This window comes from Phocoena sinus, chromosome 15 (genome assembly GCF_008692025.1).
Source record: "Phocoena sinus isolate mPhoSin1 chromosome 15, mPhoSin1.pri, whole genome shotgun sequence".
NCBI classification, from domain to species: Eukaryota; Metazoa; Chordata; class Mammalia; order Artiodactyla; family Phocoenidae; genus Phocoena; species Phocoena sinus.
In genome coordinates this window covers 1436147-1567467 of record NC_045777.1, presented here as the reverse complement: position 1 = coordinate 1567467, position 131321 = coordinate 1436147, and the positions used below count along the sequence as shown (strand labels likewise).

At 60.1% G+C, this 131321-nt stretch overlaps 5 protein-coding genes across 14 annotated transcripts; 2 read left to right on the top strand and 3 right to left on the bottom strand.

Moving 5' to 3' along the window:
* Window positions 1-3418: 3418 nt before the first annotated feature.
* LOC116740223 lies at window positions 3419-4465 on the bottom strand. The gene is made up of 2 exons (XM_032605621.1): window positions 4374-4465; window positions 3419-4261 (listed from the first exon to the last, which is right to left on the bottom strand). The coding sequence occupies exon 2, from the start codon at window positions 4188-4190 to the stop codon at window positions 3441-3443; it is 750 nt and encodes a 249-aa protein (XP_032461512.1). The 5' UTR covers window positions 4191-4261; window positions 4374-4465; the 3' UTR covers window positions 3419-3440.
* HRH3 (histamine receptor H3) lies at window positions 4181-7945 on the bottom strand. Its single transcript, XM_032605619.1, has 3 exons — window positions 7631-7945; window positions 6430-6596; window positions 4181-5149 (listed from the first exon to the last, which is right to left on the bottom strand). Exons 1-3 carry the CDS (start codon window positions 7875-7877, stop codon window positions 4214-4216), a joined length of 1350 nt encoding a protein of 449 aa, XP_032461510.1. The 5' UTR covers window positions 7878-7945; the 3' UTR covers window positions 4181-4213.
* Window positions 7946-23662: 15717 nt separating this feature from the next.
* OSBPL2 (oxysterol binding protein like 2) lies at window positions 23663-63922 on the top strand. 8 transcript variants are annotated; one of them, XM_032604349.1, is made up of 15 exons: window positions 23675-23773; window positions 39212-39383; window positions 43386-43592; window positions 43687-43795; window positions 45893-45968; window positions 50343-50477; window positions 51091-51188; window positions 53948-54130; window positions 55761-55868; window positions 56564-56653; window positions 58382-58505; window positions 60289-60417; window positions 61604-61727; window positions 62308-62398; window positions 62620-63922. In XM_032604349.1, the coding sequence occupies exons 2-15, from the start codon at window positions 39347-39349 to the stop codon at window positions 62720-62722; spliced, it is 1614 nt and encodes a 537-aa protein (XP_032460240.1). In that variant the 5' UTR covers window positions 23675-23773; window positions 39212-39346; the 3' UTR covers window positions 62723-63922. The 8 variants fall into 8 exon arrangements, with proteins under 8 accessions (XP_032460247.1, XP_032460240.1, XP_032460242.1 ...); XM_032604348.1 differs by lacking the exon at window positions 23675-23773 and adding an exon at window positions 24056-24233 and having other exon boundaries at window positions 62620-63916; XM_032604351.1 differs by lacking the exon at window positions 43386-43592 and having other exon boundaries at window positions 43651-43795.
* Window positions 63923-71083: 7161 nt separating this feature from the next.
* On the top strand, window positions 71084-77048 carry ADRM1 (adhesion regulating molecule 1). 2 transcript variants are annotated; one of them, XM_032604347.1, is made up of 10 exons: window positions 71084-71181; window positions 71937-72150; window positions 72858-72974; window positions 74263-74386; window positions 74919-75005; window positions 75586-75667; window positions 75875-76107; window positions 76201-76358; window positions 76507-76609; window positions 76820-77048. In XM_032604347.1, exons 2-10 carry the CDS (start codon window positions 71938-71940, stop codon window positions 76924-76926), a joined length of 1224 nt encoding a protein of 407 aa, XP_032460238.1. In that variant the 5' UTR covers window positions 71084-71181; window position 71937; the 3' UTR covers window positions 76927-77048. The 2 variants fall into 2 exon arrangements, with proteins under 2 accessions (XP_032460238.1, XP_032460237.1); XM_032604346.1 differs by lacking the exon at window positions 71084-71181 and adding an exon at window positions 71336-71691.
* Window positions 77049-77263: 215 nt separating this feature from the next.
* Window positions 77264-129957, bottom strand: LAMA5 (laminin subunit alpha 5). Of its 2 annotated transcripts, none has more exons than XM_032604344.1 (80): window positions 129636-129957; window positions 125103-125255; window positions 115551-115668; window positions 114636-114754; window positions 114381-114551; window positions 114141-114238; window positions 109873-109988; window positions 109420-109538; window positions 109244-109334; window positions 108888-109022; window positions 108636-108698; window positions 102279-102419; window positions 102060-102197; window positions 101835-101969; window positions 101617-101751; window positions 101396-101533; window positions 100844-100896; window positions 100512-100617; window positions 100314-100366; window positions 100118-100223; window positions 99586-99685; window positions 99269-99425; window positions 98997-99135; window positions 98731-98873; window positions 98548-98654; window positions 98302-98455; window positions 97583-97743; window positions 97374-97482; window positions 95444-95541; window positions 95155-95356; window positions 94917-95043; window positions 94189-94328; window positions 93530-93645; window positions 93240-93451; window positions 92728-92932; window positions 92381-92525; window positions 92045-92185; window positions 91780-91935; window positions 91493-91594; window positions 91305-91388; window positions 90483-90713; window positions 89876-89989; window positions 89545-89672; window positions 89223-89303; window positions 88906-89120; window positions 88365-88465; window positions 87972-88152; window positions 87734-87883; window positions 87200-87351; window positions 87014-87124; window positions 86723-86834; window positions 86133-86303; window positions 85761-85957; window positions 85487-85603; window positions 85221-85375; window positions 84816-84957; window positions 84615-84717; window positions 83889-83999; window positions 82916-83095; window positions 82668-82816; window positions 82418-82588; window positions 82182-82318; window positions 81944-82097; window positions 81646-81779; window positions 81410-81572; window positions 81215-81337; window positions 80854-81002; window positions 80631-80763; window positions 80411-80557; window positions 80176-80306; window positions 79920-80084; window positions 79705-79834; window positions 79480-79625; window positions 79207-79399; window positions 78956-79120; window positions 78686-78848; window positions 78429-78562; window positions 78262-78355; window positions 77971-78090; window positions 77264-77811 (listed from the first exon to the last, which is right to left on the bottom strand). In XM_032604344.1, exons 1-80 carry the CDS (start codon window positions 129915-129917, stop codon window positions 77681-77683), a joined length of 11052 nt encoding a protein of 3683 aa, XP_032460235.1. In that variant the 5' UTR covers window positions 129918-129957; the 3' UTR covers window positions 77264-77680. The 2 variants fall into 2 exon arrangements, with proteins under 2 accessions (XP_032460235.1, XP_032460236.1); XM_032604345.1 differs by having other exon boundaries at window positions 99021-99135.
* Window positions 129958-131321: the final 1364 nt, after the last annotated feature.

Genomic DNA, 131321 nt, shown 5'->3' with positions numbered 1-131321 from the left:
GTCATTTAACCTTTCTGTGCCTTTGTTTCCTCATCTGTAAAGTGGGAATAATAGTACCTACTCTGTTTGGGAACTAGATGAGTTTACATAAGAAGAGGGCTCAGAATGGTGCCCGGAACATAGTAGGTCTGTTCATTATAATTGTAGCCTAAGCACATTCCCTGTGCCAGGCACCATGGCCATCCTTCCTGGGCAGCACCAGGGACCCCCAGCCTCAGGCCCTGCATGCTCCAGGACCCCCAGCCCTGACCTGCTGGAGCCAGCATCCCTCCCCAGATGCGCCATCAGGCAGGTCTCCCCGGTGTGCTCGCCATCCCAGGGATGCAGTTGGGCCCCCAGGAAGGTGCAGCATGGCAGGGACCCGCTCACACACCACCATCCCCTGCGGTGCCTGGGGAGAACCCAGGGAAGAGTGAGGATGGGGTCCTGGCCCCCACCAACTGCTGAGTGCAGGATATGGGGCGAGTCGCCCAGCCTCCAGGGTCCTGGCTCTGGGGAGTCTGCAGAATGGAGAGTTGAGCAACCCCCCGTGGGGTGGCCACGAGGATGCAGGGCTGCAGTAAATGTTGGTGGAAATGTTCTTTGCAGCCCCGAGTCCAGCCACGAGTGTCAGGATCGGGGGTGGGGAGGCAGAGGCCAGACAGCGTGTGGCTCCCCACATCTCAGGCTTCCAGCAGCCCTGCCGGCTGACCCCAGGCCTCCGTTTTCATGGCCCTAATGCCCCAAAAAGAGCGTTGAATAATTTGTCCTTTTGTAGAAGCATGGGGACTGCCTGCTGGGCTCCTGAGAATGTAGGGTCTTCACCCCAGGCTGGCAAGGACCCTCACCCAGCATGTGCACAGAAGCTGTTCTCAGGGGGTGCCCCAGAGCAAGCACCGGGGCGGGAGCGGTAGCCGGACGTACGTAGCCAGTGCCAGACCAAGGAGCCCTGTAGATGTGCTGGCCCCTGAGGGCTGACAGCTGGCCCCGATGGGAGGAGCCAGGTCATCCACGGGCACCCAGGGCAGAACCCTGCGTCGGGCCATTGCCCAGTTCCTCAGTGCCACTGCCTCCCAGTCTCTGCACCCACTGCTAGGACTGTGCTGACACTTACAGGCGGGCCACCCAGACTGTGCTCCATCTTAGGGCCTAAGGCTCACTCTCTGGATGCCTTATTGTCCTCAGAAGCAAGGCCACGCTCCTTACCTTAGCCTCCAGGCCCTGAAACATCACTGCCCCTCTGCCCCCCTCACCTGCGGGCCCTTCCTTCAGCCTCAGGCTCGGCCTCTGCCACCTCTCGGGGCTCCCACCACTGGGCTCAGTGGAAGTTTGTGGAATGAATGAGTGAAGCGTCACCTCCACAGATAGGCTCCCTGTCCCCCCAGCTGACGAGCCAGGCCAGCCACCTCCTGGTACCCCCACAGTCCTCAGCCCCCGTGGGAATGGCCCTGCTGATGCGCCAGCCCGTTGTCCAGCAGAGAGCCCAGCACACAGTAGGTGCTCAATAAACAGCAGCTGCCGACGCGGGCGGCGCCTGCAGAGGTGGCTGCTCCTGCCTTGGGGCTCAGCTGGTCTCTGCTCCCAGCGGTTGGATCCGAGGAGAAAGACCCCCTTGGTGTGTTTGTTTGCTGCCGGACACGGGCCCAATAGACTCCGTGCCTTTCTTCTCTCCTCCTCCATCCCTGCGCAGTAGCTCGGGAAGCGGCAGTTTGCAGAGATTGAAGGCAAAATTTTTTGAAAGGCTGCACTTTTATCTTCCAATTTGTAGCCATTTAGCAGGGCCGGGCCGAGGGGCAGCGAGGGCTCTGGCTGTGCAGACCGCACGGAGGTGCCCACCGCTGCAGAGAACGGGTTCTTTGTCCTTCCCCAGACAGCTCTGGGCTGCGGGACGGACGCCCACCCTCTGGGGGCCAGGCAAGTCTGCAGGGCCGGAGGGAAGGCCAATGGCTAGCCCGCCAGCCTCACCACGGGCCCCAGAGCTGCGAGGGCTTCCCCAAGCTCTGGGCCCACAAACAGTGGGCGACCTCCCTGTCACCGCCTTCCCCGGCTGCTCCCAGCGCCCTGAGGGGACCTAAGGCTCGCCCCTCCCTTGGGCCACTAAAGAGGGGGTCCAAGAAGAACGTCCTGCCTTGACCAGAGGGGGCCCTTCCGGTGGAGGGGAAGTGCAGAGGGGAAGGAGTCCCAGCTGGGATTCTGGAGGAGGACTTCCGGGTGCTTGGGAAAGCAAAGTGCAGGTACAGCTGAGGGGTGAGAAAATGTCTGGGAGAGGAAGGTTTGTGGGTTTCAAATGTTGCTGTGAAGAGCTTCGCCCCCTGCAGTGGTGAGACTCAGAGCTGGCGGGCACCTCACTGCTGGAGATGGGACCCATGGCACCCAGCTGTAAGGGAGGGACGTGAGGCAGCCAAAGGTCTCTCTGCCTTGGGAAGAAAGGACTGTGGACGCTGGGCCAGCACGGTGGGGAGGGGACGAGAGGCTGTGTCTGTGAGGTCAGGGGAGGGAGGGGCCTCATGGCTGGAAAGAAGGGGAGGCTTCCTGGAGGAGGTGACATCCGACCCACCCAAGTGTCTATTGCCCCCAAGTTGGGCTGGTCTTGCCCCCTTTCTGAGTGGACTCTGGCACCTGGGGTGAGGGCCAGTGTCTGCCCCCTCCGGGGAGCCCACTGGGCCCAGGATCACCCAGCATCATCCTGTCAGGTCCTTCTCCCCGTACCCATCCATCACCCTCAGTCCCGCCTCCAGGCCTTTGCCCAGGAAGCCCCTCCCCTCCCTTGGCCCAGCCCCTCAAGCTCAGCTCCAGTCCCCACACCCCTGGAAGCTCCCCAGAGATCATGGCTGAGAGCGGTGAGAACTCCTGTCCTGGGGTCAGGCAGGCTGCAGCAGGTGAGGGCTGTGCCGCGTGTTTTCAAGACTGGAGTGGGGAGCGGGCGGGGCACTGCCGGGGCACACGTCGCTTGTTAGGATCAAAGCCTGGTATGACCGCCGGGCTCGTCCGCTTGAAAAGGACACTGAGGCCAGGGGGAGGGGCAGGCCTGTGCCTCATGCCCCCCTGGGTACCCGACTGGAGTACAGGGGCTCAGCCACCCCCCACAAAGTCCTCAGGAATCAGCACCAATGAAAAAAATACACTTTACTGTGGACTTTGGGGTCTGCAGGGGCAGGGCAGCAGGTGCGCGGGGAACGAAGCATGCAGAGTGCCAACCAGGTGCATGGGATATGGCGAAGCGGCCGCTCTGCCGGGCACCCAGCCCCTGGTCTCCTCCGACTGCCCCTGGGAGCCCCAGGACGCTCAGGGCGCTGCTGGGTCCCCGTCAATCCCAGAAAACTCTGGTTGAGTAGATGGAGAAGGAAGGGCAGCCCGCTGGACGAGCAGGCGTCCGGGGCTCTGGCCGCTCGCAGAGCCGCCAGTCGGGGGCCCAACACCGCGAGCTGGGGGGCGGGATGGGCAGAAGCCGCTGGCGCGGCTCAGCCGGAAGCGGCAGCACGAGCCAGGAGGGCGTGGGAGCCCACACCTGCCAATCCAGCCCCGAGCTCCTCGGCAGTTTTGTCTCGCTTCATTAAACATCCAAGGAACAGCGAGTTCACGGATGTGTTTTCTTCTTCTCCACCTTCCTGAAACACCCAGAATGGAGAAGCGGAGACCTGCCGCGAGGTTTCTGGGGAGTACCCGGCACTTGGGGAGCAGAGAAAGTTGGAGGGAAGAGGGATGAAGGAGCCAGGTCCCAGGCTAGAGCAGGGGACAGACAGCAGCAAAGCCAGTGGCCGGGGCTTGTCTGGGACGGGGCGGGTGTGCAGGGGTGTGCAGACGCGTGCACGTGCAGGGGCAGCGCGCTGGCTCTGGAGGCCTGGAGCGCACGCCAGGCACTTGCTTTGGGAAGACACCAAGCAGTAATTGTGTGAAGCGTGGACACGACCGGCCATCCCACTGTCCTTGGGGGTGGCAGACTGGCTGGGACCCCTGGGTTGTCCCTCCCGGGCTAGAGCAAGATTTGGGTGGCCACATTCCGGTTCGGGCAGCAGGGGCCTGTCCAGCCGCCCACCAGGCTGCATCAACTGCCAGCGGACGCTCTGAGAGGCTGCCGTGGCGTTTAGGGTGGGCCGAAGACAAGCCAGGGCTCGTGCCTGTGGGGCGGCCGGGTGGAGGGTGGCGAGGCCTGGCTGTCCGCGAACCCAGGGCCTCGAGGTTGGTGGCAGTGGAGGGCTCTGCCCCTGCATCCCAGGTGCCTGTGGAGGCCGGCTCACTTCCAGCAGTGCTCCAGGGAGCTGGGGGGCTGCACCTTGAGCTTCTGTGGGCAGAGCAGCTTGATAAAGGCCCGGCGGAAGCTGTAGTGGCACAGCGGGTAGAGGACAGGGTTGACGGCCGAGTTGGCCCACAGCAGCCAGAAGGACATCTCGTACCAGTAGTCGGGGACGCAGGGGCCGTGGCAGGCGGCCCGGGTGATCATGAGGAGTGTGTACGGGGCCCAGCAGAGCCCAAAGGTGCTCACGATGACGGCCAGCGACTTGGCCACCTTCTTGTCCCGTGAGAGCCGGAAGCGCTGGGCGATGCTCTGGGACACCATCTTCGTGCGTTTCTCCAAGGATGCCGAGGACACGGATGGCTTGGAGCCCCGCTTGAGTGAGCGTGGCCGCTCGGCGCCCCTCGAGGAGCTGCCAGAACTGGAGGTGGGCGAGGCCGCGGCACCTCCCCCGCTGCCGCCCCCGAGGGCCGCATCCCCAGCCTCGGCCCCGGTGCCTGGGGCTGCCTCGCCGCCCCCCACCCCGCGCCTGTGCAGCCGCACGGCCTCCCCACACCCCTTTTGCCAGCAATCCCAGCAGCTGGGCGCGGCCGGCGACGGGGAGGGCTGGGCCTCGGGGGGAAGCTCCGAGGCTGCCGCCTCGCGTGCCCCGTCCAGCCGGACACGGGTGCGTCTCTGAATGTTCAGGTAGATGCTGAGGTTGAAGAAGGTGACGCTGAGGAAGGGCGTGAAGAACTCGAGGGTGGAGGCCGTGATGAGGAAGTACCAGTTGTAGAAGAACTCGGCGTAGCAGTGGCCCTCGGGGATGGAGCTGCCCCCCGACAGGTACTCCCAGCTGAGGATGGCGGGTCCGTAGAGCAGGAAGGCCAGCACCCACACCAGCACCATCTTCCTCACTGCCCGCCGCGTGTCGCCCTGCTGGGCCCGGTAGGAGACCTGTGGTGGGACACGCTGGGTCAGGAGGCAAGGGGACTGAGCCCAGGTCGGCCGCTGCCGCTCGCAGCTCCCAGCAGCCTCTGGGCCTCTGTGCACGCCTTCCCCGGCAGTGATGCTTTTCCCTTTTCCTCCCCTCACCCCATGAATCCCGGGCAGGCTGAGGCCTTGTCACACTCTCCTATGGCCTCGGAACCTCCCCCAGAATCCTAACTTTGTGCCGGGCTGCCTGTCTGCCGTCGCCCCATCAGCTGTGCACTCCCCCGGGGGGCCACGTCACTGTCCGATCTACTGAGTACCTGCCGTGTGCCAGGCTCTCTGCTCGGCACCTTTCGATACCACCTTATTTAATCTTCACAACTGCTCCAGCATGATCCCCACTTTCTTTTTTTTTTTTTTTTTTTTTTTTTTTGCGGTACGCGGGCCTCTCACCGTTGTGGCCTCTCCCGTTGCGGAGCAACAGGCTCCGGACGCGCAGGCTCAGCGGCCATGGCTCACGGGCACAGCCGCTCCGCGGCATGTGGGATCCTCCCGGACCGGGGCACGAACCCGTGTCCCCTGCATCGGCAGGCGGACTCTCAACCACTGCGCCACCAGGGAAGCCCTGATCCCCACTTTCTTGATGGCTCAGGCAGGGCAGGAAATAACACAGGTGCGTCGGCTCAAGGGGCAGAGCTGGCTCAAAACCCATGCTCTCTGCACTCTGTCCCACTGCCTCCCTGGACTAGGACACACGTGGTCCCCAGCGGAGGGCCCCGGGGTGCCTGATGGAGCCATCAGGGAGAAAATGAGATTGCACTGGAGTGACCTCTGCTTCCGTGCCGCCAGCCCGGTGCCCACAGGACACCGACGTGGGAAGTCCAGGTAGCCCAGGGCCCCTAACTCATGGTGGCCACCACGCCCGGGGAAGCTCGTGGAGCCTGTCTTCCCGAGGCACGCACACCTGTGGGGAGGTACCACCAAGGGCCCCTGGCCCAGATCCTCCCTTAGTTCCAGGGACTTTGGACCTGCTCCAGGGCGGAGGCTGAAGTGACCCCCTTCCTTCGGGTCCACACTGTGCCTTCTGCCTGAACCAGGACCAGTCCTACTGGCAGCACATGGCTACCGAGTGGGCGGCTGGCCATAGAGTGCCCGATGTGTCAGGTGTGAGGCCAGTGGGGATCAAGCCCATCCAGCACTGCCCACTCCGAAGTGGCCGTACCCCCTGCCGGGTGCGTCTCCTGGCCGCTCCTGACCACCCCTCCCCCTAGGAGTGAACATGGGCACCCACGTCCCAGACTCACGGCTCGGGTGACCGACAGGAAGCGGTCATAGCTGATGAGCACGATATTGAAGACAGAAGAGGTGCAGAGCAGGTAGTCCACCACCAGCCACAGCTTGCAGAGGCCCCGGCCAAAGGGCCAGCGGCCAGTCAGCACGTAGGGCACGTACAGTGGGATGCAGAATGCCCCTGTGGGAGAGGAGGGCCGTGGTGGGCCGTGGCTGCGCGGGGGTCAGACCCCCCCCGCCAGCCGAGAGACAGGCAGGACCTAGGGTCACTCGGTGGCCCTTCTGGGACCAGCAATCCTCCCTCTGCCTCATTTGTAGGCACACTCTTCGCACTGCACCTGGCCTTCAACCCTTGCCCGGCCCCCAGTCCCACTGGGTCCCCTGGACTTGGGGGCGGGAGGAAGATCCAGGTGTGGGGACCAATGGGAGCGACGAGCCCCAGAGCCTTGGTCTGGTCATCCCTGGGCTTCTGCCCAGCCCTCCCAGTGCCCAGAGGAAGAAAGAACATTTCCTCCCTCTCTGGCCCCGCTGGATCCCAAGCTCCCATTCTGGCTCTTCCTCATCAGCTCAGAAACCGAGAAAGCCTTTCTGCGGACTCAAAGGGCACTTGACTGCTGCCACGCGGGCGCGGGCGGCTCCCACCGCCAACCCCGCTCTGAGCGTCTGGCAGACGCCTGTCTCAGCCCCAACAGGTGTCTGGTGCTCCGGCCCCCTCCTTGCGCCCCGCCCCACAGCCTGCAGCAGCGCACAGACACGTGAGAGCAGCACTCCTCAGAGCCTCTCCCCCCAACCCCGCCCGCCTTCCCCATGGCCTCCTCCCCCAACGTGGCTCTAAAACTCTCCCCTCCATGTCCCCTTCCCCAAACCTCCCCTCCAGCGCCCTCCCCGTGTCCTGAGTCCTCTGCAGCCTTTGTTTAGCTACGGCGCAAGAGCCCCCGCTGCACCGCGACCGCAGCGCCTTGCGCCTGGCCGAGCGCCCGCTGGCTAGGACCCCTTCCCCGGGGACATCCTTCCCCAGCCCGAGTCCCGCGGCCGGGGAAGCAAGGAACTTCGCCTGCGCCCACCTCCCCACGAGTCCCGGATGCCCCCTCCCCAGGCCGGACCCCTTAGCGGGGCGTGTCCCCGAGGCAAAGACACCCTAGGTCCGCGTTCCAATCCCCGCTGGCCCGACCCGGCAGGGCGCCCCTGGGCTCGGGCGGGGGCTGGGGGCTTTACCCACGAGGAAGTCGGAGATGGCGAGGTTGAGCAGAAAGAAGTTGTTCTGCGTGCGGAGGCTCGAATCGGCCACGAAGGCGAGCATGACCAGCGCGTTGCCCAGCACCGTGGCCACGATGAGCAGCGCCATGAGCGCCGCCAGCACCGCGGTCCAGGCGGCAGAGAAGCCGCGCGCTCCGCCCGCCGCCGCCTCGCCTGCCAGCGCCCCCGACGCGTTCAGCGGTCCGTCGGGCGGGGAGCGCTCCATGGCCCCGCCGGCTCACGCGGCGCCGGGGCGCAGGGCAGGGCGCGGATCGTCGGCCGGGCAGCCGGGAGGGATCCCGGCCCGGGAGCCTGGTCTTCGCGGGCTTTCGGCCCGGCCGGGCTCCCCGGGGGGTACCCGGCGCATGGTCCGCCGGCGCCGAGACCGCGGCCGGGGCGGGCGGCGCCGAGGGGGCCCGGCCCGGAATCTGAGTCGAATCGGGCCAGCGGCACGACCGCTGCAGCACGAGCGGACCCGGAGCGGAGCTGGAGCCCGAGCCGCTGGCGGAGCGTCCGTGCGCCCCGAGTGCCGAGAGCAGCAGAGTGAGCCCCGGGCCCAGCCCGCTGCCCCACGCGCCCCGCTCAGCGCCCCCGCCATTGGCTGCCGCCCTCGCCCCGCCCCCGCCCCGCCCGGCGCCGGCAGCACCACGGACAGCGCCGCGTGCCCGCCGGGCAGCTGAAGCCCCGGCCCGAGTGTGCACGGCGGCTGGCGGGGAGCCCGGCACGGCGGGCGCCGGAGCTGGGGGCTCGCCTGCGTTCAACCTGCGCTCGCACACAGGAGCCAGCCTCTGGACCGCGCGGCCTGCCCCGTGCCCTCGGCCCCGGTGACCCCTGGCCGGCCCTCGTCGGGAGCCGGGGCGTCTGCGGGGATCTGGAGTGCGGGTGAGGGGAAACACCTGCGCCCGCGCTCGGGGGAACTTGCCCCACGGGACCCCTCCTCGTTTCACGCTTCGGGCAAGCAGTTCTCGGAGAAAGGAACCTCCCGAGGAGAAAGGATAGGAGATGTCTCCGATAGCCGTGCCCGAGCCAGGGGTTCGCTCCGCACCCCCGTATGCGTGGGACTCGACTCTGAATCTGAGTCTCCCCGTGGGCAGGACCCAACGCAGCGTCCAGGGTGACCTGCAAGGCGCAGACGGATGTGGAGTTACATAAGGGAAAATGGGGAACCAGCGGACCCAGCTGGGAGGGGAGCGTGCCCACCCTGGGCTCAGGCGGCCCTAGTTTGAAGGGAGAGCGACCATCTGCTCCGAACCCAGCCACGGGTCCCCCCCGGTGGACAACGCAGTGGGGCGGTCAGTGCTTCAGGGACCGACGAGCTCACTGCGCTCGGGGCGCAGCCGGGGCGGCGCGCTGCGTTAGCGCCTGCGGGAGGGTTTGGGGGGAGGAGAGGCGGCGGGAGGGAGCGCCTCCTCCGCCCAGGCACAAGCGCTCAGATAGACTGGGTCAAGGACGAGACACACGCAGCGAGACAGACAGACACGCCCACATGCAGACACACAGACTCCCACAGACCAGGGAAACAGCCGCCCAGCGTCAGGCTGGGGACCCACGAACGGCAGTTTGACGCGCACACATCAGACCCAGACAGCGAAGGAACAGCGCCCGAGGGAGAGGGAAGCAGCGGCGCTGCTCTGTCGCCAGCAGCGCACATCTGCCGAAGCCTCAAAGAGGAGAGAAAAGTGCGCGTCTGCGTGCGGGGGTGGGGGCTGCAGGGGGACCCCAGGCGCTGGCACACCGGCACCCGTACTTCCAGCAGCTTCCTGGTCACGCTGGGACCCACCGCTCCCCCTAGCCCCGACGTGCTTTAGAAACTTCGGGGAGTGAGGGAGGGGTGCTGGGTTCCCCTACCCCCTCCTCAGGGCTGACTGCAGGGAGGAGACCCCAGCCCCTCACCCCAGCCCCAGGGGATCCACGGTTCTATGGCTTCTCGCGGCTTGCGCAGGGGGAGAGGTGTGGGGCTCCAGCTCCCCCTCCCAGAAGCCCTCTCTGAGTAGCTGGCTGTACCCCTTCCACCAGCAAGCCCTGCTCCTCGTGCAGGCTCCCCCAGCTCCCCAACTTGCATGGTGGGCAGGGCTGTGCCAGGACTAGGCACCAGTTGGTGGTTAGACGAGCCAAGGTGGAGAGCTGCTGGAGTCCAGCATGGTGCCGCTGGACCCCATCGCGCTCGCCAGCAGCTCCCTGCCGCCTGGACCCCGCCAGAGCCTGCTCCTCCACAGGCACCCCAAGGCCGGCTCTGGCCAGTCAGTGCTTCAAGGGCGCACCCGCGCCCCATCCCAGGCCTCCGGAGATGGAGTTGGATGGGGCGTGGGAGGGGGCCTGGCTCTCTCCTCACTGGCTGGGAGCCCCCTCCCATCCTCAGTTCCGGTCCAGGGTGGGGGGAAGTCTGAGCAGAGGGCAGCCCCTTTATAGTCTCAGTCAAGCTGGGGCCCGGTTGTCCTGTGGCCTTTAGTGTTCGCGAGCTTTCCTTGGCAGTCTCTCAGCCCGCAGCAGCTAGAGTGGGGGATTCAGGGGATGGACTCAGTTCAGACCCTGGCACTTGGGTGACTTGGGAGAGTTACCAAATTTCTCTGAGTGTGGAGACCTTCCTCTTGAAATGGAGGCCATCAGGAGGAGAACCACAGCTGGCCCAGAGGTCTGAGGATGGCCATGGCCACGGGTGGCGAGCGCCCCCTGTTGGCACTTAACACGCATGACCTCATCAGCCGCCACCCCCACCCCGAATTCAGCATACAATGTGGGTAGGACCAGCGGCCTGCACAGAGCCCAGAAAGCTACCTGCCCAAGGTCACACAAGGCCAGAGGCCCCTCTCCTGATGGTTACACCCCTGGCGCAGCCCTGAGATCAAGGCCCCTGACCTTGCAAATAGTATACTAACTCTTGGGGCTTTGACCTTGTCGGGACAGGAGCCTAGAGTCCTCTGGGCTGGGCCCAACTTGGCTAAGGCAGTTTGGGGTGAATGAGGCAGGTCCCCACGTGACTGTCCACAGGGCATCTTGCCCTGAGGTCTCTGTCTCAAGGAGTGGGTATTCAGGCCCCAGGATGGCAGGGAACGCTCCAAGACCCTAGGAAAGGCTGGCTGAGCGTTGGGGTACATGGGCCCCTATTCTCAGCTCACCTGGACACCCCCAAAGAGCGTGGCCTGGGGGCCGAGTTTCTCCATTTGTCAAAACAGCCAGCATTTGGGGTTCAAAATGTCCAGTCCCAGATGACGTAAGCCCTAGATTAGTGAAATCAGATCCCCTGCACACCCCTCACACAGGAAATAGCTCATCCACTGATTGATCAGTTGATTCGTTCATTCAGCCCCCAAGATCTGCAGGGGTGACAGCTGAGGAGGGCTGTAGGCTGGAGAGTGGAGGGGCCCCGAGACCCGCTGCAGCGGCGGCGCCTCACCCACCTCCCTCCTGCCGCGTGGAGCAGAGAACCTGCAGCAGACGTGTGCTGCTCAGAGGCCCCTCCACAGGGAACTTGCTGGCGGGAGGGCCGGTGACCGCCCCAGCTGACAGCAGCCTCTTCCCGGGCATCTGGTCGGCAGCTGTCGTGTGGGACTCCTCTGTGTGCAGTGTCTGCTCTGGGGCCCCCGTGGGGGGCTGAGACTTTCCCGGGGGGCTCCCCCTTCCTACCTACCTTCTCCCTGCGCACATGCCAGGCCCACACTGCGGGCTGAACGCTCGTCACCTGCTCCCTTTGTCTTTCACAGATGTCCCCACCAACCTCTCGACCTTGGACCCTGTCTCCGTGTCTGCTTCCTGGGGGACCCAAGTTGACACAGGCTGCGTTCCGGTTCTGGAAGGATGGCCAGGGAGTCGAGCCAAGACCTCCAGGAGGCAGCCAGGTGGAGATCTGGAGGGAGCAGCGTTCCAGGCAGAGGGGACCGCGGGAGCAAAGGACAAGGTGGGTGGGGGCGCGCGTGCGTCTGTGGCGGCCGTGGGGGCGGGGCGCGGGGAGGGCAGATGTGATGCCTCACGCCCTGTGCAGACGCTGAGGGAGGCCCGGGAGGGTTTTGAGACGCAGTGAGACAGGCCTCCCTGCTTCAGGGCAGAACAGTCTCCAGCAGGGCGAGGGGAGAGCCGAGAGGCCAGTGGGGAGGCTGCTGCTAGGCTCCAGGCGAGGACGACGGTGGCCGTGGGGGAGGGGAGACCCGGGCAGATTCTGGGTCGAAGCCGACAGGAGCTGTGTGAGAGAAAGACGACGGGGTCAGGGCTGACTCCAGGGTTTTGGCTCAAATGCCTCGAGGGTGGCGTTGACACGAATGAGCTGGGGGTCTGTGGGAGGAGCGGGTTGGGGGACAAGGGGGTGCTCAGATTTGAGCGTGTTGAGATAGATGATATGGCCCATTGGACCTCCTGGGGGAGAGGTCATCAGGCCCCCAGGCCCAGCCCCGGCCCTGGAGTCCGAGGCCTGGCCCAGGAGCAGCCCGCTCACCTCTTCTGGGTCTGGGGCCAGAGGAGCCCTGGGCTGGGGAGACACAGCTGTTCGTGCCGGAGTCTGAGCAGCAGGAAGCTGTCCTGGTCGCCCGTGGTCACGGTCACGGTCATGGGGCAGCGGGCTCCGCCTCCAGCTGCCCCACTGAGCTGGGAAACCTCTCCTTCCTCGGAGCGCCTGCCCTGCGCCGGCGCCCACGGAGCCCTACCCTGCTGCACGGGACGCGGCCCCCTAACGAGAAATAACGAGGGGAGTGGAGTGGAGCCGCGGTGGCCCTCTGCCCGGCGACTCTCCTGCTCTTATGGCCAAGGCACATTTGCTGGAGCGCTTGCCAGCGTTCTGGCTCTGGTGCCATGACACCTCTTTAGAGGAACCTCTGTTTGCCTTCTCCCTTTCTGCAAGAGCTCACTGGAATATGGGGATATGCAGGTTTTTCTTTTTTTGTTCCTTGTCCTCTTTTTTTTCTTTTCCTGGTGACATTCTGAGCCAGCTCCGGGTGCGCCCTGATGAGCTCAGGGCCCGGTGTGATCAGCATGTCTCCCAAGGTCACCGCTTTGGAATAAAAGCTGAGTCTGACTTCCCTGCCTTTAGAGACAAGGCTGAATTGGGCCCATGGCCCAGGTGGCAGGAAGGAGAGAGAGGACAGGAGAACCAGGGATGCAGTTGCTGTGGTCTGGCCTCAAATGACGAAAACCAACTCAAAAAAGCCTAAGGAAAGGAATGTTTATTGTTGCCCATGGCTGAAAAGTCCAGGAGGTGGGCTTCAGACACAGCTGCATCCAGGAACTCAAAGAACAACTTCTCTTTCCACCTGTCTTTTCCCTGCGTCCACCTCATTCCCAGAAGGGAGTGTCCCCCTAAGATCTCTTTCTTGAAGCTCCAGGCTGCTCTCCTATGCTCTTGTCCATTCCCCAGAAGGAAGACAGGGCTACCAACAGCACCCAAAATTAGCCCCCTTGGCTTGGCTTGGACAGTCATGGTGGCCGGCTGGGGCAGCTTTGTTTGAGCTTACAGCAATATGGTCAATGTCACTTGAACCCCAACCTGGGCAATCGTCCCCTGTGGGTCCCGTGTGCCTGTGCCGCTTCCCCTGGCAGTGCCTTTCTTTGTTGGCAGTGTCCAGGGAGCCCCTGCCTGGTCCTGGGGGGACAGCGGGCCTGGGCACTGAGAGCTCGGTTGGAGGTCCCCGAGATGAAGCTCACGGGTTGGGGGCAGGCGGGGCAGTGGGACTGGGGACTGCGGAGACGGCCTTCTTCCTGGGCATCTGTGTCTTCTGCTTCCTGGCTGCTGTGAGCACAGGGCCCAGCGTGAGAATGAGGGCGAGAGGGTGAGGGACGAGGGGCAGCTCTCCGCACACCAGACACATCCGACCACAGAGCCTGGGCCGGAAGGTTCTGGAGTCCTCCCCAGTGGCGACCCGCAAGAAGGAAGCTGGCAGCCCTCCCTCCCGGCCTGCGCCCCCCTCTCCTGCAGCCAGTGCTGCCAGCTTAGAGGCAAGGTCACCCCCATCCCACGGCCTGCGTCAGTGGCCCCCAGAAAAAAGAGCTCTGGGGCCTTGGTGTCCAGGCGGGGGGAGCGGAGAGACTCAGGTGCAGGGACTCAGAGGCTGGAGAGAGCACAGTTTGGAGAGCTGATGGGAGGGGGACTTGACCCTGGGTCTGAATTTCCTCACCTATCGCCCTTTCCTCCTAAGGACGGCGCCAGTGGAGATATTAACCACGAGAAAAGGGGCTCTCGGGAGGGGCTCTCTGCAGGAGGTCTGATCTAAGGGCGCGCGAACAGCTGCGGGGGAGGTGCAGGGGCAACTGGGGTGGGGGCCAGAGGTAATAAATGCTCTTCTCTAAGGAAAGAGGCCCCCTCACCCCCAGAAGCTCCCTCTGCATGACTCAGGTGTGGTTCTGGATGTGCCCACTTCCCAGGTTGGCAGTTAAGTATCGATATTTGCCGAATGAATGAATGAAACTGCTTGCATCTCTGCAGGTTCTCTCCATGCACTAAGAATGCATAAGCCAGGCTTCCCTGGCGGTCCAGTGGTTAGGACTCCACGCTTCCACTACAGGGGGCACGGATTCGACCCCTGGTCAGGGAACTAAGATCCGTCATGCTGCGTGGTGTGGCTCCCCACCCAGAAAAAAAGCATAAGCCATGGAGAAGCAGGAAAGAAGGGTGAAGGTGGACCTTCATCCAGGGTGCCTTCTCCAGAGCCCCGGGTGGGGCTAGGTGTCAGCTGGCATGGGGCCTCAGAAGGGCCCTCAAATCCAGCTATGGGGGGCTGGCCCCAGCCTGGGAACCTCCCTTGCATCCCCAAGAGTGTTTGGTGGGGCTTCCCGTGGCTGTGACCCAGCTGTGCCATGTGTCAGCAGGGCTGGGGACCTGAGCCAAGCTCAGACCATGAGTCCCGGCCAGGACTCTCCAGGGCCTGTGGACTAGACCCTGATCAGACCCTGGGTAGTAAGCATCAAACCCCTCGGGGTGGTCGAGCCTGGCCATGGGTGGAGACAGGCTGCTCTGATGAGGGCCCAGCCTTGGGGCTCGTGGAAATGGGTGAGGGGGGGAGCGTGGGCCCGCGTGTGTAAGCGGGGGAAGGGATGGTGCCCAGCTCTGCCCAGCCCGGGCCCAGGGTCCTCGTCTATGCTGCAGCTGCCCCCGCCCCCGGAGCTTCCTGCCGTGGACTCGGCCCCTCAGCCTTTGCTGCAGGGTGACGGGTGGGGACTGAGCCACGCCTTTGTCTGCACTCCTGCTGGCCGTGGCTGGCTGCCATCCGCCAGCCCTTGGAGGCCCTGCCCCCCAGAGCCTGTCCGTGCTCTGCGCCCTGTGCCCCGCAGCGCCACTGTCACAGCAGGTCAGAGCCCGTGTACATTGGCCCTGTCTCGCCCTCCCTCAGGCCTCCTGTCCCCTGCTGGGCCCCTCTCGCGGTGGACAGGTCAGGTGGCCCTGGTGACAGTGCTGACGAGGCAGACGGGGCCTGGTGACCCCAGTCCATTGTTCAGACCCCAGGCCTGGGGTTGAGGCTGGGCGGGCGGGGATGGGGGCAGCATGCTCCCTACACGGGCCAGAGATGCCCTCCCCCTGGTTGGAGCAGCTGAGGTCACAGTGCGGGTAGGGTCGTCCGTCTGGGACAGGGGACGGGGGCGCCGCTGGGCCGGGCATGCTGGGGGCCCCCCTGGGGCTCTGATTCCTGTGCACGAGCTTCCTGTCTGGCTGCTGCCCTGCTCTGCTCGGGGGGTGAGGCTGAGAGGCCGACAGCCCCCTCCCCAGACCCCGTCGGGTCCCCAAGGCCCAGTGCCGGCCCTGGAACCACAGCCCACCTCCCTCTCTTCCCAGCAAACACACCCCTGCCCCACGCCGCCCTCCCCTGCCAGCCCTCAGGGGTACTCCAGCTCTCCCGACCTGGCCTGTGCTGTTCTGTGCTGGGGTCCAGAGAGCGCGTGTAGCACGTGTGTGCACACACGTGCAGGTGTGTGTGCCATGCACGCACGGTGCCAGCCCCGGGCAAACACGCGGGGCCCTCACCCTGCACGGGGGGTCGGAAGGAGGGGTCCACTCTGGGAGCTCCTCCTGTGGGAGAGGCCAGGCCCCAGGGTTGCACCTCTGTTTACTCCCCGAGTCCCCCGGGACTCAGGCGGCTCCTTGCGGGGGCCTGTGTCTGTCAGGAAAATAGTGAAAGAGCTGACCGTCTCCGTGCTGGGGCACAGGGTCCAGTTGATGAAGACGTCCCCCGAGTTCTCGAGGAGGAAGGAGGGGAACTGGGGCAACTCCCAAGGCGTGTCTGTGTGCACGCGTGTCTGCGTGTGCCGTTAAGTACCTACGTGTGTCTGTGTGCACGTAGGTGTCTCTGTACATGTGTGTCTCTTGTGTTTTTTAGTGTGTCTACGTATGTGTGCATGTGGGCCTGGCTGCGAGTCGTCGTGTGGGTGTGGGTGTGACCGAGTGCACACGTGCATACATGTGTGTCCGTGGGTGTGCTTCTGACCTGAGCCGGGGTAGGGCTCCTGAAGGAAGCTAGGAAGCTGGCACTCATCCTCCTTCCCGCCATGTAGGGACAGGTCAGGTCACAGAAATGTGCCCTCCCTCCGCGGGTGGCCCTGACTGCAGGACCAGGTCCTGGGCCGGGGCTGGGGTCAAGGGATTGCTCTAGAGTGGCCCCCCTGCCCCCGGCCTGGGCACAAATGTCAGTCACTCGGCTGCACAGGCACACACAACTGGAAATCACAACACGGAAACAAGTGCGCAGCCCCCCGGCCCGCGGGCGGGGGCGCGGCTGCGGGGCAGCAGGCTGGGGTCCCGGAGGAGCACCTCCCGGGTCTTGCCCTGGGGGCTGGGGGAGCTTTGCTTGGGAAGCTGTTTGCTTTTCTTAGGACACGCTGGCCCGGTGGTTGTGCTGGAAGACTGGCCTAGGGCCACGAGCAGAAAGTGGCAGTGCTGGGCTGTGACTAGGAACATGAAGTCCCTGCCCCCGGTCCCTGACCGGAGCCCTGCCTTCTGCAGGGGCACAGCGGGGCCGCCTGGGTTCTCCCACGGCCCTGGGTGTTGGTCACCCCAGTGAGACCCCTGCCCACTTCCCCATGTCCCTGCCAGACCTCAGTTTGGGTCCACCTTTTCCTGGCATTGCGTAATCCTCCCACATTTTCTAAATTTGCTCAGCTGATTCATGCAGAGCCGGAAAGGTCACGTAACAAGTACCGAAGTTCACAGGAAGGTTCTTCAGTAGGAAGCCCTGATGGACAGAGGAAGGGCCCAGAGGCCTGTGCTGATAGGTAGCCGTCCTCCCCACGCGCGGAGAAGGGGGCATGGAAATCTTGGCTCAGCAGGGCACGCGTCTGACGGTTCACTGGTGGTGGACCTCCTTCAGGCATGGCTGGATCCAGGAGCCTGACTGCTCCTGTCAGAGCCTGTGTCTCCCAGCCCTGCTCTCCTCTCAGGCAGCCACTCCCCTTGGTGTGGCCCCTCCAGGCTGATAGCTCACAGCTCACAGCCCTGACAGCAGATGCAGGGGCCCTTGCCCAAGCCCATGGCCTGACTGCTTATCTCAAAGTTGAGGCAGTGATGTCCCAGGTTCCAGTCACGTGCGTGCCAGAGGTGGGGTCAGCCTGTGAGTGGGGGTCCCCACAGGAGGATTTGGGGCTGTTCCTAGAAGACAGGGGTGGATGCTGTGCAGAGCAACTGGATGCTTGCCACGGGGGGCCACACTCGTGCCCTCCAAGGGCCCTACCACTGGGGAACCTGAGGCTCAGAGAGATGCTCTGTTAGCAAGTGGCAGAGCCTGGACTTGAGTGGGGCTGCAGGTTCCTCCCCCACCCCAGACCACCCCCACCCAGCTCCTGCTGGCCTCCAGGGGCGTTCACTGAGCACCTACTACGTGCTGATCGGCTAGGAGCCCAGAAGGCATGTCGTTCCCGAGGCCAGTGAGTGGGTGGAGGTGCCGGGCCAGCTCTGTCTCCAGGGGTGCCTCAGAGAGGACCAGCCCTGAGGGCCCGAGCCCCGGGCCGTGGGACTCCTGGGCAGACTGCCTTCCCTCGGTGGGGGCAGGGCTGGCCAAGTGCCCAGTACAAGGCCTCTTATCAGCCCCTTTGCCCCTTGCCCAGAAAAAACCTGGCCCATTGGCCCAGTCTGCCCCCTACCTGGAGGGGACGGAGCCATCCGGCCGGCTGTATGCATAGTCTGCGGCCCCGGAAGCGGAGAGGCAGCACCCCGTGGACCCCGATTCCTGTGCTGACCCTTCCTCGGATGGCTACAGAATTGTGGGTCCCAGTGCAAGACAAAAATGTGGGCCCCTCCTCAGAAATTAAAAATTGCAAGATGGCAACAGCTGAGCAGTAAACCGAGCATGGAGCCCCACACGACTGCAGGCTGCACTCCTGTCCCTGCCACTGTGGTCACCTCTCACTCCCCACGTGGGACCCTCCAGGGCAGACCCCCCAACCCCGCTGTGACCGCCCGGCACAGATTGCTAGCTGCCCCCTCCTCTCCCCTTCCCTGCCTTCCTCTCCGGGGATGGGATGGGGGGAGCACGCCTACCCTCCAAAAGACCCCAAATGCCAGGCTCTCTCTTATGCAAGGCCCCCCACCCCCCTCCGCGGGAGCCAGCTCGCTTCTGCCCAGAATGGAGGTGAGACCGCTGCCGCCAGCCCCTCCCCGCTGGCCCAGACCGCTCCCAGGAGGAGGAATGAATCACACTGCTTTGGGCCACCCCCATCCCTGCTCCCTGGGCATGTCTCAGCTTTGCCCCTTCCCACCCCCACGCCTGGCAGCTCCCCTGGCCAGGCCGGCAGCTCCGACAAGTTAAATTTAACGCGCCCCGAGCTGTCTTCCTCCCGTTCCCACCTGCCCCACTGGTCCCCTGCGCACAGATGCGCCCACACCCCTCCGCTGCACGTGACCCCTGGGAAGGGTGGGGAGAGAAGGACCTGCCTGCCTGGGGGTCCCCTGTGGCCCCCTGAACCCATATGCCTGCTCATGACGGCACCTGGAACCCAGCGCAGGGCCAGCAGTGCAGCAGGTGCTCAGCAGTCAGGGCACAGCCAGGGGGAGAGAAACCAAGCCTTCTGTCCAGGGACAGCGCTGAGGCTCCCTGCCTGGTACCACACTGGGCACACAGTAGGCACACAGGCTGTGAGCTGAGAGTGCTGCTCTGCGTCTGGCACTGCCCACGCCTCACCGGGTGTCTGCATCTCTGGGCCTGCCAGAGGACGCTGGGGGAGGCCTGGGGCCCACAGTCAGGCCTAGCCACACATAATCTTCTTCCCTGGGCCCTCTGTTTTATTCAGCCTGGAGATACACTCAGCTAAAATGCTACTGTTCCACTGAGAGTGGCATGGGATAAAGTTTTGGCTAGTGAGATGTGAGCAGAAGTGTCTGGTATATCTTCAGGGACAGATTCTCAAAGGGAGATGATTCACCTGGTGGGGCAGCACCTCTCAGCACCTCTGCTCTTGTTCTTTCCCTTACTCCTTCTTCCTGGTCAAATATGCATGTGATGGCTGGAGCACCAGCAGCCATCTTGGGTTGTGAGGTGACACTGAGGATGGACGCTAGTATTAGAAGAGTGATACAATAAGGTAGGAGCTGGGTACCCTGCCAACCCTGGACAGCCGGGGCTTGTGCCATGTGAGAAAGAAGGACATTTCTGTTTTGCTGACGCCTTTGTTATTCTGGGTTTTTTCATGTATGCAGCTCTAACTAATCCTAAAAAGCAGGAAGCTAAGTGGCCCCAAATGTCCCCCAGGCAAGGTAGGAGGCCAATTCAGAGTCATACAAGACATTCCATAGGGAAAAGAAAAAGTTGTCCAGTTCCAATAAATCCTGGGTCTGCAGCAGGCCCTTCTGTGTCTTGGAGGATCCCACATATACCAGAGTGGGAAGGGCCCTGAGAAGGGGGACACTTGTTGGCTTTGTTTAAACAGCATTCCCAAACCTGTTTGACTGTGGAACCCTTTCCTCTAGAAACACCTAAGAGCAGCCAGAAAGGCCTTGGGATTCCATGGTACCTCATTTGGGAAACTCTTCAGAGGGTGATTAGGGCATTTAGCTGAGACGATACACCTAAAGGTACTCAGCCCAGGGCTGGGCACACAGTAAGTGCTCAATAAATGCTAGGGCTGCTACTGAAGCTAGAAGTGGGGCCCATGTCAGTCAACTCTGAGCATGGAAGCCACCACCCCCCCCCCACAGCCCCTCATTCCTGCCTGTTCCAGGGCTGCAGCCCCCACCCTGCTCTTTCTCTCCGCTTCCGTGGGTCAGCTTGCTCCTGCGGTCCCTTCGCGGGGCAGAGTGGCCTCCTGCAGAGGCTATAGGGGGCTGGGGGCAGAGCGCTGCTGAGTTGGGTGGGATCCACCCAGGAAGAGCTGGTTTGCAAAGCTGCAGCAGTGAGGAAGTCGCGGGGTAAAAAGTTTATAAGAGGAATACATTTTTTCTCTTTTGGCAGAATTTAATGGGTGCAGATTGCTCAGGTCCCAAAGCCATGGGGAAAAAAAAAGAAAAAGCCCTTTGCCGCTGCTATTGATAACTTGTCTCTCTCACGTGGTGGGTTCAAAACTAAAAATACTCTTCTCCGACGGCAGGGAAGCCGAGCGCTGTCACGTTGCAGAGGAGACTTGAAAGCTGTGTGGGGAAGGCTCAGCTTGGGCCACGTGAGGGCCGGGGCCCCACCTCAGTGGCCAGCCACCCTCTGCCCACCCAGGTTGCATCCAGGTAGAAGATTCCCCAGCATTCCACAGAAGGGAGCAGGGAAATGTCCTCTCCATGGACCCGGGAGGCATCAGGGAGAGGAGTGAGCCTCGGGCCGGGCCTCCCCAGGGGCAGAGGCCAGGTCAGCAACACCGGGTACCCGGCATCCTTGGATGCCCAGCTCTGCTGCAACTCTGGCCTCACACTGAGATACAGAGACCCATCCAGCCTCAGAAACCTGCTGGGGAAGGAGGTGTGAAGCCGGGGAAAGACCAGTAGGCCGAGGGCAGGGCTGGCACCACACCGCTGGCCCGCTCCGCAGGGTGACCCTGGGCCAGCCCCTCTGTTCTCTGAGCCTCAGTTTCACCACTGAAGGGGGAGCAATAGTCTCTGCTGTGCCTTCTGATGTGATGGAAGGAAGGAGGGAGGTGCACGTGGATGTGTCTCCTGAGGGCAAAGTGAGGGTACGTGCTCCCACGCGGCTGGGGCCTCCAGAGCCCAGGACTCCCGGCCCCGCGCCACAGGCTCAGCCGCTGCCCAGGGGGCTTGTGGGCCATGATGTCACCTGATTCTGATTCAGAAGGAGTTGGGACAGGGAGGCTCCAGTCATCCTCGCCTGGGGTGGAGGGAAGGTCACAGGCAGACGTGACTGATCTGGGAGCAGTTCTGGTGAGACCAGTCACCCCAAAAGTCATCTACTAGCCCAGCACTTCTCAAACTCTGAGAGTGCACACACGGATGGACCCCTGGGGTCCTGAGCAGACTCTGGGGCCAAGCCAGGCCCGAGTTCTCAGGATGGAGGGGGACAATACGATGACCCGCCCCCTCCCCACCACAGGGCAGGGATCAGCTGATATCGTGGCCGTGAGCCGCGCATCCCCCTACACCGGTCCCAGGAACACCTGAGCACCTATTTCAGATGCAGATCCTGGTCCGGGAGATATGGGCAGGGCTCTGCCTTTCTGACAAGCTCCTGGGCTGTGCCAGGCTGCTGGGTGGCAGGAACGCACTGGGTCTGGGCCACTTCCTCATTGCAGGTCCTGGGTGAGTTACTTCCCCTGCTGAGGCTCAGTTTGCTCATCTGTACAGTGGGAATGATGACACAGCGTGTTTATTTGATTGGCGGTTGTAAACATGAAACTGGATGAGGCATGTAAATCATGGGGCACTGGCTAATGTCAGCTGTCATCACCATTGTCATCATTATTGCCTGGTCCCAAACCCTCTTTGTCTGCTTTTCTGCTCCCATCTTTCATCCCATTCCTGGAGAATTTTGCTGGACTTGGCCGCCTGACCCAGTGAAGGTCATGAAAAATGCTCCTGATTGGTCCCAAGGCACCCTCCTTCCAGCCTCTAACTGAAGGACGATTCCTGCCCAATTCACAGGGACCAGGAAAGAGGACGCAACAGCTGACCCTTGGAGCCCAGTTTATCGCATCTGGTTAAAGGGGATAAGCCGACATCCCAGCCACGGGACCCATCTGGGATCAGAGCCCACTCCTACCCCTCAGGCCAGGGCAGAGATGGCCGCGCTCAGCCCTCAGTGATCCGTGGGCGGGTGGGAGGCTCATCCACCCCCGCCTCTCCTCTGGCCTGAGCTCTCTGATGCTGCACTCACCCCTGGAGTTCGTGGCCGAGAGCTGGGCTGGTGCTTGGGGCTCAGAGTCTTAAGAGGCTTGTCAGAGTGAGGGACCTGCGCTGGACTCAGGCCAGGCGCACGAGGGAAGCCGTGGAGCATCGCCGTGGCAACCGGCCTTGTCCTTGTCCTGGCTTGGGAGACTGCACGCTGCACCCTTCCCTCTCCAGCCGGTGTCAGTTTTTTCACAGGTAACCATGGCAATGCCTTTGTTTCCGAGGCCTGGCCCCGCCTCCCTCCCGGCTTTTCTCTCCAACAGTGGCTGGGAGAGCTCCTTCTCAGTCCCTGCACGTTTCCGGGCTCCCGCTGACAGTGGGCCCACCAGTGAGCTGGGGCCAGACCCTGGCATGGGGATGACTGGCTTTCTGGGCCCAGAAATGCAGCCTGGGCCGCCGCCCTGCCGCACGTGCTTCTGCCCCGCTGTTTACAGGAGGCAGCTTCATCTGCACGGGGGCTGCAGAGGCAGCTGCAGTCCAGCACCCCCCCCCCCCCGCGCCCCCGCTGGCAATGAGGAAATGTTCTGAGGAGGGAGTGCAGAGGCCAACTGGGGCTAGCTGTGTGGAAGACGCGGTGAAGGGCAGGAACCTCAGAAAGCGCTACGTGATCAGGGGTGGTCTATCAGCACTCTTGTGGCTCCAGGGTCCCAGCGATGCTTTGGTACCACCTCCAACTGGCTTAAGCAGAAAGGAAGACGTGGCCACTCACATACTGAAAAGTCTAGGATAGAGCTTGCTGAGGGTGCGGCTGCTTCCAGGAGACCCAGGGGTATTTGCTCTTGCTTTCCTCTGGGTTGGTTTCATTCCCAGGTGCCCCCTCCCCTAGTGGAGACATGGTGCCCATCAGTAGCCCCAGACTTATCGATGCATCTTTCTGTCACCTAGCCCAGCTCTGTGGAGGTCTGTGACCTCAGTTTTCCCTCTGGCCTGAGCTCTCTGACCCCCAGCAAAAGTCCCAGGACTGACCTTCACTGGCCAGGACAGGGTCACCTGCTCACCCCTGATCCAATCGCTGTGACTCTCAGCAGCCAGCCTGATCCATGTTACTCCACCCACCCCAAACCAGACCCAAGATTTAGATGGGATTGGGTGGGAGAAACCTGGTTTGCAAAGGAAAACCTTGGTACTCATAGGCTCAAAGAGGTTAGTTTACTTGCCCACGTCCATACAGCTAGCTGGTAAGGATGCAAGCTCGGGTCTGACTCCAGAGCTTCTGGGCTTAACCATGGCGTCACTACGGGTCAGTAAGAGCCCCCAAAGGTTTTAAACAAGGGAGTGAACGGTCAGGGATGCAGCCTGAGGGTACACTGGCGCCGGGTTTCGGTGAGTGGTGAAAGGCATGGTACGGAGGGTGGACGGTGGGAAGCCCTGAAAGATGCTTGAGCTGAGGAAGGCAGCTTTAGGAAGGTGACTCCCGCCTCCGCCCGTCCCCGGGGGTTGGGAGCGGCAGGCGCAGAGGACTCAGCGCGCCACGCACCCACGCCCCGGCCGCCCGACTCGCTGTTTGTAAACTCAGCTCATCCAGCCACGCCCCTTCCTCCCACCCGCCCGCCCCTTTCGGGTCAATATCTGCATATCCCCGCCTCCCCCTGTCTTGATTGGTTACCCGAGCCGTCACTCCTCCGCGTGGGCCGGACTCCCATGGGGCGGGGGGCGGGGCCGATCAGGCGGTGCTATTAGCATACTCCCGCCTCCCGGCTCGGCCCTCGGGCCGGGCGCTGATTGGGCGGGCGGCGGCCGACGCGGCGGCGCCGAGCGCAGTGAGTGGCGGGCGCCGGCTGTCAGTCGATTGGGCAGCCGGCCGCACTTCCGCCTTGGTGTCAGTGGGTCGCGGGCCTGCGGGGCGGGGGCGGGGCGGGCAGCGGAGCTCGGTCGGCGCTGGAGGGATCGCGGTCCAGGTGAGTGACCCGGCCGGGACCCCGACCCCGAGTTGCCTGGGAACGGCGCCCGGCATCGGGCGGGCGGGCCTGGGCTGCGGGCGGCGGGGAGGCCGGGCCGGGACGAGTGGAGCCGGAGGCCCCGTGACCCCCGCGCGCCGGCCGGGCCCCGACCCCGGCCCCGGCCCGGCCGGCCCCCCGCCGCCCGCCCGCCCGCCCGCCCGCCCGCCGGCCGCGTCCCGGCCCGGAGGAAACTTGGGAGGAAAGTTGGCTGCCGGCGGCGGGGGCGGCGGGCCTGGATACCGGGCGGCCGCCCAGACCCCGCGTCGCCGGGCAACTGCGGCCCCGGGCCGCACTGCCGGACACCGCACCCGGAAGTCGGCTGGAGAGCTGGCCCGGGCGCCCCTCTCAGCGGCAGGGATGAGTCGGGGGCCGCGATGGGCAGGGGCGCTGGGACGCCCGACTTTCCCTTGTGTCTAAGGTAGGCGGCGCCCGCGGTCAACCAGTCAGGAAGGGTCCAGGGTGAAGAGTCAGTGTCCCCGCTCGCGGGGCAGCCCTCCCTCCGCTCCCCTGCCCGGGCGACCACCTGTGGGTTTGTCTCGACCCTGCAAGGTGTTGTGCTCGTGTCCACCCCTTCCACTGCTCTTCGTTTTGTTTTTGTCAACCTTAGCAGACTGTACCTGCTGTGGAGAGCTCTTTACCTAACACATATGTTAGATCAATTAGATTTGTAATCTGATTTTAAAAGCTTCCTTCTGTTTCCAGTTACATTCCAGAAATCAGCAGAATAAATCTTGAGACTTTATAAGCCCAGAACAGGACTGTTGGGTGATCACCAATCAGTGTTCCCGGGTTTTTCTGGGAGAAGCAACCAGGTGGTGTTACAATGTCCCTGGCCCTCTTGAGTGTGAGGGTCACCTCCCCGGAAGCTGTGTTCCTGTCCCTGGGGTTTTTATACTGACGGGTCAGTCTAGGACAAGCTCTGGACCGGCAGCCAGCAGCTTTTGCACTAGTCCCTTTTCTGGGGCTGCCCGTGCACATCTGGAGACGTGGTCTCACTCGGTTCAGTTCAACAGACATTTCTGGGATGCCCGCTACATGCTTGGCTGCAAGCTGCGGGACCTCTCCATCCTGGAGAGCAGAGGTGTCATGGGACCCCCGTCCTTGTGGCTCCTTGCCCTGGTGGCAGAGCGAAGGCCCTTGCTGACTTTGTGCGCTTGGCAGTGTTTTCCCATCTCTCCTGGCCTCAGTTCCTTCCTCTGCCATGTGTGCCGTTTACCTGGCAGGGCCGATAAGAGCAGCAGATGAAATGCTTGTCTCCAGCAGTCCCTGGCCTGTGGTAGGTGCTCCAAATTGTTCGTTCCCGTCCCCCTTGATGAAGACGGGAACCTTATCGGCTGCACTTCCTCCTTGTCCAGCGCAACGCCTGGCAGGGTGCTGTCATTTAGTACACAGATGACTGAATCTCCTTAGAATGTACCTTTCTCGTTTGCCTTACCTGTCCTTCTGTTAATAACAGCTCTTATCTAAGACGACAGTAATACGTGACAAGTGTTGTTCCAGGACTGCTATAAGCACATTATATTCACTTTATTCATGTGGTTTTCACAACAAACTACAAGACTTGTTCTTAGTTCCATTATCCTTTGTCTATTCATGAGGAAGCTGAGGAACAGAGAGGTTAAGTAACTTACTCTAAATCACACAGTAGTTAGTTATGGATCAGGGATTTGAACCCAGGCAGTCTGGCTCCAGAGTCTACACCCTTAAATACCTCTCTCTACTGCCTTTCAAAAACCAACGTTTTCATTTACAAGGTCCCCTCAGCATTTTTCTGTGGAACATTTAGTTGTGCTACATTACCGTGTGTCAGAACTTTGTTTCTTGCAGCACACGTAACTGATAGGTTTCCATTTTGGGTGAGCATGAATGTTTAGAAAACCGTTTTATTTCTTCTCAAATAAAGTAGTAATTCTCTATCTGGCTATCCAAGATTTTGCTGAAATACCCCACCTGCTGCCCCGTTCCCTGGTTAGTAAGGAAGTGGTTGATGTTCACGGTGTGAAAAGGGCGAGTTGGCGGAGGAGGGGTGATGATGGATAGACACACTATAAAGCGTGAGGTTGTGATTTTGAATTCATTTCTGAGCGAACTTAATGTGGTGAACTTAAAGCCGTAAACCATGTACTTAGGGCTTTCCTTTCTCCTCCCATGTGCATTCAGAGGGGTCAGCTCTGGTTTAACATTTTGATGAGCAGTGTTATTTCAGTGTTTAAAAAGGGCCACTCGACCTTCGTCCTCGTGCCTCTTATCCATGCCTTCCAGGAAATGCTAGCAAATGAGTCTTGGATATGCACTTAAAACTAGGTCGACTTTTAAAATCTTGTTATATTCAGCTAATTACGAAAGTGACAATTCTTTTTCTGGTGGCGAAATTTTGGAAACGTTTTATGTGTTCTTATACTGTCTTCAAATGATTTCCTTAGTATTCCTGTGAAAAGCCAAGGCCGTATCTTTTCCTAGGAGTTTGGCTCTGGTGGGTATAAGGTGTGCAGGGCTTGCATCTTTGAGCAAAAGCTGTGATGACCGTCCTCAGGTGGCTAACATGTTCCACTTGAGAGTCTAAGAATCTTTCCGGAGGTGGCCTGGGGCTCTCAGGTTTTGGCCCCATTGCTCTCTAACTTTGATGGGAGGAAAGTTACTTATCTGCTCTTGCCTCAAGGGCGTTGGCCTGTAAAGTGGGTTATTGCCAGGAATATAGGTGAAAATGTAACCTGAGAGGCTCTGGTATTGTAGTAGGTGCTGAGTAGACCTTCTGTCCCAGACCTGAGAGCACTGAAATTGACCCCACCCGACAATGACACAAACAAATGCGGTGCAGAAGTGCAGCTAAGGAAATCTTTGGTAGGTAGGTTTGCAGTTCTACTCAAATGAGCTACAGTAACATTTCTATGTTATGACTATTCAAGTGGGGTTGTCTTATAAAAAGACCCCTGGACCCATGCAGTACCTCTCCTGAGGACTCAGGATGGAACGCAGACAGCGGGGTGAGGTTTAATTTCTGAAACTTGGTGCACTTTAAGGTTGAATGATAGCTTATTGAGACTGGAAGGAAGTTAGTATTTGAACACTATTGATTGTTTACAAATACTTAAATCCTAAGAATTTTTAATATTTTAGGCTCTAGTTGGCACTTTAAATGCACTTTCCATGTACAGTGATTAATTCGTGTCTCTGCTGCAGTCAGATCCCAGTCAAATCTGCTGATAAATCCCAGGCGTTGGCGTTGCAGCCGTGTCACGCTCTGGCTGGGAGCGTGTGTGGAGCATCGGCCCAGCCCTGCAGCTCCCCTTAACAAACGCATAATGAAATGGTCACTTCGACGTGTCCGTGAACTTTGTGGCGCTTATTTCCTTTTCCTTCCAAATTCAGAAAAGAACTCAGGGTCATTGGGCAGAATTTCAAAGCATCACCATCTTTCAGCTGGATCTCCCGGTGGTGCAAATACTGTAATCTCTGCAGTGAGCTCAACAGTGGAGGCCCGCCTTCAGAAGGGACTGTGTGTGAGAAACACAGAGGTCCGGCGACTTCTGCCGGGTGCTTGTGTGTCTCTTTCTTCACTTTTTCATTTCATCAGTGGAATTCTTGCAGGATTTCTTTTGAGACACAAACTCCCACGTCAGTGCTGGCTGGCTCGGCCCTGGCCCTGTAGCCTGGGAGCCTGGTGGGAGCGTGCACACTGTTGAAGGCTTACAGGGCCTGGCACTCTCTCCTGGGCACACACACACACAGCCTCCCTGTCTGTTCAGGACGCCTCCGCACCCCTGGGCGCCGGGGTCACGTAAGCAGAGGGAATGGTCTGTGTGGCTTTGGGTTGGGCAGACCTGTCTGACCTCTGAGCTCATACCTTTACCAGAGGGGTGGGACCACCGGCCTTAACAAGTGCCCAGGGAAGCACCTGTTCCAGGCAGGACGCGGGTTCTTGGGGGAGAGCCTGGCATGAGGAATGGTCTTGTAGGGAAGTCGTCCTGAATCCAGGTTCTAGAAAAGACGATGGTCGCCATGGGGGCAGGGGAGGCTGTGTGTTTTACTGAACAAGCGGAAGGCTGATTGTGAGAGAAGATCAGCTGTGACCTGGCGCCTGTACCACCGTGCTTGGCTGGAAAGTGACTTCCGCTGTCGCTTTAAACCAGGTAAGCATGTGATTTGATGGCCAAACTGTGAAACTTTGAGGGTGGAAAGGAGCACCACGAAGAATTCTAGCGGTGACAGAATTCTCCGCGGGGCGCCCTGTTCGACATGCGACAGGGGAGAACCAGAGCCATCCTGTCCCTGACTTGGTACCAGTGAGGCACCAGTGCCTGTGTTCTAAAGATTAACTGTGGGGCGTGTTCTAACACACGAGGGAGAGGGTAGGGGGGTCCCGGGGCGGGGGCGGCTCCAGAGCGCTGCCCTGGGCTCTGTCTCAGAGGCAGGGCACTGTGGGTTCGGTCCTGAGGCTTCTCACCAGAAAAACCTGCGGAACTCTGTAAAAAGTGTAGGCTCACGGCCCAACCCCGCCATGGGGTGCTAACCTGTTTTGCATCAGGGACCCCCTCCTTTGAGAACTGAATGAAGAGTCTGAGTCGTGTTCCTGGGGGAAAATGAACACAAACAGAATTTTACAATTTTTCTCTTTTTATTTGTTTCTCTTTTTTTTGCGGGGGGGGGGGGGTGGTTAGAAATTTGTGGACTTCCCTGACCTTGGTTTAAACACCCACCCCGTTAGTGCTCAGGAAGCATGGTTAGGGGTGACTGGGGCAGGCGGGACACCAGGTGATACATTTTTCAGCAGGGTGAAACCAGTCAGGGGCCCTCAGCAGGGTGAAACCGGTCAGGGGCTGAGCAGGTCCTACTTGGGCGAGAGCTGACGGGAAGGACCTGGAATAGGAGAGGGAAGTGGGCGAAAGGGCGAGGATGTGAAACCGGACCCTGCCCTGTGATGGAGGTGCCATCTGAAGCATCCTGCCCCACTGCGTCCGGGCCCTTGGTCCTCATCAGAGATGGACAAGCCGTGGGGAGGGGCACTTCAGTGGTCTGCCTTCTCCACGGCTGTCCGCGCGCTGCCTCTGGTGTGGCTGCCGCTCTTGTGGTTTTCTCTGAACACGGGCCCCGAGGCTATGGACGGGCTCCCTGTTCAGAGCTCTCTCACCCACTCCCCAGGCTGCATTCAAACCACTCTGCTTTACTCTGGGTTCCGGAATGATGAGGTTGATTCGGACAAACGCGTCTGCACTAAAGAACATCCATTCATCTCATGCGGTACTTGTTTGCAGTGCTCTGTGCTGGGTTGTAAAAGCGTGTTCCTCGACATGCGTGGTACGTCTTCGGTGCTCACTGTTGCATAGGAAGCAGTTGGTTCGGGGTGGGGGTGTGGCACGGGGCTGGAGGGAATCTGTCGTGAGCGAGGATGTGGGTGGGGCTCTAGGCTCCTGCCGAGTCCCGGCAGGAAGTGTGGCTGCCGTTGCCTCTCCCGGGGGCCGGGCTGGTTGCCCTGTGCCTGCCCTTCAAGGCCTCCCCATTGGGGTGGAGTATGGCAAACAGTGGGCGATTAATGCAGTTGTTTACACAGCAGGAGGTTCCTTTACCTTCCTCAGGTCTGGAAACTTTCAGTTTCTTGCCTGAACCCCTAAGCACGTTGGCCAGTCCGTGTGCCGACTGTAACCTGCTCACTGGCGTGGATGAGACGGGAGGCCTCCTGGGGCTAGGCTGCCCCGGCCCCCGACGCTGACACGCACCCTCAGGGGAGAAGCTTTAAGTTCCCTGAAGCGTTAGGCAGCTGATTTTGTCATGAAGATCGTGCAGCCCTGCAGAAGGCCGGTGCTGTTAAAGCTACACAGACAGAAAACACACGTTTACTTGTTTTGCCCTCAAAATGGCGCTCTGATGGAGCCTCATGCACAAATGGGCTGAACCGGATTCCGCTCGAGTATAAGGAACCAGTGTTCAAAAGGCCACTCGATTCCTCCCCGTGGTCGCCGAGACACGCGTGCGCGGGCGCTCTGCAGATGATGGCCACCCTTTCAAGAGGCTTTGCTGGGAATAGAGTCGGGGCATTTATTTGATTCCACCACTAAGCTTTTACAGACACAGGAATATGAAGGCCTGCTCTTTCTTCAGCAGCTAGCAAAATGCACGTTCAGTGAGTACAAGGTGAGAAAGCCAGGGTGGCTTTGGGAATAAGAATAAAGGGCAGGCTTGGCCTGATGCCCTTCTCTGCGCTCCATCCGTGGCTGGCTGTGGAAGGCTGCGGAGACCGGGCCAGCCCTGCTGCCGCCGCCTGGACTTGTGCGTGGAGGCCCAGCACTGCCGGCTCCGCCTGCCGCCTCCTTCCCACGTTCCTCCCTCTGCTTGGTGGGGCCACTGGAGCTTCCTAGGGCCCCCGTGGTGTCCCAGCCCAGTGAGGCCCTAGAGCGCTCTGTCCAGGCTGGACGCCACCTGCCACCTGTGGGCGGTTGAAGTGGAAGAAATTCAACTGGGTCGCATCACAGAGAAAGAAGCATTGGCTTCCTCTCCACTTGATTCAAATGCTTAAGGTCACCCGCGGCCAGTGGCCACTGCCCTGGGCAGAGCACGTCCGAGCATTTCCAGCATGGCCGGAGGTTCTGCAATGCGGCTCTGGAATCTGTACAGGTTGAGTGTTTGTTTCCAGTTAAGTTTTGTTCTTTTTTTTTTTTTGTGGTACGCGGGCCTCTCACCGCTGCGGCCTCTCCCGCTGCGGAGCACAGGCTCCGGGCGCGCAGGCTCAGCGGCCATGGCCCACGGACCCAGCCGTTCTGCGGCACGTGGGATCCTCCTGGACCAGGGCACGAACCCGCGTCCCCTGCATCGGCAGGTGGACCCCCAACCACTGCGCTACCAGGGAAGCCCCAGTTTTGTCCTTTTACAAAAGAAAGAAAGTGGGCACCGTGGCATGGTGGGCGTGACTAGGACAGGGGTCGTTAGGCATCCAGGTGGGCTTACTTTGCAAAGTGGACATCTCAAAACTGAAAGACTGAAACAGTCAGTGACCATGGAGGTGGTATGGCCAGGAAGCAGTGTCCTCCCTCGGTGGCACTGCCCTGTGGAGAGGGTGAGGCCTCCTGGAGGCCCCAGGGCTAGTGGTGGCCCCGGGCCTCGTGCCTTTCCCGGGAGTGGCCGGGTTGGGAGAGCCTCCCCAGGCCGGCGCTGTCCTCAGGGTGTGTTCCCATCACCTAGCAGCCTCGGTTTCACTTTTCCCAATTTAATTCTCCCATCCCCATCCTTCAGTTCTTAATTCCTCCTGATAATAATTGTGTCCATTGCGTGTTAAACTCTGTGGTTTTCACACTCAGAAGTGACACTGGTTCCACATTTTTGGTGGGCACCCCAGCCTGTGCGCTCTGGTAACATTTAGGCATCACCATAGCATCTTTCTGGGGTGTGACAGGCCAGCCTCAGGCGGCGTGGCCAGGGTGGTCCCTGCCAGGCCGCTCCCTGGGAAGGAGAGGCCCTTGGGGAGGCGCCAGCGCCTTTGGTTTGCTCTGTCACTGGCCTGTGGCACGCTGCTGCTGTCTGCACTGTGCACGGGCCTGTCTGCTTCTGGGACGGGTTTGGCCTTGACCTTAAGAGCTGTGGGGCAGTGAGAGTCTTACGGATGGACCGTGCTCTTGAAGGCTGCTGCTTGCTTGCTTCTGTTTCTGACTCGTTCTTGATGGAAACCCAGTTTTCTGCATCCGGTGGGTTGAGCAAGTGTCCGGTTAGTGAAGCTTGCCGCTCGGCTGAGGCCCTGGCCATGTCTCACCTGCAGTTCTTTGGGGGCACCTGCTCTGTGACCGCCCTCTGAGTGTGACCTCTGTGGGGGAAGGGGGTGGGACCAGGCTTCGTGGAATCTTCTCTGCGGGTCTCCTGGCCAGTTCTTCCACGCCCTGTTCCTCAGTTTCCAAACCCGCCTCCCGCCCTGAGCCACTGCCCTCATAGCTCTTCAGCTCCCTGATCTCACTTGGCCAGTTGCCTTTCCTGGTGGAAACGGGCTGCAAAGTTTATGCTTCATTACACTGAACGTTAGAAGGAGAAACATACCCGGAGGTTTGAGTGTTGGATGGGGTTTGGGCCCTTCTTAGCGAGAGTCTGTCATTTGAGAATATATCAAAGTTCCCAGTGGAACTTTTCCTTTCCAGAGTACTGCTGCATAAGCTTGGCACCCAGAGCGTGGAGCTCTGTGCATAATTGTTCATTTCTTGTTTGTCCTACTTGCTAATGTATTTTTTTGCAATTAAAAAAATTCGGGACTTTCCTGGTGGCGCAGTGGTTAAGAATCCGCCTGCCAATGCAGGGGACATGGGTTCGAGCCCTGGTCCGGGAAGATCCCACATGCCGCAGGGCATCTAAGGCCGTGCACCACAACTACTGAGCCTGCGCTCTAGAGCCCGCGAGCCACAACTACTGAAGCCCGTGAGCCACAACTACTGAAGCCCACACGCCACAACTCCTGAAGCCCACGTGCCTAGAGCCTGTGCTCCACAACAAGAAAAGCCACTGCAAAGAGAAGCCTGTGCACTACAACGAAGAGTAGCCCCCGCTCGCCACAACTAGAGGAAGGCTTCACGCAGCAACGAAGACCCAACACGGCCAAAAATAAATAAAAATAAAATAAAACGAGAAAAAAAATTTTTTAAATTGTGGTTAACATACACATAGCATAAAAATTACCATCTTGACCATGTTTAAGCATGCAGTTCAGTGGTTGTGTCTACAGCCATCACCACCGTCCATCCCCATCGCTCTCTTCATCTTGTAAAATGGAAACTCTTTACCCATTAAACACCAAGTCCCCACCCCCTCCCCCAGCCCCTGACAACCACCTTCTACTTTCTGCCTCTATGAATTTGACTCCTCCAGGGACCTCAGATAAGTGGAATCACACAGTATTTGTCTTTCTGTGTCTGGCTTATCTCACTGGTCAAAATGCCCTCAAGGTTCATCTGTGCTGTAGCATAGTGCAGGAAGGACTTCCTTCCTTTTTAAGGCTGAATAATATTCTACTGTATGTCTAGACCGCATTTTGCTTATCCTTCTGTTTGTGGATGGACACTTGGGTTGCTTCCATGTTTTAGCTATTGTGAATAATGCTGCTGTGAACTTGGGTGCACAAATATCCCTTCGAGACCTTGCTTTCAATTCTTTTGGGTATATACCCAGAAGTGGAATTGCTGGATCACATGGTAATTCTATTTTTAATTTTTTGAGGAACTGCCCTACCGTTTCCCACAGCAGCTGTACCATTTTACATTCTTACCAGCAGTGTACAAGGGTTCCTGTTTCTACATATCCTCACCAAGACTTGTTATTTTCTGTGTTTTTTTTTTTTTTTTGATAGTAGCCATCCTAATGGGTGTGAGATTGTATCTCATTATAGCTTTGATTTTCATTTCCATGATGTTTAGTGAGTTGAGCATCTTTTCATGTGCTTATTGGCCATTTGTATATATGTTCTTTGGTGAAATGTCTATTTAGGTCTTTTGCCCATTTTTGAATCAGCTCGTTTGTTTTTTGTTATTGAGTGTTAGGAGTTCTCTGTATATTCAGGATATTAATCTGTTGTCAGATGTATGATTTGCGAATATTTTCTGCCATTCTGGGGTTGCCTCTGTACTCTGTTGATAGTGTCTGACGCACAGATTTTTAAATTTTTCATAAAGTCCAGTTTGTCTAATTTTTCGTTAATTGCCTCTGCCTTTGGTGTCTTATCCAAGAAATCATTGCCAAATCCAAAGTTGTAAAGGTTTTGCCATATGTTTTCCTCTAAGAGTTTTTTAGTTTTAGATCTTACATTTAGGTCCTTGATCCATTTAGAGTTAATTTTTGTATATGGTGTAAGATAGGGTCCTACTTCATTCTTTTGCATGTGGATATCCAGATTCCCAGCACCATTTGTTGAAGACACAGCCCTTTCCTTCTTGAATGGTCTTGACACACCTGTCACAAATCACTTGATGGTATATGTGAGAGTTTATTTCTGGGCCCCCTCTTCTTTTCCATTGGTCTTTGTGCTAGTACCACATTGTTTTGATTACTGTAGTTTTGTAGTAAGTTTTGAAATCAGGAAGTGTGAGTCTTCTGGCTTTGTTCTCCTTTCTTCAAGATTGTTTTGGCTATTCAGGGTCGAGATTACACACGAATTTTAGAATGGATGTTTCTGTCTCTGCAAAAAACATCATTGGGGTTTGATAGGGATTGTATTGAATCTGTAGATTGCTTTGTGTGGTATTGACATCTTTTTTTCTTTTTTTAAAATTGGAGTACAGTTGCTTTACAATGCTGTGTTAGTTTCTGCTGTGCAACGAAGTGAATGAACCAGCTATATGTATACCTATATCCCCTCCCTCTTGGACCTCCCTCCCACCCCCCAACCCACCCATCCAGGTTGTCACATTATGTCTTTAATTTCTTTTGGCAATGTTTTATAGCTTTCATTGTACAGTCTTTAACCTCCTTGGTTAATTCCTAAGTACTTTATTGTTTTAGATGGTATTGTAAATGGAATTGTTTTTTGTTTTAATTTTTTAGAAAATGTGGTATTTTTAAAAAATTAATTTATTTGACTGTGTTGGGTCTTCGTTGCTGTGCGTGCACTTTCTGTAGTTGTGGCGAGCGGGGGCCACTCTTCGTTGTGGTGCGTGGGCTTCTCTTTGTGGTGGCTTCTCTTGTGGAGCACGGGCTCTAGGTGTGCAGGCTTCAGTAGTTGTGGCTCGCAGGCTCTAGAGCGCAGGCTCAGTAGTTGTAGCTCACGGGCTTAGTTGTTGCGCAGAATGTGGGATCTTCCCGGACCAGGGCTCAAACCCATGTCCCCTGCATTGGCAGGTGGATTCTTAACCACTGTGCCACCAGGGAAGTCCTTATTTTTTTAATGTAAGTGATGGTAGCTGTAAATTTTCCCCTTAGCACTGCTGTCACCGCATCCCGTAAATTTTGGTGTGTAGTGTTTTCATTTGTTTCTAAAGATTTCCTAATTTCACTTGTAACTTTTTTCTTTGATCTGTTGGTTTTTTAAGAGAATTTTTTGTTTTGTTTTGTTTTGGCCGTGCCGTGAGGCTTGCCGGATCTTAGTTCCCTTACTGGGAATTGAACCCGGGCCCCCGGGAGTGAAAGCGCGAGTCCTAACCACTGGACCACCAGGGAATTCCCAAGAGAATGTTACTTAGTTTCCAGAATTTTGTGAATTTTCCATTTTTCCTTCTGTTACTGATTTTTTTTAAATTAATTTTTATTGCAGTATGGTTGCTTTACAATGTTGTCTTAGCCTCCACGCATAACAAAATGACTCAGCTATACACATACAGATATCCCCTCCCTTCTGGACTTCGCTCCTATTTAGGTTACCACAGTGCATTAGGTAGTGTTCCCGGTGCTATACAGTATGTTCCCATCAGGTGTCTGTTTTATACATAGTACCTGTTACTGATTTCTAACTCATTCTCTTAGGGTCCGAGAAGATGCTTTGTATATCTATCATTTAAAATCTCTTGAGAAGTAATCTGTGGCCTAACATATGGTCTGTCCTGGAAAACGTCCCATGTGTACTTGAGAAGAAGGTGTGTTCTGTTGTTGGGTGGAGTTTTGGATACGTCTGTTAGATCTAGTTGGTTGATTGTGTTGTTCAAGTCCTCTGTTTCTTTCTTTATCTTCTTTCTGGTTGATGCTTGCTAATGTATTTTTAAATTACTAAATAAAATTTATATTATTTTGAACAATTTAAATTCAGAATTGATATTTAACCACAAAAGTAGCTTTAGAATCTTCACATTATTTGGTGAGCTTTTCTTTCTTTGTGAAGATCACACCTGCAGGTTGCTGGCCCGTTTTTTATTGCGAAAGAGAAGTAAATGCGCAATTCGAGTCTCTAGTGAGTTGACCGTGGAGATTAACCCCCAGGGCCCTTAGCCAGCCACTTATTCCTCACTGACTGGGTCTGCTTTTCTAAGAAAAGGTAAAGATGGGCTTGTAAGACTTGAATGCAGGTCTTCATGTACGTGGCGGTGGACACTGCGTTTGGAGCCGGGTCCTGGGAGCTCGGGGCAGCGCGGTCGGAGTGGGCACCTTGAAGAGAGCTGGGGGGCCCTGTGGGGGGCCAGGCACCTTGTGCGGACCTGGCAGCAGTGGGGCGCCCTGGCTGGTGTCCCCTGAAGAGGGCGGGAGGGAGCGCTTGGGGCGGGGCTGGAGGAGGGGCCCCGGAGGCCAGCGAAGATGTCCGGCACAAGCTTATTTTTCCGTGTTTTCCTCTAGAGTTAGAAAAGGAAGCAGCTGACCAGAAAGAGCTGATTTTAAAAAAGAAAGCTCTTTTCTGAAGCGCTGTCTTCATGGATCGTTCTCTAAGGGCACAACAGACGCGTCGGAAAAGAGGCTTCTGCTCCCGCCCGCGCCGTCCCCTCCACAGGGGTGTGGCCGGATGGGGGCGGGGCCCACCTCGGGGTCAGAGGCCACTCAGCCGGGGCGAACCGGCGGGTCCTGCAGCCGCGAGCCTTCTGAGGGGGGTCAGGTGGGGGGGAGACTGAGGGGGAGCGAGGATGCCCTGCCCTCTCTGCCCCCAGAGGGCCCCCCACCCGGGAGAGGCCCCCCCATCCAGACCTGGCCTCCTCACCGCCCTCTCGTGTGGATACTCCGTAGCAGTGCCTAGGTTCCACTGGGCAAAACAAAGAAGATACGATGTGTGAATCGCCAGCACTCTGGGTGGGGTTAATTCTCCACCTTGCACACGCGAGCAAGTCTGATGGCTGCTGTGAGGCTTTTGGACGGGGCTCCGGTACTTGGTGAGGGTCGGACCGCGTGGTCCTCGTAGCAGGATCGCAGGGACTGCAGCCATGTCATGGTCCCAGCTGTCGGCCCAGCCTGTGACTTCAGTGTTTGTCCAGCCTGACATCTTACACCCTCATTTTAAAGACTTTCCATAAGTTTGGATTGATTTACTTTTAACATTAGGACTTTTGTTACAGGTGAGGAAGCATATAAAAAAGGAAAATACCATGGCTTTAAACATGCCTTTTATTATGGGAGATTTTAGTTTTTAATAACAAAGGATGTAGTCTTTTATTATTTTTAAAAATTGTTTTTTAAAGATTTAATTTTATTTATTTTTGACCGCGTTGGGTCTTCGTTGCTGCACGCGGGCTTTCTCTGGTTGTGGTGAATGGGGGCCACTCTTCATTGCGGTGCACAGGCTTCTCATCGCGGTGGCTTCTCTTGTTGCGGAGCACGGGCTCTAGGCACAAGGGCTTCAGTAGTTGTGTCTCGCGAGCTCTAGAGGCTCAGTAGTTGTGGCGCACAGGCTTAGTTTCTCTGCGGCATGTGGGATCTTCCTGGACCAGAGATCAAACCCGTGTTGCCTGCATTGGCAGGCGGCTCCCTATCCACTGTGCCACCAGGGAAGTCCCAGGAGATATTAAATGTACAGAGAAGCCACACACCCTGAGTCCTTCATGGATCGGCAGGAACACCTCTAAAAAGTGGGACAGAGAGGGACTTCCCTGGTCCAGTGGTTAAGAATCCTCCTTCCGGGGGCTTCCCTGGTGGCGCAGTGGTTGGGAGTCCGCCTGCCGATGCAGGGGGTGGGGGTTCGTGCCCCCGTCCGGGAGGATCCCACGTGCCGTGGAGCGGCTGGGCCCGTGAGCCATGGCCGCTGAGCCTGCGCGTCCAGAGCCTGTGCTCCGCAACGGGAGAGACCACGACAGTGAGAGGCCCACGTACCGCAAAAAAAATAAAAATAAAAAAATATTTATAAAAAGAATCCTCCTTCCAATGCAGGGGACGCGGGTTCAATCCCTGATCGGGGAACTAAGATCCCACATGCCAAGGGGCAACTAAGCCAGCGTGCCACAACTACTGAGCCGGAGCGCTCTAGAGCCCGCGCCACAACTAGAGAGCCCACTCACCACAATGAAAGATCCCACATGCGCAACTAAGACCCAATGCAGCCAAATAAATAAATAAACAAAGTGGGACAGGGAGTCTGCACAGGAAGGCCGCTGAAAGGCTCGACGCTTTCCTGTCATGTCCTCGTTTTCAAAAGACTGTGTTGGCATCATCCATCCAGTGGTGACCAGTTAATTTCTTTTTCAGCATCTCTGTGAACTCGGGGACTTAAATGTATGGAATGTGTTCCATCCGTCTGGCTGCTCATGGGGCTCACATTGTCCCGTTGTCACAGTGGGAACCTCTGTAGGTTCGACTGAGCCTTTTGACCTGACCCCAGTCCTGCCAGCTTCCTGCTGTCTGTAGAGGGACCCGAGTCCTGGACTGAGCCATTTCTCCTCCAGGAAACACTGGTTCCTTTTAGTGGCTTCTAGAGATCAAATGTATTGCAGGATGTTGTAGATGGGACCTGTCATATCAGAGAGGAATCAGAAGCAAGTAATAACAGCTTCTCTAATTTGCCAAAGAAAACTCAACCATCAACTACTGAGTGAGGCTTTGAATGGGTGTTTCCAGAAGCTGCATAGGTGTCCGGTTCTGCTGGCTGGTTGGGAAGTTGGGAAAGGAAAAGGAAACTCTGGAAGAGCCTTTTGGGGAAGGAAGAGCGGAATGACCTAATGCCAGTTTGTTGCATAATGTAGACGCTCACATGTGCTCAGGATGGAGCCCAGAGATGAGCGCTTTGGAGGTGTCACCAAGCTCTGTGTGGCCACTCCAAGGACGGAGGATGCATCCCCCCTCGGGACCACCCGTTCCTTCACTGCTCTCAGAACCGGAGGAGAGCTCTTGGTCCCGTCGCTACATGGCTCACACAGTTAAATATGGGTCTCTGCTTATTTTCATAAAAAGTCAAACCTTTTGGGATCAGGTTGACCTCTTGCTTCAGTCTCTTGCCATTTATGAAATACTGCACTTCATGATGGGAGAAGTTAATATGCATGAGTTCTACTAAAATATTGAGCTAAAATAATTTTGAGAAAACTTAAGTTGATTACAATTTATACTGATAACAGCCAACTTACACAGCAGTCTTAATTCTCTAGAATTGAAAATTGGTTTCAGGTTGATGTGAAATAAATGTTTTCACATAACTTTGCATTTATTTGTAACCGTTTGTTCCAGCTTCTGGTAAAGATTTGCAGTGGCCGTCAGCGGAAGTGTGTTGGGGCCCCAGCGTGTGGATGCCTCACCTTAGCTAACCTGCCTCTTGAGGTGTCCACGCGCCCCCAGATTAGCCGTTTCACTGCTTCCCTGTATAGCGTAGTGGCTTTTAAAGTAACTTCAGGTAGTGGTTCCTTGTTGACGTGCTGCCCGTTGCCGGATGCGGGTATCATGACTGTTTCCTCTTGTGTGAGATCCGTCCTTTTACTTCTTTGCTCAGATGTAATTGAGATTGACCTCAAGAATGGTGAATGGGTATTTTTAAATGTTTCTAAACCATACAACTTCGGAAAGCTAAGTATACCAAAATGTTTGGGTTTTTTTTCCCTTTAGATCTCCAGTGCCTATTGGATTTTCACCTTAAAAAGTTCAGAGCGTGAAATTTCTTACACTGTCAATGTAGATCCAGTACAATGATTCAGTAGAAGACCCTACAGATCAGGGGGCGCAGGAGCCTGGCACTGAAGGATGAACGGAGAGGAGGAGTTCTTCGATGCCGTCACAGGTGAGCGGAGGGAGAGGCAAGTTCAGAGATCGTGTCGTGAGCACGAAGCCCTCGGACGTAGCCCGGGGACGTGAGGACGGCCCAGGAAAACTGTGTGGAGAGAGAGCTGACATGTTCCAAGGCACCAGCCTTCAGTAAAAGCATGTGTCCTATCCTAGGTTTGGGGGAAAACATCACCTTTGGACCACTAAAGATAACAAGAAAGGGCAACTGTGCTTTAGTCTTTAAGAGTTGCCCTGGGGTGTAAATATTTTTACTGGGATCCTAAGTGAGATGGTCAGCATTCTTATATTATTTATACGTAATGATCAAAAGCGTATTGTCCTGTCTCATAACTGTATCGTGTTTTGCACTGCTTAGAGTCTACCCAAAAATGTAGCTGCTTTAATTTACAACAATTTAAAGTACATTTACCTGCTTTCGCAGCAGCTCTCACCGTGTCAGAGTTCAGCTCACACACCACTGTGAGTGCTGGTACACAGCCTGGTGGGCACAGTGCATGGCGGGGTGGCAGGCGGAGGAGAGGCAGGCTGGGTTGGCTCACATTTGCTTAGAACAACCCCTCCTCGTCCTTTTCCCGCCTAAGGGACAGATGACCACAGGGGGCCCCAGAACTCACGTTCAAGACGCCCCCCTCCCCCCCCATTGTCTGCCTTCCACCCTCCTCGTCGGCAGGAGGGGCATCACTTTGCTTTTTCTAGCGAGGGGTCCCCTTGGTGGAGACGGGCTTCAGGAGACTCTTCCAGCCCACGCCCCCCTCTCAGGTGTGGGAACATAGAAACAGCAGCTCTGAAATATTACTGCCGCCGGGTTTTTCAGCGCTAACCCTCCCAAGGGCAGTCAGAGGGGCACTTCCGTAGTCAGTGCCGAAAGAGCGTGGTGCCCAGCACGGCCAAACGCTCTTTCCTGAGCGCTGTCGCTGTTCCCCGGGACACCTTTGCCGTCCTTGCTGGCGCTCCTGTCTCGTGGAGCCCTGGCCCTGTGCTCCCGGGCGTTCAGCGGCCGTGCTTCTCCCGAGTGAAGGGTTGGAGCAGGTTGAGGGACGGGCAGCCTGAGATTATTGACTTATTCTTGTCCGGAGCCCCAGGGGGAGCAGGCCCTGAGCTCATCGCTGTTTTCAAAGGCTGAACTGCTAAGCCATCTTATCTTCCGTGACGTCATAGCTATTGTGTTCCTCGTAGACGTGTTTTCCTGGGAAGCGTGCTTGTCTGCTTAACCCGCACGCCCATCAGTAGTCTTTCGCAGTTGAATTCCCACCAAGCGGGGTGTTTGTCAGGGAGTCATGCCCTCAGGCCGCCTGGCCCTCGCAGGCTGACCACGTCTGAGACCAAGTGGGCCCGGCCTCGGCGTGGCCTTCTCACCCGGGAGCCTCCTGGGAAGCTCCCTTTCACCTGGGACCAGTGTAGATACTCCGGAAGGTCTTTCCCCAGAGAGGGCTTGAACTGCCAGGAGTGCGGTGTGTAGGTGACCCCATCCCTGCCTCTCCGCACGGCGGGACCTCTCCGCGTGTCCCTGAGATGCAGGCAGAAGAGGCAGATGTCTAGGTGAAAATAATTCCTCGCCTCAGCCCTTTGGTTCCCAAGCAAATAACAGAAAGACAAAAAATATGAAGTCTCCCGATGCAATGAAATACCCAGTCAGTGACTACTTCACTGTTTATAGAATCAGTCTTACTTTGTGACTCTAATTTAAAAAGTGTTTAAACCCAGCAGTTATTAAATGAATGACTTCACGAGGCAATCACTGGGGCTTCCCTGGTGGCACAGTGGTTAAGAATCCGCCCGCCAATGCAGTGGACACAGGTTTGAGCCCTGGTCCGGGAAGATCCCACATGCTGCACAGAGCAGCTAAGCCCGTGAGCCACAACTACTGAGTCCACAAGCCACAACCACTGAAGCCCACGCCCCTAGAGCCCACGCTCCACAATAAGAGAAGCCACTCTAGTGAGAAGCCCGCGCACCACAACGAAGAGGAGCCCCCGCTCGCCACAGCTAGAGAAGGCCCGTGCACAGCAATGAAGACCCAACACAGCCAAAGTAAATAAATAAACAAATAAACTTTTAAAAGATAGGCAATTACTTCCTACAAGAATCAGTACCTTTACTTACTTATTTTCAGTGGTTGTGGCTTTTGGGCTCAGTAGTTGCCACGTGAGGGCTCTAGAGTACAGGCTCAGTAGTTGTGGTGCATGGTCTTAGCGTCTCCGCGGCATGTGGGATCTTCCCGGACCAGGGCTCGAACCCGTGTCTCCTGCATTGGCAGGCGGATTCTTAACCACTGTGCCACCAGGGAAGTCCAAGAATCAGTACCTTTAAATTGAAAGGTTTTAAAGTACACGAAAAATATGTACAGATTAAGGGTTGTAAAAAGTCAGACTAACCCGTCAAAGGTGGGCATCTCTGAGTGATCGGATTACAGATGATTTCAACTTTCTCCTTTGCTTGTCTGTTTTTTCTTTTTCTATAATAAACACGTGTCGTATATTAAAGTGTTTAAGCTGTTAGGTAGCGTTGGCTTCATCAGAGATAAGACTTCAATGCGCTTGTCAGCGAGGAGCTGCCTTGTTTTCTTGGGCACGCACCAGGGTTGTGATTTAAACGAACTTTCTACTTGACGCTGGCCCAGAATCTCAGCCCTGAGGGAGGTCCTCGGAGATAGGGACACCCGTGCAGGGTAACACCAGGTCCATAGGACTGAGCATCCTTAAGCGGGGACTGCTAAGTTTAGACTGGGGATTAGTAGATGTTGCTTTGGGGATAGTTAGCAAAAACTAGAGGTGACAGGCTATTTCAGAAAGCATTGATTATTTAAGAGGTTCATTTTTTTAAAAATTAATTTATTATTAGTTTTGGCTGTGCTGGGTCTTCGTTGCTACATGTGGGCTTTCTCTAGTTGCGGCGAGCGGGGGCTACTCTTTGATGTGGTGCGCGGGCTTCTCATTGCGGTGGCGTCTCTTGTTGCAGAGCACGGGCTCTAGGTACGTGGACTTCGGAAGTTGTGGCTTGCGGGCTCCAGAGCGCAGGCTCAGTAATTGTGGCGCACGGGCTTAGCTGCTCCGCGGCATGTGGGATCTTCCCGGACCAGGGCTTGAGCCCGTGTCCCCTGCATTGGCAGGCGGATTCTTAACCACTGTGCCACCAGGGAAGTCCAAGAGGTTCATTTTTAATATATCCTTTCAAATTCATTGTGTAATAAATCTCAATACTACTGTATTTTGTGCACCTGTCAATATAGAAGAATACGAAGGAAGGTTATTTTTGCGTTTTCTCAAGGAGGCTTATTAGCAGCAGGTTTGTTTATGTTTTGTGTCTGACCATAGTCACCTGGCCTGTCACCCTGGGCCTCGCCTTCCTCTCGGAAATGAGGGGCTGTTATGGGAGCCCTGAGCTCCTCGTGGGCTGTGCCCTCGCTGAAGTAGTCAAGGTCATCGATAGTCAGTGGTCAGGAGCTCCCCACCCCAGCTGGAAGGACTTGCGCTGGCAGCCACAGCTCCCGTCCGGGCCTGCTGTGGAGCAGAACTTGAGTATTTTCAGTGGATTGCACTGGCTGAGTTGAGAGGAAACACTTTCCTTTTCCCTGTAGTCACTGGTCGCTTTGGGAGAAAGCGTTCCCGGTGCAGAAGGGGCACGGAGCACAGCCCAGGGTGGTGTTACTCTTACTCGGCGGATGGGATGGGCCAGGAGCCCGCACGACTGTATCTCACACAAGTCCGAGTAGTTCACTTTCCCCGAGGTTTCCACGTACGTGGCGTGCCCTCTGCGTTCGCAGCCACCGTCTGCTGTTCCGGTTTCTGTTGGCTGGTTCTGGCGGTCCTGGCGGTGTTTGCACGGAGCTCGGACTTAGAAACACGGCGGCAGGTTGTGTGTCAGGACATGACGCGGAGCCTGACTGCGGCTTGTGCGGAGGAGGGAGGGGTTGCAGCCTGAGTTAGGTGACAGCACCACAGAGGTGGCCGCCCCAGAGGGTACGGTCACTGACGACAACAGGGGAAACCTGTCCTAGTGCCCAGGAGCCGCCCCCCACTTAAGGACCTGGAGAGTGTGGCGCTGGTGGCAGGGTGGTGGCCTCATGCGGGGAGCCCCCGGGAGCGGTCCTCGTGCTCCGCCTCGACCTTCGGTTCTTGGGAAGAAGCGTTCATTACTCTGGACGTGTCGGTCAGAAGCACTCTCGAGCTTCAGGTGCCTGCTTGCAGAGTGAGAATTCTTAGAGGTAGGCTTTTCCATCTTCCAAGCCCTGCAGAAGTTACCACTCTGCTTGTCTCGCACAGGCTTTGATTCTGATAACTCTTCTGGGGAATTTTCAGAGGCAAATCAGAGAGTCACTGGCGTGATTCATGTGGACACCAGCAAAAGTAATGGGATTGGAAAAGTTGGGGAGAGGCCTCCTCAAGAGAATGGAATTCAAAAGCACAGGTATGTCATCCCACATGGACGTTTTGGAGTCTCCCAGCGCGCCTGTCCTCGCCCCACATCTGCAGCGGGCCCTGAGCTGGAGGAACATCCGTCCCGTGTCACCTGGGCCCTGCCCCCTGGGCAGACCCAGGGCCCTGTTCAGCCAAAGACCCCGAGACCCACTGGCCCTACGCGTGCTCCCTGGAGATCAGTGATGGCGCCTCCTCAACGTGACCCCCGTCCGTAAGCGGACGGGCGGCCGTCCCTGCCCTGGGGTTGCTGGGGGACTGAGCTCCGTGGGCGCCCTAGCGTTGGCAGGGGGCCTGGCACAGAGCCAGAGGTCACTGGTATCAGACCCAACTGCTAGCTTCACGCAGAGCCGCCTGCGTTTGACGCGTCGACCTCTCACCCCGTGAGTGAGTTTCAGAGGGTTGTTTATTAGCGCAGCGAGGCCGCAGTCCATTCTCTCCCCACCAGCACTGCGTTCTCAGGCAAGCAGATTCTGAAGGGTGACCTAAGCCTTCACCAGCAGAAGTGGGGGACGTAGGCGGGGCAGCCGTGAGTCAGGTGGGTGGAGATGGCGGCCTCTGTCCACCCCGCGCTGTTTGCGCTTCGGCTCCAGGGAGCCCAGCTTCACCCCAGATCTCTGCCCTGCGCTGGCACCCAGTGCCCAGCTGGGGCCCCGGAGCTGTCAGAGCACCTCCTGCCTGCTTGTGCGGCCTGGACCTCTGCTGTCAGCGCCCCGCACCCTGTAGGTGGGAATCTGACTCAAGCTGCCCGAGGGCCCGCTCCTCCCTCCCGTCTCCAGCCCCAGGCCTGACACGCTGGCCTCCAGACGCCCTTGGGTGCCTTCACCCGCCCGCTCCTGTCGCGGCCCCCTGCCACCACTGCTCCTGAACCCCCGGGAGGCGCCTCCTCACGGCTCCGCCCTCCCCCTCCCTTCAGCCACCCCAGGGGGCAGGTCTGATTGTGCGCCTTCCCAGGCACGGCGCACGGGGACAGCGGCCCCTTTTCCTCTTTGAAGAGGCGGTTTGGGTCGTGAACAGTAAGGTTCTCCTCTTAGGCTGAGGACCTGCACCCTCGCCTCTCTCCTGGGGCGGCCCCTCCCGTGTCTGTGGTCCCAGCCTCTTGGGGTCCTCGGTGCACCTGGCCTGTCCCACGTCGGGGCCTGTGCCATGTCGGGGCTCCATGCCCCTGGCTCCGGCCCTCTGCTCCACCTCCATCTCTTCAGCTCCTGCCTCCCCAGGGTCATCCGTGGACCCCTTTCCCACCGTCCACAGAGCCACGCTCCTTCCTCACGGCTCCCTTGCAGCGGGGGCCTGTCCTGCCCTGGCCGCTCGGGGCCCCAGACGAGAGCCGGCAGAGTGGGGCCACGTGCTGGTTGCCGGCAGCCTGGCACGTGGTGCCTCGTGAATGCGTCTCCCGCTGCCTTGCCCTCCTCTCCCACCTGCCCCCCCCGGGCCCGTGGTCCCCCGACCCAGTTCACCGTGAGCAGGGTGTCCTGTGCCCGGGCTTACCCAGCATCGGCGGGAAGACACCTGGGGAGGAAGGTGCCTCAGGAAAGACAAGCACAGGCTTCAAAGGGGTTTAAAGAGCTGGTTTCTGAAAAGGTTTTCTCTTTCTTTTTCTTTTGGCCATGCTGCGTGGCTCGTGGGATCTTAGTTCCCTGACCAGGGATCGAACCCGTACCCCCTGCACTGGGAGCGCAGAGTCCTAACCACTGGACCACCAGGGAAGCCCCCGAGGAGGTTTTCTTCATGCAGTTCCCTCGTGGGGTCCTCTGGGCTCCACCTCCGTCTGCAGCCCTGCTGCTGCTCCAGGCCGCTGGCACACGGCTGCCGGGGGACTGAGCGACCCGTCTCCCCAGCTCCGTGGAGGAAAGTCGCCTGTGTGGCCATGATTGCTTCCTAAGAGGCCCTCCAAAGATCGATGCAGAAAGCTTTCTTTGGGACTTCAGCAGCAGTCAGGTCCTTTTTTCTCTGCAGGCATGCCAGCATAGAGAAATGCTAATGCTTAGAAAGATCAAAGGAAGACATGGTCATTGTGCAAAACCACCAGTCGTAAGCGACTCTCCCGTTGGTTGAATAAATACATGTCACTCTGGTTACCCCTTTACAGGACGTCGTTGCCTGCTCCGATGTTTACCAGAAGCGATTTCAGCGTGTGGAGTATATTGAAAAAGTGCATTGGCTTGGTAAGTTCAGATGAACTCGTTTTGAAGTGTGAATCTTACACGTTTTTAATTCCTGTGAATTTATTGCACTACTGGTAGTTTAAGAAGATGCACTCTGCATAGTTATAAACAGCATGATGTAAAGATAGTAAAACAGGAAAGGAACAAATACGGGAGGGGAAAAGGTGAACAAAAGCTAAAGTATTAATACACAGTAGGACACCCATTCTGCAGGTTAATCTCTTGACATAAGGAGCTTCAGAGGGGTTTACACTTACCTTGGTGTTTCATGATGTGCTCGTAGCCAGCTGGCTTTGGATAATCCTCATGAACCGGGGGGCTTTGGTGGGGTTCCTGGCCACTCACCAAGGGAGCGAGGCTCCGTGTCCCCCAGCCCACCCACCCTGGGCTGCAGGCAGAGTAACAGGAAAGATAGTTGGATACTTAGTGTCCGGAAGTCGTAGGCCTTTCCTTTTATGGTCTTTCCTGGCTGTGAGACCTGGGACTGGTCCTTCTCAGGAGGGGAGAGTGCTGCCTTGAGCGGGCTGCCGCGTGCTCAGCCGCGGCCACGTCTGGTCACTCACGCTCGGGCTGCGTGAGCTACAAAAAATGACTTCGCTGCTTCTCGGGTGGTCTTCAGCCCAGTCTTCTAACGCGTTTATTTTTTGTCATCTTTTGATCTTGCAATAACTTGAGACTGCAGAATAGCGAGTCTTTTACCCTTCACCCAGCCTTCTGTAACGGCAGCATCTCACATGAGAACCACAGCACTCACTCTGGGGCGTTACTGTTAACTGCAGCACGTACCTGACTGGGCTTTCCCCAGCTTTTCCACCAATGACCGTTTTTTTTTTTTTTTCTTAATTTATTTATTTTTACTTATTTTATTTTTGGCTGTGTTGGGTCTTCATTGCTGCACGCAGGCTTTCTCTAGTTGCGGCGAGCGGTGGCTTCTCTTGTTGCGGAGCACGGGCTCTAGGCGCAAGGGCTTCGGTAGTTGTGGCGCAGGGGCTCGGTAGCTGTGGCATGCTGGCTCTAGAGCGCAGGGCTTTGTTGCTCCGTGACATGTGGGGTCTTCCTGGACCAGGGATCGAACCCGTGTCCCCTGCATTGGCAGGCGGATTCTTAACCACTGAGCCACCAGGGAAGTCCCCACCGATGACCTTTTATTAGAGGATGGTGTGTAGAAACCGAGACCTGGGTGCTGGATGTGCTCATGGCTCCTGGGGTGTCACTGCTCCAGGCCTCTCAGCAGACAGAGCTGGAAAACCTAGGAGTGCACACTGAGCCCTGCTTGCTCACACACGTGTATCTGTACACACCTGTGATCTTTTAAAGTGACATGTTCAGGACTGTTTTCTTTTAGCACCATCCCCTCCTACGTTTTCGACTGTGTGCACAATTCAGGTCTTCACAAAAGTGTCTGTCTGGGAATGTGATGAACTCAACAAGCCACTCGGTCTTGACTCTTCAGATGTCTAAAACCAAAAGCCTCTTTTCAGCAGAGTGACATCATTGCATTGCACTCCCCAAGGAACTGACCGTAGGCTGGATTCAGAGTAAGGCTGGATGTAACCCTCGGGGTTGGACGTCTGCATCTTGTTGGGTCGCACTGCCCCACTTCATAGCATCCATCCGCTGTCCCCCGTGAGCTGCTCATCTCTCCGGATGTACCTCCAGGGAGGTGACACACCTCTCTTCACTGCCCATCAGCTCATTGAAACAGCCACGGACTAGTGAACACGACAGTTTCCGACAGAGGTAGCCAGAATCTCACGAAGACCCCTGCCCGTCACCAGCCCTCACCACTGCCAGTCAGGGCTAATCATGCATCCTCCGCCCCTCCATCTCCCCCCTCCTCCCCTGGTATTTTGAAGCAAATTCCAAACACCTTTTCATTTGTGGACATGTCTTATATATCACTAAAGGCTAAGGATTCTTTTTAAACCCAACCACAATACTATTATCCTACTTTTTTTTTTTTTTTTTTTGGGCGGTACGCGGGCCTCTCACTGTTGTGGCCTCTCCCACTGCGGAGCACAGGCTCCAGACGCGCAGGCTCAGCGGCCATGGCTCACGGGCCCAGCCAGTCCACGGCATGTGGGATCTTCCCGGACCGGGGCACGAACCTGCGTCTCCTGCGTCGGCAGGCGGACTCTCAACCACTGCGCCACCAGGGAAGCCCCCTATTATCCTACTTTTGAAAGTAACATAATTCTTTAGCATCATCAAATGCCCACTCTGTGTTCCAATTTCCAGTCGTCTGAGCGTGACTCTCCTGTGTGTGTTCTGCGGTCTGTGTGGGACTCATCTGGGTCCTTCCGCCACAAGACCTTTCTGTTGCTCTTCTTCTGAATTTAAGAACTGCTGGTGCTTGGTGCCCAGACGCATTATCTCATCAGGAGTTGCAGGTCGGAGCCAGGCTGATAACGATTGCCCTTCTTCCATGACCTGGAATATTTCTGTGATGAGAAAGTCCCCTCCTCTACTGTGAACGTGGTTTGCATAAGACAGTCGGGATCAATGAGTGACTCTCTATCAAGGTGTTCAGATGATGTCTTTGGTTCCCTGGCAGCATAACTGGTCTAACCAGCCAGCTCACAGGGTTGGCCCTGTGCTGTGTCCAGTCACACTTGTCCGTCTCCGGCTGTAAGAGCCTCTTCAGGCTGGCCCGCACTCCTTTACAAAAGATGCCTCTGCTCCTTCTGTACCTTTATTGTCCAGGGAGAGAGAGAGCTCAGGACCATAGCTGGGCCCGGGGGAGGCTACTGGATTGGTCTTGTTTCTAGGTCTTTTCAGGGGAGAGAGTTAGGAGCTGTGTTTTGATTTGTTTCAACGATGCTTCAAATTCCACGCGACAGGATTTATCTAACCTCTTCTGTCTTCTGTCTGTGTCTCTATTCCGCCCAGTTTTTCACGGCACAGGAGATGACGGATTTAGCGCAGCATGTAGCTTGTGACCCGCTGCTGCGCCCACACCCGTGGTGGCTCAGGAGAGCACCTCTGTGGCATTTGTCGTTCTTGCCCCGAGGGTGAATCTTCAGTCCCTGTGCCTTAGCGCCTCTGGGCGATTGTGCCGCCAGGGAGGTGGTGTGGGTTCATTTGTTTTGTTTTATTTGCGGTGTTTAGAGATGGCTTTTCTAAATCTAATTTTGGTTTAAAATTGTAAGTCCAGAGTCAAATCTCTCAGACAAGGTATATTCCAGGCGTTTAGCTTCCTGTCCCCGTGCCCTCCCTGCAGTCTGGAGGTGACCATCAAAACACGTTCTGGTCCCCCTTCCCGCGCGTGAGAACGACGACTGCGTGGCCTCGGTCGGCTCCTCTCCACCTGTTTCCGCCCCACAGTGTAGCCTCGAGGGCAGAGCTGCTGCTTGTTCTTCTGGTCACCGCGCTGTGCTGCCCCACAGTTGACTCACCGTGGCCCTGTGGTTGGATGTTTGCGTTGTTTCTGGCCTTTTGCTGTGTATTTGCTGGAGGAACTGTGGGTTAGGCTCCTGCACGTGGGGCCGCCGGACCAAAGGCTTGGGGTGGGGGGGCATGGCTGGGTCCCCTCCTCTCCGGAGGCTGCCGCATTTTGCATTCCCACCGGCAGGTGTGGGAGGCCTGGGTCCCCCCAGCCTTGCCAACAGGCGGGGGTCAGAGGGTTGGGGCTTTGCCACTTGAGTTGGGTGTGCAGTGGAATCTCCGTGTGCTTTCATTTCCTGTCTCCTGACGTGAGCGAGGCCAGCATCTTTCCTGGCAGCGTTTCTTTCCCTCCCCTCCCTCCCATCTCCTCTTCCCTCCCGCTCCTGTCCAGCCCTGGTCCTTCCTTGACAAAGCCAGTCCTGTGCTGCTCAGCCGTGCTCCTGGGAGGGGCCTCTGCCTTCTCGAAGTGCATTGGAGCCTCCTCCCTAGATGCCGGCTCCCTCGGCGCCCACTGCAGTATGGGTCCCCGAGCGTCTTCCCGGCCTCCCCCTGCACCAGGGGCTGCACGCTTGCTCTGCCTGCACGGTACCTGAGAGCCGGCCGCGTTAGGGGGTCTCACTTGCCAGGCCGAGGAGTTTCCAAGTCACCCTGGGGTGACGGGTCGGAATGATGCTTTGGGACCACGGAGCTGAAGGTGGCATGAGGAACACCCAGGAGCAGGGTCGTCACTGGAGCTGGCGGCCTGGGGGTGCCTGCAGGCTCGTGTGCCGTGAGCGGGGGGGCGGGCACCGTGCCCACGGGCGTGTGTGCGGGCGGCTGTCTCGCAGGCCAGGCTCCCCACAGGGCCTCTCCAGTCTCATCCCGCGCGGGCAGCTGCGGCTGCAGGGAATGATGCTCGGAGCAGGGGCGGGTGCGGGGGCACTGGTGTCTGGGCAAAGCCACCGGCAGCGGTAGTGGTAGCGGTAACGGGTCCTCACCGGCTCCCCCTAGGAGCTGTCCAAGATCACGATGCCCATCGCCTTCAACGAGCCTCTGAGTTTCCTGCAACGGATCACGGAGTATATGGAGCATGTGTACCTCATCCACAAAGCCTCCTGCCAGCCCCAGCCCCTGGAGAGGATGCAGGTGGGCGGCGGGCTCCTTTCGGGGGGAGGGCCAGGCTGGGTGCAGCTTGGCTGGGTGCGGACCGTAGCTTTTAATGAACGTGACGCCATCAGGTTGGCCATGTGGTGGCAGGGACCCAGGCACCTCAGCAGTGGGACACCTGGGAGAAGGGCCAGTGCAGCTTGCACGGATGTTGAGGTGCTGTCCTGCCCCAAGGCCAAGGCATTTGTCGTGGGCACGTTCCGCGCGGGCGTGGTCTCGGCCTGCCTGGTGGTCGGAGCTGCAGGGCTGCAGCGGGTCGTGGCGCCGGCACTCGGCTCCTCTTGGGCCCTTTCAGCACCATCACCCCACGTGAGTGTGTGTGTGTGTGCGTGTGTGTGCACATGTGTGTGATGGACAGGGCCTGCGAGGTAGGCCCGGGCTGGGGGTGGAAGGCGGCAGAGTTCCTGCTTTCCATGGCTGTGAGGAAGTGGTGGGTGATAAGCAGTATTTCCCCGGAAGTTCTGCGGTTTCAAACGTGTTACAAGTGGAGACTGAAAAGGCACCCAGGAGCGAGCGAGTGGGGCACCCTCACCGCCCCGGCTCCCACATTCTGATGGACGGCCGCCCCTCACCAGCCTGTGGTTGTTTCCAGTCTGTAGCGGCCTTTGCGGTTTCGGCTGTGGCTTCCCAGTGGGAGAGGACCGGCAAGCCGTTCAATCCGCTCTTGGGGGAAACGTACGAGTTAACCAGGTAAGGGGACAGGCCCTCGTGACCATCTCGTGTGTGAGGTGCTTCTGGCGACGGGCAAGGGTGGTTCCTTGTCCAGCATGGATTTCTCCAGGCTGATTGAATTGAGGGGTTTACTGCAGGTGGGAAGATGGTGCACGTACGAGAGCTGTTGTGTTAATGACATAACAGAAGCCCGGTGAAAAAACCGAGTTGAAAACGGAAGAACGCGTTAGGTTCAGGAACGGAGAGGGGACGCCCGGGAGCGTGCAGCGCGGGGTGTCGGGTTGCTGGGTGCTCGTGTTCGGGCATTTCTGCGAGGTGTAGTTTAGTTTGCAGCATCTTTATAAAACCAGTGGCTGTTCCGTGACCGACGCATCCTGGATTCAGAGAACCACACACTTGTGGTTCTTGGGTCCTTTATTGCATATGTGTTATTAATGGTTGAGTTTTTCCAATGGAGAGTAAATGGTGGTGGGATTTGGGGATGTCGGACAGCTTAGAATGGGCACTCTTCAGGTTTGTAGGGTGTAAGCGGGTGGGTGGGGGTGTGTGTATCTGCACCGGTTCCCGACCGTTTGGGGAGGAATCGTCATCTCAGTGATGCGGGCGGTTTGCACACATCTGCCCACACGTCACTTCCCAGGTTGGGAAAGCTACATTCACGTCAGTTTCAAATTCCACTGTTTCTGGCTTGTCCTGGGTGGCTCAGCAGCGACCCCTTCTCCACACGCCGCTAGAGTGGGAATTCCCCCTGGGTTTTTAGTGTGGCTTAGAGGTCGGCCGGCACTGAGCGGTGGAGAAGCCGTTCTCCACATCGCATTGCCCTTGAGAAAGCTGGACGAGTTGGGAGAAAGCGTGATGTGCGCTGCTGGGGGGCTTTGTAAATGACAGGGGTTCCGCACGTGACCTTGGGCTGTGGCATCTCACACCAAGCGGGGCCATAAGGCACAGCCCTTTCCTTTTAGAAGCGAGGAAGCTGAGACCCAGGCAAGGGAAAGGCTTGCCCCGAGGGTCACTCTTTTTTTTTTTTTTTTTTTTTTTTTTTTTTTTGCGATACGCGGGCCTCTCACTGTTGTGGCCTCCCCCGTTGCGGAGCACAGGCTCCGGACGGGCAGGCTCAGCGGCCATGGCTCGCGGGCCCAGCTGCTCCACGGCATGTGGGATCTTCCCGGACCGGGACACGAACCTGTGTCCCCTGCATCGTCAGGTGGACTCTCAACCACTGCACCACCAGGGAAGCCCGAGGGTCACTCTTAAGGGGACACTTTTGTCTTGAATTCATGTAGGAGTTTCCTCCTTTCTTAGATGTTTCTCTCGAGCAAAAGCTTCCTCCCTCCGGTTAGTTTGCTTTAGTCCAGGGTTCGAGATTGTAGCTGTCAGATTATTATTAGCATTTTTGTTTATTAAAAGCATCATCGAAATATCTGAAAAGAGAAATCAAAGAGTAATATGATAAAAGTTGCAGACAAAGGAAAGTAAACAGATGGATTAAAAGCGTACGAACCCCCCAAGATGCTGGATACAGAGTGACACCCCTCATTGTTCATCTTTTTTTTTGCGGTACGCGGGCCTCCCACCGCTGCGGCCTCTCCCGTTGTGGAGCACAGGCTCCGGACGCGCAGGCTCGCGGCCATGGTTCACGGGCCCAGCCGCTCCGCGGCATGTGGGATCTTCCCGGAGCGGGGCACGAACCCGTGTCCCCTGCATCGGCAGGCGGACTCTCAACCGCTGCGCCACCAGGGAAGCCCTGTTCATCTTTTTCATGAACGTAGTTCAGGGCTTGAACTATAGTTTCACAGGCTGATGGGAAACACTGACATTCTCTCTTAACTGTGTGTCAGGCCTTAACTTCTAGGTCACGCTAACGGTGTCTGCCGCGTGCCACACGTGTGAGACGGAGCCATCTTCCTGTTTGGGGGACAACATAACTAAGCCTGGCCATTCACCAGTGTCTTCTCATCCTTAGAGATTGCTCCTGGATAACTAAAAATAACACTTTCTTTTCTTAGACAAGTATTCATTTTGTAAATTACATACCTTGGTAGGCAACCTTTTTAAAATCTAATTTTTCAACTTTCCTCCCTCTGTAATGATTGGAAGTTCTGATTCCAGTTAAGTTAGTAATTATGTGGTTGTGCTTTTATAATTGTCAATGACTACAGCTGTAGGTGTATTCAGGGTTCTGGAACAATTAAAAACTGACATTTTTATTGAAAAAGAGAGTGTACTAAAAATCCTATTTCCTGGCCAGGAATATCTTGGGGCATAGGACATTTCATCACAGAAATGCCAGGAGCCTTGAAAGGAGGCTGGAAAGTCCTACTCTGGGTTTACTGGGCAGTGGGCCTCCCTCGAGGACTAAGGTGACAGTTTGCTGTCAGTTCTCTGAGTTCACTGGTTCTGAGAGCTCCTTGTGCACCTGCGTGCAGGGCGGGAGGCCTCTCTGCACTGTCGCTTGTTCTGCGTGGTACTGACTTTGGCCCTGGAGGCACAGCGCGTGTGCGTGTGCTCTGCGTGTGGTCAGTGTTAGGCCAAGTGTGACGTCAGGGAGCCGCGTCAGATATTTCTGCCACGTGTGACAGCACGCGTGGTCCCCTTATCCCAGCGCCCCTTCCAGACGTGGAGGCCGGGTGGCCGTGAGGTCCTGCAGTGCCACAAGCGCTGAGCTGCAGGCCCGCTGAGAGCGGGTTGGGCTGACCTTTCTGGGCTTTGTTGTCACTGATGAGGCCCTTTGACTGTCCCTCCTGCCCCCTCCTTTCTTTTCCTTGTTTTGTTCCCAGGGAAGACTTAGGGTTCAGGTTCATATCCGAGCAGGTCAGCCACCACCCCCCCATCAGTGCATTTTACTCGGAGGGCCTCCATCAGGACTTCCTGTTTCACGGCTCCATCTACCCGAAGCTCAAGTTCTGGGGGAAGAGCGTGGAGGCGGAGCCGCGTGGCACCATCACGCTGGAGCTTCTCAAGTGAGTGGGCGGCCGCGCGTCCGAAGGGAAATCCGTTTCCATTTAGGACGAAGACGTCCTTCTGGTGGAGGGATCCTGCGTGTTCTGCGGGCAGGGAGCCTTTCCAGCGGCAGGGACTTGCTCTAGGGAGGCTGGAGACCTCGTCGGGCTGGCTGTTCCTGGGGGTCCTCCTCACGTTTGACCGTGTTGGGTCCCGTCTTCTCTCCCCCGATCTCTGCGGTTCGGTCCCTGTTTGTGGTCATCACCTCCTGCTGCGTGACAGCCCCAGCTCAGCAGTGTGAAACGGCACTGTCCGTCCCCCCCCGCCCCCCCCCCCCCCCCCGTGTCTGGGGGCTGGAGGGCAGGGGCAGCGTGGGCGGCTCTGCCGGGGTTCTGTGCGGGCGCAGCGGGAGGCCTCCTGAAGACAGGTGGGAGGAGCCTCTGCTCCCGTGTTCACTGTGCCGGCAGCTGGCAGGGGCCCTCGTTTCCTTGCCACCCTCTGCTCCGTACGGCTGTGCAGACGAGGCGCTGGCATCCCCCAGAGCTGGGGCCCGGGGTGGTGGGCAGACCACCACCGGGACAGAACCTGCAGTGTCTTCTGTGACCTGACCTCAGAAGTGAACACAGCCCTATGTGCACGTGCTGCCGGCCACGCAGCCCAGCCCTGCTTGAGTGTGCAGGGTGGGATGCCGGGCTTGACCACCAGGAGGTGAGAAGGAAGGGGCCGTCTTCCAGGATGCCCGAGCACTGTTAAATCTAAATCTAAACGCGCCCAATCTGATGGTGATCAAAGACCCTCAAAGCAGAAACTGAGTCTCTAGCAACCGCCTGGCGCTGCAAACCCGAGGGGTGCAGCCGGCTCCCTGGGGTGTGAGCCTCGCTAGCCGTAGCCCCCATGGGAAGCTTCTGATGTCATTGCACTTCCTGTGGCCCCGCCGGGCTGGAGGAGCGTGGTCTTCCCAGTACCCACCCCCCAACCCCTCCACCTCGGGGCAGATGAGGTCACCCAGGCACCGTGAGGGCGGCCCCTTCCTGGGGAGGGTACCTGTCCTGTCTGTCCCGAGCTCTCTTGGCTTTCTCGGGTGAGGCACGGGGAAGTGAAAGGTCACAAACTTTGTCAATTAACACCTTTGGGTTCCTGGGAAATTCAAGGAATTCCAAATATTCATCACGAAATGCCTGTGCTTTGAGCTGCTTTTTGCCCTGAATTGTGGCTCTTTGAGGCAGCCTCCCTTGAGACACACGTCTGGTCACATCTGCTCAGCACCTGTTTGTGGGGTCCACACACAGGTCCCCAAACGGCCAGGGCCACGCGCTGGGGACCTCGCGGTTCCTGCAGGCTGGGGTGGAGGGGCTGTGCTGTTGAGGGCTTCACAGGAAACCTCTTGCCTTTGTCTCAGCCTTTTCTTGCTTATTAACTTGTCCTGACATTTAAGTAGAAAGCTTTTTTGCTGCTACAAAGGAGAGAAGAAGGACATTTCAAACGAATGCTAAAGAAGTAGCCCCTGTTCAGGGAGTTCAAAGCGGTATTCTGCTCTTCTGCAGGTTTTAAGTCAATTACGGTTTGATTCTGTCTGGTGTTTTGCTTTTGAGGTCGCACAGCGTCTTTGCTTCGCTGGCCTCTGACTTGCTGCTCTCTGGCGTCTTTCAGACATAATGAAGCCTACACGTGGACCAACCCCACCTGCTGTGTCCACAACGTGATTATCGGGAAACTCTGGATAGAGCAGTACGGGACGGTGGAGATTGTGAACCACAGGTAACGGCCCCCGACAGTCGTGCAGCGGTCACAGCCAGGGTGGCGGTGCAGCACCCAGAGCACCAGCTGGCACTCAGCCCGTGGTTTCGCGCTGCTGTCGGCTTCTCCGGGCCCCTCCCTGGTCCCCCGTGCCCCTCGGCCTCCAGACGGGCCTCACTGGCTGGGAGGCCCCACACGTGGTGGTGGTTGGATCTGATTCTGGTTGGCACTGATCGAAGTCATCATTACTGCTCTGTGTTGATATTTCTTTGTTTTTAGTCACAAGAGTGAATTTATTTTGAAATTTTAAACTACACTGAAGAATGGTGTGATTCCCTGATGAAAATAGAGTGACCGTTCTCAAATCTTGTCCACTGTCCAGTCTGTCAGGCCTTATTCCTAGAAGTTCATGGCTGGTTGGCTTTGTTATATCTATTAAGATGTAATTTACATGTCATAAAATCCACCAGGTAAAGTGGACGCTTACATGGTTTTTAGTAAATCTGCTGAGTTGTGCAACCATCGGCACAAGGAAGTGCTCGAAGCTTTCCATCCCCCGGAAAGATCCCTGTGCTGTCCACTGGTCCTGATGCTGCCCCGCCCTGGGCAGCCTCCAGTCTGCCCACTCTCTCCCACCCTCCCTCCCTCTTTTCTCTCTCTCTCTTTCCTGGATGTTTCATGTCTACAACAGAAGCCTGTGTTTGTTTTCCCTGCAGAACTGGAGATAAGTGTGTGCTTCACTTTAAACCGTGTGGATTGTTTGGAAAAGAACTTCACAAAGTGGAAGGGTACATTCAAGACAAAAAGTAGGTCCGCGTGTGGGTTGGGCCACAGGGTGCCTGGACGGCGTGTGTGTCTCTGCAAAAGACACAGTTGTGCCGGTGACATCTGCCGGGGAGGACGAGTTATGACTCTTTCTTGTTTAGAAAAAGCATTTCATTACTGAGCACAGAAGGAGATGATGATGAATTTTAAGTGCACCATTCAGGGTGGTGACTGATGGAGCCCAGCTTCCCCTTCTTTGAGGGTAAAAGATCTGGGTCTGTTTTCTTTTGATAAAATTGATGCGAGAATGTTCAACATTTTCACTGAGAGAGAAAACTGCAGTTGTGCAAACAGGACTGAGATTTTAGAATTGGACCCTGTGTTTCCTTCTCTCTCCGGGCGTCCGTGACGGTCGTCGCAAAACCCAAACCCGAGCTCGTGAGCCTCATTCTCACGGGACTCGTTCATTCCAATTTGGAAATCTGGGACTTTTAAAGCTTTTGTGAGCAGAGGAATGGCCACTGGTAATCTTAACAAATTGGGGGGGGGGTCCCCCACGTTATGTGTTGGGTCTCAATTTCTCTCTCTCTCTCTTTTTTTCAATAAGTAACTTGGGCTGTATAACAGCCATAAGATTCCTTCCAGCTCCTGAAATATACACATTTTCGAGTAGAAAGAAGTTTCCAGTGTGAAGCAGTGGGTGCTTTTGTTCCATCCCACTCTACTGGGTACCGGAAATTCACCTGTTCTAATTCCTTAAAATACCTTTAGACGTAAGACTCTGACCACTTCGCCCCTTGAAGTAAGTTAGGACCTGGTGTGTGGACTTCACGGGGCAGCATTCCTGTTAGTGGGAATAGCACTGACCCGCCCTGTGGTCAGCTCACCCACAGAAGCAGGCCGCGGGAGCGGACGCCCACCGGCACTCAGTGAGCCATGCCAGTCCTGTTCTGAGTTTCTGGTTTTCCGCCCTACACTGGATGCTCTTTCCTAATGCTACGTCTCTTGGAGACAGAGAGCGTCTGCCAGGCTGTCTGCCGAGTGAGGTCTGGCCACGTGTCCCTGCCTGCTGGCCCTCCCAGCACATCCCGCGGCGGGCGGGGCAGCCTTTCCAGGGAGCGCGTGGCCAACTGTATGGTCTCCCCCGAGGGAGACGTGGGAAAGAGAAACAAGGGCCCAACACGGCTGACACCGCTCCTTTGGACTCAGGCAGAGAGCTCTGGTGGCTGATCTGGAAAGATCTGTCGAGGTTATTACGAAATGAAAAATGTGGGCAGACAGTGACGGGGTATCTGACTTGAGGTTACGAAGATAAAGCAGAGACCACGTCGGCTGGACATGGGGAGGGTTGTTTATGTGGTTTATAGGAAAAGGGCTGCAGGACACACGGTACATAAAAATGTAATGTATTTCAAAAATAACAATCGGGCGCGTAGGGTGTTAAATGTAATAACGTCGTACGCTTGTTCTCACATCATCTCGTCTCCTGCGGCCCGTCTTTCGCCCTTCAGGTTTTTGTACCTTCATTTTCTCTTTTCTGCTTTTGTGAAGGAATGTGAATAGTTAGTCTCAAAAGCCACGAGTAAGAGATGCTAAAATGAAACTTTTCATCTTTGCATTTACACCCAGCAACATCCCTAAAACTTATAAGAAGACATGCCAGAACGAGAATTTATTCCATGGTCACAGTTAAGGTGCCGCACGTTTAGATGAACGGTTTATAATTGTTAACTGGTAACTTTTTTTAAAAAAATTCCGTTTGACTACAGCAAAAAGAAGCTCTTTATGATCTATGGCAAATGGACGGAGTGTTTGTGGGGCCTGGACCCTGCTGCGTACGAGTCCTTCAAGAAGCAGGAGAGGAGAACCGATTCCCTGCGGAAGACAAAGCTGGTGAGCGGCTCCGTGCGGCATCCCCCGCGGGTGGGGTGGGTGGGTGGAGCCTGGCCGGGCCTGCCGCTTGCGGGGAACACGGCGCCTAGGGTGAATCACGGAACCTGTCTCTCAAGCAAAGCTGCTTGTCTTCTGATTCTGGACGGGGGCGGAGTCCACCTGCGTCCCAGTTGTGCCTCTACCCGCCCGAGCCTGGCGGAAGCAGAGGACACCTCCATTTTCCTCTGGATACTTCTCTCTTTTTGTGGCCACACTGCGAGGCATGCGGGATCTAGTTCCCCGACCAGGGATCGAACCCGGGCCCCTGCAGTGGGAGCACAGGGTCTTAGACAACTGGACCGCCAGGGAAGTCCCTCTTCTGGATACTTCTTCATAAATCTCCTGTTTCCCTGCACCTTGTGAGCTTAGACCCATTAAACGAGCAAGTGGATGTCACTTCTGCGTTTCTAGTTCTGAGTACCAGGTAATATACCCAACAGTTGGAAAGTTTTCACAAGGATACTTTCCCCTTGGAACTTTGGAATACTGATTTTCTTTTTTTATAATTTATTTATTTATTTATTTTTGCTGTGTTGGGTCTTCGTTTCTGTGCGAGGGCTTTCTCTAGTTGCGGCAAGCGGGGACCACTCTTCATTGTGGTGTGCGGGCCTCTCACTATCGCGGCCTCTCTTGTTGCGGAGCACAGGCTCCAGACGCGCAGGCTCAGTAGTTGTGGCGCACGGGCCTAGTTGCTCCGCGGCATGTGGGATCTTCCCGGACCAGGGCTCGAACCCGTGTCCCCTGCATTGGCAGGCAGATTCTCAACCACTGCGCCACCAGGGAAGCCCTGGAATACTGATTTTCTTAAGACTAGTTCTTCTTGAGCTTAAAACTAGAAGTGATAGTTCAAAAGAGGTGTCACATTTTTCTAGATGATAAATTAGACTGTACCAAACCCGAGGTGTCCGTAACAAAATGTTCAGCTACCACTGGGATCGATAGTGCTTTTTGTTTGTTTGCTTGGCCATGCCACGGGGCATGTGGCACGTGGGATCTTAGTTCCCTGACCAGGGATTGAACCTGTGCCCCCTGCAGTGGAAGCGCAGAGTCTTAACCACTGGACTGCCAGGGAAGTCTCCTGTTAGTGTTTTTTATATTGTGATATTTCATGGGTGCTATTAGACATCGTTTCTAATAATGCTCTTTTAAACTGAAAAAAAAAAAAGTAAAGTTCCATTTAAAGACCATCCAGTGGAATGTTAACTCCATTTAGTGGTGTGTTTTAATGCGTCAGCTTGGCTTTGTCGCCCCTTAGGGAACCTGGCAAGGAGGGAGCGTTTTGTGGGTACTTGTCACTGAGCTGTGTCTTTATTTAGCTTCGGGCACCAAAGCACATAACCTGCGGGTGGCGAGGCCTCCAAGGCTGTGCTTCTCACGGTTTAGGTGTCTCGCTTCACAGCTGCCTGAATAACCACCCTGTTCTTCCCCTTCGTCCCGTTGATTTTGAAAAAGAAGTAGCAGTTGCACCTTCTTATCGAGACGTGATCCCCAGTCTAGAAACGCTAAAACACTCTGAAATCACCAAGTGCGAACCCCGTCTCGAGTGAGCAGAAGCGCAGCTCGTGGCGGAATAAGCGCCTGGGAGAGGCATCCTCAGCTTCCGTAGGAGGTGTTGTCCCGTCTGGTCACACCCAGAAGGCTGTGCGGGCCCCCCCCACAAGGAGGGCGGTACCTGGCTGCTGTCTCGGGGGCTCCGGGCGGGGCTGGAGGGGCTCTGGGAGCACCGAGATGCTGTGTCTTTCAGGACGACTGCCCCGAGAAGGCCGACGGTGATGTGGTGGACGCCGTGCCGGAGGCTCAGGAGACGGTGCAGGTCATTCCGGGCAGCAAGCTACTCTGGAGGGTCAACACCCGGCCCCCCAACTCTGCCCAGGTCCGCGCCCCCCGCCCCAGCCAGGCCCCCCAGCCGTCCACCGTCACCCGAGGGACTCCCTGCCCTCCAAGCCCTGACCCCGACACATCAACACTCTGTGCACACATCACAGTACCCGGGTTACACTGCGAGCCCTCAGAGCCTATACCGGCTGCGTCTTACCAAAAGGGTTTCCAAACCAGTTTCGAGAGATTATTTTTCTGACTCGTCAGTTTAGGTGCTTAAATGCATTTTGATGTTTGTTTTTGAAAATTGCACTTATGATTTGCATTACATATAATAAATTTATTAAATGTAATGCAAAACTATAAGTACAATTATATATAATTTAATTATAATAAATATAATAAATGTATTGTATTTATAGTAATGTATACTATGTAAAAATAATTATGTGCTAACTATAACACATGTAATAACTTATATTTTAATATATTATAAGTTACATGTTAGTTATATATAAAATACATACACAACATGCTATAAGATTTTTTATCGTATTGTCACATGCTATAAGCAAAGCACAGCAGGTGCAAAATAAAGGAAACAACAAAACATTCGTCGGTCAGTACTCTACCTCAGCACAGCCACTGTTATAGTTTTAGTGGAGCACAAGCTAGTATAAAGTAATAGCAAAAAGAGCTCATGTTTAAACATGACACTCAGCCCTTTGGTTCAGTGAGCATCTACTGAGTCGGTGCGGGTGGGCCCAGGTCACCGGGAGCAGAGCCCAAGGACAGGGCAGGCGAGGACCCTGCCCACACAGCAGAGCCACCGGCCCGATGGGCTGGGGCGGGCCTCCTGGGCCCTGGCGACCTAGAGCAGGACCTGGGGGAGGCGGGGGTGGGGGGCCGTGGGCGCAGCGGCACCCCCCCCCCCCCCCGGAGGAGCTGAGCCGGAGACTCCCGTCCGGCCCCCAGGATGTGAGAGAGCAGATGTGCGGGTGGGACGTCAGGGTGAGGGCCTGGGTGCCCCGCGTGGGGGCGGAGGGGAGGGGCCCCAGACGAGTGCGTGTCAGGGCAGGGAAGGAGCCCCGGGCCCCGGTGACCTTGACAGCAGTGTCTCCATGGAGCCGGTGACACTTGGCTGCTCTGAAGGGGTTTAGAGTGTCGGTGGCCTCCAACTGTGAAGAGTGCACAGAAAAGAGTGCCATTTATAGTAACGATTTCTGTGCCTGCCCCTCCAGATGTATAATTTCACGAGCTTCACGGTTAGTCTCAATGAACTGGAGACGGGCATGGAGAAGATCCTGGCCCCCACCGACTGCCGGCTGCGCCCTGACATCCGAGGCATGGAGAACGGCAACATGGGTGCGTGGCCCTGGCTGAGTGGGCGGGCGCTGGAAGGGAACGCATCCGCGTTAACCAGCCACACTTCTCGTCTTGTAGATCGTGTTTCTCAAACCGTCTGTGGGGAAAAGACTTAAAAAATTTCTAGTTTGCTGCAGCCCAATTCTTCTCTAAATAAAATAAGATTGAGTGACTAGGAAAATGAAATGAAAAAGAATCCGTGCAGAATGCAGTACCCTGTCTTCTTATTAGGTTCAACAGACAGTAAGATTACATTTCAGAAGCTGCACGCATTGTTATTTAAAAGTCGCTTGGCTGGAGGGCCCCCTCCCCCACATGCCCGCCCAGGCCCGAGGCCCCTCTGCCTGCCGGGCTGGGCCGCGCTGGGGTCTGCGCTGGCGTCCGGACCTGGCCGTGCACTTGTGCACTCGTGCCTGGGTTTGGTTTCCCGCTGACGGCCTTTACTGTCTGTGGTTTGCTAACCCACGTGTGACTTTTCATCTGGGGTCGGGTGTGAGGGGTGCTCCGGCATCTGCTCTCTCGGCCCTCAGCTCTGCCTGTCACCCTGAGCCCTGACCCAGTCCCCTGTGCTTGCACCCAGATCTGGCGAGCCAGGAGAAGGAACGGCTGGAGGAGAAGCAGAGGGAGGCCCGGAGGGAGCGGGCCAGGGAGGAGGCCGAGTGGCAGACGAGGTGAGACGCCTGGTGGCCACGAGGGCGAGGAAGGGGGGAGGGGGCCGCACACCCACCGGGGCTCAGCAGAAGCTCCCCTGTGTCCCATAAGATGGTGGCCGGCAGCTCTGGGCTGCGTGTAAACTGATGCGTGATGTGAGGGGCCGTGATCCCAGGGGGAAGAAAAGACCAACGGCCGTGTCTTGTCCACTGGCCTCCTGACCGCCTGCTCTGTGTCGCAGGTGGTTTCACCGAGGCAGTAACCCGTACACTGGGACCCCCGACTGGCTGTACGTGGGGGGCTACTTTGAGAGGGATTTCTCAGGCTGCCCAGACATCTACTGAGAGAGCGGACCGGCCCCCGGCCCCTGGCCCCGGAGACCCGAGAGGCTAGACTCCACCAAGTGGCTGCTCTGAGCTCCGGTCACAGCAGAAGCCAGCTTTCTAACGGCTGTGCGTGGAGATGGCTCCATCCCTGGCCGAGGATTTAATTCTAATCAACTTTTGATTGCCAAACATTTTACTACTGTTGCAGTCTCTTCATAAAGCTTCACTTGGGGTCATCATGTCTCCAGTAAGGTCTGAAAAGGAAGATTCGTTACAGTTCCCTTTTGTGTGACAGGAGCAGCGCTGGGGCTGGCGTAGCTTACAGCACCCTCGTAATTACAAAAGTTATAAATAAAGGAAGTAACAGGACGGGTCCACATTCCTCCTTATAACGCGGTGGCCAAGTGTTTCTGAAAGTATTTTAAATTTGAACCAGTAACAGGAAAAGATGGATCTTGAAAAAAGGCCCACCAAGAGCTTTGTAACGGCCGGGATTGCTTTCTAGGTTACCGTGACGCAAAAGTGAAGACTGTCAAAGCATCTGATTGAATGAAGTGAAAGGTTGTCAGAGTCTGTATTTTTTATCAGTCTTCTAGAATGTAAAGATTACTTTTGATATTTAAGTTCAAACTACTTGAATAATATCTTGCTGAAGAGCACGATAGGCATTAACGTCACGTGTACACTGTCCAAAATGAAGCATTACCATGACAACCGAGGGTGGCCAGAAACCTTGACAGAAAGCCCCCAGGCGGCTCCCAACCCCGACAGGTTTGGGAGCCCGCCTCTGGCCCCCAGGGCTCCCCTGTCACTGCAGGCCACACCGACGTCACAGAGTGAGTCTCTCACGACAGTTGGCCTGTCCCTGCAGCACCTGTGCTCCTGTCCTGCATGTGTGAAATACGAGGGACCCGCCTCTGGGGGCACCGAGGCGTGGGGGTCCTAGCAGTCTGCTTCCAGTGGTGTCATTACCGTTGTGTGTCCATCTCTGCACACATCTGCACCAGTGACTGTTACCTTCTGTAGAGAAGCCAACCCCACCGGTCGTCGCAGAGCTCTTTGATTGAAGACAATCTGCTGTGTGCACAGACGCACACCTGCACGCACACGCGCACACACACGCACCTGTACGCAGTGGTGGCTTCTCAGTGAGAGGGTGTCGGCATTTTGTGTCCGCTTCAAAATCACGTTTGTAATTAAAACACTTTTAAAAGCAAATCGTTGCTCTGAAGGCTTGGTTCTGTAGCTTCGGAAACCCGAGGCGTGGTATCGGGGTCGAATCCCAGCGCATTTGCTCGATGGGACCCGAGCTGGGCCGCCGGCGCCACACGGAAGCCCCCGAGGATGTGATCTTGACGTTATGCAGAGAGGAGATTTTGACACACCCGGTCGTTAGGATGTGGGGAGTCCTGTGCCTCTGGTCGGGAGGCGGTGGCGGTGGCCTCCTTGCCCAGGGAGCGTGTGGGGGACCCAGGACGCATTTAGAACAACAGTGTTTAGGGCAGTTTGACACCCTCCGTGGACTATCCCGTTTGTCACCACCTCCAATAATTTACCGTAAGGTTTGCGTCGCTAGGTCCTCCCTGAGGTCAGATTCCACGTGGCCCCAGTAGCTGCTTCCTTCGCACCCGATTCAAGAGTCAAAGGACAAAGGGCAGGATAGCTGATGACCTCAAAGCATGGCCGTCGTGATCCTTTAACCACTGTGTCCACAGATGCTAACACTGACCAAAGCTGCCCCCTCAGCTTGGCCGCCGTGACACGCTGGGATGTTGGGTGTTTCTCTCTAATAAAGAGTTTTTCAGTGGAATTTGCTTTTTAAAGGACGACCTCCCACGACCGATGTGTCTGGCCCGTGTGGAAAGTGGTGGCCTTGTCGTTGGCCCCCAGTTTGTGACTGTGGCTTTGAGATAGGGCCCGGGTGCTTTTCAGAGCAGTCTTGTAACTCAGGACGTCCTTGTGGGATGAAAAGTAGAGCACACTTTACCCGAAGAACTTCACGTTTTGATTTTGCTCCCCCTTGAAGGTAGGATCCAGTCACGTGTCCATCGATTCAGTGCACGTTTACTGAGAGCCACTGGAGAGTTAGCCGCACAGACGTCTCGGAGCATGTTTCATGGAAGAGAGAAACGTTACGTGCACGCCGGTGCTGGCTAGATTTAACAGGCCACCTGCTGTTGGTGACCAATGGTCGTGCCTGGGTCACTGTGCCACACAGGTCCGTCCCAGGAGTGGTACTGCTCTCCCTGGCGGGGTCAAGGGTCAGGGCATCCCCAGCACTGGCTGGCCGGCTGCGGGCCCCGGTCGTGAGAAGGCATCGGAGAAGCGGGCCCCGGACCTCACGGGCATCACCGCGTTCGGCCACTCCGGGCTGCCGCGAAAGCCAGGACCCTCCGGGATATAGCATGGTGGCTCTGGAGGGGGTGAAACGAAGGTGCCAGGTGGACCTCTCAGCCTCCACAGGGAAACGGAAGCCGGCAGTGGCCCCAGGCAGGGCCCCTGAGGAGCAGCTCCGATGGTTTTCTTGGCCACAGTCTCCGTTTCATAGTCTGTCCCCAAGGATGATGCTTGGGCTCGTGGAAGGATCTTCCCGAAACACGGGGAGAAGAACCCAGTACAGCGCCGATGGCCTCCGGGCACCTGGGCCGATGCTGCCGGCCACTTGTGCCAATGAGCGTGGAGCTGTCCAGCTGGAGGCGTTGCCATCCGCTTGCTGGCTCCTCGTCAGGACCTGAGGCCAGGAAATCAGAACAGGACGAGAGAAGGGCCGGGCCTCTCCCGCGAGCCAGCCAGCCCTCCGGGTCGCCCCAGCAAGAAGCTTCCTCTCAGGACACCTGCTCCTGGGAAAAGGTGCTGCCCGCGGAGCTGGGGATTTACAGGCTTGGCAAGTCTCACGCATCCACCAAGAACAATGAAATGAAGACATCGTTTAAAATGCTAGTAAGCTTCCAAAAATCGGAAGCGAGAATAGCCCTCCTCCTGTCTACCCTTGCGCGCTAGAAGGGGAGGGGACTGCTCAGTGAAGCCTCGCGTCCTGTGTGGAGCTGTCGGCCCTGCAGGAGAGTTCAGTCAGTAGACAGTTCCTACTGGTCCTGGCTTCATCTTCCAAAGGATCTTCCTATGTCCAAAGTGGGTGCGAAGATTGGGGTCCCCTGACAAAAGGGCCTGTCACCAGACCTGCAGGACATCAAGTGGTGTTTCCCTCAGTACGCGTCATCTTTGGGCCTATCTCGTACGTTCTCAGTGTCGGTTTCTTCGCAAAGTGAAAATGCCATTTTGGTATTTCTCGGTGCGAGTTTCCTGGACCTTCAGCCTTCAACAGGATGCACTGCTCCATTCCGTCTTTGTGAACCAACCACCCTGGGCCAAACGTCTGGTGAAGGGCCGCTTGGTCTCTGCAGAGGGTGACAACGCGCAGACAGGCGCCTTCCTCCATTGTCCCACGAACCTGTTCGTCCTATCCGTGCAGCACGAAAGCGTCAGGCGAGAAAACACGTAGTGAGATGGATTTATTGTTCTAATTTTATAATACATAATAGCTGTCAATATTCTTCTGTATAAACAGAATCAACCATTCTCCGATTTTTGGGGAGGCCTGGACAGATCTGTGGAGATAAATGTTAAACCCTAGCCCTGAATAGAGATTCTTTGCAAATGGGTGGTAGTTGACATTTGTTTTGTACTGAATAATTTTTCGCTGTCTGCTGCTCTGGCTCCTCTGGCGAGGACTGCAAAGCAGCTGTGGATGTGTCCTTGAGACCAGGCGTCAGACCTTTGGCCTGTGTGTTCTGTAGGGTGGCCCAGTTAACGGATTGTGTCAGAAAACTGCTTGTTACAGCGAAGAGGGGGCTCAGGGGCACGTGAGGTGGGTGAAGGGGTCTGGGTTCTCCGGGCAGCGAGGAGCTCTGATGGACTCTCTTCCCTCCTGGGGGTTGGATTCTGTCGCTGGAAGCAATGGAATGCCCAGAACACAGTGTTCGCTTGACTCAGAGGTCCCAGTGCCCGACCTGCTGCCCTAGGTGCCCAGCAGCTGTGCGCTTCCCAGGAGGGTGAGCCGAGAGGAGGTGGTGATCCCAGTAGCCACGGTGGCTCCTGGCAAAGGGACAGACTGTCCACACGACTTTAATGTCCTGGGAATGCCCAGGTGCAGAGATGTGGGGCTCCACCATGGCCATGGTGTCTGACTGTGGGGACCACAGAGCATCAGCCCTGCCAGAGCCCGGGCCTGGTGTCCTGGGTGCTTAATCTCCACAATTACCATCCAGTCTGACCCATCGAGGAGGGAGGGGAGGCGCAGGAAGGTGGGCTTGCCTGAGGTTTCAGAGCAGGTAAGTAGAGGACATGGAATTCAAACCCTGACATACAGTGAAAGTCAACCCTTGTGTACAGTTGACAGATTCACACCATCTTGTAACCATCAACGCAATCAACATGTATAGTTTAACGGCAAGGTTCAAGTGGGAAAGGACTGTTTTTCAACGAATGGTGTTGGGAAAACTGGATATTTACATGCCAAAGAACAGAATTGATCCTGACCTCACCCCATATACAAAAATTAACTCAGAGGGGATCAGAGATCTAAACAACAAAACTCTCAGAAGAAAGCATAGAGCACAGAGTTCACAACTTTGGACTTGGGAATTCTTTCTTGGATATAACACCAAAGGCACAGGCAACAAGAGAAAAAAAAAAACCAGACAAGTTGGACTTTATGAAAATTTAAGCACATTTTGTGCATCAGACACTAGCATCAGAGTAAAAAGGCAATGGGAGAAAATATTTGCAAATCAAACATCTGATAGCAGATTAATATCTAGAATATATAGAGAACTCCTAAAACTCAACAACAACAAAAAAAACCTGATTCAAAAATAGGCAAAGGACTTGAATAAACATTTTTCCAGAGGAGATACACCAATGGCCAATAAGCATGTGAAAACACACTCAGCATCATTAATCATCAGAGAAATGAAAAAGCTACAACGAGGGCTTCCCTGGTGGCGCAGTGGTTGAGAGTCCGCCTGCCGATGCAGGGGACACGGGTTCGTGCCCCGGTCCGGGAAGATCCCACATGCCGCGGAGCGGCTGGACCCGTGAGCCATGGCCGCTGAGCCTGTGCGTCCGAAGCCTGTGCTCCGCAACGGGAGAGGCCACAACAGTGAGAGGCCCGCGTACTGCAAAAAAAAAAAAAAAAGCTACAACGAGATACCACCTCATACCCATTAGGATGGCTAGTATTAAAAAAAAAAACCAAAAAATCCAGAAAACAAGAAGTTTTGGCAAGGATGTAGAGAAACAGGAACCCTTGTGCACTGTTGGTAGGAATAAAACGATACAGCCGCTGTGGCAAACAGTATGGCGGTTCCTCAAAAAATTAATAATAGAATTACCATATGATCCAGCAATTCCATTTCTGAGTATTTGCCCCCCAAAATTGAAAGTAGGGTCTCGAAGCAATATTGGTTCAGTCATGTTCATAGCAGCATTATTCACAATAGCTGAATCGTGGAAACAACCCAGGCATCCACGCACCGATGAATGGATAAGCAAAATGGGGGGTAGACGTACATACAGCGGAAGTTTATTCAGCCTTAAAAGGAAAGGAAATTCTGACATGTGCTACAGCACAGATAAAACTCGAGGATATTATGCTAAGTGAAAAAAGCTAGTCACAAAAAGACAAGTACTGCCCAATTTCATATATAGCAGGTACCGAGGGTAGTCAGATTCATAGGGACAGAGGGTAGAATGGTGCTGGGGTCGGGGACAGAGGGGGTGGGGAGTCAGTGGTAATGCAGACAGTTTCAGTTTTACAAAATGAAAAGTCTGAAGATGGATGGTGGTGATGGCTTCACAGCATTACGAATGCATTTACTACCACTGAACTGTACCTTTAAAGATGATTAGGATGGTAACTTTTCTGTTATGTGTTATTTTACCACAATAAAAACAAATTGGAAAAAAAAAAATCAGTGGTCGCCAGGGGTTACGGAAGAGGGAGGGAAGGACAAGGCAAAGCGCAGGATTTTCAGGGCAGGGAAGATGCTCCTATAATGGACACGTGTCACTAAGCATTTGTCTGACCCGTGGATTCAAGACAAAGCATGAACCCTGATGTAAACTCTGGACCCTTGGGGACATGATGTGTCCACGTAGGAGCATGGATTGTAGCAAACACACCGCTCTGGTGGGGATGCGGATGGCGGGATGTGGATGGTGAGGAAGCCTGTGGGGTTGTGTGGGAACGCTATACTTTCTGCTCAGTTTTGGTGTGAACCTAAAATTGCTCTAAAAAAGAAAACCTATTGTTAAAGAAAAAGAAAACAACAAAAGCACCTGCCAAACTGTTTTCTCAAGTGGCCGTGTGCCATTTTGTATTTCCAACGCCAAAGACTCCACAGCACTTAGTATTGTCAATTTTCTTTTTTTTTTTAGCCATTCTAATAGGTGTGTTTTAATTTGCGTTTTCCTTATGAATAATGCCGTCCACCACCCTTTCCTGCATGTCAGGCCACCTGTACACCCTCCTTATGAAACGTTTGGGCGCGTCCTTGCCAGCTTCCTTGTTGCCACCCCTGTGCCCACAGTCGCTGCACCCCCTGCCTTTCACCTGAGGGAGGCACTGAGGCTCAGGGAGACGGGCTGGGTTCACAGAGCCCACGCTGGGGTGGGTGCTCGGACTGGCCTCCACGATGCCCGTCTACCTGTAGCTTGTTTCCTTACTGTAGATTTTTCATGGAAACTAGTGAAAGTGTATAAAGCTTTGTTTTTTGAGCCCTCCCAGGGCACAGGCTTCCTTGGCTCGGGGAGAGGAAATGTTCATTTGGGGCCCCTCTGAGGTCACTGCCCGGATGGGAAGCACCATCTCCAGGTTCTGGAAGGTTGGCTTCCCTGTGGCCTCTGGGGGAAGCTTTTTAACTTTTCAAGACTTTGGACAAGTAACACCTGCCTGCTGGCCCCTTCTCAGGGAAGCCAGATTGGTTTTCTTACTGTTTTCTTGCCTGGTTTCACAAGGCCCAGGACGGTATTGCTGCGGGGGTGGTCACAGAATTGCTTCACGTTCGCCGTTCCCACCGCTCCGGTCTCTGGAATCCTCTAGTTTCTCAAAAATGATCAAGAACCCCACAGAGCTTTTGTGTTATGTGAGTTTTATCTATGGATATTTACCACGTTATACATTTTAAAATAAATATTAACTAATTTAAAAATAACAAACGCATTTTCTTACTAACACAAATAATATTTTAAAATGAAAAACAGCTCGATTTTCTGTAACAAAAAATAGTGAATCTTTAGATCACAAAAGAATGGATACAGAACTTGTGGTATTCCATCCATCAGAATATTATACAGGAGTTAAAATGGATGGGTTAGAGCTACATGTGTCAACATGAATAAAAAAACAATGTTGCATAAAAGAATACTTTTCACTTTTATACCTTTCATAAAAAGCCTAAAAACAAATTTTACGTACACACACATTGATAGTAAATCAAGCACGCCTGGAGCAGGGAGTCACATGTTACTGTCAGTGTGGGGCTGGGAGGGCACATTGCTCCCGGTGTGTGTGTTCTGCTCTGCAGAAATGTACAGAGGTGTAAATGATGGGGAAAACAAAAGCAGTGGGAAGGCAGTGCCTTACATTTATCTAGTCCAGGTTTGTGGAGGGCAGCAGCCTTCACTCTGTTCTGACTGCACACATCGGACAGGGAATGAGCGGGCAGCCGCGACGCTGCTCTTATAGGTGGGTCTGGGGAGGATGGAGGGCAGTAATGTCATCACTACTGTGGGGGAGGGCTGGGGGACCCCCCAGGGCCCAGGGGACGACAGGGGGGCAGCCATGTCGTCACCGTTATAGGGGGTCTGGGGGATCCCCAGGGCCCGGGGAGGATGGGGGGGCAGTTACTGAGCGGGGTCTGGGGGCGCGGGGCCGGACCACTGCCTAAACTGCCTAAACCCCGCGTTGTGCGCCGCACGCGCCCCCACGAGACCACCGCTCGTCCGGAGGGCGCTGGGCCCACGCGCCAGCGTCGCCCCCCGGGACGCGAACCTGAGAGACCCCGCCCCGCTCCCCGCAGGTGCCCCGCTCGGCCAGCCCCGCGGTCCGGGGGTCCCGGGTCCAATGCCCACCGCTCGGCCCGCGCCCGCCTCGCCGTTCCCGGCGCCGCCGCCAGGGGCCGCCGCCGCGCCCCTATGACACAGCAACAATAGAGGCCGCTCTGGCCCGCACGCTGCCGGCCCGCGCTTCCGCCGGAAGAGAGCCGCCGGCACGGGGGCGGGTCTGGCGGCGCAATGGGCGGCCGCCCTTGCCAATCGCCCGCGGGCCAGCGCCCGTCCCTCACCTGACGGGGCCCAATCGGCGGCGAGAGCGGTAGGCGGGGCGGGGCAGGCGAGGGCTTCCGGCGGGGCCCGGCAGGCGCCGAGGAGGAAGAGCGAGCCTTGACTGCGCCTCTCTGCCGAGTCTCGGCGCGGCCCAGGTGCGGGGTCGTCGGGGGCGGGGACGGTTACGGAGGCGGCCAGGGGCGGGGCCTGCGCCTTCGGCGGCCCCCGGGCGGGCGCCGGGTCGGCCGGGGCTGGAGAGGCTGGGGGCCGGGTCGGGGGCCGAGCGCGGGCCGGGGTTCTCGGGGCCTGCCTCTCGGGCAGCTCGGCCGCCGCCCCGGGCCTGCCGCGGCCGTAGCCGAGGGCGTCGGGCGGTGGGGCCTGCGGGTGGGAGAGGGTCGGCCGGCCGCGGGCCTGCGTTTCCCCAGGTGCTCGTGTTTTGTCTCCGAAGGGAGCGAGCCGGCCGCGCTGCCGTTTACCGGCGGTGTGTCCGATGGAAACTAGGTTTAGGCCCAAGTGTGGTCTCCCATTCGGTGTGGTAGCGGTGTGCCTGCCCAGATCGAGGTTTTAAATCTTTCGGAGCCGCAGGTTAAAGGACAGTTTATTTAAAAAGTACGGAAGGTGGTGTTGGCGAGGGTCTCCCGCTGTGATGGGGTCTAGATGCAGAGGTAAATTTCGTTGTTTGAGAACCACGAGAAGCTGGGGACCTGGCTCCACGGGCTCAGGTACCGTGGGGTCGGTCCACCCCAGGAGGAGTTCGGCAGCAGCTGTGGGGCGGCTGAGGCCCGTCCCCTTGCCCCCAGCAGGGGACAGCCTGGGCTTCAGAGAGAGGCCCTTTCCCTCTGCCCGTTCCCGCGTAGCATCTGGAGGTGCTACGGTAGTGACCGGCTCTGCGTGCTGGTCCCTCTTTCAGGATGACGACTTCAGGCGCTCTGTTTCCAAGCCTGGTGCCAGGCTCCCGTGGGTCCTCCAACAAGTATTTGGTGGAGTTTCGGGCCGGAAAAATGTCATTGAAAGGAACTACTGTCACCCCAGATAAACGGAAAGGGCTTGTGTACATTCAGCAGACGGATGACTCCCTCATTCACTTTTGCTGGAAAGACAGGACATCGGGGAACGTGGAAGACGTAAGTGTCTGGGAGCCTGAACCTCATCCTAAGGACCCCCGTCCAGTCGTCAGGACAGCGTGGTTTTTACAGGAGGGCACCATGCTTTGGGCACCGAGCAGCTGTTTCCCAGTTTGGCGTGTGTTGGTGGGATGCGTGGATCCATTAGTTCAGTGCCCTCGTCAGCTGTTTTCCTCTGCCTGTGGGGCTTCCTAGCCTCAGTGATTATCTAGATTTCTCCCATCTGTGTGTGTATGTTTAAAACTGAAGATTGGAGAAACCATGTAAAAATCCTGACCTTTATCACAGCCCTCCAGAAAGCTTTCTCTAGCAGTCATCTTATTTAGTGTTCTTTGTTCTTCAGACTGAATCGTTTTTCGTAGGTTCGAGAGCAGGTCAGAGTTGACTTTTTAATTCATCTTGGAATGTTGCTCCCAAAACGTCTCTGTTAGAAATCCTTCAGGAGCCGGAAGCCCTCCTTCCCTGTTCAGCACCGAGCCCCTCTCCTGGCCCTCATGACCTTCGTGCGGTGCCTCAGACCCTCATCTGTCTGCCCTGCAGAGACCCCGCTGGTGACGGGCTTGGCGACTTGTTGGCGTCTGTGTCCCGTGTCCTCTCCCCCCACCCGCACTCACTTAGGCACAGGGTCCAGCCTGTTTTCCTGGAGGTTCTGGGGCTCGGCAGTGCTGTTTCCGTGGCGCTGACTCGGCTCGTGTGCTGCTCTCTAGGACTTGATCATCTTCCCCGACGACTGCGAGTTCAAGCGCGTGCCGCAGTGCCCCAGCGGGAGGGTCTACGTGCTCAAGTTCAAGGCGGGGTCCAAACGCCTCTTCTTCTGGATGCAGGTGTGTAGGTGTCGCACTTAGGCTAGAAGCTTCTTCACCGGGTGGTCGAGCTCGCCTTCACAGACCGGCCGGTGCTGACCATGGAACCCGAGGGTGCCAGCGTGTCGCCTTGTTGGGGGCGGCACTGGGGACAGGCTCCGCCAGAGTCCAGACACTTGTAGCTGGGCTTCGGGTGCCCTTTCGAGGATGGAATTTCCTGGCTGACCGGCAGGAGTGATTTCCAGGCTGGGTCCTGTCTCTGCTTGTGGTTTGCTCGTCTCCCAGGGGCCCCCCCACCCAGGGTCATGAGCAGCCTGGACCAAATGCAGGCGTGCGCCTGTGTGGTGTCCCTTGTCCTGCCTCTTCTCCCGTGGTGTGCTCTGTCTCTGGGTGGCAGTGCACCAGGCCGTCCTCGTACCCACTGGAGGTGGACTTGCTCGTGCAGTGGGTGTACACCTGCGTTTGTAGTTTTGACAGAGGTTGTACTGCTGCCCTCCCCCCGGCACCTTCTAGAACAGGGCAGGAAAGGTTTTCCTCTGTGGGCTGGATGGTCTGTGTTGCACCTGCTGAAGTAGTGTGACAGTGGCCGTGGACGGGGAGTAAATGGATGGGCGCAGCCATGTTCCAGTAAAACTTTATTTGCAACCGCAGACGGGGTCGAGGTTTGCCAGTCGCTGGTGTAGAGCTTGTTTCTCCACAGTTTCGCCAAGAAAAGATGTCAGACTCACACCAGCCACTTTTCTGCTCCCCTCTGCTCTGAGGTTAGGGCTGTGTCTTGTGTGCCTCCCCCCGGCCCCCACCCCATGACCTTGCAGGCCCGCTGCGCACACACTCGGTGACTCTTGGATGAATGAGTCATGGGTGCTTTGTCTCACAGTTCTGGGGGTGCCCACAGGGTGGTGCTGCCTGATGCCCCCCTGCCCACACCCACGTGCTCAGAGTCAGTGCCCAGCTAACCCTGGAGGGCCACGGGCTGGTCAGTGGACAGTGGTGCGGTAGCAGGGTTATTTCACGGCAGAACACGTGTTGAAGGATTTGCGGTTTTAGACCGTCGCGGAAACAACCGCGTCTGGAGGGTCGGCGTTGCCCTGTGCTGAGCGCTCCTAGTGCTTTAGCCTCCCCGCCTGTAACATGGGTGTTCGCACAGCCCCAGCGGGCACATCGGGCTGCTGTCCCCGTGCGCCCCGCCGGGGCCTCTCCTTGCTGTGACCACGGACAGGTGGCACCTCTCCAGGCCTCAGGTCCCTTGTCAGAATGGTTGTTGATGGGTGGCTGCTCAGCTGCGCCTGCTGCCGTGTCCTCCCCGCAGGAGCCCAAGACGGACCAGGACGAGGAGCACTGCCGGAAGGTCAACGAGTATCTGAACAACCCGCCGATGCCCGGAGCCCTGGGGGCGAGTGGAAGCGCAGGCCACGAGCTGTCTGCGCTGGGCGGTAATGGTCACCTTCCCGGATGTGCGGTGAGGTCAGAGTAGCTTTCCGCCAACGTGGATCTCTGGTGGTGCGGGCCGGTGGTTTGTTTTTTTTTTTTTTTTGCGGTACGTGGGCCTCTCACCGCTGTGGCCTCTCCCGTTGCGGAGCACGGGCTCCGGACGCGCAGGCTCAGTAGTTGTGGCTCACGGGCCCAGCCGCTCCGCGGCATGTGGGATCTTCCCGGACCGGGGCACGAACCCGCGTCCCCTGCATCGGCAGGCGGACTCTCAACCACTGCGCCACCAGGGAAGCCCCAGGCCGGTGGTTTTTAATGGAAGTAGAGGTGTCCGGGTTAGAAGCTCCTCTCGGCAGTTCCCCCTCGGTGCTCCCATCTCCATGTGGTGAAGCGGTGTACGAGCCCTACTGCGCTGGCTCGTGTCGGGAGACACTCGCCACACACTTCGGGGCAGCCGAGGTGGGGGCCGGCCCTGGACCGTGGCAGCGGGCGTGCGCACAGCTGGAGGCCCGGGCCTGAGCGCCTCCTGTCTTGCAGGTGAGGGCGGCCTGCAGAGCCTGCTGGGGAACATGAGCCACAGCCAGCTCATGCAGCTGATCGGCCCCGCCGGCCTCGGAGGACTGGGTGAGGGGCCGCGGGCCCGCGGGAGCCTTGCTTTGAACGCCTTGCAGCTTCTCATTGCTTCTGAGCGACACCTGGGAATGTTCTGTGCCCTGGCCTCCCTGGGGAGGGGGCTGGTTTGCCTTAGGGTTTGACCTGGGAGCTGGGTGGGCAAGGCCTTCCAGGGCCCCCGGGGAGGACCCAGTTCCATACTTCGGGGGAGCATGGCTGGCTGAGGTGCCGAGCCTGAGAACGCGTGCTCGGGGCCCCTGGTCTCCTGGGTTGGCCTGCCTGCTGCCAGCTCCTGTCAGGCTCGTGTTTCTGGGACACTTTGGAAACGCTGGTTACTTGCACGGGATTTGAACTCCATGTTACCTTGAACCCAGGTGCATTAGTAGGGTCACGGAACGGAAGTGGTCTGATTTAGCAGACTCAGCTGCCGGGACACACCTGAGTAGTCGCTGCTCCTGGGCCCCCGCGGGCCTGCTGTGGCCACCACCTTCCCCTGCTCGGCCACTGGCTTTAGTGCTGGGCCTTTCTGCTCCTGGGGGGGGGGGCCTCCAGCAGGATGTGATGTGTGAGCTGCGTCTCCTTGCTCCTGTAGGTGGCCTGGGGGCGCTGACGGGGCCGGGCCTGGCCAGCCTACTGGGGAGCGGAGGGCCTCCAGCGAGCAGCTCTTCCCCCAGGTGAGCCTCACGCCGCGCATCTGGTGTGGCCGAGTGTCCCCTCCTCCACGGGGGCCGGATGTAGGAGGTGCCGAAGGACACAATAGGTATCTGGGGAGGGTCCGTCCCTTTAAGGGTTCAGGCTCTCCTGGGGCCCGGGCAGGACCGACGCGTTGTGGCGCCTTGGTGGGCGCGTAGCCGCTGCAGCACTGGCCTCGCTTTTCCCAGCTCCCGGAGCCCGTCGGCAGCGGTCACCCCGTCCTCCACCGCCCCTTCCACGCGCACCACCCCAGCCCCCTCCGCTCCAGCAGCTGCCTCGGTGAGCAGCCCGAGCCCCGCGCCCAGTCCAGGCAATGGAGCCAGCACGGCAGCCAGCCCGACCCAGCCCATCCAGCTGAGCGACCTTCAGAGCATTCTAGCCACTATGAACGTGCCGGCCGGGCCGGGAGGCGGCCAGCAAGGTAACACGTGCTCCTCGGCCCCAGGCTGGGGGGTGAAGGTGCCCGCTGCCCCCTGCCCGCCCGCCCACTAATGGCCACCTGCTTGTGCCCCAGTGGACCTGGCCAGCGTGCTGACGCCCGAGATCATGGCCCCCATCCTTGCCAACGCGGATGTCCAGGAGCGCCTGCTGCCCTACCTGCCGTCTGGGGAGTCGCTGCCGCAGACCGCGGAGGAGATCCAGAACACGCTGACCTCGCCCCAGTTCCAGCAGGTAGGCGCGTGGCCCGGGTGCCCCGCTGTGTGCTCGCAGTGGGGGGGCACTGCCCACTGCAGCACAGCCCCCCCGGTGCTGAGCGCCCCTGCCCCTGTGGCTCCCCCAGTTCTCTGCACGGACTCAGGCGCCTGGCTCTTCCCTGCAGGCCCTGGGCATGTTCAGCGCGGCCTTGGCCTCGGGGCAGCTGGGGCCCCTCATGTGCCAGTTTGGGCTGCCTGCAGAGGCCGTGGAGGCCGCCAACAAGGGCGGTAAGTACTTGTCCCTCCGCCTCAGTCGAGGCAGAGGTGGTTTTCTCCTTGCATTTGAGAGAAGAGGCCTCCCCTGTTTGTTTGTGGAGCACTGGGCTGGCTTGTCCCCATGGCCCTGGCCTCCATCTGATTTTCACCTCCCTGCCCCCTGGTCAGCAGGGCCAAGCCAGGGCCTAGAAAGGTCACCTCGTGCTTTTAAATTGGTTTTAGATGTGGAAGCATTTGCCAAAGCCATGCAGAGCAGTGCCAGCCCCGAGCAGCAGGAGGGCGGCGGGCAGGACAGGAAGGACGAGGAGGAGGACATGAGCTTGGACTGAGTCGCCTGCTGTCAGAGGGTTGGCCGCCCGGCCGTGCGGCCTCAGCGGGGGCGTGTGAGCGCGCCCCTCCCACCTCTGTCCCAACTTGCTCATCAATAAAAGTCTTCTCTTTTATCTGCCAACTCTGGTTTGCGTGCCCGGGGTGGGTCGTGACGGCCCCGTCCGTCCCCCTGTCAGTCATCAGCCCGCCGGGAGCTGGCGCGGGAAAAGCCCCTCCAGGTCCCGCTTCTGACTGACTGACTCGGGGAGGGGCTCCGCACGTGAGCGCTCTGCTCGCCTCGGACCTCCACACCCGCTGGACTGCTGCTCTTTTTCTCCACTTAAAGTTGACACTCGGTTACACAGAAATGACTTTTAATTTTTGTTTCAAGAAGCAGGGATGGATGACTTACAGAGCTCCCATTAAAAACTGGTGGAAGGGAAATTTCATAATTAAACTGAAAGTATAAAACCCCCATTTTGCAGTGTTTTACCCTTTCCCTTAGAAAGTCAGACATAACTTAAACCATTCCCAGAAATAAGACTCATCACCCGGAGAATCTGGAGTCTACATGAACAGACATACACAAACCGTCTAAAAAAATCGGCCGAGGGCGGTGTTGCCAGCCGGTTGTGTGGAGAGGCCGGGGGTTCCAGGGTGGGGAAGGACCCTGCCCGACGGGGCGGCCTGCCTCGGGGCTCTGGGCCTGGGGGCTCTGAAGACCCTCTCCTGGCTGCTGGAGCTGGTGGCTGGGGTCCCAGAGGGGCAGCTGTGCTACGTGGCTGGGCAGCCGCTGGCCCCCACTGCCCCCTGCACGCCCGCAGCACGAGGCCAGGAGACCAGGGCCTGGTTCACCACCAGATTCCGCATGCAGCCGCGGTAGGTTGGAGGCCGCGTCCAGGGTTCTGGGGGTGGGGGAGGGAGGGAGACGGGTTGGAGCAGAGGCCGGCATCCCACCAGGCTTCGGTCTCCCCGCCGGGGTGGAAAGCAGGGTGACCCCAGTGCCTGGTCCCCAGGGACAGCCTTCCTCCCTCCCCCTGCCCCCAGGCCGAGGCCACACTCACCAGGCAGGCCCCCGAGGTGCAGCGGCACTGGGGCGTCAGCCGGGGCGGCCGGCGCGGGGCCCAGGGTGTGGTTGCTCTGCAGGTCCACCTCCAGCCGGAGCCTGTTCCCGCCTTTGGTCACTGCCGGGCACAGGAGTTCCTTGGGGCCGGGCTGGGGCCCCCCTCACCAGCCAGCCACAGGACCAGGGGCCCTTTGCCCCTTTGCTCCGGCTTTTGAGTCCCTGCCTGATCCCCGCCCCAGGGGTCTACAGCTGCCCCCAGCGGGGGTGGGGTCAGGAGGGCCCAGCTCACCTGCTAGGCGGTGCCACCGCCCATCACACAGTGCCTCGGGGAGCGTCACCAGTGTGGAGAACTCGCCTGAGCCGTCATCTGCCCGCAGCAGGACCTGGGGCGGCAGCGGGTCAGGAGGGCCCTAGCAACCCAGATCTCGCCCTGAGGCTGCGGCCCAACCCGCTTACCTGCCTCCCCAGCACCCGCAGCTCCAGGTAGGGGGGCGCTGGGCCCCGGCCCAAGTGGAAGACGAGGCCGGTGGCTGTCTGGGGCCGCACCTCCAGCTCCAGGCCCAGGTCAGGCAGTGTGGCCCCCAGGGTGTCTGCAGGGAGGGGCCGTGAGAGGAGGAAGGCCTCGGCACCAGGCCCCCGCGCCCTGTTCTGGGCGTCACTCCCACCCCAGCCCAGGCATGTGGGGGACTGGGGGACGCCAGCAGGGGACAGACCTAGAGTGATGACTCCCCCGCTGCCTGCAAAGAACAGGCCCTTCTCCAGGGGACCGGAGAAGCAGGGTGTGGCCCCCACCACCCGGGTGGGAGCCCCCAGGAGTTGCCCGTCCAACTTCAGTCTCTTCACACAACCTCTGAACCCGGAGCGGCTGATGGCCACCTGTGTGGGCACAGAGGGGTGAGCTGGGTCAGGTGCCTGGGGTGCCGAGGAGGGCGGAGAGCGTCCAGCGGGGCAGGGGTGGGAGGCTGGGGCGAGGCGGCTCTCACCGGGAGCTGTGGGCTGTGGCCGCCAGCAGGGAGGCCCCCCACAAAGAGAGTGTGTGGCCGGGGGCCTTCCTCCCCCTGGTGCCGCCGGCCCGGCCCCTCCCGGCTCTGGGCCCAGACCCCGTCCGTCACCAGCTGGATCCGAGTCTTCTCCCAACGCACGGACACCTGGGAGTGGGAAGGCACGTCAGGATGGGAGCCCGCAGGGCCAGTGCCCCGCCCCGCCCCTGCGTCCCCTCTCCCCAGGCCCTCACTGTGTGCCACCGGCCAGTCCGTGAACGCTGGCGGCTCTGGACTCGGAGCTGGGGCCCAGGGCCTTCCGTCTGAGCGACAAAGCGTCCGTGGCTCAGGAAGAGGGCTAGGGAAGGGCTGCTGGCCGTCAGGGGGGCAGCGAAGAGCAAGAGCCCTCGGGGGGCGTGCGGGCGGATGAGCATGGAGAGCTGCGACCTGGAAGCCAGGCAGGGGCGTCAGCCAAGGCTGCCCCTACCCCAGCAGCCCCCTCTCCCCACCGCCGGCCCTGGCCTTACCAGTCACTGGTGGGGGGCGGGACGTGTGCAAACTCCAGGTGACTGGACAGGGGACCCCCAAACTGGTAGGCGTCTCGTATGGCCCTGCGGGGCCAGGGTGGCGAGCAGGAAGCGTCCTGGGCGGGCTGCCGGCTGCGGCGGGAGGCCTGGGGGGTCGGATGGGGATGAGGGAATGCAGGAATGCATGGAGGCCACCTTCTGCCTACCCCAGCCCCATGTCCCCACCTTCGTGGCCCGCAGTCCTCGCGGGCTCTGATCTGGCGCCTGGGTGCGAGGGGCCGGGACGCAGCCTGCGCTCACGTTGATACCCTCCAGGTTCTGCTGCAGGTCAAACACGCGCTGCGGCCCCAGGAGCCTGCGGAGGGCGGGGGTACGTGCGGGTCGGTGCTGGGCCGGGCCGGTGGGTCGTCACCAGCCCTCCCGGGGCCCGCTCAGCTCACCGCAGCACGAAAACATTGCTTATGCAGCCACTGAAGTTACGGAGGGCGTCCGGCTTGGGCAAGCCCCCCAGGAAGAGCTGACTCGACCCCTCAGGCTGGGGCTGGGGCCACGGCTCCCGGTGGGGCCTCATCTCCTGAAGCTGGTCATCCACATAGAGCCAGACCCTGGCGAGGAGAGCAGTGTTTCCCCCACCCTGCCCCCGACCCCGGCTCTACTGCGCCCCCTCCCTGGAGAGACCAGGTAAGCCTGACTCACCCTGTTCTGTTGCTGTAGAAAGTGACATAATGGGGGGCCCCGTCGGCAAAGCCTCGTCGCGTTTTCACCTCGGTCCTTGCAAGCCGGAGGGTCACGTGGCCCTGCTGCAGGGACACCTCGCATGGCCCGGTCTGGGGACAGTGGCTGGGTCAGCGGGCCAGGCCGGGGGCCCAGACTCCCTCCCTTGGGCCGCCAGCCCCGCCCTGCTGCCCCAGAGGTGGCGGGGCGGACGCACCGGGGACTCTCGGTGGAAGAGCAGCGCGTTGTCCTGGCTGCTGCGGAAGCCGAAGCCGGAGTAGACGTTGCCCGTGAGGGGCACGGCGTTGCTGGGGAGCGCCAGGCGCAGATAGCCGTGGCCGTGGAAAGTCATGGCCCGTCCCACCTGTGGGCAGGGTGACCGTAAGGGCCCGCGGCGGCCGGCGAGGGCGTGCAACTGGGGGAGGGAGGGGGCTCACCAGCAGGTCAGCGGTGCAGCCGGAGCTGATGCCCGTCGTGTTCAGCCTCTTGAGATCCACGTACTTGCCCAGAGCTTTGATGCCCTTGATGCAGCCGCGCACCGAGCCTCCGGAGGGGAAGAGCCGCCGCAGGCTGCGGGGAGGGTCCACGGGACGAGCGTCAGGGGTGGCCTCTCCCAGGCCCTGCCCACCACGCCCGCCCCACCCCAGGGCCAGTGCTCACCTCGGGGGCAGCTGGCTGGGTGGCACGCCCCCCAGGTAGTAGGCGTCAGCCAGCTCCAGCGTGCTGTCCTGCTCCACGCTGAACACCGTGGTCCTCTCCACGCGTACCAGCACGCGCTTCCGGCTGCCCCCCAGCAAGAACACCTGGACCTGGGAAGCGCCAGCACGGGGCGGCGCCTTCAGGGCGAGAGCTGCGACCCCCCTGCCCCTCCCCACGCCGGGCCCTCCCCGAGCCCAGCGGCTGCCCCCCAGCAAGAACACCTGGACCTGGGAAGCGCCAGCACGGGGTGGCGCCTTCAGGGCGAGAGCTGCGACCCCCCCTGCCCCTCCCCACGCCGGGCCCTCCCCGAGCCCAGCCCTACCGCTTTGCTGGTCGTGGTCAGAGGCGGCGGGCGCTGCAGTGGGTCGGCCTCCTTCAGGCCCGCGCCGAAGTCGTAGAGGAACACGAGGCTGCCTTCCCGCACGGCCAGGCACAGGAACTGGTCCTGGGGGGGGAGGGGAGGGTCAGCGTGGGCTGGGCGGGCTGGCGGGCCGGGCCGTGGGGACGGCGGACGTGCCTGGTGCCGCAGGAAGAACAGGATCCCGCTGTAGGACACAAGCCGCAGCTCCTGGTCGAAGCGTTTGGTGTTGCTCAGCTGGCTCTCCACGCTGATGCGGGCGAAGCCGGAGCCGTCCAGGTAGGAACCGTCCGTGAGCCACGGGTCCCCGGTCGACTTGGAGCTGCGGGTCAGAGGGGGCAGGGTCAGCCGAGGGCGGGCCGAGCCGCGGTGAGGGGGGGTCAGGCCGCACGTACCGCGCACAAGGCTTATCCACGGCTGTGTCCAGCTGGAAGGTCTTCTCGAAGTTGTAGAGACTGACCACCTCTTCGTTCAGCGTGTCCAGCTCGATGCAGCCCCGGTAGCCGGGAAAGCGCAGGGGTTCGGGGGGCTGTGGGCACAGCACATGGTCAGGGAGCCTCCCCGCCCAGGGACAGACCCAAGGGGAGGAACTCGGGCTACAGCGTGACGGACCGAAGCCAGACCCTAAGCAGGACTTCCTGGGACAGGGGTGCAGGGCGGGGTGGCCGCGCACCCAGGCCGCACGGGGCTCACCGTGAAGTTGCCAGGGTAGCCTCCCACGTAGAAGACAAAGTCATCCGGCTGCACACTGAGCAGCCCTTCGCCCCAAGGGGCCATCGTATCACCCTTGGTCTCTTGGACCATCTGATTCTCCACTGTGACAGACATATGGCCAAACTGGAGCGTCCTGAGGGCAGAAGTAAGAGAGGGAGGCGTGGCCACGCGGTCACGCTGGCGGTGGGGGGAGCACCGTGAGGGCCGGGCCTCCCACCTGTCAATGCTGACAGCTGCGAACTCTTCCCCGATGTCCTCGTCGATGCTGAGGGCCGTGGGGCCTGCCCCCCCGAGGCGGTACACCCAGTGCACCTTCTGTCCACGCAGAGCCACACCCATGTAGTCGCCGGTGGCCTGTGATGGCAGGAGACTCAGCGGGACAGGGACCCGGCGTGGGCCACCCGCTCCGGCCTGGCGCCCGGCTCCACCCAGCCCACCGAGCCCACCCGCTACCTGGCGGCTGCCCATGTACAGCACAAACTGGTCCCCGGCGACCTGGCCGGGCGGCGGCTCTGGGCTCTGCAGGTAGAACTTGAGGGCGGTGTAAGAGGCGAGGCTGGCGAGGTCCCGAGGGGTGCGCAGCTGCACCCCTGAGCTACCGTTGAACTTCATGGGCACCTTGACCTGAGTGGGGGCACAGAGCCCATGAGCGTCTGCCTCCTGGTCTCCCAGACGCCCACCTGGCCCTGGCACTCGCACCCACCTTATTGGCAGCACCCCGGGCCTGGGCAATGAGCTCCCGCACGCGGCCGATGCTGGCCGACAGGGCCAGGCTGGCGTTGTGCGTCCCACGGTTCTGCAGGAGGCTCAGCTTGGCCAGCAGCTGTGGCAGTGTCTTCTCCAGGGCGGACACTGCAGCGGGGGGGAGCGGACGTGGGGAGGCAGCCCTGAGCCCCTGGCCTCCCCACCCCGGCCCGCCCTCTTGTCAGGGCACCGTGCGCCAGGGCCCACCTGAGCGGCCTGCGTCGAGCACCACCCGGCCCAGGTCCTGGCTCTGCAGGCCCTTGTACTGGCCCTGCCACCGCTCCACGTTTTTCTGCATGTCTTGAAGCTGGGACTGCACGCGGGCGGCCGTGTCCTGGGCTTCGGTGACCACGGCCTTGGCATGGGCTATCTTCTTGCTTGTCTCCTCTGTGGCAGGCAGTGTGCAGGCTCAGCGGGGGGCCTCATCCCCATCTGGGGAGACCACTACAGACCCCCATGCCAAGACCAGCAACAGGGATGTCACCCCCGCCCCCGATCTCGTGAGAGCCTCAGGGCGGTGGAAACGCACCCTCCGTCCTCTCCCAGACGGCTCCTCCTGTGCCAGCCTCTCTCGCCACAGCTGGGTCACCCGTGTCGGCTCAGCCCCGCCTCCCCACGGCCCCCCCCTACCCCCGCCAACACCATCTCTCCTGAGCGCACCCTCCCCCGCAGAGTCCCCGTGGCCCCAACCCAGGCTTGTGGGGAAGGTCGACTCTCGAGTCGGCAGGGATCCCTCCCCTGCCCTGAGCCCTCCCGGCCCCCCGGCCCCCGAGCCCTCAGCTCCAGCCACGCTGGCCTCTGCTGCTGCCTCCACCTCCCCCGTCCCCACCTCCCCCAGATGCCCCAAGTCCCTGCCACACACTCCCGCCTGCCCCGCGCCACCTCTCTCCGCGCGCTCCCTGCCCCTTCCAGTTTTCACTTGCTGCCCGGGGCTACGTTCGTTTGGCATCTGTCTCCGACCAGAAGCAGATCCCCAGGGCTGGGGAGGGTCCCCAGGGTTGGAGCTGCCCACACAGGGGTCCCCCTCAGTTGCCCCGGCCACCGCTCCGGACGGCACAAGTGTGAACATGTCCCCCATCAGAGCCTACTGGACAGACTGGCTGATGTCTATCCGGACAGGTGTCTCTTCAGTTCTGGGGACAAGCAGTGAGGGCGGGGGCAGGAAGGAGACCCACCCTACCTGTGTCCATAGCCAGCATGGCCTGCACCTCCCGGAGTCGGGCCGCCAGCTGTTCCTTCCTGGCCCGGGCATCGCGGAGCCGGGTCCCGGTGCCCTGGAGGGTGGCCCACGCTGCGGGGCAGGCAGCCTCAGTCCCGAGGAGCCCCCGCCCCCAGGGTACAGGTGCAGCCCATTTCAGTCCTCCCTCCTGACCAGGGAGGATGAAGGCTCACATGCACACGGTCAGATGGAGACATCCGGACACGAGGGCCCTCGGCTCAGGGGGTGGCACCGGTGCCCAAGTCTTGGGGCAGCCTCCTGGGGCCACAGCCAAGGGAATTATTCCCATTTTACAGGTGAAACAATGGAGGCTCAGAAAAGCTGAGCCGTTGCTCGTGGCCACCAGTGCCCTGAGGTGCTAGCAGCAGAGGGCGCACCCCACTGCCCACTCCCCACCCGCTCCTCCTCGACGGCCTGGCATGCACACGGCCCTCAGCCAGGACATCAGGGAAACCATCAGCCGGGCCCCACGTCCCCTTCCCCAGGCCCTTCCACGTCCTGGGGGCGTGTCACGAGGCCAGGGTGGGTGGTGGGCCTTCGCAGAGCTCCCAGGGACGCACTCGCCGAGCAGTGGGGAAAATTCCCACAGAGGGCAGCCGCGACCCTGGTTCACACGGTGATGACCCACATGGCCAGAAGGTGAGGGTCCCCACGGAGCCCGGACGCCCAGCTGGACCCGGCACTCACCGAGGCCCAGCCTCCGCTGCCCCCCAAGGACGGCCTCCTCCAGGGCACCGCTGTCCGCCAGCAGCTGCCGGGCTCGGGACGCCAGGCCCCGTTGCACGACTACCTGTAGACACAGAGAAACGGGATGCAGTTCACACCTGCCCGGCCGAGCCGCGAGGGAACGGGCTCCCGCCGGGGCTGTGGGGGGCGTCAGGGCCTCACCGCCCATATACGGCTCGCCTGCTGCTGTGCCTGGCCGGCGGCACCCTCGGCGGCCCGCACGGCTTGCAGAATGCTGCTGTAGGCGGTGGCGGCCTCGACGGCACGCTGGATGAAGCGGTCCTGGTTGACCCCCTGGATGATGCTGTGAGGGGAAGCAGGGAGGATCCCAGGGTGCGGGTGGGGGCTCCGCCCACCTCACGGGCCTCCGCCTGCCCGGCGGCTCTAGACTCCCGGCCTTGCACCGCCCTGTGTGCCTGTCCTGCTTCTTCCTGCCACCCTGGGCCCAGACTTCTGCCCGGCCCCTGCAGGGACACTGGCCTCTCCTTCTAAGAGCCCTCCCAGACCAGCTAGGCCACCTCCAGGCCCTGGCTGCATGCCCCCGGGCACCCTCTTTGGGCCCAGTACCTGGAAAGGTTGAGCGCCAGCTGGTCCAGCTGCCAGGCGTGGGCCTCGGCGGCCTCCACCAGGTCCACCTTGCTGCTCGCCGGGGAGAAGGCCCGCATCTTCTCGAGCAGGGGCGTCTGGGCCCCGTCCAGGCTGGCAGCAAGGCGCTCGTACTCCTGGGGGTGGGTGGCCTTAGGTGGGACCCTCGTCCCCATCCCCTACCCACCCCCACCTGATCTGCCCCCGCCCAGCGTGCAGCCCTTTGGGACGGGGGGCAGGGTGCTCACCTCCTTGGCCTGGTCCATGCCGCGCAGAAGCTCAGTGAGCCGGACCAGGGTGTCTCTGGCGGCCTGCAGAGTGGCCCCCAGAGTGGCATTGTCCCGGAACAGCTCCTGTTTCCGTTGCTGGAGACGATGGGGAGTGAGGAAGACGTGATAGAACAAGGATGAGGCAGGAAAATGAAGGGGTGGGGTGACAGGGTAGCGGATGATGAGTATGAGTGAGCGGGGGCTGGGGGAGGGGGGGCGGCGGGGCTGGGGGGCCGCGGGGCAGGCTCCCTACCAGGGCTTCCTCCAGCCGCTCCTGGTTGCGGCTGTTGAGCTCCTCCGCCTCCCGGGTAGTGCCCACCGCCCTGTTCAGGGCTTCCCGCAGGTCCATGAGTCCGGCCTCATGCTGGGCCAGCTGGTCTCGGATGCGTGCTACCAGCGCCTGGTTCCTCTCCCAACGCCTGGTCAGCTGCTCCTGCACGTGGGCCAGCACTGGCCAAGGCCCAGTGCAGGAACGGTCACTTGGGCAGTGACTCCTGGTGCCTGCCAGTCCCCGTCCACCCTCCCACGCTGACGGGATGCCACTCCAGGCCGACCTCAGCCCCAGAGCCCCCAGCCGGGTCCTCACCCCTCCCGTCTCTGCCCTGCTGGGGCCGACACCACTCACGTCTCTGGGCCTCCCCCAGCTCAGCCTCAGCGGCGGCTCGCGGAACCCCCAGGTCACGGGCCTGCATCTCCCAGAGCAGCCGTTCCACCTCGGCCAGTGTCCGGCGCAGCTGCTCACCCGACAGGGCTGAGGCGTTGGCTGGTGACAGGCGGTCCGTCTGGGACTCGAGCTCTGTGTGGGTTTGGGGAACGGGCTGTCAGGGCCCAGGGCTGGCCTGCTGCCCGGGCACACCTCTGCCACTAGCTTCCGAGCCAGAAACGCCCAGCCGAGCATCTTCAGATAACCCCCGTGTAACCCGGCGTGCCCTGGACGGCCCCCAGAGCTCCTGGCTCCAGGCCGCGACTTGCAGGTCTGCCCGGCCCTCCCGCCCACCCGCCCCCCGTATCCCCACCACTGCCGTCTGCTCAGCCCACGGGCGGGGGCACTGGCCCGTCTTGTGGGGCCCGCATGCCCCCACCTCCCAGCCCGGACCCACTGTTTCCGCGGCCGAGGCCCATCTCCCTGTCTTAACATCCAAACAGGCCGAGCCCCCTGGAGGCACGCCCCCTGCCCTGACTCTCCCCGCCCTGCCCAGGTGGGCCAGCCCCTACCGCTCAGGGCGCGGTCCACAGCCCGGACGGCTGCCAGCAGCGTCTGTGCCCGGCCCAGCGTGGCCTCGGTGCTGTCCAGAAGCTGGCCGGCCTGGGCTCGGGCCCCTGTGGCCTGTGGATGAAGTACCCATCAGGCCTCGAGCCTGAGCTGCGGGTCAGGGGTGACGCTGGATGGTTTGGGGCCCGGGGAGAGAGGCCTCTTGGGGAGGAGTCTGCTGAGGGGAAGCGGTCCCGGGGAAGGGCTTTCCTGGAGGAGGAGCATTCCAGGGAGTGGGTTCCCCAAGCGCCTGCCTGGCCGTCCAGCTGCTGCACGTCCTGCCCGAGGCTTGAGGTCTGTCGTTCCAGTGCCTCCAGCTGCTGTGCAGTCTCGTGGCGGGGGCCAGGGGGTTTCCGGAGCTGGCTCTGCGGGGAGGGGAAGGTGAGAGCCTGCGACCTGGGAAGGGGAGGCTGGGGGGGCGGGGCCGGGCCGGGCAGTACCTGCAGGTCGGCGATGGAGGCGTTCAGCCTGTGCAGCCGGGCCCAGACCACGGAGCTGGCATTGACGCCACGCAGCTGCTCCCGGATGGCGGGGAGGAGAGCGCCGGCCCGCTCCAGGTCGTCCAGGAGCAACACCACACAGTGGTCACACACTGCGGGCAGGGGGCAGGTGGGCGTGGGGTGAGGGGTGGGCCTGAGGCCACCAGAGAGTCATAGGGTTGGCGAGCTAGAAGCGGGTCACTAGGGGTCCCGGAGATGGAACGGGGTACTGAGCTAGGCTGAGGGTTACGAGGTTAGTGGGTGTCAGAGGTCAGCGTGGGGGTCTCAGGGTCAACAGGAGAACAGCCGTGGGGTCTCTCAGAAAATTGACAAGGAGCGCTGGGACCAGAGAACTGATCTGGAGGTGGAGGTGAACGTCGGGGTCACCAAGTCAGCATGGCACTGGGACCGGCACCATCCCAGATGGAGTTGGGAGGGGCGGGGGAGCCGGGTGTGGCCAGGCGGCTGGGGGCAGTGGGGAGGGCAGGGACACACCTTCGCAGTGCACGCCGTGGCCCCCAGGCCCTCCTGGCATGGGCACCTGGTGCTGGTGGCTGCAGGTGTCACAGCGCTCCCCACTGAGCCCCTGGGGGCACGTGCAGCGGCCTGTGTGGACGTCACAGTGGCCGCCCTGGCACTGGCAGCCTGGGGTGGGAGGGGTGGGGTGAGTGGCCGGCTGAGGGCCCTGGGGTACTCCTCGCTGCCCCGAGGTGTCCCGCCGGCCTGCACTCACGCCTGCAGCCCTGCTCAGGGAGCCCCCAGTGGCCGGGGGCACACTCGCGGCACTGGAGACCCCCAGTCCCTGGCCGGCAGTGGCACTGCCCACTCTGGGGGTGGCACTCGGAGCCCTCGGCAGCTGGTCCACAGGCGCATGGGCGGCAGCCCCCGCAGCCCTCAAAGCCGAAGTGTCCTTCCTGGGGGCACAAACTGCAGTCAGGGCTCTGCCCAGCTCGTAAGACCCAGCTTCCTTCAGCCCTGAGAGCCTGCACCTCCAGCCATGATGTCCTGCCCCTACACCCATACCCCATCCCTCTGGCCCCGAGCCCCGCCCCTACACCAAGGCCCCGCCCCACAGCCACAAAACCCCACCCCCACACCAAGGCCCCACCCACCCTGGCAGCTCTACCTGACAGTGGTCGCAGCGCTGACCAGTCACACCCGCTTTGCACAGGCAATGCCCAGTATGGGGATCACAGGCCTCCGTCCCACACGGGGAGCAGTCACACCCTGCAGAAGGGTGGCTGTGACAGTAGCCCTGACCCCCACCCCAGCCTCTTCCCTCCCACCCTGGGAAGCCCTTACTGGGCACCTACTCCACATGCATCTCCATCCCACCCCAAGTGAAGCCCCCAGGCCCTCACTTTTCATCACCTCCCTGCTCCACCTAGGTCCAAACCATGCAGCTGCCTGCTCACCGGCCCATTGTGCCCGCCTGCCTCCCCTGCAGCCTGGGCTCAGCCAGAGGACCCGTCAGAGCCCTCGTGGGGTGCCCTCCCTCAGGAGAGGCCAGAGTCCCCAAATGACCCTTGGCCTGGCCGTGGGGTCACCTGACCGTGAGTCCTGGGGGCCTGGTCGGGTCCACCCTGTCCACGCTGGGCCCGGCCCGGGACACAGCCTGCTCCGGGTGGGACACCCAGAGGCCCTTCAGCCCCGCCCTCCCTGCCTACGGGTGCAGTTGCCGGGCAGCAGGGCGTTGCCGTAGAAGCCGGGGGCGCAGCTCTCGCAGCGGGGCCCGGTGGTGTGGCGCAGGCAGCCGCGGCAGGCGCCCGTCAGGGGGTCGCAGTCGCTGAAGAGCATGTTAGGGTCGCCGTTGCCGCTGCAGTCGCAGGGCTGGCACGAGCTGCCCAGCACCAGGGGGTTCCCAAAGAAGCCGGGTGCGCACCTGGCGGGGGGGGATCATGGCTGATGCTGGCAGGCAACGCAGCGTCCCCGGGGCCACGCACGCAGACCCCGCCCCAGTCAGGCACCCGCCTGCCCAGCTCACCGCTCGCAGGAGGCCCCAGCATAGCCGGGTCTGCAGAGACACTGGGCGCGGCCACCTCGCAGGATGCAGCCTGTGGCGAAGCTGCAGAGATGGAGGTGGTCGTTATACCCCAGCACGCTCCAGGTGAGCACCAGGTAAGCGGGGGGGGGGGGGGGGGGGGGGCGTCCCCACTTCATGGGCCTACCCCGGATGCCCCGGCCTCCACAGAGGGCAGTGCTGACCCCCAACCAGGTAGGGGTGGTGGTATTCCATTCCGGGTCTTTAAGGACTTTGGCCCACCGGTCAATGGCCGGGGCCCTGGAGGGGCTGTGGCCCAGCTTACTTGTTGGAAGGCACAGCCAGAGGGCAAGGGCAGCTGATGCAGGGGGCCGCAGGGTCCTCAGGTCCGCTGCGCACGAAGCCGGCCTGGCAGCGCTCGCAGTGGTCGCCCTCGGTGTCGTGCTGGCAGCCCTGGGGCAGACGGGACACATCAGCACCGACGACGGAGGCCTCGCTTCCCGCCAGCTCCCCCCCCCCCCCCCCGCAGGACTCCGCCCACTGCCAGCAGGTGCCCTGCCCGGGGCCCCTCCCCTCCCCTCCCCCAGACCTCAGCGTACCTGTAACTACTGACCAAAGGCCCCCTGGTCTTCCCTACCCTGTGGGGCCCCACTCACCACGCAGATACCCGAGCCAGGGAGGCAGCGGTCTGAGTGGCCATGGCACTGACAGGGGATGCAGCGACCCAAAAAGAGACCTTTGACGTCCCGGTAGTAGCCAGGGGCGCATTCCTGGGGACGGGTGGGCATCAACAGTCAGGAAAAGAGGCGGGGCCAGCCTGGTGTGGGGGCAGCTGGGGACCCCGCTCCTGAGCCTGACCGACCACTGAAGGCACAGTCACCACCCACAAAGCCAGGCAGATGCCACGGGCTCAGGGGACCACCTCCTGTTCTCCAAACACCTCTCCCAGGCGGGCGGAGGGAGGGGAGGGGGGGTTCGGTGGATGCTGTCTGGGTAAACCGTGGACGTGGGAAGGACTGGGCACTGAACAGATGAAGACCAGCCGTGTGCACGGGGGGCCGGGCAGGGGGCAGGTGACAGCGGGTTAGCAGACGGATAAGCAAGTGGCCGGCTCAGCCTGTGGTGGGAAGGTCAGCTGCCGGGAGCGAGATACCCAGCTGGTAGGAGGAGGGGTGGACTGAGGTGGAGATGGAGGCCAGGCATGGACGCGCGGGGCAGAGCGACCGGTCGGCGGCAGCCCGGCGCCTGCCCCCGCCACCTCACCTGGCACGAGTCCCCGCGGTAGTTGGCAGGGCACATGCACAGCTCCACGTTGCTGGCCGGAGGTCCCCCGCCCACCTCGCTGGCCACCTCCAGCGCCACCCTGCGCAGGGAGATGGCCGAGGAGGTCTGCGAGAAGAGGGCGCGGATGTGCAGCTGCTCCAGGCCGGCCAGCACCATCATGAGCTCCTCGCGGGACACGGCGCTGCGCGTCTCCATGTGCCGGAAATTGCCCTGCGAGGCCGTGACAGGGCCTCAGTGCGGCCGCCGCAGCGGGGCGCAGCAGGAGCCCAGGACAGACCCTCCCGCGGGGGGTGGGGGCACGCAGGGCACGTGGGGGGGGACACGCGGTACAGGTGAGTGACGTCTGATCTGAGAGGCAAAGACTTTAACGCACGAAAGCACTGACTGCAAATGAAAAATGAACGACGAGTACGTCAAACGCAAGAACGTCTGTTCATCAGAGAAGATCTTACAGAAAGACACACAGGCTACAAGAGTACAGACTAAGAGAAGACGATCGCAGCTCTGAAGCCAGGACACAGGGTGAACCTCAAGAGTAACACAAGACCCCTCGGAAAGGAAATGGACGAAAGACACAAGCTGGTGGCCTGCAGAGGGAACCCCAGGGCCAGGCGTCAGAGGAGCTGCTCACCCGTCAGGGACCAGGGGTTTGCAAGCCAGCAGTCGGCCCAGGAGCGTAAGTTACCCCCACGGGGAACCAGAAAAGAGGTGTGCTGACGAGGGTGCCGCCCGCTCCTGGGCCCTGTTTTCTGCCACGGAGAGCAGCCCCTGCAGCCTTGGGGGCCAGAGACGGCTGCTCACCTCCACCAGCTGCAGCTCCCCGCGGTGAACGTGGCCGGGTGCCGGGTACACTGGCTCCAGGAACGCGATGCTCATCTGGTTGCCCTGGGGAGGCGTGTGGGCGGATGAGGGCCAGGAATCGGGCTGCCCGCAGTCCCGGCTTGGCTGTGCCCGCTGCCCGCCCTTGCCAAGACCACCCGGTGGGCCACCTGCAGCACCACGTCTGGTCTGCTCTCCGTGGGGATGAACACGTCTCCCCGCTGGGTCTCCGAGTGCAGTTCGTAGTGGAGGGTCCCGCCGTAGGACGACACCTGGAGGCCGGACAGAGGGATGCGACCTGGCCAGACCCCGTCCACGGGCCCAGAGTTGACGGCAGTGGTTCTAGGAACCCTATCCCTCCCTGGACACCAGCATCCTCACTGCCGGCCCCCCCAGGCCTCCAGGAGGTCCTGGACACCCTCCGGGTGCCCTCCCAGGGGCCGACTGGCCTGCTCACCCGGTCCCCCAGGTAGGAGGGCGGGGCCTGCCAGTACAGCTCGGGGAAGGCCTCAGGCACGCGCCGCAGGTCCACGCGAAGCAGTGTCGCCTCCGCCTGCCGGGGCACCACCTGCCGGTCACCACTCAGCAGCGTCCAGCCCTCCATGTCCACGAACTGCAGGGCACGTGGGTGGGAAACACAGGCGCATGCCCTCGCGTATCACAGGGCCCCGTCCTACGTCTCAGACCCCCTCCCTGAGTCCCCTCCCGTCCTGCCCGCACACCTCCCGGCGGGCGTAGGCGGAGCTCCGGCAGCGATCCGTGGCCCCGAAGCAGAAGCAGCGGGTGCAGCCTTTCGGGTTGGCAACGTCCAGGGAGAATGTCCCAAGGCGGCACTGGTCACACCGCGGGCCCTGCACGTTCTCCTGGGGGCGGGAGGGCACGACAGGGCAGGGTGGTCAGCTGTGTGCCCGTGTTGGCTGTCACCCCACAACTGGGCTGACTGTCCCAAAGGTGCCAGGAAGCTCCAACCTCCCAGAGAGAACGAAGGTCCGCTGAGCAGACAAGACGAGGGACGGGGTGGGGTCGTGTCGGCAGGTCTGGCCCCAGACCGCCCTCACCTTGCAAGAGCACTGGCCTGTGAGGGGGTCGCATGTTCCAGGGGCAGAGCCTGCTTCGTGGCAGTCGCAGGGGCGGCAGCTGGGGAAGCCGTGGAACCCGGGAGCACAAGTGTCACAGCGGCGTCCGGCCACGTTGGGTCTGCACCTGCCGTGAGGGTTCAGGAGCCGCTGGGCCTCTCCTCCACCTGGCCCCTCACACTGACACGAGAGACCAGAGGTGCCCCCCACCAAGGTGGTGCCCCCCCTGAGCGCCGGGGACACTACCAGGGGCTGGATGGGTTCAGGGCTCAGTGGCAGGTGACCCGGGACTGCCCCGAGGCCACGGGGACCCGCACCCTGGTGCTCACTTGCACTGGCCACTGTCCACATCACAGGTGGGGTCCATGAGTTCCTGGACGCCGGGCCCCGAGCAGTTACACTCCTCACAGCCGACCAGGGGGTGGCAGCCAAAGGTCTGCGGCTGGCAGATGACGCAGTCGGGTGGGACGGTGCGCGGCGGGCAGATGCACTGGCCCGTGAGCTCGTCACAGAGGCGGCCGCTGCAGTCACAGGCTGTGGGGCGCGTGCACAGGCCCCGGTCAGGGGACCCGATGGCAGACCTGGGGACGCTGAATGGCGGGTGGAGGGGGCGAGGCCACCCTACCCCCAGCCTGGTTCCACCCAGCTCCGGGCCCCAAGCCCCAGGCAGCTCCTCTGACGTGGCGTCAGCTGGGCAGAACTGCTGTCTAGTCCCCGGAACCTCCTGTAAGGCCTGGGCCCTCGCAGACAGGACGTGGCAGGGCCGGTCCACCAGGAACGTGCTCCTGGCCACTGCTTCCTGGAGGCACCCCTGGACGTTCCCGCGGACTGGGGTACTCACGCCTGCAGCTGGGGAAGCCCCAGTAGCCAGTGGCACAGCGGGAGCAGTCACGGCCTATGACGTGGGCGCGGCAGGGACACTGGCCCCCGAAGGGCTCACACGTGGGTCCCGCGGCGCCCACCTCATGGCAGCTGCACGGCCGAGCCCCGTTGTTATAGAAGAGGGAGAGGGAGGTGGCGGCGTTGCGGCAGAAGGATGACGAGCTGGAGGAGCTGGGGTGAGGGCGGGTGGTGAGGCCAGCTCCCAGCCCGGCCCCTACCCTGCTGCCCCCGGCCCCGAGCCCGGCCCACCTGACGTGGTAACCGTGGGTGGCGCACTGGCTGATGAAGTCGTAGGATTTGTCCAGGGGCTCCTCCTGGAAGTAGCTGGGGCTGTAGGCATCTTCGGGGACCACCAGCACATACTCCTAGAGCATCAAGGCCTGGTCACCTTCCCGCGGGCCCAGCGAAGGGTCCAGGTCGGGGGTGGGTGCCGGAGCCCACCGGCAGGGGCCGACGCCAGGGCTTCTCTGCCACAGGCCAGGGTCTGGCCGGGCAGCTAAGGAAGCGGTGACGATATCACACCCTGGCCCGGGGCCCCAGCCAGGCTGCCAGGTGCTGGGTCCCTCCTGGGGGCCACTCAGAGGGGAGGCCAGCCTCTGTGGCCAAACGGAAGCTTGGGGAGTGTGAGGAAGGGCCCAGGCTCCTGGCACCCCGTCCACCCCTTTTTGCCAGACGCCTCCCTCTCCAGGAAGGCCACCCTGACCAGCAGGGCCCCAGGGAGCTGCTGGGCAATATCTTGGCTCCTGGACCCCCTCAGGAGCCTCTCGTGATGGGCCTGGAGGTCCCCAGAGGCTGCTGCCCCTGGCACCTGGCCCAGGGTTGGGCCGCGGCAAGCAGGGGACACACTCTGGCAGAGCGACTGACAGTGGTACGACAGGTGGAGGACGACTACCAGCCCGAGAACTCACCAGCCAGAGCCAGCGGCCCTCGGGCACACGCACGGTCACAGTGAGCTCACTGTCGGTCACGTCCAGGACGGCCCGGCCCTCACACACCACCAGGGTGCGGCAGCCGTAGGCGTGCGGGCAGAAGCTGGCGTTGGCATGGCCTGGAGGTGAGGAAAGGCAGGTCAGTGGTCCCAGCACACACACAGCGCCTCACCCCAGGCTTGGGACACTCCTGGAGTCACCAGGGAGGAGAGGATCCCAACGACAGCACCCACCACCGAGGACCATGCCATCCCTGAACAAGACACACGTGTGTGACCCGCCTGGAGACCCACGTGGCTGGGCCCACTTGTGCTACGTGAATCGGCTGTGGTCACACACGAGGCCCCACGAGGTGCAGGTTCCCGGGCTCGTCAGAGCAGAATGCAACAGACGTGCACGGACCCGGGTCCCACAGCGAGCCCTTGATCACCCAAGCACAGGACGGGGTGAACTCTGAATCACAGCACAGATGTGAGGGGCAGGGCCTGCCACACACAATGGGCCCTGGGGCACCTCATGTGAGAGCTGATGGCAGGATATACGGCACGTGGCCCTGTCACAGCCAGACAGCGGGCACCGAGCCACGGCCCCTGTGAGCTGTGGACCCAGCACGCGCCCCATCCACGTCATGTGTGGTATCACGCGATGGGCCGTGTGGACGAGACCCCCGAGAGCCTCCTCGCCCCGGGGTCCACCCCTCTGCTTACCCTGCCAGACACGACCCCCGTTGATGAGGACCTCCACAGCGAAGGTGGGGTGGGCCGGCTGGTAGCCGTGCAGCAGGAAGGCGTAGCGGCCCAGGGCGGGCACGTGGGTGGTGAAGACCACGGTGCCCTGTGCCGGGGGGAGCAGCTCCGGTGAGTGGGCAGAGATGCAGGAGTATCAGGGGCTGTAAGTCCCACCCCAGCCACCCACCCCGGCCCTGGCCCCGGCCCCGGCCCACACCTGGGGGTGGCGAAGCAGGGTAGGCTCCACGTCGGGGTCCGCAGCGGTTGGGGGCCGGGGCTGGGGCCCGGGCGGGGGCGCGCCCGGCGTGAGCTCCCGAGAGTGGGTCAGCGGGAGGCCGGGCGGCAGCGGCAGCACCTGGCAGTCCCTGAGCACCACAGGCTGCGGCGGCTTCGGGAAGCGGGAGGGCAGGCAGGCGGCACTGGGGGGTGGGGAACACAGGGGTGAGTCCCCGAGTCCCGGCCACCGCCCCGCCGCCGCCCTGGGCTCCCGCCCCCGGCCCCACCACCTGCTGGGGCTGAAGGCGCCGTGACTGCTAATGCAGCGGACGCGGGGCTCCACGAACTCTGAGCTGAAGGTCTCCGCGGGCACCAGGGTGGCACTGTGCTGCAGAAAGGGGACAGGTGTGGGTGTGGCAGCAGGAGCGGCCCATCCACACCCGCACCCAGGCCGGTCCTGCTCTCTGCACCGAGCCCCCGGCCCCCACTCCGCCTGCCTCTCCTCCAGCTGCACAGACCCCAGCCCTCGGCTGTGGATTCTGGGCCTGCAGCACCTCCCAGCTCCCCCGGCGGCCGTCCTTCCTCCCACTGCGCTCCACCGCCCTCTGTGGTCATAGGGCTGGGGACCCGGCACAGGCGGGCGCTCAGCGAGCGGGGGTTCGTGAGCAGGCGTCTCTGTCCTGTACCGTCTACCACGGCGAAGAAACGTGTGTGACAGATACGGTAAAACGCGACACCTCAGGGGGTCTAGAAAAACCCGACAGCGAAGACAGAATACCACGTGACCGTGGCGACAGCTCCATCCATCCCTACCATGGCGTCGGCCAGAGGCAGCACAAAGGAACACCTGTGTGACTCCAATTATAGAAAGTTCCAGAATAGGCAAACTAGGCGGTGCTGTCAGTGTCTGGAGCCAGTTACCCTGGCCGGGGCGGGGTGGGGGTGGGGGTTGGCTGAGTGGTGTCAGGGGTGGGGCCATGTTGCTTCCTGGCCTGGGTACTGGGCTGTGGGTACAGCTCCATGGAGAGTCTGAAGTGCCCCAGCCCACGACTACAGCGCCGCGTGTGCAGGAGGGCAGAACCGCAGGGGTTCCGATGTCGAAAACTTAGGAGGAAGCAATGTAGCACGCGTTACTTAGCAACGTGGAAGAAACGGACGGACTCTGGAAAGTAGAATGAGAAGTGTGCAGGTGGGGCGTGCGACTACGCTTTGTTGTTGCAAGTCTGTTTTCAATATTTGACACTTTCATAAAAATACGTGCATATGATACCCTGATAAAACTTTTAAAGGCCTAGGGAAACGTAACAGTGAGACTAGGTCATACTCTGATGAGAAGGACGTCACCTATTTTGTCACTTACTGAATAAACGCGCGTGCTTGGTTCTGGGCATTGAACTAACGGTTAATATTGCCCAGAACATTGAGCCTTGGGATTTGATTTTCAACTCCGTGAAGCTGACACAGAAGCAAGTTACGGGCTTCCCTGGTGGCACAGTGGTTAAGAATCTGCCTGCCAACGCAGGGGTCATGGGTCTGATCCCTGGTCTGGGAAGATCCCGCATGCCGCAGAGCAACTAAGCCCGTGCGCCACAACTACTGAGCCCGCATGCCACAACTACTGAGCCCACATGCCACAACTACTGAAGCCCACGTGCCTCGAGCCCGTGCTCCACAACAAGAGAAGCCACCGCAACGAGGAGCCCGCGCACCGCAACAAAGAGTAGCCCCCGCTCGCTGCAACTAGAGAAAGCCCACGCGCAGCAACAAAGACCCAATACAGCCAAAAATAAATACACACGTTAAAAAAAAAAAAGAAGCAACTTACCACAGCGATAGCAAATCCCAAGCTTCAGAACCCACGCTGTGTGGACCCCATCCTAATTCGGGGCCACGAGGTGGTGTGTTTTTGTAAATTATACCAAAAAGCAGCCTTTCGTTCAGATTGCTCTTCCTACTCTGACTCCAGCGCATCACGGTCCCCTTGTGTGACCGTGAACGTTATTTATAAATAAATTTACATCTCATACCTACAGGGAGAAAACCCTGCAGGAGGAGGATTCTGGAAGAACCTCCACCCGATGTGAGCTGAAGGTGGCACTGGTGATGGGTACCCAGGCTCATCACATTCTTCTACTTTTGCGTGTGTTGAAAATCTTTGGAAAGACCTAACCCCACAGGGGGGTCCTGCGGCCCATGCAGGTGAGGGGGTTGGGGCCTCACCAGGAAGAATCGTGCGTGCTCGGCTGTGAGCCGGACGCTGGCCTCCGTGTCCAGGTGGAAGACCGCCAGATGGCGCTGGGCATCCAGGGCGGTGCCCCTGCACAGGGTGCTGGGGGGCGGGCAGGGGTGGTCAGTGGGTAGGGCAGCCCTGGAGCCCAGAGCCCTCCACCGGCCCCCAGGCTTGAATCCTCTCCCCACTCGCTAGACACCTGTATGGGCAGGGGTGGAGGGTGAGCGCCCCCTGCTGGGGGGCCCGCTGGGGGGTGTGCACAGCTACGTCCACCTCCTGGCGGGCATCCTCATTGGCATACTCCACCACCAGGGCATAGGGGCCTGGCTGCGTCACCGCCACCTGAAGCTGGACGTCCACCTGGGGGGACAGGGCAATGTGAGGCCCCCGCCCCAGCCCCCCACCTAGAGAACAGGACACTCCTGAACATGGCCCTTCCCATCCCCTCCCTGCACAGCCTCGTCCCCCATCTCAGGGCCTGTGTGCCCGCCATCCCTGCTGCCTGGGGCACTCCCACGGCCACTCGGCTTCCAGCTTCCACTTGCTCCGAGCCCCCCCCCCCGCCCACCCGTGGCCCGCCGGCTTCATCACTGTAGAGTGTCCAGTGCCTGAAGTGAACCAGTGACTTGCCACCTCCTCACAATAAGCTGGAGGGCTGGGCCATCTGTACCCCATGTACGGATGAGGCCCCGAGGCACCGACTCCCAAGGTTAGAGCCCCAGAAGGCAGCAGGTGCTACCCGAGCCGGCGGGCTGGCCTTGTGCCCCCGGCTGTGCCACCATGCTCTGCCCGCCATCACTCTTGCCCTGCGCCTGGGTCCTGTCACTGCAACGTGGACATCCCCTCCCCGCCAGGCCATGGGCACGTCTCCCCAAGTCTTGACCCCGCCCACCCCCGTGGGGTCCCGGGGACACGCACATCTGCGCCCTGGCAGGCGACCAGCAGCGGGTGGGTGGGGCTGAGCTGCTCCGTGGGGCAGGGCCGGGGTAAGCTGTTGCCGTGGCGACACAGGGCCTCAGGCCCAGCGGCGGAGGGGAAGCCGTCCAGGGGCAGGTGGGTGTAGAGGAGGCAGCTGGGGGGGCGCACAGTCTGGTGAGCATGGGGCAGGCGGCCTGAGCACGGCAAGGGTCAGGCCCGCCCCCACCCCCACCGGCCGGCCCTCACTGGTCCCCGGAGCGCTGTGCGTCGGGCTGGAACGTGCAGGGCTCGGTCACCCGCAGCTGCAGCAGGGCCGCCTCGTAGTAGGCGCTGGGCAGCAGAGCCACGTAGTCCTGGGGGGCAGGGCAGGGGTTAGGTGCCGTGGCCCCCGCCCCACGCCCTGCCCCAGCCCGCTCAGCCCCGTCTCACCAGGAGCACCCCCTCGGCCTCCACGAGCAGGGCCCAGGCGCCGGGGTTCAGCACGAAGGGCTCCCCGAAGCCCCTCTGGGGCACGGTGACGAAGGCAGGCTCCGTGCTGGGCGGGAAGGCCACGGGCTGGCTCTGCTCTGCGCCTGGGGTGGGGACGGCAAGCCTCCTGGGCACAGCACGGCCAGCGGGAAGGGCCTGGCCTCCCACCCAGTGCGGGGGCGAGGCGCGCGTGGGGCGGGGCCCAAGGGTAGCCCCCCCGCACTCACAGCTGGCGCAGGTGGCAAACTTGCCCTGGTCGTGCATGGAGACCCGCCCGCTCACGCTCGCGGGCCCGCGGTTGACGTAGCGGAAGACCAGTCGGAAGAGGTCAGGGGAGGCCACGCTCATCCTTGCCACGATCCTGGGCTGCGGTGGGGAGGGGTGGGCGTGGAACGTCGGGGCTGCTCCTCCCGGGCCATTCCCGGCCTGGCCCTGCGACCTCAGGGGCCTGCCCGCCACTCGGCCAGCCACAGCGGGCACTCAGCCAGGCCCCACCCACCTGGATGGGTGTCATCTGCGCGTAGCCCCTCCAACTGAAGCTCTCAAACTCGAGAGGGTTGAAGCCGAAGCGCACGGCGTGGCCCTCGGGCGTGGCCGCCTCCTCCAGCTCCAGGCGCAGCTGGTGCAGGTCGGGAAGGTAGTGGTCCTGCGCCGGCCTGGCCACGGCAGGGCTGGTCAGGGCAGCTGGCATCCGGTCTGGGCAGGGCGGGCACTGGCCCTGCCCACTCACCAGGGCCCCCAGGGAGAAGCCCGGGGGGCAAGCTGCCGCCCAGCCCCCCGCCCGCCCGCCCAGCCGGGGCGGGGGCACCCACTTACTTGCTGCAGGTGGGGCCCTGGGTGCTGGGGCGGCACAGGCAGGCGCCTGTCCTCGGCTCACAGCCCTGTCCTAGAGCTCCGCCAACGTCGCACTGGCAGCCTGCGGCGGGAGGGAGCAAGTCAATGTGGCCCAGCCCCCCCGTCGGCCCCCGCCTGCCCCCGCCAGCCCCCGCCCAGCCTCGGTGCTCCACCCACTCTCCGCCAAGAGCGGCTCAGCTGAGAGACCGCCTCTCCTCCCCCAGGGGCTGCCTGGGTCCCTGGACAACAGAGGCTCTGAGTCCAGGGGCAAGGGCCCTGGGATCGGTCAGTGACGCCTGCCGCCAGGGGAAAGGGTTGGAAGGGGGAAGCACCGAGGGGTGAAACCTGCCTCCTCACTCCCACGCCCGGCACGGGTCTGGCCGGGCATCTAGAAGCAGCTCGGCAAGTGCCATGCCGTGCCCAGGCCCTGGCTGGGTCCCTGCCCCCTCTGTCCCTCTCTGGGCCTCAGCATCCCCCAGGATGTGGTCCGAGGGCCGCGTAAGCGGCCGCTTACCACGGCAGCCGAAGTAGTCAGCCTGGTCCAGCCCGAAGAAGCCGTCCTTGCAGGCCGCGCAGGTGTGGCCGCATACATGGGGCTTGCAGAAGCACTGGCCGTTGCCCTGGGGGCCGAGGGAGAAGGTGGGACCAGGCAGGGGAGGGTCCCTACGCGCGGCTCCCACGGCCCCCAATACCTGGGTCCTCAGACTCACCGGCTGGCACTCAGCAACTCCACCCAGTGTGCCCCTGGGGTCACAGCTGCAGCCTGGGGAAGGGGCAGAGTGGGCCTGAGAGCAGAGCAGGGGGCAGGAGGCCCTGAACTCCATCCTCACCCCAGCTCTGTGGAGCCAGCCCTCCCCCACCCCAGGGGTCTCCCCCAGCACCCCGACACCCACTCCGGGCAGACTCACGGGTGCAGCCCTCAGGGTTGCTAGGACTCAGCCCCCAGAACCCAGGTTTACAGCGATCGCAGCTTGGCCCCTCCACGTGAGCCCGGCACCTACAGGGGATGTGCACCTGGGAAAGGAGGAGACTGAGGGTCAGAGTGGGCCCCTGCCCTCCTACCCGCAAACCCTCAGCCCCGGAGCCCTGTCCCATCTCTGGCACGACCCTACAGTGAGGACAGAGGAGCGGCCAGGTGAACAAATGGGCTCTGGGGTTGTCATGGCAACCAAGCAGCTGAGGAAGTGATGGTCCCTCTGGAAGTGATGGCCTCGGCCCCAGAGGGCTGACCTGGGCTCACCTCAGGAAGATCATGATCGGCTGGGGCCAGGCCAGCAGGGTGGCAGGAGCCAGCTGTGGAGAGATGCCCAGGCCACCGTCATTACTCAGTCACTGACCCCGACGGCCAAGGGCTTCCCCAGGCCTGGCCAGGACCCGAGGCTCCATGGGAGCCAACACACACGCCTCCCACACATGTGAACAGGCAAGAAACCACGTGTGCCTACATGCCCTGGGCCCCGTAGCCGTGAGGGCATGTGCCCTCCCCCACCACACAGCACGCGATCATGAACCCGCAATGAGCACACACACAGGCAAACACGTGCGAACAGTCACGTGAGCCCAGAGCACGTGAACAAGCGTGAACAGACACACAGCACGTGACCACATGCAAGTAAACAGGCATGTCCAAGAGCCACGTGGAGATACGCACGGACGTTCACGGCACGCGGACACTCGTGAACGCAGCACGTGAACCACGTGAACACGCGCGCGCACAGAGCACAAGGGCGGCCGTGGAACGTGCAGCACGTGACGTGCACAGCACCCAACACACACACGGCACCAGCCTCACCTTCGCAATAGGGGAAGTTGTAGGCACCGGGCACACACACGTCACAGCGCAGCCCCGTCACTCGGGGTCGGCAGCTGCACTGCCCGCTGTGGGGGTCGCAGGCTGTGTGCAGGGAGCCTTCGGGGGAGCAGTGGCAGGCTGGGGGAGGGGGGAGGAGAGCGGGGTGTGAGTACGCGGTGGGCACACGCCCTCCCCCGCCCCCCTCCCGCCAGGGCACTCACGGGCACAGTCGGGGAAGCCGTGGAAGCCTGGGCTGCACTCCTGGCAGGTGGCACCCGCGTAGCTGGGGTGGCAGCGGCACACCCCGCCTGCCCCGCACAGCTGGTCCAGGGCACCCCGGGGGTCGCAGGCGCAGGCTGCAGAGGACTCGGGGTCAGGCCCTGGGGACCTGCGGGTGGCCCTCCCACCCCGCCCAGGGCCCCTGAGGCCCTCTGCTCACCGTGGCACTCGGGGTAGCTGTGGTGGCCCGGGCGGCAGCGGTCACAGTGGGGGCCGTCAAACTCGGGTCGGCAAGGGCAGCGGCCAGCGTCATCGCAGCCCTCGGGCAGGGTCCCTGTGGGGCTGCAGCCACACACTGCGGGGCCGAGAGGTGCACGGGGCCCTGAGCCAGGCAGGCCGAGACCCCAGCCCCCCTCCCACCCTCCACTGGGGGCGCTGCGCTCACGCTGGCAGAGGGGGAAGTGGAAGTAGCCAGGGGCACAGCGGTCGCATGCCGCCCCCTCGAATCCTGCCCGGCACGTGCACTGGCCCGAGTCGCGGTCACAGGTTCCGTCCACCACACCGGGGCTGGAGCACTGGCAGGCTGCAGGGAGAAGGTGGTCACAGAGGGGCTGGGCTCCTGGGATCCACGAGGGGACTGAGACGGGGACGGAGCTGGACTCACGCTGGCAGCCCGGGCCGTAGAAGCCCGGGGCGCAGAGCTCACAGTGCGTGCCCTGGAAGTTGGGTTTGCACACGCAGCGCCCCACCCGTGGGTCCTTCCGGCAGGCGTTGCCCTGGGTCCCAGCGGCGCTGCAGTCACAGTCTGTGGGGGGGTGGGGGGGAGGAGTCTCAGGGGCCCCGTGGACCCCAGCCGCCCACCCCCGCCCCAAAAACAAACCCCTCCCTTCTCCACAAAACTCCTTTCCTTATACTTGACACTGCACTCATGCAAAACGAAAAAGACTTTAAAAATACCAACAAGGGGGCTTCCCTGGTGGCGCAGTGGTTGAGAGTCCCCCTGCCGATGCAGGGGACACGGGTTCGTGCCCCGGTCCGGGAAGATCCCACATGCCGCGGAGCGGCTGGGCCCGTGAGCCATGGCCACTGAGCCTGCGCATCCGGAGCCTGTGCTCCGCAACAGGAGAGGCCACAACAGTGAGGGACCGCATACCGCAAAAAAAAAAAAAAAAAACACCCAACAAGGGAAAGCTGATGTTTTGGGAAAACAGTGGCCTGAGGTGAAATCAGGACCACGACACATAATTAGTTGTGTGTAATGTAGAAACCAAGTCAACTGCAGGCATTGACACAACCAGAGAGAATGCAAAAACAAAATCCTAACAAAGTGAAGAGAAAATTCTACTCTTCATAAATAATTCTGGGGATCAGGAATAAAAAAGAAAAAGTGTGCTAAATGTCTTAACTGATGCACAAAAACGGGGTAATACTATTTAATTTTTGTAACTGACGTGGAATAATGGTTCAGTATTTGTCAAAACATAAGGGTAACCTCGGGCCAGACCAGAAGACAGAAACAGAACTCGCAAACCCTTGGAGAAGAAAACACAAACCAACCAAAACACGTTTTGTTGGTCAATCCAGCAAAAGTCGGGAAAGGAAAAATTTAAGCAGGATGAGAGAAATGATACAACTGGGGCAGGTGTGACCCAAATTGACAGCAGCCACAGTCCCTCTGCCGGGCCACATCTCCTCTCACGAGATAAACCCAAAGGCATCGGTTGGACTCTTGAAGGAGAATCCAGTCATGTCCTTCTGAAAGAATGCACCTTGAACCAAGGATCTGGACAGGAAACAAAGAGCTTCCAGAAGGGAGAGTGGGTGGCACAGACACAGAGAAGGGGAGCGTGGAGCGCCCAAGGCACAAGCATTCGTGGAGACAAAGAGGGATGTTGTGTGTTGAGAAGAAGGACTTGCCTCAAGAGATGTAGCATACGCAAAGCTCGAAAAGCAGGATACGTATGGTCCAGGGGTGTTGAAAACTAAAACTATAGTAATTGGGATGAGAATTTGGCAAAACCATTGTCATAGAGAGAAAAACTGAATATACTGTTCCCAGAATGTGACAAAAATTAACAGCAGAGTGGATTTGGACTTGCCTGGTGGTGCAGTGGTTAAGAAACCACCTGCCAGTGCAGGGGACATGGGTTCAATCCCTGGTCTGGGAAGATCCCACATGCCGTAGAGCAACTAAGCCCATGCGCCACAACTACTCAGCCTGCGCTCTAGAGCCCGAGCGCTGAAACTACTGAGCCTGCGTGCTGCAACCACTGAAACCTGTGCGCCTAGAGCCTGTGCTCTGCAACGAGAAGCCACTGCAGTGAGAGAGAAGCCCACGCACCACAACGAAGAGAAGCCCACACGCTGCAACTAGAGAAAGCCCACGCACAGCAATGAAGACCCAACGTGGCCAAAAATACATAAAATTAAAATAAATAATAATTTAAAATAAATAGATAAAATCTGACCATGATGCAGTGAAACTAGGACTGAACCATCAAAATAAGGATGGAATGGAAACCTAACCAGCTGAAATGACAAACGCTGTTCTAAACAACTCGGATCAAAAGGAAAATGAAAACTGCAATGATACACTGCTTAGAAAGGAACAGCTGTGAGAACCCAGCATATCAACCCTATGGGACAGCTAGCCAAAGCTACCCTCTGAAGCAAATTTATAGCTTTAACCCAGGGTTTCTCAACCTTGGCACCAGTAACATTCTGGCCTGGATAACTCTTTCTTGTGCGGATGGGAGCTGTCCTGTGCAGTGTAGGATATTTAGCACGATCCCTGGCCCTCACCCACTAGGTGACAGTGGCACCCCACCCCCACCCCCCCCCCCCCCAGTTATAACAACCAAAGAAGTCTCCAGACACTTTCCTGCAGAATAAAATCACCCCTGATTGAGAGAAAACGCTTTAAACCTTTTGTGGATAATTAAGAAAGACTAAAAATAACAATTAATTCAAGAAGCTATAAAAATAATAAATTAAAAAAATGTACAGAAAGACAAATACTGTATGATCTCACTTATATGTAGAATCTTAACCCCCGTACCCCCGCCCAAACCCCCACCACACACACACACACAATCGAGATCATGGATACAGAAAACAGATTGGTATTTGCCAGAGGTGGGGATTGGGGGTTGGGTGAAATGGGTGAAGGGTGTCAAAAGGTGCAAACTTCCAGGTATAAAATAAACAAGTCATGGCGATGTAATGTACAGCATGGCGGCAGGAGTTAATAATAACCTGCTGCATAGTTGAAAGTTGCTAAGAGATTAGATCTTCAAAGTACTCATCGTGAGAAAAAAATGGTAATTACGTGTGGTGACAGACGTTAGCTAGACTTTCTGTGGTGATCATCCCACAATATATAAAAATACCAAATCGCGGTGAAACTAATATAATAATGTGTGCCAGTTATACTGCAATGAAAAAAAGAAAGATGGTTTTAGTTCAGAATTGTCTACACTAGGACTTCCCTGATGGCACAGTGGTTAAGAATCCACCTGCCAATGCAGGGGACACAGGTTGAAGCCCTGGTCCTGGAAGAACCCACATGCTGCGGAGCGACTAAGCCCATGCGCCACAACTACTGAGGCTGTGCCCTCGAGCCCGCGAGCCACATCTACTAAGCCCGCTTACCTAGAGCCGGTGCTCCGCAACAAGAGAAGCCACCACAATGAGAAGCCCGCGCACCGCAGTGCAGAGGAGCCCCCACTCGCCGCAACTAGAGAAAGCCCGCGCACAGCAACAAAGACCTAACGCAGCCAAAAAAATAATTTTTAAAAAAATCTTAAAAAAAAAATTTTTTTTTCCGTATTAGGAAGTAAAATCTCTCTCCCAAACTAAACAGAGAAAAACTCCAGCAGATCAGTAAGCTGCACTTTGAGAACAGCAATAAACTCAGCAAACTTCCGTTGGGTGTAAGAAAGGTAGGAAAAAAAAGAAAAAAAGAGAATAAACATAGACAAAAGGAATGAAAGGAAATTTTAAAATCAGGTACAGAACGTCGCGCATAACTTCATGTCAATACCTTCAAACAGACAAATGACAAGCAATTTGCTAACAAAATGTAAATAATCAAAACTGACTGGGCTTCCCTGGTGGCGCGGTGGTTGAGAATCTGCCTGCCAGTGCAGGGGACACGGGTTCGAGCCCTGGTCTGGGAAGATCCCACATGCCGCAGAGCCACTAGGCCCGTGAGCCACAACTACGGAGCCCGCGCGTCTGGAGCTTGTGCTCCGCGACGAGAGGCCTCGACAGTGAGAGGCCCGCGCACCGCGATGAAGAGTGGCCCCCGCTTGCCACAACTAGAGAAAGCCCTCGCACAGAAACGAAGACCCAACACAGCCCTAAATAAATAATAAATAAAAAATTTAAAACTGACTTACAATGAGGTAGAAAATAAACACACATAATAAAAGAAAAGAAAACCATCATCTAAGCTCTCCATGGGAAAACAGGTATCAGGACCAGATGGTTTTTTAAGTAACTTCTAACAAGCTTTTAAGAAATTGATAATTCCTGTGATTTTTTAAAAAAATAAATTTAGGGCTTCCCTGGTGGCACAGTGGTTGGGAGTCCGCCTGCCGATGCAGGGGACAGGGGTTCGTGCCCCGGTCCGGGAAGATCCCACATGCCGCGGAGCGGCTGGGCCCGTGAGCCGTGGCCGCTGAGCCTGCGCGTCCGGATCCTGTGCTCCGCAGCGGGAGAGGCCACAGCAGTGAGAGGCCCGCGTACCGCAAAAAAATAAAAAAAAATAAAAAATAAAATAAATTTATTTATTTGTTTATTTTTGGTTGCACTGCGTCTTCGTTGCTGCACGCGGGCTTTCTCTAGTTGTGGTGAGTGGAGGCTACTCTTTGTTGTGGTGCATGGGCTTCTCATTGTGGTGGCTTCCCTTGTTGCAGAGCACGGGCTCTAGGCGCACGGGCTCAGCAGTTGTGGCTCGCCGGCTCTAGAGCACAGGCTCAGTAGTTGCGGCGCACGGGCTTAGTTGCTCCGCGGCATGTGGGATCTTCCCGGACCAGGGCTCGAACCTGTGTCCCGTGCGTTGGCAGGCGGATTCTCAACCACTGCGCCACCAGGGAAGCCTGATAATTCCTGTGATTTTTAATCTGCTCTGGAGCATAACGAAGTATGGATTGTTTTCCAAGTATTCTACAAGATGAATTACAAAACCAAAACAAGATGGTACCAAAAAAACAACAAGGCTTTCACCCCGCCTCACTCACGAATACAGACACGAAACGTTTATGCTCAATGCTGGGTCCACAGTAGGAAGGATATTAGCAGAATTCATCCTACGGTTCACAGATTGAAAGTGAAATGCTGCACCAGCCTAATCACCAAGGGCCAGTGGAGAAAGGAGGGACTTTCAACAGTTTACACCAGGGGTTGGCAACCTTCAGTCCAAGGTGCCTGTGCCTGGTTTATAAAGTTTTATTGGAATACAGCCATGCCCATTCACTTGCACATGGTCCATGGCCACTTCCAAGCTGCAACATACAACAGCAGAGCTGAAGCTTTGCAACAGGGAACACACGGCCCTCTGAGTCTAAAACACTTACTGTCCGGCCCTTTTCAGAAAAAACCTGCTGACCCCTGCTTTACCCCACGATGAAAAACTAAACATTTAAACGTCAAAAAGAAAACCGCCAAAGAACCAAGAGATATGCAAACAGTTGGGTTTAGGGACCTCCGTTGAGATATGACCGAGTCAGACACCAGGAAGAACCAGGTCAACAGATTCAGTGAAAAAAATAACAGGAAGGGCAAATTACCCACTGGGAGAAAAGCACGTGACGCGTGAGAAACAGATCATACAGTTAATACAGAAAGAGCTCCTAGCAGCAAACGAGTGAAAAGAAAACTGAGCCACAACCTCGGATGGGAAATTCACAAGCGAAAGCAACAGGAGTCACGAAACGCAAGAGAAGATTCAACCTTGGACCTCCCTGGCGGTCCAGTGGTTAAGACTGTGCTTCCACTGCAGGGGGCACGGGTTTGGTCCCTGGTCGGGGAAGTTCTCTACATGCCGCGTGGTGTGGCCGAGAAAAAAATATATATAAATAAGTAAGCAAAATATATTCGTAAGTAAATACTTACATGTTAAAAGAAAAAAGGAAGATTCAACCTTGCAAACGAGGCAAAGAAATGCAGCCAAAACCAAGGAAATACCAAATGCCACCTGATCTAAGACACAACCAATTATAGGACACACCACGATTTGGTACTGCTGTGAAAGGAAAACGCCGGCCAATTAGACATCAATAAGCCGTCAACTGAAAGGCGCATCCCAATTCCAGGAAAACCGAAAAGTGGGAAAGTGAACCAATGAGAAGATTTCTGCGATAATGAATGTTGCCGGGTAGTGACAGCAACGCCCAACACACGTGACGCGGCTGTTGCCATTCCACCTGGTAGACGATTTTATGTCAGGAGAGCGGTTTGGCAACCTGCGGCCAAGAAGGTCCCTGAACATGCATGTCTAGTGACCCAGAGCCTTCTTCTAGGAAAGTGTGCTACAGAAGTAGTTAAGAATTCATGGAAAGCTTTAGTTGCAAGAAGGTTTACTGTAGTGTTATTTTTATAAAATCTGGAAAGAACCTAAATTTCCAAGAATTGAGAGCAGGTTAAGCAAGAGCCACATCTGTCTGCACAACGTGGAACACGAAATGATGTGTTTACAGGATGGCGTGGGTGGGAGACGCGATTACACAACAGCGCGCACAGCGCACACGGGCGTTTATAAACACAGCGCGCACGCAGGGGGGGAGAGGCTGTTTGCAGGAGATGCGATTCTGTACACCTCTCTTCTCTAGCATTCCGCTCACCTATATTTTTCAAGGTTTTCTAGCATAAATACGTAATATTTGCATGAAATTAAAAGCCACCAAGACATGGTGAACAAAACGGAAATACCCGCTCTCTGGGGGCCTGGGTGTGGCCCCTCCTGCCCCACAGCTCCAGTGGGGCCCAGGGCAGGATGGAGACCTCGGGGGACACTTACGCACAATCTGGCCGGCCGGCAGCACCTGCTCCCCCGTGTCATTGTGAGAGAAGGACGGCACCGCTGAGGAAGGAGACAGCAAGTGTCAGCCAGGCTGGCTCAGTGCCCGGCCACCCGTGTCTCTCGGCATCACTGGAGGTACAGGCAGGACGAAAGAGTCCCCCCTGGGGGCCCCCTCCCCGGCTCCAAGCCCAGCAGGCGGGGATGCTCAGGGGCTCAGGGCCTGCCCCCGCCCCCAGGCCGCGCCCTCACGGTGGCAGCGCGGGAAGCCGCTGAAGCCTTCGGCACACGCATCGCATCGCGCCCCCGTGAAGTTCGGCCGGCAGTAGCAGCGGCCCGTCAGGTCCTCGCACGTCCCGTCCGTGAAGTCCGACTCGCAGTCACAGCCTGGGCGGGGGGCGGGAAGTCAGGGAAACCCAAGTCCAGGGCTTGCAGGCCCCGCGAAGGGGCAGCGTCTGCCTCCCCAGCCTGGGAGGTGGGACGAGAGCCGTGGCCTCCCAGAGAGCCGCGAAGGCCCCCAGGACACCCCGACGTGGGCAGACCCTGCTCCTGGACACCCCTTGGAATGGCCCCGCCCAGGCCACCCCACCCGGGCCGGCCCCACTCACGGCGGCAGGCGTGGGGTGAGTCGAGCGGGTGGTCTGGGGAGCGGTAGAAGCCGGGCAGGCACTGCTCACAGTTGATGCCGGTGGTGTGATGCTGTGGCGGAGCGGGGCCGCTGAGTCCAGGGGCAGCCCCGCCCCCACGAGAGCCCGCCGCCCGACCTCACACGGACCCCGCCCACCTGGCAATCGATGCACACGCCCCCGCCCCGGTAGACGCGGTCCTGGTTCTGGCTGGCGTTGCTCCGGTCCACCTCAGGGTCGTAGTAGCAGTCGTGGGCGTGGCCATGGCAGTTGCAGGCTGGAGAGTGGGGGCTCAGCTGTCAGCACGCCTCCGTGACCCCACCCGACTAGGACCCCTGGGGCACGTCCCGCAAGCCACGGGTGACCCCAAACGTGGCCTGGCTCGGGACAGAACGTGCCACGCTGCCCGTGTGCCAACAGCACGCGTGTGAGAACACGCGTGAGCCGTGTACGTATTGTTATACACACGTGTGTATACCTGAGTATCTAGAGTGTACATGTGTGAACGTGTGTGCGTGAGTGTACCGTGTGGGCGTCGGCACGTGCAAGAGCCTGTGTGAGCGCACGTGTGAGCACCGCGCTGGCGTGTGAGCACGTGCGGGGGCACTCACACTGGCACTCGTTGGCGCTGTCCGTGGTTGCCGGCTTCCATGGCTGCTGGTTGAAGCCGGGGCAGCAGCGGTCACAGGAGCTCCCACACGTGTTGTGCTGGCAAGCGCACTGCAGCCTGTGGGGGGCACGCGGGCACAGAAAGCGCTCAGATCCGCCACGGGCCCCCAGGAACACGAGAAAGGCGGGGCTGTGCAGGGCCTTCACGGAGGGTGGGAGCTGGGGCAGGGTGTTGAGCGGTCGGCGCGGGTGGCCCCTGTCCGCAGATCAGCCTGGAGCCCTGGGCCCTTCAGGATTTAGTTCCACCACAGCCAGGACCCGAGGCCAAGTCTACGGCTTTCCTGGACCAGCTCTGAGACCCAGGTCTCGCTCAGCAGGCAGCCCTGGACTCAGCCAGACGCCCCGACGTATCCAGGGCGCCTTCCCGGGAGCGAGTGGCCAAGAACGGCTTCCTCTTCCAGCCGGGGGTGGACACCAGTCAGAGAGCTGGAATCCCGCCTGCTGTCCCGGAGAGCAGCTCCTGTTGGCTCAGTGGGCAGGTGGACAGCTGGCCGCGGCTGAGGACCGAGGCTGCAGCCACCCACTGCACAGAACCCCATCTCCGGCACACACCTCCTCAGCTCAGCCAAGGTGGAGAGCAGGAATCACAGTCCCATCCCTGGGCCGTCTGCCCCTCGGTCCCGGGTCAGCACCACAGCTGCGGTGCCGTGCAGGTCCTGAGCAGCCCCCAGGAGCCAGTCCAAGAAGAGGAGACCCAGAGCTCCAAATCATGCTCTAGCCCCTCCCCCACGACGGGCTGCAGGGCCCTGGGACTCAGCCCCACTGCTCCTTGGTGTTCAGGAAGGAAGCAGGAATAACCTGCCACAGAGAGGTCATCACAGGAAGCGCCAAGGATCTGTAACGAAGAACCTGTGGCCGGTGTTTGGTTTTTCAAGAATCTACAGAGTCAGGGCACCCCTAAACCAAGAAATTAACACAAAAAGTGGGGTGTCTGTCAAAAGCCCTTGAAAAACCACGCTGGAGGGATTCTTCCCAACCCAGGGCACACCACCATCACACGGACGAAGCCCCGCAGAAGAACCTGCAGAGAAACAACCCAAGAGGGTCAACCGACGCAACCAACAGCAGGGCTGCACCCCTGGAGCTTCATTTAATGGAGCAATTGAGTAGAAACCATAAAAAGAGAGTGTTTAGAGATTATAACCAAAAGAATCTAAGACATAATAAAAAACCACAATGCTATGAAAAAGAGGCAGATGTGACCAAAGAACCAATCAGAACTTCTATAAATGAAAAATAAAATGATTGAAATTAAAGACTCAAAGGATGGGCTACACAGTGGATCAGACACAGCTGAAGAGAGATTCAATGAACTGAAGAAGCCATCCAGAGAGCAGCTCAGGACGCAGAGGTGGGAATACAAGAAGTCCCGAGACCCAAGGAAACCACCCACGTTCCCACCTGTATAACAGGAATTCCAGAAAGAGAAAAGAGGGAGCGAGGGGAGAGCTCAGAGTCCTAGAGGGCCAATGGCCAAAAACGGTCCTGAAATAACAAAGACACATATTTTTAAATGCAAAAAGCACAACCCTTGAGCAACAGGAAATATGTCCACTACTCGACAACGCAGAGTAAACCTGAAGAGCACTGAGGCAAGGTCACAGAAACACCTAGAAGAGGCATAAAACCCACAGAGGGACCACGGTGCAGATGACGGCAGACTCTCCCAACCACCGGAAGACGCCAAGAGACTGAAATGACAGTTTCCAAGTGCTGAGAGACACGGCCAGCCATCAACCAGGAATTCTACAGCCAGCTAAACTATCACCCAAGAGTGAGGGCAGAGCAGCCATTCAAGGACTAACAGACTCTCACGGAAAGTACTAAAGGAAAAGGAAGCTGCGTCCCCAGGGATGCACTGGGGGCCAAGAAGGACAGAGAACAGGAGCTGGCAGTCAAGGTGATGGATCCACTGCTGGGTGCAGATGTCGTGCCTGGGGTTAGTGTTCTGGGACCCTGGGTCTCCAGGGAGACAACTAGTTAAATCTGCATTTGGCGAGGTCAAGTATGCCTGTTGAAGAGGGAGGGCTACCACTGCAATCGACAGAACTAGAAAAGAAATGTAAGGGTGATCACCAATCGCCACAGATTGAATGTTCGTGTCCACCCAAAATTCACATGTGAAATCCAACCCTGAAAGCGATGGTGTTTGGAAGGGGGGCCTTCGGGAGGTGACTAGCTCATGAGGGTAGAGCCCTCGTCAATGGGACTAGCATCCTTATAAGAAGACTCCTGAGAGCTCCCTCACCCCTTCCCCACTGTGAGGACACAGCCATCTATGAACTAGGAAAGGGGGCCTCAGCAGCCTCCAGAACCGCAAGAAGTAAATCTCTGTTGTTCGCAAGTCACGCGGCCTCTGGCATCTTGTTAGCCTGACTCAACTAAAACACCAATAGAGACAAAACACGTCACTTCCAAACCAAGGGATGGGGGAGAATGAACGGGGGGCTCAGTACAGACTGGGCAGGTAGTCAGCCCTCAGAACGATGGCCGAGGCGACGGAGGTGGGAGAGAGCTTCCGGGGTGGGGGGGCGGAAGCAGAGGGACGGTGACAGGCCAGTGGGTGGGGCAGAGCCCTCATGGGAGGGGCAGAGGCGGCAGGGCAGGCTGATACTGCAGGACACTCTGTGTGAGGGGTGTCAGCGTTTGTGGTTCTGGGGGAGACGCCCCACCCAAGCCCCACCTGCAGGGTGAGCTGAGCTCCGTCTATGCCCAGGTGCAGGCGAGTCAGGGCGGATGCCGACGGCTTCCCAACAGGCAAGGGCAGGCCCACCTCTCCTCTGAGGCCAGTTTGGCCACCCAGCAGGCGCCCTTCCCAACCATCACGAGTTCCCACTTGGCACTTAATTTCCCAGAGCAGTTAGCTGCGCCTGACCTCAGTGCTTGAAGTTGCGGGCAGGAACCCATGCCTGGGGCCCGTGCGGAGACTGGACAGGCCAGGCGGGTCCTGAGGGCCTGCCTGAGTCCTCTAGGGAGTGTGATCACACCTCTTCCACCTTCAGACCCATCAGCCACGCCTGGAGAGGTCTGGGGCTCACCTCTTGGTGCAGCTCTGACGGTGAGAGCGGGGGTGAGCTCCTGCCCTGCCTGGGCTTCATTCGCCTCCCCTATCAGTTGGGGTGTGGACACAGCAATAAAACCCCAGCAGGAGTGGGAGCTGCATGATCCCAAGGCGAGGGAAGCAGCAGGAGAAGCTCGCCCGCTCCCTGCTGGAGGTGCCCCTCGGGGGCGGGGGCTGGGGAGCCTGGTCACGGGCTCCCCATCGCAGGCTCTGCTTCCTCTCCCAGCACCTCCTGTCCAGCCCTGGACCTGCTTTAAGACCCCCAGCGCACTCAGCCCCACCGGGACCTCTGTGCCGGGCACAGGCCTGCCCAGAACAGGTGCTCCTGGGGCAGCATGTGTGAGCGCCACACACAGCTGCTGACGGATGGGAGCAAAGAAGGAAAGGAGGAGGCAGGGAGCGAGGAAGGAAGGAAAGAAGGGAGGAAAAAGGAGGGAGGGAGGGAGGAAGGAGCAGATGAACAAACCCGGCCGTGAGGCTGCGAGCCAGGAGGAGAGCTGGCTCAGCGCCAGGCTCCAGCCGATAGCTGAGCTGCGTGCTCACTGCTGCATTTAGGGCGGCTGGAGCCACTCAGGCACGTAGCATCTAGCGGCAGCTTGTTAAAGATGCAGATTCGTGGGCCCTGCCTTATTGGCTGACTCTGGGTGGGGCTCAGAGCCCTCAGCCGTCCCAGCTGCAGGAGACGGGGGCCCTCCTCAGATGGGGGTCTCTGGGCTGCTCCCTGTCCTGAGCCTTGGCCCCTGCCTGTGATGGGGTGTGATCACGGCTGGGGGCAGCAGGGAGTGTTATCATTTGTGTTCTCAAGGAAGGCGGGGGAGCTTCCCCTATCCCAGAGAACAGAAACATGCAGCCTCAGGTGGATTACCTCTCTCACTGACTCCCCTCCACAGGGCCGGGGGCTTCTGCTGGGGGCAGCTGGGGTGGAGGGGCAGCTGGCTTGCAGGTCCAGGCAAGACTCCGCGTCTGCCGGCAGCAGGGCAAACAGGCCCAAGCCAGGCTCCAGGCACCGCCCTTCCACCTCACAGTGCACACGGGGAAACTGAGGCCGAGCAGTGAGGGGCCAGCGCAGGTCACAAGGGTGGGGGACATGGTGGGCAATGGAACCAGGCCTCCTCTCCTTCAGGCTGGGCAGGGAGCTACAGGTCTCACCTGAAGGGGTCTGTGGGATCTTTAGCGTCGCAGACATCCGCGTGCCCGTGGCAGACACAGCGGCCGCCGATGCTGATGTCCTTGATGCTGTAATAGTACTGCGCCCGCCCGGGGAAGTCAGCGGCCGCCCACACCTGCCCCCAGATCCCAACCCCGAGCCCACGCAGCCCCGCCCACACCAGCCCCGAGCCCACGCGGCCCCGCCCACACCAGCCCCCAAAGCCCCGCCTGCCTGCTCACCCTGCGGGTGACTGTGGGGTCCCGCAGTGCCTTGCCCATGAGGTGGCCCAGCAGCGTGTTGGTGCGCAGGAAGCGCAGGCGGATGTTGGTGGCTTTGGTGAAATCACGCAGCAGCGGTGAGTAGGAGAAGTTCATGGCCCCTGGGCGCCCGTTCACCAGGGACACCACGATCTGCGGAGGGGCGCGGGTCAGGCGTGGGCGTGGCTCCGGCAGGGACCGCCAGGCCACACCCCCTTCCCGCGCCGCCCCGCCCACCTCGCCATTCTCCAGGGGCACGATCCGCGAATACTCGGTGCTGCAGATGACGTCGTCGTCCCCGGAGATGCGCTCCAGTGTCCGTGGCCCGAACCGCTCCAGGCAGTCCCTCTTGGAGGCTGCGGGAACCGCCGGAGGGTGAGGGCGCAGGGCTCCAGGGAAGCCCTCAGAGGAGGCCCGACGGCAGCGCCCTGCTGCCCTGCGTGCCCGGACTTCCCCAGAAGTCCTCAACCGGGAGGCAGCATCCACCACGAGGCGGGAACGCCGCCCACCCTCGAGGTTTTGTTGAAGACTGTGGCACTTGGGAGGCCAGGGGAGCTCTTCAGGAGGGCAAGGCCAGGGCTCAGGCTGCCCCTGCCCCGAGCCCGGATTGCCTTGCCTGTCCTCCTCTCTGCAGAGAACAAGTGTGTCCCCTGGGTGGCCCTTGCCATCCCCATCCTTGGGGGACCATTCCTGACTGTCCTTTATAGGACTGACCGCCCCACACTCACTCTCGGGCCTTGGAGTTTGGGGGGACACGTGTCTCAGGCCCGCCCAATCGAAGCAGCCCCATCGACATGACTGGTCAGGGTGGCACGTGGAACGGCCGGCCAGGGAGCAGGAGTGCAGGGCTCCCATGCTCTCCTGACCGGGCAGCTAAGCTGGCCACCTCCGTCACCTCAGGAGCTGCCGGAGCATAAGGCCAGTCCAGGGCGAACCCGGAGATGGCATGAGAGACTCCTGGTACCGAGGGCCCCTGGACCCAGCCATGCCCGTTTCAGGGACACAAGCCACCAAACCCCCACAGCCTTCGGGACATGCACCCGACAGCCCTGACCCATGCAGAAGCTGGCGTGAGGGCAGGCCTGCTATCCGGAGACCCTGAGAGAGCGTGTGGCCCACCCCAGGGGACACCCCTGGCCCTGGGAGACTCACAGGCGAAATACTGCCATGGCTGGTAGGTGTGGCCGAAGTCCGTGGACCGTTCCAGCACCCAGAGGTCTGGCCGAGGTGAGTTGGCAAACTTGATAAGCACGTAGGCCACGTGGAAAACCTGCGGGGCGGTAAGTGTATGGACGCCCCTGAGATCCCTTCCATGCCACCTGGGCCCCCCCATACCTGGAGGGCCAGCCCCACGCCGTGAGGTGGGGCTCACAGTGGACATCTGTGTGTTTGCCCTCAAGGGCCAGGCACACCCAGGTGAGAGGGCCGGCTGGCTCAGGGAACAGCCCCTCGCTCACTGGCCGGCCCCTGGCCACTGAGGCCTGCACCAGGACACAGAGGTGACCAGTGGCACCCAGCATTTCCGGAGGGCTCCCCTCTTGGGCCTGGGGGTGCCTTAGGGCCCAGCCCCACCCCAGGAGCTTGGAGAGCCCTGCTGTGAGGCTGCACACAGGCCTGACAGGGACTGGAGTCAGACAGGGCACACGCGGGCAGCCTGTCTCCTGGGCCTGGGCAGTGGGGCTGGGCAAGGACGAGGCAGGAGCTCATCCCACTGTCCCCAGAGCTCTGGTGGCCGGCCTGGGATGATGGCCAGACAGTGTCCCAAGCTCCCAGGAGCCTGTCCTCCTCGCACAGCAGGCCGGTGAACCCCTGTCCTGGGATGGGGGCCCCCGTCACGGCCTCACCCTGGTCATCGCCCCCATCATCTTCAGAGCCAACTGAGGACCCGCCCACTTCACCCGCTGACCAGCCTGCAGGGGCAGCCAGCGCGGAGCAACCAGGGCCCAGCCTCTGCCTGCCGCTGTCAGGAGCCCCCAGCGGGGAGACAGATGAAAACGGGCCCTCCCAAAGCTGGCGCGGGGAAACCCTGCCAACCCAGCCCCGGCCCGTCGGGAGAGCACCTGGCCAGGGAGCAGGGAGGCTGCTCTTCCAGAGGCGTCCAGAACCCCCAGGGCCCACCTGCTGCTCTCTCCCTGGGTCTCGGCCTGACCTCACTCCCAGGGAGGGGCCCATCCCTCATCTCTCTTCTCCTCCTGGCCAGAGGTCAGCATCCCTGGATGTCCCTGTGTCCTGTGCCCTTGGGGGCTTGGTGGGGCCCCTCCTTGGCTAACTGCCCCCTGGCCCTGCAGCCTGGCAGGCCTTAGCCTTGGGGACTCCAGCCCCACCTGGCACAGGCCCGAGGAAAGGGCTCTGGGGCCACTGAGGACAGCCCATGGGCTCAGGCAGAAGCACCTGCCCTGACTGTGGCCTCGATGATGAGCCACCGAAACCCCCGAGAGGGTGGGCACGCGAGCAGAGCGCACATCAGCTGTGCACCCCACACACACCTCTGGGGGTAGCGCCCTGGTGCCCACCCAGCCTCAGCTTGCCCTGCGTGGTGACCACGGGGTAGGGATTGTGGTTTCCAGACCTCAACAGCCCTGAGGGCCAGGGAGCCCCTCCCCCACCCCAAAGCCAAAGACGGGACCATCGTCCAGGCTGGTCTCTGTGCGTGAAGTTTGGGCTCCAAGGAAAGCCGGGCAGGGCCAGTGGGAGACCTGGGCACCCACCCTGCACACGGGGAGAGTGGGGGCCCCAGATGAGGGGCAGAGACACAGCTAGTGAGCACACCATACGTGGACGGCGCCTGTGCCCCCGTTGGAGACCCCCGGCCCACACCCCCATGCCAGACCTGCTCACAGGGGCACCCCGAGGTGGGCTCTGAACTGCCCACCAGCCTTGAGGGCAACGTCACGCCTCCGGCCGCCGCCGTCCCCTCAACGGGGCCCTGCCCAGCCCAGAGAAGCAGGTTCCCTTCTGGTGTCCACTGCTCTGGACTTCTGCCCCAGACCAGCTGGTCTTCGGTCAGCCAGCCAGGCCCTGAGCCTACGGCCACATGGGGGCAGAGCGGGGAAGCCCTCCAGGGCCGCCTAAAGGCGCACAGTCACCCCCTACCCCTGGTCAGCCTGAAGCCACTGTGACGACCCCCTCGAGGGACAGTGGAGGGAGCATGGACACCTCGTGGCCCCATCCCTCAGGAGGCCAGCCTGCTAAGAATCCAGGCGTGGCAGGGTGGGGCGGGGGGCAGGGGGCATGAGGTCCTGGGACCCTGGGACACGCCCATTCTGAGTCCTGCCCTTCCCGGAAGGCCTGGAGTTTACAGGGAGGGGCCCAAGTCAGGCCAAGAATGGCCTTTCCCTGGGTGCTGGGGGGGAATGAGGGCCTATTCACCCACTGCCAGGCCTTGAGGTCATCTTCCAGTTTGCCCTGCCCAGTCAGGGGAGGGGCTCAAGCCTCTGGGGGGATGGACCCTACACCCGGCAGGCAACTTGGCCAACTCTCAGGCATTCCAGGGAGCCCTGGGGATCTCAGATGGCCCCTGTGCCAGGAGGGGTCTTCGTGAGAAAGGGGGGCATGGCGGCGTGGGGGGCCTGGGTGTGCAGTGGACGTGGACACAGGCTGCTCTGGGGGCGGCAGCATGGCCCGCACTGAAGGCCCCCAAGGGGATTAAAGCCTCCCGCCGAGCCCCCCGGGGCCCACCCCCGCCTTTCCCTGAGCGAGGCCACCAGGCTGCACCCTCGGCTGGCCAGCTCTGTCCCTCCCCCAGGTCTACGGGCCGGTCGCATTTTTCCCAGCTGAGAGCACTTGCACAAATATTGACTCGGAGATGCTAATCGGGCAGGACACGGGCTGTATGGAAACTTCTGCCCCCAGGCCCGCACGCTGGGTGCACTCCAAGGAAGACCCTTGCCTTCTGTCCATCTGTCCACCTGGTCATCTGGCTGGCACACAGGGGCCCCGGCCCAGGCTGGAGCGACGGGAAGGCATGCGCTCAGCTCTCCCCACCTGTCCCCGACCTGGTCCTGGTTCCCAGGGCCGCACAGCCGCCCTGGGCATGACCCAGGAGCGAGAGCGGACCCCCGGCCTCCCTGGACACGGCCCTCCCCACGCCACCCCTGCCCGCTCGGCTCCACTCGGTGCCAACGCTGGATGACCCCTCCCGCTGCTACAGAATTCTGTGCAAAAGGAAAAAAAGTCTTTTAAAGCAAAAGCCAAACAAAACCTCCGGAGTTATTTTTAAATATCAGGCTCTTCTGGGGCAGGCACGTCTCCAGGACAGCAGCTGGACCCGCCTCTTGGCCACGGCTCCCCTGATGGCCCCCACACGCAGCCTGACCTCGGAGGGCCAGGGCTCGCCAGGAGGGGATCCGCCCCATGACCGCCGCCTGGCGTGGGGGGGGGGGGGCAGGGGGGGCGGTGGCAGGAGGCTGCAGAGCCCTGCGGCGAGAGCTGGGGGCCCTGGGTGGGTCCCAGGCCTCAGTGGCTAGATGGCCCTGGGTGGGCGTGGGGCAGTGGGAAAAGCACGGGGGAAGTCAGAGACCAGGGCTCAGGGTTCAGGCCCTTTCAAAATGCTGTGATGCCTCTGAAAGTCTTGAAAGGGAAGAGGCCCGCAGAAGCTGGCAGCCACCTGGCAGGGATGCCGCAGAGGCCCCACGCAGAGCCACTCCGCACACGCTGGTGCCCAGAGGCACAGGTGCAGGGAGGGGAGCGAACACGGGCGGGGCTGGAGTCAGGAAATACAGGGAGGGCTAGAGAGGAAATGGGTGCTGCAGACCCCGTGCGGGTCCCTGTAGCCCCAGGGATGGCGGTGCAGGAGGTGACAGCTGGTCGGCAGCCTCCCAGGCTCAGACACCCATGTCCCAGGGATTGGGCTGGGGCTGGAGCCCCTGGGAGCACAAGGTCATCAGGGCCAGTGCACGACCCCTCTGCCCTGGCCCATCTTGGGGCTGGGGAGCCCTAGGCCAGGCCCTGTGCCCCTGTCTGGGGCAGGAGGGGCCCAGCCCCCAACCGCTGGGCCAGGCGGCATGAATCACCAGGCAGCCTGTGACTCAGCCCCAGCCCTGCAGGAAGCCGGGCCCCGTGCCGATTCCCGGGGACGGGCCAGGGTCCCGGGCCGTGGCTGGGCGGCGGCAGGAAGCCCCTCCTAGACGAGGCGTCCGGGCCGGCTCCCCACCCTCCTGGACCCCCACCCCAGACTGCTGGGCCGTCCCTCGGGGCCCTGTGTGCTGAATCCAGTTGACCCGGCGCACCCAGGTTTGCCCTCTCTGCAGAGACCCCACCTGGAAGCCTCGATAAAGAGGAACGCCGCGGCAGGGGGGCCAGCTGGGCAGGCGTGTCTACTCGGGCCCCCAACTGGGTAAATAAGAATGGCCACCCACACAACGGGAGCCTGAAAACAGGCCACATGTGGATGCAACTCCTGGAGTGGAAGAGCCACTGCTGGAAAGAAAAATAAAACGTGGAAATGTAGAGAGGGCAGGCACAGGCCCCAGGGACCCTGACTGCGGGGCCGGGAGCCCAACACACTGGTGTGTGGAGCAGAGCAGGGGGACTTTCAAGGGCTGGGTGGGGGTGGAAGGGCTCCGACAGCTCTGTAGGAGCTCACCAGCTAGAGTGAAGGGCAAATGCCCATGTGGCCCAGCACCTCAACGGAGCTGGGCCTGGGGGGATTCAGAGACACACACCCCCACCGACCACCCAGGGGCTGTCTTGGGCCCCCTGCCTTGAAGGGGGGTTTTTAGGCCCTGCCCCCACCCCATCCTCCCTACAGCCTGGCCCAGGTCAGGCCAGATGGGCAGTCCCAGGCTACAGGAAGTGGACTTTATCCCACGGGGACCCCGACACACAAACAGTTTAGTCTCAGGTGTGAGCTGTATGGCCAGAAACCAACGCCATGGCATTTGTTTAAAAGCAGACAGAGGGGGCTTCCCTGGTGGCACAGTGGTTAGGAATCCGCCTGCCAATGCAGGGGACACGGGTTCGAGCCCTGGTCCGGGAGGATCCCACATGCCGCGGAGCAACTAAGCCCGTGCGCCACAACTACTGAGCCTGCGCTCTAGAGCCCGCGAGCCACAACTGCTGAGCCTGTGCGCCTAGAGCCCGTGCTCCACAAGAGAGGCCACTGCAACAAGGGGCCCACACACCGCAGCAAAGAGTAGCCTCCGCTCGCCGCAACTAGAGAAAGCCCGCGCAACAAATACCTAATGCAGCCAAAAATAACTAAATTAAATTAATAAAATAAAAAGCAGAGAACAGAAGCCTTGGGGGCCACCAGAGCCTGGGGGAGTCAGTGTGGGGTAGCGGGGGTGTCTGTGTGTGCCCAGCGTGAGCAGACGAGTGTGCCAGGATGGCCAGGGGACCGAGGACGAACGGCCCCCAGCCCCGGGCACGGGTGGCCCCTCCGGCCCCGCATCCTCCGAGCAAAGCGACAAGCAGAGAGAGGCAGGGTCTCGCGGCTCCCACGAGGAGAGGTGGGGCCTGTGCCGGTCCCAGGACCCTCGGTGGGGAGGCCATCCCGGATGCCCCGCCCTCTCCTCCGCGGGAGCCCAGCTCAAGGGGCCACCTCCGGCCCAGCCGCTGCACCTGTCCTGGCTGCCGGGCCCTGCAGCTAGAGCCTAGCCAGCCCAGCCACACTTCCTGCCACTTCCCTCGAGCTGCCCGCTGACCCTCCTGGGGCACTGGCCATGTGGCGGAGCGCCCAGCTAGGTCTGGACAGCCAGGCCAGTGACCATGACCTCATAACCCAGAGGACTGGCGGGCATGCCAGGACCAGGAGGCCTGCCTGGGGAGCCCTGAGTGGGCCAGCTTGGAGGGTGTGTGGCCCAGAACAGCGGCGGGCAGGGCGGACCTGCACGGGGCATCCCGGACCTGCACGGGGCATCCCGGCCGCAAAACAGCCGGCACGTCCGGGACCCTCAGCGCGGCGCCAAGGTCCCAGCAGGTGCTCTCTGCGCCCGCACCTCGAGAAGGGAACCTGGCCCTGCCAAGCCCGGCCTCTCCTCCACACTGGCTCTGTCTCCCCAGTTGCTGCGCACACCCCCACGCAGTGGGGGGCAGCTGGCGCCCCCCCGCCATCCCCCAGGGAGGGCAGACCCCCAACCTTGGCATTTCTAGAGTTCCCCAACCAACACTTTCTGGCCTCACACCCAACTCCCCCAGCCTACGCTCCACCACCAGCCCAGCACCGCTCTGCACCTCACCCCCTCCACCCCCCGCTGTACCCCGCAACCTGGTCTCCAGGCCACTCCCCTCCAGCCCCAGCCTCTCAGGGCTGGGGTAAGGGGCCACCCCACCCAGGGCACAAGGAGAAAACACAGCTCACGGTAGGCAGGGGATCTGCATTCCTCACCTGCATCTGGGGAATGAGGGCTGCAGCCCGCAGGTGAGGGGCGGGGGCTGCTGGCGAGAGCCCCTCCCCACGGCCAGGCCAGGAAGCGGGCGTCTGGAGAGGGTGGGGGACGCCCCGCAGGGCCAGCCCTAACCCTGCCCAGCTCCTTAAGGCCACCGGGATACGTGGACGGGTGAGGCTCCGCGGACGGGTGAGGCTCCGCAACGGGGAGCCTGAGGCGGGCAGGACGCAGGAGAGAAGCAAGAACCCGCTGTGCCCCCCGGGAGGACAGGCCAGTGTCCCCTCAGTCACCAGCCGCGCAGACTGCCCGCTCTGGAGAACCCCCTTTCCGAGGCGAGCAGCCCGCAAACCTCAGACCTACAGCTCAGTTCTCTCAGGTCTGAGGGTTCCTGGCTGAGACCCACATGGTGAGCAGGGCAACGGCAAAGGCCTAGACCTCGCCACGCCCTTCCCGCCAGGTCTCTGCTCCTGGGGCCTGGTTCTCCATCTGCAAAATGGGGGAAGAGGGTCCAACGGCCCTCACCCACCCTGGAACGGGGAAGGTCAGAACAGGATGAGGTGTGACCGGAAGACAGAGCAAGCAGGCTTCCGAGGCCCCCGCACAGGCGGACGCTGCAGAGACCAGGCCCCACCAGCCCTCTGTCCTCCCCGGGGCAGGAAGTCCGCCTGATGCCCAGGGCCAGCTGCCCCATCACCCCGCCCCGCTTTGCCGGGGCATCCGCTCCAGCTCCCAGAACAAAGGACCCTGGCAGCCGCGGCACTGGGAGTGCCCAGCCCCACCCCAGGGCCTGCGCCTCCAGCGCAGCCCAGCCCCAAAGCAAAGGAGCCCCCAGGGTTGAACCAGCTTAGCCAGGCCCCTCCCACTCGGCCTCTCTCCCCATCTGCCCCGGGGAGTGTGCTCAGAGGGTCCTGCCCTGCCTGGGGACATCCTCAGTCTGACTGCGGGCCCCAGCTGCTGCCGTCACCAGACCTGGGGGCACTTGAGGATACAGACCCCGGGGCAGCCGGGCAAGTCGGGCCCACTCCTCCAAGACGCCTCCCGCCCAGTGCCCCAGCCTATGCCACCTCCGTCCTCCCCTACCGCCTACCCCACGTGGGGCTCCTCGGCCGACACAGGACCTGGTCTGTCCCCGACCCCCGTGAGCAGGGCACCCTGAAGGGACCCAGTCATCGCACAGTCCAAGGGAGGAAGGGGCAACAAGCTCCTTTTCCGAAAGGGAAGGCAGTGAATGCGCAAGTCTCCCCTGAAATTCCACAGTGGCTCAGAAACATGCCCTGGAAAGACAGCTCTCTCGCCCGCGGAGCTGGAAACTGGGCCCTTCCGCTCCACCCAACTCTAAAGCACACTGGTGGACACCCCCCATGCTCACCAGCTCCCCCCCCCCAACCAAGGCTGGCAGCCCGCTGGCCCAACCAAGATGGGGCTTTGGGAAGTCAGTAAAGGGGGAAAGGAAGAGAGGAGGGACGAGGGAGGGTTGAGTAGATGGAAAGAAGCGTTGGTGGATGAATGGATGTTAGGTGGATGGGTGGGTGGCAAAAAGGAAGGAAAGATGGGGGGCAGGGAGAGAGAAAGAATGGCTAGGTGGATAGGTGGGTCAATCTCCCCCCCAGACAGGGCTGGAAATGGCCCAGGCCCAGCCTACAAAGTCACTTGAGTCACTTTACATTTGCGTCGTCGCACAGTCGGGGACTGCGGCTTGGAGGGGCAGGATGTACACAGTGAAGCCCTCTCCCCAGCCCAGGCCCAGTCTACAAAGCGGATGTGCCGCCTGCCTCCACCTCGCTGGCCCATTTCCTACATATGGACACCGAGCCTCAGGGGCCACAGAGCCAGGGGGAGCTGAGCGCCATCCGAGCTGCCCCTCGGCCCCATCCACCGCACCTCCTGCTCCGGGCCACCCTGGGGTTGTCATGGAGACCAGGCCACTGTGCACCCAGCAAAGGCCCTTGTCCTGCCCTAGTCTGGCCAGGCTTGTCCACGGGGGAGGAGGGGCGAGAAGGGCCCAGTAGCTCAGCACAAGTTTCCCCGATTGACCCTGGGGCAGGGGCAGAATGCACTTCCCCCTCCCCCACCCGTGGCAGTGCCAGAGAGAGGGGCACCCGGGGAGCGCACAGGGTTGCTGAGGTCCTTCCCTGCCTCCGGGGGAAAGAGAGCACAGATGCAGTGAAAGCCCAGGGAGCTGAAGCGATATTGGCCCAGCCCCACCCAGACCTGGGTCCAGCAGCACCACCAGCCCCCCGCAGGCAGGGCCCGCGATGGGCAGCCCCTCCCAGGGCCTAACAGATAACCCATGGCCCCTCGGAAATCCCCGGCCACTTACTGGGACGCGAACCCCCACCCTCACTGCCCACCTGCCCGCCAGGCCTCCGGGCTGGGGCAAGAGGCACCCAACACCGTCCCCTGAACCTGCCCGCGGGGCCCGCCCCTCCAGCCAGGCTCACAGGAGATGCTCCACCACTTCTCCTCCAATGCCCCCAGGATGACAACGGCATGGAGGCTCAGCAAGGAGCAGAGACCCACCAGGTCACACACCGGGACCGTGGCAAAGCCGGCCTGGACTCAGGCGCCTGGACTCAAGGTCTAGGGCTCCTTCCCCGGCCCCATGAACAGGGAAGGGGGTGGAGGCGAGGTCTAGCAGGATCGACCTTGTGACCCAGCTCCCAGGCAGGCCCAGAGCTGTGGCCGCTTCTGGGCTTGGCCTCACCTACCTCCCCCTCCCCCACCCCATCCAAGGAGGCATCGGGACTGTTGGCCCGTTTCACAGGCCAGGATACCAAGGCCCGGCGCCTAACAACGTCACGTGGGGAGTGGGGCGCAGCCCAGGTCCACCAAGGGGGATTCGTTTGTCACTGGGAAACGCCTGGCTCCCATCCCCCACCCCTGCCTGTGCAGGGGCCTGGGCAGGCACACCTAACCCCTCCGTGGCCTCCGCAGCACAGGTATCCTAGGAATGTCCACTTCCTCCGGCCTCCTCTGCATTCCCGGAGCCCCTCCCACTCCCGCCAGCGGAGCCTGGCTCCCTGCAGAGGAATTCCCCAGAGTAAACACCAGGGCTCACAGCATTTCAGCCCCACCTCCGTGATGTCCCCTTAGCGCCCCTCACCCTAACTCTCCACGTGACCTCTGGTAAGCCCCCCATCCGGCGCCCCTCTCTCCCTGTGCACCACGAGGATGCTGAGAAAACAAACGGAGGGTGCCCAGTGCCACGCCTCCGTCTGTATGGGCCTGCCACCAGCAGCCCGTCTGTGCCCAGCCTCTGCCCAGCCTCCCAAGCTCATTCTAGGTGGACACCTCACCTTCTGGTCCTCGCCCCACGGTAAGCCCTTTGGCCAGGGACATAGGGGACAGGCTGCAGAAGGCGAAAAAGAGACTCTACCTGGCCCAGGTCCAGGGTGACGTTGACCTCGTTGTACTCCAGCCCACGTGACAGCGGTGGGCTCTGCCACCAGCGCTCCGTGCCGTCAACGGCGTTGCTCACAGGGTGTGCCCTGTTGCTGCTTGCAGCTGTGCAGATGTCGCAGTACTGGCCCTGTAGGGGAGGGGGCGGTCAGATGGACAAGAAGGGCTGGGACTCCTTACCCCTCTGGTCACCCTCCCACCCCATCACACTGGCCGCACCCCCAATCTGTGGACCCTTGTGCGCCAGTCACTCATTCACCTGGCAAGTACACACTGAGAGCAAATACGGTTCTCAACTTGGGATACGGTTCATGTGAGAGATGATCACACCCATTACAGAGGAAACAGGAGAGCAAGGAGGGAGCAGGGCACCCGCCGCAGGTGGGAAAACATGGCGGGCCTCCCTGAGGAGGTGGCATCTGAGGCCTACACCATAACGGGGCGGGTGTGCTCCAGGCAGAGGGGCTGGCTGTGCAAAGGCCCTGGGGCAGGAAGAGCAAACAAAGAGTAAACAGCAAGAAAGCCAATGTAGCTGGAGCTGAGGGGGTAAGAGCCGGGTCAAGGGGCAAGTCACACGTTTCTCGCCCACCCCCACCCCTCAACCACCAGCCACTGCAGGGGGCTTCAGAAGGGCTCTTGCAGGATGGGGCCTGGGCGGGGACCTAAAGAGAAAGGAAGGTGGGGCTACAGCCAGAAGGCCCAGGCCCGATGTGAGCCCCTCCCGACCTCCACTAGCTCATCATCCCCCAAACCTCTCCACCAGGCTCTCACCCAGGGCCATCTGGATTAGGGTCTCCAGACAGGTGGAATTAAGCCATCTCGGCGGCCTGTGGGGACAGGCCCCAGAGTGGAGGCACGCGGGCAGCCAGCAGACGAGGCCTGGACCTCCTGGCTCTGCCACTTCCGAGCCCTGGGACTGGGCCAGGTCACGGCAGCCTCAGTGCCCCGGGGTGAAGAGTGGGGGCGATGCTGGCACCTGCCTCAGCCACTGTAGGATTAACGGATCCCACACGGGGCCTGGCAGCTGCTTCTGTCATGGCCCAGCCACCTGCCGGGGCCCTGTCCTCTGAGGGGAAAGAGGGGGCTCCCAGCATCATCCTGGCCCTCTGTCCCCATGGCGGAGGAGTAGGCGCTGAAAGCTTCGGGGGCGGTGGTAGAGACAGAGCTGGGCCCTGGCTGCTGGCCCAGGGGAGGCCCAACCTCCCACCCCAGAGGAAACCAGACCTGCTGTCCCTCTGCACACAAAGACGGCCCTCGGAGACTTGGCATTGTCTGAGGCCCAGAGAGGCCACGTCTGGGAAATGCGGCCACTCCACCCCTCCCAGCCTCCCAGGGGGCCAGACCTTGTCCTAGGAGTCAGAGGTGGGAGCGTGGGAGATGCCCTGCCCCACTCCCAGGCCCGGCAGCCACAGAGAGCCCCCAAGCCTCCACACACGCGTGGCGCGGACACATGTGCTCCTGGCTTCCACGGTGCGCCCAGGATGGAGAGACCACAGGCAGACTCAGGCACCGAGCCTCCCATCCAGCGGGCTCCCAGGACCCCTCGTGCTGCGTGCTTTGGCTGACCCCATCTCTACCCTGCTCCCGCCTGGGGCCTTGGCACCCTGATCTCTTGTCCTCCAGCTCAGCTGTCACCTCCTCAGCAGAACCCCAGAGCTCCAGACCACAACTCCGGCCCATCACTGTGCTTTATTTATTCTACCACGGGAGACGTGGAATTGTCTGGCTATTAGCAATTCTCCATTTACTGCCTCCTGGGGGGTGGGGAGAGGCGCACCTGCCTCGTTCTTAACTGCGTCCCTGAGGCCACCACCCAGAGGTGCCATGCCGAGGGGCTGGAGCAATGGAGGACACCCAGAAAAGGGGTACCATCTGTGCAGGCCATACTACCAGCTCAAATGCTGAACCCCAAACTGGAACCCAGGCTCTGGCTCCCAGACCTGTGGGAGCTGCCAGGGGGTGAGCAGAGGAGGGGCTCAGAGAGGCTCACCGAGAGCGCTAAGCACGTGTGTGTGGGCTGTCTGGGGCCTGGTGGAGCTGGGGGGCTTCTCAGAGGTGGTGGGTAGGGCCATCTGGCTGGGGTGGGCCTTCCAAAGAAGGCTCCCTTGGTCAAGGGAGCCAAGGGACATGTCTGCTCATGTCCACCCAGAGAATCAGGGGAAGATGACTCTACTCCCCATGTGGCCGCAGTGGAACCGCTCGGTGACGTGATCACTGCCGACCTCTCTGCCTGACGGATGGGGCTGGGGAAAGCAGCCTCTCTCCGCCCCTCTGCTGCAGAGGGTCCTGCCAGGAACAGAGCAAGGAAGCAAGGAGCAGTGATAAGGACTTCCCCTCCCAGTGAGTCACCACGCTGGCAGCAGAGCCCCCGACTTCCCCTGCGGGGCTGGGGCCAGCACAGAATTCCTCCGATGCCCACCTGAAGTCGCAGGGCCGGACTCCCAAGGTGCCCTCTTCCTGCCCTAGGTGCCCCGATGCCCATGAGGGCTCACCCCACACCCCGGGTGGCATGACCCCGGCCAGCTTCTGTCCTGTCTCCCCCAGGGGGCCCTGGGAGCTGCTGGCCTGCAGCCTTGGGCCCACGTCCTCCCTGACCCACCCACAAGACTGGGCTCTTGGGACAGAGAGGTGCGCCTGGCCGCTCAGCTCCAGCGTCTGTGGGCAAGGCCCAAACACCAACCCAACAGGAAGCCAGGGCGGTGAGCAGATCCCATCCCCCAAGAGGACAGGGCAGAGGCTCCAGTGGGTCCGGCAGCTTGACTAAGGTTGGCCTTCAGTCTTTCTGGCTGGTCTTTCTGCCCTGGCAGCCTCTAGCACAGGGGTGCAATGGCTGAGCGCTACAGAGTTTCAAAGAGAGGCTTCAGCTCTAACTTGCCAGACTGTGAGCTGGGAGGGCAGGGCTGAAGTTCTCACTCAGGGCCCCTCGCTTGCGACGCACAGCCACTGCCACTTGTCAAGTGGTCCCAGTGTGACAGACAGCTTCCCCGCCAAGCTCACAACTTCTGGTGAGGCCGGCCCGGCCCTCGTGTCGTTCCCATTTTACAGACGAGGAGCCTGAGGCTGGGGGAGGAGCCACACAGCTAAGGAGAAGACCTTTGACCCCAGGCCACCAGCTCCCGTGCAGCTCCTTTAAGCACTAGGAGGTGGTAATGACTGGCCCCTCCCTCAGGGATCCACGCAGCTGCCCCTCCTCAAGGGCCTGGGCCAGGCAGCACAGATGGGCAACAGGGAGCCTCTCTCCAACAGGGAGATGGCTTGGAGCCTGGGCTGATGAGCTGTGGAATCCCAGCTGAGCATCTGGGGGGGGGGGCCAGGGCTGAGCCAGGCCCTCTGAGCAGCTTTGGAGACCCCCCCCACAAGCTCCTCTCCTCCACCTGTCCCCTTTGATGTCACCCAGAAGCGCTAAGGGCCCGTACTGGGGTCTCAGGTCGCCCCCACTCACCCCAGCCAGATCCTGGCCTGGCTTTGGGGCTTTACAGGCCTCAGTTTCCCCACCTGAAACGTGGGCTTGAGACCTCCTGCTCAGCTGTACAGAGCGTTGAGGAGATCATGGGATGGGTCCAGGAACCGGCAGGAGATGACATTTCTGTCCCGGATGGCTCTGCTGCACCAGGGCCCCCTCGTACTCCTCCCTCCCTGGGGGGTGGGGTGGGGCAGGCGGCAGGGAAGGGGCCCCAGCTGAGGCTCCCTCATTCATCACCCGCCCCATCACTCTACTCTCCAACTACCTCCTCCCTCCCCCAGCCTCTCCCACCGGGAAGGTGGCAGCAAGTCCCCGGAGGCTGAGGCTCAGGTTACAACAGCCTTGGGGCCCCCAGACTCTCCCTCAGGTTTGGCAGGGGTGGGAGGATGGGCCTAGCACGGGGTGGCAGGGAGCCTCTGGGGCAGACCCTATCGCCCCAGGCAGAGCGGCAGCCGGTCTGTGTTCCCATCCTCAGTTAAAAATCCCTCCGTTTGTCCCCCTCCCACCTTGAGGGTCCCACCGACTCCCTAGACCCGCGGGAGCGAGAGCTCTGTCTGGCCCCTCCCGCCCCATCCCCGTCCCATCCCGTCGCCAGCAGGTTCCAGCCTGTCCCGGGGGAAGGCGGAGTGGTCCGCCCCCATCCCACAGGCAGCCGGCCGGGGAGGCCAAGTCCCGCCCTCGCCGGGATCCCAGGACTTGGGGCCGCCGGGGACCAGGCACCAGCCCCTCCCCTCCGGCCAGCCACCGCCACCGAACTCGAGCGGTGCCGGCCGCGCCCGGGTCCGCTGCGTGCCGCCTTCCCTGGGGCACGCGCACTTCTCTGGCTGAGCCCGAAGGGCCGAGTTGGGGTCCCCTCCGTCCGCCGAAAGGCGGAACCGGGGCGTAGGGACGGGCGGCGGGGGCCGCGGTCCGTACCTGGCTTCTCCGCGGCCCCTGGGGCTCCTCGCCGAGTCGGGCTGGAGTTCCGGAGTCCGAGCCCGGTGCGTGCCCCGCGCCGGCATCCCCGCCACCCCGGCCCGGCCCGCCCGACCCGCGGCCCGCGCTCACCTGGATGGTCTGGTTGGGGTCCCCGCCGGCCACGGGGCCCCCCACCAACTTGCAGTAGAGGTCCTCGGTGGGGCGTGGGGCGCCGCGCGTCGGGGCCTCCTCGCCGCAGGTGGCGGAGGCGGCGATGCGGACGCCCTCCGCCAGGTTGAAGTAGGGCGGGTGCAGGCTGAAGCCGCTGCCCGCTGCCTTCCGCGCCCGCACCGCGCCCAGCAGCGCCAGCCCGGCCAGCAGCAGCGGCGCGGGGCCCCGGGAATCGCGGGGCCGCGCGCCCGGCTTCGCCATCTTCCAGCTCCAGGAACGGCGAGCGAGGCTGGAGCCTGGCGGGTCTACAGCGCGGCGCCCGGCCCGGCTCGGCTCGCTCCGCCCGTGGACGTCAGGCCCCGCCCCGGCCCGCCTGGGCGCCCGAGCCCCGCGCCCCGGGGAGGGGGCGGGGGAGGCCGGGGGGAGGGGCTGCCGGCCGCCTTAACCCTTGGGACCCCGGTCCGGCCGGCCTCTCGGAAGGGACACCTGCTGGCCTCGGGCCGGGCCGTGGGAACGCGACGCCGCGGCGGCCCCCGGGGCGTGGCTCCCGGTCCCAAGCGGCCCCCTCGCGCCCTCGGGCACCCAGGCCCCGGGCGCGCCGGCCCGCTCTTCCCCGTCCAGCGGCTCCGCTCTTTGTTTCCCTAACTTCGGGCACCTCTCGGCGGCCGAGCGCCCCCGGCGGCCCCGGGTCTGGCGCCGCGGCCGGGAGTCAGGCACGCTCGCTCCGGGTCCAGCCCCGGCCCGGCCCCACCCGCAGCCCCAGAACCGGCAGAGCGACCCGAGCGACCGCGGCCTGGGAGCCCGATCGCTGGGGTACCCCCGGGATTGAGGGGGTGAACTCCGGAGCGCAGCGCAGCGCAGCCTCGCTGCCTCTCCCCGGCCGGTTTTTGGTTTTTCACCCCTCATACTGGCCCCCATATCTGCCCCATCCAGCAGGTGTGTGGGAAGGTGCTCTCTGTCAGCTGTGAGTGGCGGTAGTAACGAGGGAATCTGATCTGCCGAGGGACAGGGAGACCCTGATTAGGGACTCCATGCCTTTCTGGGGGGGCCATGTCAGATTCCATCCCACCCGACCCCCGCCTACCCAGGGTTTAGCTCAAAAATACTCTAAAATAGGGAAGTGTATCAGGAGGGACTGGCCCCGTGGGGCCCCTGCAGTGAAGGGAGGATGCCCAGGGCTCCGCCGGTGCCAGGAAGGCTGCCTGTGAAGGAGGACATCTATTGAGCACCTGCGGGGGCTGGGGCTGCAGGACCAGGTGGGCGCTAACCCTTGTGCCTGGGGATTCCCTGCTTTGGGGCACCGTGGACCCCACCATCTCTGTCTGCCAGTGGAACCCTCCTGCTCAGGGCAGGCACTCAAGGACGCTGGGGAAATGGGGTTGGACGTAGAGGCCTGACTCAGGATTGTGTCCCAGCTGATTCTGCGTTTGGGTGGCTTTGGCCACTGGGTCTCCTCCCCTCCAGCTCCTGGCCCAGATCGGCCTCAAGGGAAACCCTGATGGGGCAGCTCCCCCCGGGTCTATGAGCCGGGCCAGCTGGGTGTTTGTCCTGCTTGAGACCCCCTGGACAGTCCTGGGGAGCCGTGTAAATGTGTGGGGTGGCAGCCAGCTGGTCCTGGTGGGAGCTCTGCCCCAGCAGCTGTTCCCGGAAGGTTGCGCCACTAGC

What these genes read in the sequence shown, in the direction of transcription:
- LOC116740223 (XM_032605621.1), bottom strand. Translation starts at nt 4,190, where the DNA reads ATGCAGGGGCAGAGCCCTCCACTGCCACCAACCTCGAGGCCCTGGGTT.
- ADRM1 (XM_032604346.1), top strand. An exon ending in GCGAGCAGCTCTTCCCCCAG is followed by an intron (nt 75,668 to 75,874) that starts GTGAGCCTCACG and finishes CGCTTTTCCCAG; the next exon opens with CTCCCGGAGCCCGTCGGCAG. An exon ending in GGAGGCCGCCAACAAGGGCG is followed by an intron (nt 76,610 to 76,819) that starts GTAAGTACTTGT and finishes AATTGGTTTTAG; the next exon opens with ATGTGGAAGCATTTGCCAAA.
- OSBPL2 (XM_032604349.1), top strand. Translation starts at nt 39,347, where the DNA reads ATGAACGGAGAGGAGGAGTTCTTCGATGCCGTCACAG. An exon ending in AGCCCCTGGAGAGGATGCAG is followed by an intron (nt 50,478 to 51,090) that starts GTGGGCGGCGGG and finishes GGTTGTTTCCAG; the next exon opens with TCTGTAGCGGCCTTTGCGGT. An exon ending in GAAACGTACGAGTTAACCAG is followed by an intron (nt 51,189 to 53,947) that starts GTAAGGGGACAG and finishes TTTTGTTCCCAG; the next exon opens with GGAAGACTTAGGGTTCAGGT.
- LAMA5 (XM_032604344.1), bottom strand. Translation starts at nt 129,917, where the DNA reads ATGGCGAAGCCGGGCGCGCGGCCCCGCGATTCCCGGGGCCCCGCGCCG. An exon ending in CGGCTTCCCGCGCTGCCACC is followed by an intron (nt 108,699 to 108,887) that starts GTGAGGGCGCGG and finishes CTCCTTCCTCAG; the next exon opens with CGGTGCCGTCCTTCTCTCAC. An exon ending in CTGGCTCGGGTATCTGCGTG is followed by an intron (nt 89,673 to 89,875) that starts GTGAGTGGGGCC and finishes CGTCTGCCCCAG; the next exon opens with GGCTGCCAGCACGACACCGA.
- HRH3 (XM_032605619.1), bottom strand. Translation starts at nt 7,877, where the DNA reads ATGGAGCGCTCCCCGCCCGACGGACCGCTGAACGCGTCGGGGGCGCTG. An exon ending in CATCTCCGACTTCCTCGTGG is followed by an intron (nt 6,597 to 7,630) that starts GTAAAGCCCCCA and finishes CCTCTCCCACAG; the next exon opens with GGGCATTCTGCATCCCACTG. An exon ending in TCCTGTCGGTCACCCGAGCC is followed by an intron (nt 5,150 to 6,429) that starts GTGAGTCTGGGA and finishes GTCCCACCACAG; the next exon opens with GTCTCCTACCGGGCCCAGCA.